General features: G+C 46.8%; 3 protein-coding genes, 1 long non-coding RNA gene and 1 pseudogene across 15 annotated transcripts; 4 read left to right on the forward strand and 1 right to left on the reverse strand.

Annotated features, from left to right (window-relative positions):
* Positions 1-10165: 10165 nt before the first annotated feature.
* On the reverse strand, positions 10166-52219 carry LOC144106458 (uncharacterized). 11 transcript variants are annotated; one of them, XR_013309006.1, is made up of 9 exons: positions 51957-52219; positions 48677-48853; positions 48293-48435; positions 47038-47246; positions 46400-46484; positions 45733-45844; positions 44260-44353; positions 42560-42799; positions 35596-35955 (listed from the first exon to the last, which is right to left on the reverse strand). It is a non-coding gene; the product is annotated as an uncharacterized LOC144106458 (long non-coding RNA). The 11 variants fall into 11 exon arrangements; XR_013309005.1 differs by having other exon boundaries at positions 42560-43409; XR_013309003.1 differs by having other exon boundaries at positions 42862-44353.
* LOC144107232 (uncharacterized) lies at positions 35976-38010 on the forward strand (annotated as a pseudogene).
* Positions 52220-55333: 3114 nt separating the features above from the next.
* Positions 55334-66817, forward strand: LOC144107238 (uncharacterized). The gene is made up of 6 exons (XM_077640236.1): positions 55334-55417; positions 57632-57842; positions 60333-60402; positions 63489-63622; positions 65261-65323; positions 66554-66817. Exons 1-6 carry the CDS (start codon positions 55415-55417, stop codon positions 66715-66717), a joined length of 645 nt encoding a protein of 214 aa, XP_077496362.1. The 5' UTR covers positions 55334-55414; the 3' UTR covers positions 66718-66817.
* A 4666-nt stretch (positions 66818-71483) lies between these two features.
* On the forward strand, positions 71484-96634 carry LOC144107847 (organic cation/carnitine transporter 2-like). Of its 2 annotated transcripts, none has more exons than XR_013309408.1 (10): positions 71484-71995; positions 73662-74084; positions 77005-77108; positions 77930-78084; positions 79819-79987; positions 83048-83278; positions 84824-85038; positions 87846-88056; positions 91369-91520; positions 92584-96634. XR_013309408.1 is itself a non-coding variant. In XM_077641062.1 (10 exons), the coding sequence occupies exons 2-10, from the start codon at positions 73698-73700 to the stop codon at positions 92648-92650; spliced, it is 1662 nt and encodes a 553-aa protein (XP_077497188.1). In that variant the 5' UTR covers positions 71495-71995; positions 73662-73697; the 3' UTR covers positions 92651-96634. The 2 variants fall into 2 exon arrangements, 1 of the variants encoding a protein (XP_077497188.1); XM_077641062.1 differs by having other exon boundaries at positions 71495-71995; positions 87846-88027.
* A 5971-nt stretch (positions 96635-102605) lies between these two features.
* LOC144107848 (uncharacterized) lies at positions 102606-114897 on the forward strand. Its single transcript, XM_077641063.1, has 4 exons — positions 102606-102824; positions 105811-106315; positions 107579-107826; positions 110137-114897. Exons 2-4 carry the CDS (start codon positions 105834-105836, stop codon positions 110568-110570), a joined length of 1164 nt encoding a protein of 387 aa, XP_077497189.1. The 5' UTR covers positions 102606-102824; positions 105811-105833; the 3' UTR covers positions 110571-114897.
* The last annotated feature ends 29282 nt before the right edge of the window (positions 114898-144179 follow it).

Consider the following 144179-nt stretch of genomic DNA (forward strand, 5'->3'; position numbering starts at 1 on the left):
CACGACAGAGGGGAGGAGGGACACCTCCAAACACGCTTACATTCACCGCTGAGGTCGACTTGCCATTCTCGATCTGCCCCCGTCTGGAGCTTTGATGCGACGCGCTTTCCTAGCGCTTCATCACCGCTTACATGAATGCGATCCGCTGGTGTCGCATTCATGTAAACTCCGCTCGGCTAGTGTAACAGCGGGCGGTTGAAACTGGTGGGTAGTTTGTCCAAGAAAACGATTTATTTGAGGCCAATACTTTCAAAAAGAACGTCCCTCTTTGTTTCCATAGTAGAAAGAGGGCCGATAAATAGGTTTGTTTACCACACGAAGTGAACAAGAGCAGAAAGACACAGCGTTTTGACAAATTCGCTTGTCTTCATCTTGTCAAGGCATTCATCAGTTTCACTCCCAGGAGGAGGAAGCCCGGATGGGGGGAGGGGGTTGATGGGGGAAGGGTGCGGAGCGCGAACTTTAAGATATTGTGTAGGCAGGATGGGTGCTAAAAAGGACTACCTGGCTGACCTACAAAACAGTGATAAAGAAATACGCCATCTCAGCGGAAAGGAATTGAGGAGGTGGGGAGGGTAAAGCGATGGCGATTGTGGGCTTGAAAGGCTGTGTGTGGCTGATGCCTTGTCTAGGGGATGTATTCTCTAAAGTAAAATCTAACCAGCCTGAAAAGCCCTTTCTCGGGTTCACAGCGCTCTCCTTGTCTGGAAACAAATCGCACTACGGATACATTGATCACTCAGTTGCGAAATTCGGCATTGATAATTGCAGGAGCACGCGTTCTAGCTTTTTTTCAGTGAAGAAATGCGCGAGCGTTGAGAATGCGGAACGCCACGAAGGAATTAAAAACGCACAGGCAACATTCGCAATTGGGAAAAAAAATAACACCAGTCATTCTACTTTATCAGCGCTGTTAAATCTAAGCGCTTCCACCAACTAGCACGCATTGCAACCTTTGCCAGCTAGACTTTACTACAAGGGCCCTGTGCTGGAGCGGGCTACTCTTAGACGAAGGGCCTGATCAGAACGCAGAAAGCACGGTTAAAGCAGCTGCTTTCTTTCTATCGCTCCCTTCTTTCTTCCCACTTCGTAGTTTTATTTCCAGTGTTCAGCTCCGATTTGGCGACCCGGAGTGACCTGTTATCCCAAGCAAGAGCGACTGTGGTGGAAATTATGATCCTGAAACAAGGCCACCACCCACAATTTGCATTTTTTTGTTCTTTATAGCTCCTTTCTGTGAATGAATATTTTCTGCTACTATGCGCGGCTCAGGTGCTTCCGGCCTCAATGGCAGATTCGGCTGGTAGCAACATCTTTTACTTCCATTTTTACTTTATTATGAAAAGAAAAGCCACTAATAATAGCCAGGAAGGAGAGAATGAAATTTGCAGAGGAGGATGGGCTTAATGCAAAGTTCCCCCCCCCCCGCACACACACACACAAACACCCCGGCTGGTAGGACACTACACTCGCAGACAGCTTTTCGTGGCTATGCAGCCAACTAGTTAGGAAAGTGAAGGAGGCGCGCTTTTGTCCACCACCAGTGACCCCCCCTCTACAGGTCATTTGTTCGGGCCAGGGGTGCAGGGGGATGAAAGGGGAGACGACGCAGGCTCACCAAGGCTGAGATAAGTCACTCCCCATGATAATGCAACAAAGCTATGTCCTTAGCTCGTTTCCTGCTTAGCCTTGGCTCCATAGCCACAACCCCCCCCCCCCCCCCCTTCTGTCCGCGAGTATATCTTTGTTCGTCTTCCCGGAATACAGTGTCGGGTCTCTCGCCCCCTCAAGTTCCTTTCTCCCGAGAGCCCCACTCTACACCGGGAGGGACGCACGGTCTCCCTGATTGTTAGCTGCATTCTTTTTACCTCCTCTTTCGGGTACTCCTCCTTAGGGCCCGTCCCAGTAGTCGTGACGATCACAGCACCAATCACAAGGCTGTGCGTTTCCTCTTTCCTTCTTCATCAGCCGCTGTCTCCTCCCCCAGCCCAGAGCAATCAGTTCGGGACCATCGCTAAGACTGCGCGAGTGTCGAATTCACTCGTGTGCCTTATTCAAGCAGACATGGACAGGTTTGACGACACTTCCAGCAACTCGGAGGAGTCTGTGGACAATCTGTCAGAATATGCAAGCAGCGTCGGTGTGCACAGTCACTTCGACGAGGCGGCCTCTTTAGTCCAGCGTCCCGGACGCAAGCACATCGTGTGGGGTTACGACTCCTTCATCGACTACCGCCCCATCACGTTCATGGATCCGCTGCCTGAGCATCGGGTGTGCTTCCTGTGCTTTGAGGTACCGCCGTTCCTATGGATGATCCCGTGCGGCCATGTGATGTGCAGAAACTGTGTGACGTTTGACACTCAGGTAGTCGACTCCGCCGCAACAGCAATGGCCATCTGCCCCAAAGACAATACAGTGTACACCACAGCCGATGTCGAGAGACTAGACTTCAACGCCAAGGATCTGGGGACTCTACGCGTCTACTGCCCCAACCTCGAGAACGGCTGCACACACAGCAGCGAGCTTCGGCACCTCGAGAGCCACTACCCGAGGCATTGTCTCCACGAACCCACATCGTGCACGCGCTGTCCGCCGCGGGACGGCTTCCTCCTCTGCAACTTCGCCTGGCACCGCTACAGAAGCATTGGAAGAAAGCTCGCTTTTTGGTTTTCCGAGTACCTGCAGGAGGCAGGAAGTGACGTCGTCGGCGATGACGCCCTAGTTCCGCCGTCGCAGCACGGGGCAGCTGCGAATGCGACTCCAGGGGAAATGTCGCGTCCGTCCGAAGCCCCACTAGCTGGCGTGATTGCGCGCAGTGCAAAGGTGGATCCTGAGCTCGTGGGAATCTACAACCTGGCCGAACTCCTCTTGAACACTGAGACTTCAAGTTCGCCACTGTTGTCTTCAACGCCCAGCGTCAGCTATGTGCTCCGGAAGATTGGAGGATAAGCCCGACTGGAAACGCCCTGTAGTCTTTCGCAGATCTGCAGCGGCGCCAAAATGGCAACCATTGTAGTATGAGTGAACAGATACCCCCGTCTTGGCGCTCATCATACTTGGCGTCGACAAGAGAGCTCATGACTGCTCATGCCACTCTTTTGCATGCAGGTACTGGTCACTCTGTTACATCATTGTTCTGCATAAACTGTAGCTGGAAATTCAGAACTTCTTTTCGTAACATTTTTATTGTGTTTGAATAAAGAACAACGTTTGTCATTCTGCTTTTCATTACTCCTATTATTCTAGTAGTTCCTTGCACGTTGTTTCAGTATTGCATTCCAGCATTATGTCATTCATATTATCCTGCCTTTGCTTTTTACAATATTGCGGCTGAATAGACAATAAGGGACATTTTCATAGCTTAAGTGGATGTTCGGACGGGTTCTTTATGTCGATATTGTGCCCGAAAGCGTGCCACTCTGTTGACGTAGTTAAATGCATCGTCCGGTGTCTTTACTAGTGTAGTTCGTATCGCATTCGCATATTAAACACATCACCTGAATTTGTCACGCAAATTTGATTCGTTGTAATACGCACACCTGCCGAATTAAGCATAGTAGGTACTCGCCTCTGTATGTTCAGTTTTTGGAAAGGCTGAAGAAATCTAAACGATATAGTTATGAGCCGTGTCACTGGCGATAAACGATGTTTTTTCTTCGCGTTTATGTGTACACGGACTGTTTCCTGAAGGACATAGCACCGCCTGATGTCCGTTCGCGCTGCAGAGCATGATGGTCGTCACGTGATTTCAGTGGTACAGAAACCGGGCGAAGCACGCGTATCGCATCTCCCCCTGGCGGTCACTTCCGAACTTCTGCCCGGGCACGTCGCTGGAGGAACGCATTGAGTGAGCAACGTATCGACTTGCACGCGTGCTTCTCGCACCGCTGGCGCTCTTTCTCTCATTGTGAGCACGTGCCGTGCTGCTCGCAAGTGCACAAAAGAGGGGTTGCCGCTGGTTGTGAGTCATGGCTGGAATTCCGCGACATTCAAAGAGTGCAGAAACTTATTGTTCCCTCAGGGCTGCCATAGAAATACAGGGACACTAGCCAGAGTAGTTCTCTAACACAAATGGCCAAGAGCTGCCAGTGGAATTATACGGATTTCCTGGACGTGTCTTACATTATCGAGGAAAAATTAATATTGGTAAATTGTAAGGTGCTGTAATGGAAATATTGAAAAGCAATGGTCCACCCATTCATGTGCAGCAAATTCTTTGAAAAGTGTTCAGTCACTCGCATCGATCAGTTGACAATACCAAAAACGTAAATAGAAAAAAAATGCAAGCATGTAGATGAGAAATTTTTTTAGTCAAATCTTCCAGTCTGCGAAAAAATGCGTTCATGCACTCAATCTCGATAAAAATCCTTTAGTCTGGAAATGTTGAGTCGAGCTAACGAAACTCCTTTTCATCTTTTTTTTTGTCAGTAAAGCCCTCCGCCGGTCAGATAATACAAAAAATTACTTTGGGGACTAACATCAACAGCTGCGGTGTGCAGACGCGTGTGAGACAAGGTCAGTGATGGCCTCATTGTTCCGACGTGTGACGCCCGGCTCAATTTCCGAAGTAACTTTACTACATGTAAAAAATTTCTAAAAATAAAAGCAATCAAAATGTTTGCTTGCACACGAATGAGTATTTGCATATTAGCGATGGTGCTGCACATACATTGTTTTTGGGATGCGCGTGCGTTGTGATAGGCATTAAAATAAATATACCAACCGTTTATCTCAGTCGTGGTGATTAACCAAACTACAGCATTTTTTCGTAGGCCGTAAGCAAACAGCTGGAAGGCGTATTTCGTGCGTGTTTTAGTTTTTCTTTTCAGCCTCGCGTATCGCCTTATGGGCACTTCATTCGGTGTTCAAATAAAAATTATTTTTATTATTATGCAACGAAGAACGTAGCGAAATTCCAACTATTCGGCCAACAGAGTTGCGTGCGCCGAACTGCTCAGCCACCCCACATAATGAAATATTTTCCGAAAATGACCGTACCAAAAAAAAAAAACGGTATAGCGCCGAACTGCTCAGCCGCCCAACAAAATTAAGTAATTTCCGAAAATGACCGTGCCAAAAAAATGACGGTATTTACCTCAAAATCCGCGTCTTAAATGATCTTGGATTTTAATTGCGATACCCATTTCGCCCTTACGGTAACGGCGTTTTCTTCAAAAATCTTCTCCACGGAGTGTACCTGATTCACTAGCAGTTCTCCTTTTTTGAAATTTGCACTGCTAAAAAAATTCACTATTTCGTTGAACCTACATCTCCGAGTACAGTGCCGCGATAGAAAGAAATACGAACGGCAGCTACGCCCTCCGCTGTTGCAATTTATTTCTGTAACGCTTATACTTGGATTGAAGCTCAAATGCTCTAGGGACATCCATGATAAAATAATGTACCACTGTAGTACCTTTTGTTACCACCCAAGTAAAAGCGCTGTGAAGATAAATTCCAACTGCTCAGCGATGCTGGCTTTTCTTTCTATCGCACCTGTACATTTTCCTAATCCTCTGAAGCTCGTCAGCGTTCAAGCACGAGGGAAAAAGCACGCGACTCCGCAAGCAGCACATTTGTAAGAATTCAAGGGCGTGCAAAGCACGTGCAGAATTGGTCTTTTTTTAAAAAAAGCGAAGGGTGACCCGTCTGCCCGGTCATTCGTCCGGAGTCGACCAGAGAGGGCGCTTTTTTTCTGGAAACTGCAGCGTCCCCCCTCACCCTGCGAAGCTGCTGTCCCCTACAGATAGGCGTCGCCACCAAGCTTAGCGTGTGTGCAGAAGCTCGCGGCCTTTGGGATCAAGAAGATGGGTTCGCCTCGTAAGCAAGGGATGCCTGCCCAGGATGACAGCGTGGAAGAACTTAGTTCCATCTCCACCAGTAGCGACAGTGACAGCACGACTGGGGGCCATGAAAAGGTAGGCGTTGATCATGATAAACTTTATCCCGTCAACGATCAATTAACTGGCAAGTAATCGAGTGGTGTCAGGCGTTTCCTCCTTGACCTTGGAGGATCCGTGAAGTGATACTTCGAGTTTTAAAGCCATATGTACGATCCTCTCTTGGGCTTAAGGAAGTGTATACAAATCTGAAGTTCTTGTGCCAACCGCAGGCTTCGCGTGTGTGTGGCCTTCAGAGAAAACACTCTCTACGCCGTCCCAGTGCCAGCTCCACTGCAGCGTTGCGGTGGGCGTTTCGAGCGCGTTGTCTCGCACTGTCGTGTGTGCGTACATCCCAGCAATCCATTCGTGCGATCAGCGACAGGGCCTCTTAAAAGCGAAATGCTTCTGTACTCCTCATGTGACGTCACTCATCTTGGCACCCGTCGCTTCTTGAGTGTTGTTTCGAAATTCGTGCCGCCGTATAGTTTTGTTTGGTTTACAAAGTTTAACGTCCCAAAGTGACTCAGGCTACGAGGGATGCCGTAGCTACGAAAATTTTGACCACCTGTGGTTCTTTAAGGCCGATTCACACGACGGACCGTTCGTCCGCGGCCCGCGCATCATGTGTTCATGCGTCACCAAATCGAGAGGCGTGCTGTCTGCCCGCGGACTGGACAACCAAGGAAGTTTAAGTGCCTCTCACCTCGCAGAAATTAGCGACGGCCCGCAAAGGTTAGCTCTGGCAAGCACCGCTCTTGCTAATATTTCGGATGCCGCATTTCGCTGAGTGACGATGAGCTGGCGCGCTGTTTTGACAAACTGCACTGCGTTCGCTACCATGAAAATTCGATCGACTGGGCTAGGAAGAGCGCCCAGGCCATTGAGGAATTAGACAAAGGGCCGTACCTGCACCATTCAATTGGGGTCATGGGTCGGGAGGAGAAATCAGTTTGACCAGCGTTGCCAAACGCTTTAAAATAATCTGGCAACAGTGATACACCCAGCGCGTCGTCTGCACTTTTGGTCCGTCGCATCCGCTAGACGTCATCGGATCGCAAGCCAGTTTTTATTGGCGCAAGAACACGTGATGCGCGGGACGCAAGCGAACTGATCGTACAGTACACGGGCTTCTAAAATTTCGCCCTCATAGAAATTCGGCCGCCGCAGCCGGTATGGAACCCGCGTCTTTCGGGTCAGCACATGAACGTCGTAGCCACTTAGCCACCGCGGCATGTCTCCGTATAGTTAACAGGAAGAACTGCGTGACGTCACAGGAGGAGTTCTGAGGTCTTTTGTTTCTAGAAGACATTGCCGGTGGACTATTCGCTGCATCTAGTTTTAAACGCGCTCGACTTGCATGCAGTGCTGTCGGCAAAGTCTCTCGGTAAATACAGCGCTGAGTCTTGACAGTCACGCTAGTCGTTTCGGCAGCCTTGATAATTCCGTCCTTGCATAATTCAGCGCTCCACAGGATGAAAATGCAATGCACGGATATGTGGTCGCATGTCTTACCTAGCGAAAATACGAGGTACTTATATGTGCGCCAGTACAGTGCCACTGCAGCGCTCGCGTATAAACCCAAGACACCTTAATATATTTTCTATGAAACAAATGAGAAAAGTTTTCGCCGGATCGTGTTCCATATCTTCAGTCGCACCTGTACATAGTCGTTGCAGTCCTTGATACATATCTCGGGAGCAAATACACCTGTATTACGATAACCTAATATTTGAGGCCGACTGTCCTTGCATGAGTGGTTTGGGAGCATGCTGACGACGACTGAATTCAAGCTACGACTCAAAGAGCGCCAGGTCAGGGCTTTTTTGCATAGCATTTCGAGCCTTCTGCGCGGCGGCACCGCCACGCTTTCACGTCGTTGGTCACGTGACCAAGTTCCACTCGGCCAGCTGTAGCTATCGCGTCACTCCAGGTTTAACCAAAGCTAAACCACCGCCAATTTTTTTTTCTTCATTGTAAAATCAGGAGTCCAGACAACTTTTATCGCCTATTCTTTAATAAACGGATTTCACTTGCTCGCAGGTCGACTGAAGTGATGCTGACCTTAGTGTTCCCTCTCTCCTTGATAAAAAGAAAAAAGCTTCAGGTAGCTCACGAGCTAATTTATTCTTAATTCTCGTTGGAAGTTTGATTTCCTCAATTCGTGGCTGACAGTTCTTATCGCTGTCATCCTTGTTAGAGTGATAGTGAGCGGGTAGATTTTTGACGGAGTGTTTCCTATCAATCTTTCGTGTCTCCTTCTAGGTTCGTTGAAGCAACGCCCAGTTTGTCCGATATATGCTTTGGCCGACGTGACAGGGGGATCCCGTAGCCCATGGCCGTGGCGCACCGGACATACGGCGTTGCGTGTTTCGTTCCACAGCGTCAAGACGCAGGGCCACCACTGCTTACCTTGGGGCAGGTCTTGGCCAATGCACATGCTGCTCACACGCCGTACTTGTTGCCAACCCTCTTGACAATGCAACACCAATTAGCCCCTCAAATTGTTTTATTTCGCGTGCGTCCATGATCTATGGAAGCCCATTCGTATCACGTCCTTGTTATGTGCTCGTGCCCGCGACGTCATCCGCTGGATGACCTACAGCTAATCTGATTCTAAGCAAACCGCCATCTTTCCTGGCAGGTGCAGAACACCTTTTCCTGCTCTGTTTGTCTACTTTTCTAGATTTTGCCTTTAGTGCCGCCGACACTCGGGTGTTTCGAATTCTTCCAGCTTTGATTTGCGCAGTATGCAGTTAATTCCGCCATCACGTCTGGTCTCTTTCGCATTGTGCAAGCCTCTTTATAGTCTGTGAAACAACAAAACACCAAGGACGTGAGCTTTCTTTTTTTTTTTAATAGAAAGTGTCTAGTGAACGCATCAATATCAGTACCAGTTTTTCTGCTAACAATTGTCTTGACAAGGGCGATTTTTTTTGATACAAAGAAGTGTCTAGTGAACGCATCAATTTCAGTACCTGTCTTGCTGCCAACAAATTGTCTTGACAAGGCCGGTGCGAAGGTCTTTGGCAGCTGCCGACAATCCAAGGAAATAGGCAGCCTTCTCACGCGTGGCGTTTAAAACGAGTTTTGGAGCTATATTAAAGTGGAACAGACTTTATTTGCGCCCATATTTTGTAATTCACTGCAGTCAACGTTGGCCCCACCCCTTTTGTGCAGGCGTCTCTTATCCCATGGCAGTAGCAATGACTAAATTTTTGTTCGACGGCGGGCTCTTTCGTTCTATCGTTCGTTCTGTAACAAGCCCGCGGTCTGTCGTTTTCTACTTTCCTCGAAACTGGCCGGACCGGCTACTTTTGAAAGACGGTGCGGGGGGGGGGGGGATTTTACCTGTCTTCAGCGCCACTCGTGTTTTGTCTTTTGTCACCACGACCCGTACAAGCGAGCGCGGACCCCAGTTCCCGGGAACGCTTTTTGATGAAGGCAGCCTTGGTCTGTCAGATTATCCTAACGCGATTATCCCCAAACCCCTCATGGGATTTCACCCGCCTCCGCGTCGGGTTTTCCCGCACATCACGCCAAAATACTTGCCCTTTCGGAAAGCTTTCGGGCAAAGGAACCTCTCCAGAGCCCATAACTGGTCTTAATAGCCAAAATTTGTTGGGCCAGAGCGCCGAGGGTAACTGCGTTTTCGAAATCCTAAAACTTGATATGGGTGTTACTTAATTTGGGCCATAAGCCTTGCAATAAACGAGACTAACAATAATAGTTAAGAAGGCAAGTACCCGAGTTTAGTTAACCAGCATACTAGTCGGCTTGTCTTTACTCTATCCTTATGCACTGTACCGAAGATCACGCTTTGTGAATGAAAGCGCTCTTCTAACTCAAAGCCCTTTTTTTTTAATTGCAGAATACCTTAGATGATTTGTTTGGTTTGTGGGGGTTTAACGTCACAAAGCGACTCAGGCTATGAGGGACGGATTACGACACCTGGGGATCTTTAACGCGTAGTGACATCGCACAGTACGCGGGCCTCTAGAATTCCGTCTCCATCGAAATTCGACCGCCGTGGGCCACGAATAGCTTAGATGAAACATGCGGTATGTTAAACCGGCTCGAGGGGGCTCATTCCGCTCGATGAAGGGCATTTGCATCTAGAGGGAATTTTTCCGCAGGTACTTCTATGAAAGCAAATGTATCCAGCAAAAAATGCGCCTTAGCAGGTAATCGGAGCTAAGAGGAATTTGTCGCCAAAGCCATGGTATTTTTCACATTTCTGACGCCCAAGACAAGCAGAAACAGTCAGACTAAACCACCAGCTTTATTTGTGGCATGGAGCACCCGACGGCCCCAGCAGCACACCATATCATTTCGCATGCGAACTCGGCTGCCTGCGAAGTGCGTGTCTGCATTGATCACATTTTGTGAAAATGATTAGCAATCAGTTGTTGAGTACCTCGAAAGTAAGGCGCTCAACTAACCCTCAAGTCATTTTCAATCCTTTGGAAATTCCATTGGCCGTGTTTTAATCCGGCTCCTGAAATAAAAAAGAAAGGCCAGGTGATACAAACATGCCCACAATCGCCTTACACCTGCGAGACGGAAAGCTTAAAGCAAAAGAACGGCGTTGAGTTCAGCTTCGTCTGTTCAAACATTAGTATATCGTCGCAACATTTTTCGTCACAATAAAAGCGCGAGCAGGAAATAGGAGCTGGCGCTTCTTTTCTTCGTGTACAAGGTTTTCTTGTTTACAAAACACAAAAATGGGTACAGGTGTTGATAGTGGACTCAAAGCGTTTCGGGTATCAACGGCGCAGCGTTCGAAAACCTTCGCATCCGTGCAGATGACGCCTGTTGCGCTGGCTTTGATAAGGCAGCGCGGCATGCGAAGAGGTCCGCGCAGTGTTTGATGCGGCGCCTGCGCGGGTGATGCGCCAGCTTTCGATGTTTCTATTTTTCTCCCAGGGGTAATTGCTTGTTTGAAAAACGCTCCCTCTTTCAAACAGGAAGAGTTCTGGGGCTTAATCGCAGTGTTGCCAGAACAAGAAAACGTTCGACAAAACCGTTTACACGTGACGCATTTTGCGCAACCCTCAAGCTGGCGTCCTGCCGCGCTATTTTGCCACACCTCCGCGCGTTTGACGAGGGCTCCTTAAAAAGCTGCCGAGAAGGTTGCCGCCGCTCGAGGGCCAGGAATCGCCACGCGGTTGAGCGACTTTGAGAAGTTTCGCTTTTTACGATATGCCACCTCTTAAACGCAAAGTCAACACGGCTATGGTGTGGCTGGCATCTGGGTTTATCGTGTCGCTTATCAGATTTTTTCGCTGCTATCTCGAAACAAAAGGGGGCCTCTGAAGCGCTAACCGCATGAGGCGATAATTCGCGGCGACACGCCGCGCGATGGCATCGCGCAATGGTCTGAGGGCCGCCGAATTAAGCACTGTCGCTCATCGCGTCGGCCAGGTTCTGGGTTTTCAGAAAAACTCGCCCATCGCCCGGAAGTACCGTGCGAGACTAGCCAATGACGGTAGGCCTTGCGGGTGCGTACTTCCGATCCGTTTTGCGCGCGAAAGTCGATTTTTCTTTTCAGCGGCCTTTCAGCGGAGCAAAAGCCGATGCATCCCTCACCATGGCAGCTATGCAAGAATTTATTGAAAGGCTCATTAATGAAGTTCAAAAGTAGAAGGTGCTGTGGGATATGTCCTACACACGCACTATACGTCACAAGAGTGCCGGAATGTCGCCTGGCGCCTCATCGCAGCGTCCCTCGGGCGCGCAATTCTGCGTCACGTGACTTTGTGTAGTCGACTAAAAATAAAATTACCTAAATATATTTTTCAATGTTTTTATTGTGTTTTATCTTGTACGAAGCCTTAAGAGCGTTGTTCTACGCGTTAATTAACGCAATCGAGAAGCGCTGAAAACGCGCCGCTAGCCGACGCCGAGTCCCGTCGCTTCGTGCGGTTTGCGCCAGCGGCAGCGATGGGCGACGGCGGCGTCATCCCGCGACGTATCGCGAAGGAGTACCGCCTCATGCGGTTACCGCTTGAACCCTTACGTCGATAACAGCAGATAGCAACTGCTGCACTGTGTTAAGGCTGGCGTGTTATCACCTTCCTGTGATGGCTGTCCACAAGGAAGCAATTTTCTTTGGCTAATCAGCTTACTATCGGGCCACACTTCTTTTTGTCCTGTTTCGTGCCTGCGCACTCGGCCGTCGCGCTGCATTCGGGTTAATACGATACCAAGTGAAACTGTGGCTGTTTTGCCGAAGGCGCAAACCCGCGGCCTATGCCACGTGGTCGAGCGCTACAGTCGACCGCCGGGACTGAAATTTCCTTTAGAGGAAGATACCGAAACGGTCTTGAAATCTGGATCATGTCGTGTTCCACGTGACGGAAGATGTAGCGGTGCGCTTGCTACTGGCGTAATCTGATGGTAAAGTTCGGCTACTTGTTGCCTGGTCCTCTGCATTTAATATCGTTAACGAAAGCTATCTGTGGTTTCACGAGCCGTGCGCCAATTTGAGTTCCTTCATCTTTTTTAAAGGCAAGAGCGGTTCAAAAATATGCTTGCACGGAATGCAAATATTCAAGTGGCAGCTGAGAACTGCTGTCGGTAGGCTATGCATGTTTTACTGCGCTTAATACTCCTAAGACGCATATTTATCTGTAACCCGCCGCGGTGGATCCGTGGTTATGGCTCTGGGTTGCCGACCCGTATGACGCGCAGTCGATGCTGGCCGCGGGAGGCACATTTCGATGGAGGCGAAAAGCTGGAGGCCCACATACGGTGAATTATCAGTGCATGTCAAAGAACACCAGGTGGTCGAAATTACCGGAGCCCTCCACTGCGGCGTCCTTCATAGCCTGCGTCGCTTTGGCCTGTTAAACCCGTTGAAACCAACCAAACCAAATATGTTTATCTGTGATATGGTTAGATCTTTTTTTTTGTTCTATCATTGTGATGAACGAGATCGACTAGAATCATGTCTTCCGCACGCTCGGATGGCGGCACTGCTCCAAGTATCGCTGATGCCCACATTCATGCCGTTCCCCTGCGCAGGAATTGCAGGCCCAAGATTTCGGACATCGGTACACCGTCCGGGGATACGACTCCTTCGTCGACTGCCGCCGGCTCACTTTCGTTGATCCACTGCCCAAAGCGCGGGTGTGTTGCTTGTGCCACGACGTGCTGCCGGTACAGTATCTTGCTCCGTGCGGCAATGCCATATGCGCCAGCTGCCTGGACGTTTCCATCAAAGAGGCCCCCGCCAAGTGCAGGGAAAGACGGGAAGGCACCTCGCCCGAAGGCGATGCCAAGTTCAGCATGCATGGCGTGACGAGACTTGACTTCGACGCCAAGGACCTGGGCACTCTGCGCGTCTACTGCCCTAACATCGATTACGGCTGCACGCACAGCAGTGAGCTTCGGCGCCTTGAGGAGCACTACTTGAAGAACTGTCCTCACCACCCGAAGATGTGCTTCCGCTGCCGACGGGAGGACATCCCGCCTGGTGATTTCGTCCTGCACATCTACAGCTGTAAAAGATGATCAGTAGAAGCAAGGAGTGTCGACCGCCAAAGCCCCTCTGTCCAGCAGTCCCTGTCCGAATAACCTGCGAGTCAGACTGAAGAGGAACACTTGTGTGCTACGCAGGCCCTACTCGCCGAGGTCACTGAGCGTGGTGAAGAGGTGCAGACTGAGCCCGTGGAACACCTGAATCAACTGGCCCCAGACATCAAAAGAGCTCCCTGAGGTCTCCGGGACTCGTGAAGGCGCTACCGTAGGCACGCTGTCCGTGGGTCCTGCAAGTCCCAACGAAGTCTCTACCAAAGGCGACCTCCCATTGGAGGACCTGTTTGTGGGGAAGCAACAACGTTGATCGGCCGGGGCTCCTTCGACCGTTGACGTCTTCTGCGCTCTCGGAAGTATGCCTGTCTTCGTTTGCTTCGACTACTCGCCCGAGACTTCCAACGCAGAAACGTCCGAGGCTCACTCGCTTTCAGTGTTCAATCACTGAGAGCATTTTTAGCGCCCTTCCGCCATTCCTTTCCTTTTCAAAAGTGCGCCATTGCATTGTTTTCATTGTAAATTTTACGCGTAAACTTACAAATCTCTCGGTACGTTATTGGTGCATAACAACCAACTATTCTTTTCGAGATAATACGTGATATAAGTAACGTGCATTCCCGTGTTTATTGGTTATGCGTTAAACTTGTAGATTCATGACCATTGTCCCATAAAACAAGCAATAAAGGTCCATTTTATTCCTGAAGCGAATATTTGCACTTACTTTCAGCCCGTAAAGCAGTCGAATGCGCACCCAATCCTGGGAGGGAATTGAAGCACCGTTATGCGTGTTTGCCTGCGAAAGCTCGAATCATTTCCATATTTACTCCCGTTGTCGGGCATGACCTACATTCTTAATTGAAATAAAAAAAATCTTAATCATTGCAGTTCTTTAACCTCTGTAATAAATTTACCTCCAATATCCGCACTATATATTCTTGACAAAAGCGTGCGATCATTACATCCGTAAATAGGCTGTTACGTGCACAATATCGTGAAAAAAACTACTGAAGCTAAGAAAGTGTACTGTAATAAAGGTTTATTTCCAGTAACGGCCCACGCATGCGCATAGCACCTTCGCCACCGTTTTCGATGAAAATGCCGTTAACTATGGCTGATGAGTTAGCTGCAGCACACGTGTTCGGAAAATAGCCTTTCTTCGACCAAGCGCACCAGGGACTTTCGAAAAAGAGACGCTCAGCATTGCGCCTACTACCATCATTACCGCTTATTTTTTGTTGACAAGAGGAACAACTGCCCCGTGGGTCGCCACGGATGTGGTGTCCAGTAACGTCTTACTTTCGCTCCGTGAATTTCGCCTCTTAGCAAATTAAGGTCTAGAGTCGCCACGTAACGAGCAGAGAAGCCCATACGATCCAAATAAGGGCCCTCTTTGAAATTGGTGGACAACTGAACAAGGACGATATAATAAAAACAAAAACGGGATGCCAAAGCAGAATGATTTCTGGTGGGAAAAAATGACCATCGAACACCTCGATGTTCAGGGCACGAGACAGACGAAGAAAGAAAGGAAGATCACAGTATACAGACTATGTAGTAATATATAGTCAGTGATCGTTGTCTTATTCCTTCGCCTTCGCCTTGCGTGTCGAGTTGAATTTCAAAGTTTTGTTGCTTAAACAGTCCCATATACTATCTTATTGTCTTAACGGTATATTTATAGATGCAGCTTTAGCTCCTTGTGTGGGAGCTGTTCTTGAGCTCCAGAGTTAGCGAGCAGTTATTTATGACATTTTTATGATGATCGAGTTTAGCTCGCATAAATAGAGACAATGCAAATTTTATTAGGTTTTATTTCAGTAACTGAAAAACAGGACACAAGACTCGCAACAATGACAGAAGAGGTTGTTGAACTAACCCACCAGTTAAAGTTTGCATGCGCAGAGCTACTTGCCTGCTGAGCATAAATGGAATAAGTGCGCTGTAAATAGAGCAGTACTTTCGCATTCAATCCAGAGGTGCTTTTAGAAAACATGGCGGACGTACGTTTTCGTCAATAAGTGGAAAGCTATGTAAACCAAATGAAGCAAATGAAAGTGCTCACAGAATCAGAAAGATAAGCTGCGGGAAAACGAAAAAATACAAATAATTAGCTTGCTGTCACAGGAAACGTCCAAGCAAGCACTTGATCTTGGAGGAAGATTTTAAGAGAACTAACTGAATTCAAGACTGCTGTCTTCCTAACACGCAAATAGAAATGGGCTGTTAGCATTCCAGATTTTGCAAAGGGTGCGGACAATGACAAGTGACATAGAGAACTCTCTTCTCTATCTTCCATCTTTTGCTCAGCGCCCGCGCTGCCAGCACATTCCCATACCACGTGGTCGAGAGTGCCTCTCTCCCCACACGTTATGCGATATTGGTCTTTCTCTTCTTTGAGATTGCTATGCATGCCCAGAAGGGGCTTATATGATTTCCCCCTTGTAATCCTCTCCATGCAATTGCCCCTTCGTTTCCGAGGGAATGGTCGGGCGGCAGACAGACCCTCCTGCTCAGCTTATAATATTCCGTGATCTCGTGCTATGAAATCAAGCTGTCTTTCATGTCTATGCGAGAGGGCTACAGAGCTCAGGCAAGCTTGTGTGCTGCGCCATTTCCTGCAACAGACTCTTGCGCTGGAATCCATATTATCTCTATGTTACGTTCTATCGGCCTCGCTTCTGAGATTTTAAAAAGGAAATGGCACCTGTCTCACATTGCACAATCCCCCCCAGAACCAATTACTTTTACTATTTGACTTTGAAATGATCTGCAGTGTTTGCGCGACGTTTCGAAGCGCAATTGGTTTCATGTCTCCGCATGTAACAAGCAACAATAAAGTTGTAAATATCACCCAAGCTGTATTAAATATAAACTGTCTTGTGTGAGCGCCTTTAATGCTGTTTCGAAGAAAGCAAGATGTTTAACAAATAAAGAAGAATGCCTACTACTCTGTGTGTGTCAGTATGGCTATCCATGAAAACCGCCAGTCGCTCGACCACAAACGTAACCAGGGAGATGCCGCTTTTTGCTTTCGACCCAGGGTTAACCAGAGCTAAACCACCAGCAATTTTTAGCAGTTGAAGAAAAATTCCTCCTGTTCCAGGATTAGAAGTCGAGACCAGCGCCTGTAAGCGGCAGTCTTGTTACCAACTGAGCTAACCATGCAGAGCAGCGTTGACATGAACCCTGCAAGGAGGGTTGTGTCCAGATGAGTTCATGTAAACGCCGCAGGGTGTCGTAGCGGAGACAACTGCACTCGAGTAACTGGACCGCTGAACTTCTGTTCCGAGGGCTGAGCTGACTCTCAGGCCCCTCTGCAAGTTACATTGAACCCTCTTTCGCCTTCGCGGAAAGCATTTTCTGCAGGGGAGAATAGAAGCGGGAGCCGGTTTCCTAGTCGCGTTGTGGTGCCTAGGAGGGCGCGCCGCGAGAGTGGATTCGCTGCTATAGAGTTCGTGTAAACAGACACTCTTCCCAGATGGGACTATTTTGAAATAAATTGGGCTACTAAAATTTTTTTCTGGTTTCTTTTTAGAATGTTTGGCGTTTTGCTTAATTTTGGGCTATACGCTCCCTGAAAATCGAAATGGTAAAAGAAACGTCTTTCAGCAAGTACGCTTTGTTTGGTTAGCTGTCGATGCAGCTTTTTTTGTTCTTCTTGCTCTCTTTTCTTCATTAAGCCGCGTTTACATGAATTCAACGGTACCGCATCGCATTCCTAGCCTATCTCGCGGAGCCGATGCGCTACTGTTTACACGTACCACATCAAGCCCGGCAGGAGTCACGACAGAGGGGAGGAGGGACACCTCCAAACACGCTTACATTCACCGCTGAGGTCGACTTGCCATTCTCGATCTGCCCCCGTCTGGAGCTTTGATGCGACGCGCTTTCCTAGCGCATCATCACCGCTTACATGAATGCGATCCGCTGGTGTCGCATTCATGTAAACTCCGCTCGGCTAGTGTAACAGCGGGCGGTTGAAACTGGTGGGTAGTTTGTCCAAGAAAACGATTTATTTGAGGCCAATACTTTCAAAAAGAACGTCCCTCTTTGTTTCCATAGTAGAAAGAGGGCCGATAAATAGGTTTGTTTACCACACGAAGTGAACAAGAGCAGAAAGAGCCAGCGTTTTGACAAATTCGCTTGTCTTCATCTTGTCAAGGCATTCATCAGTTTCACTCCCAGGAGGAGGAAGCCCGGATGGGGGGACGGGGGAGTGATGGGGGAAGGGTGGGGAGCGCGAACTTGAAAATATTGTGTAGGCAGGATGGGTGCTAAAAAGGACTACCTGGCTGACCTACAAAACAGTGATAAAGAAATACGCCATCTCAGCGGAAAGGAATTGAGGAGGTGGGGAGTGTAAAGCGATGGCGATTGTGGGCTTGAAAGGCTGTGTGTGGCTGATGCCTTGTCTAGGGGATGTATTCTCTAAAGTAAAATCTAACCAGCCTGAAAAGCACTTTCTCGGGTTCACAGTGGTCTCCTTGTCTGGAAACAAATCGCACTACGGATACATTGATCACTCAGTTGCGAAATTCGGCATTGATAATTGCAGGAGCACACGTTCTAGCTTTTTTTCAGTGAGAAATGCGCCAGCGTTGAGAATGCGGAACGCCACGAAGGAATTAAAAACGCACAGGCAACATTCGCAATGGGGGAAAAAAAGTAACACCAGTCATTCTACTTTATCAGCGCTGTTAAATCTAAGCGCTTCCACCAACTAGCACGCATTGCAACCTTTGCCAGCTAGACTTTACTATAAGGGCCCTGTGCTGGAGCGGGCTACTCTTAGACGAAGGGCCTGATCAGAACGCAGAAAGCACGGTTAAAGAAGCTGCTTTCTTTCTATCGCTCCCTTCTTTCTTCCCACTTCGTAGTTTTATTTCCAGTGTTCAGCTCCGATTTGGCGACCCGGAGTGACCGGTTATCCCAAGCAAGAGCGACTGTGGTGGAAATTTGGATCCTGAAACAAGGCCACCACTCACAATTTGCATTTTTTGTTCTTTATAGCTCCTTTCTGTGAATGAATATTTTCTGCTACTATGCGCGGCTCAGGTGCTTCCGGCCTCAATGGCAGATTCGGCTGGTAGAAACATCTTTTACTTCCATTTTTACTTTATTATGAAAAGAAAAGCCACTAATAATAGCCAGGAAGGAGATAATGAAATTTGCAGAGGAGGATGGGCTTAATGCAAAGCTACCCCGCCCCCCCCCTGCCCCCCCCCCCCCCCCGCACACACACACACACACCCCGGCTGGTAGGACACTACACTCGCAGACAGCTTTTCGTGGCTATGCAGCCAACTAGTTAGGAAAGTGGAGGATGCACGCTTTTGTCCACCAACAGTGACCCCCCCTCTACAGGTCATTTGTTCGGGCCAGGGGTGCAGGGGGATGAAAGGGGAGACGACGCAGGCTCACCAAGGCTGAGATAAGTCACTCCCCATGATAATGCAACAAAGCTATGTCCTTAGCTCGTTTCCTGCTTAGCCTTGGCTCCATAGCCACAACCCCCCCCCCCCCCCCCCTTCTGTCCGCGAGTATATCTTTGTTCGTCTTCCCGGAATACCGCGTCGGGTCTCTTGCCCCCTCAAGTTCCTTTCTCCCGAGAGCCCCACTCTACACCGGGAGGGACGCACGGTCTCCCTGATTGTTAGCTGCATTCTTTTTACCTCCTCTTTCGGGTACTCCTCCTTAGGGCCCGTCCCAGTAGTCGTGACGATCACAGCACCAATCACAAGGCTGTGCGTTTCCTCTTTCCTTCTTCATCAGCCGCTGTCTCCTCCCCCAGCCCAGAGCAATCAGTTCGGGACCATCGCTAAGACTGCGCGAGTGTCGAATTCACTCGTGTGCCTTATTCAAGCAGACATGGACAGGTTTGACGACACTTCCAGCAACTCGGAGGAGTCTGCGGACAAACTTTCAGAATATGCAAGCAGCGTCGGTGTGCACAGTCACTTCGACGAGGCGGCCTTTTTAGTCCAGCGTCCCGGACGCAAGCACATCTTGTGGGGTTACGACTCCTTCATCGACTACCGCGCCATCACGTTCGTGGATCCGCTGCCTGAGCATCGGGTGTGCTTCCTGTGCTTTGAGGTACCACCGTTCCTATGGATGATCCCGTGCGGCCATGTGATGTGCAGAAACTGTGTGACGTTTGACACTCAGGTAGTCGACTCCGCCGCAACAGCAATGGCCATCTGCCCCAAAGACAATACAGTGTACACCACAGCCGATGTCCAGAGACTAGACTTCAACGCCAAGGATCTGGGGACTCTACGCGTCTACTGCCCCAACCTCGAGAACGGCTGCACACACAGCAGCGAGCTTCGGCACCTCGAGAGCCACTACCCGAGGCATTGTCTCCACGAACCCACATCGTGCACGCGCTGTCCGCCGCGGGACGGCTTCCTCCTCTGCAACTTCGCCTGGCACCGCTACAGAAGCATTGGAAGAAAGCTCACTTTTTGGTTTTCCGAGTACCTGCAGGAGACAGGAAGTGACGTCGTCGGCGGTGACGCCCTAGTTCCGCCGTCGCAGCACGGGGCAGCTGCGAATGCGACTCCAGGGGAAGTGTCGCGCCCGTCTGAAGCCCCACTAGCTGGCGTGATTGCGCGCAGTGCAAAGGTGGATCCTGAGCTCGTGGGAATCTACAACCTGGCCGAACTCCTCTTGAACACTGAGACTTCAAGTTCGCCACTGTTGTCTTCAACGCCCAGCGTCAGCTATGTGCTCCGGAAGATTGGAGGATAAGCCCGACTGGAAACGCCCTGTAGTCTTTCGCAGATCTGCAGCGGCGCCAAAATGGCAACCATTGTAGTATGAGTGAACAGATACCCCCGTCTTGGCGCTCATCATACTTGGCGTCGACAAGAGAGCTCATGACTGCTCATGCCACTCTTTTGCATGCAGGTACTGGTCACTCTGTTACATCATTGTTCTGCATAAACTGTAGCTGGAAATTCAGAACTTCTTTTCGTAACATTTTTATTGTGTTTGAATAAAGAACAACGTTTGTCATTCTGCTTTTCATTACTCCTATTATTCTAGTAGTTCCTTGCCCGTTGTTTCAGTATTGCATTCCAGCATTATGTCATTCATATTATCCTGCCTTTGCTTTTTACAATATTGCGGCTGAATAGACAATAAGGGACATTTTCATAGCTTAAGTGGATGTTCGGACGGGTTCTTTATGTCGATATTGTGCCCGAAAGCGTGCCACTCTGTTGACGTAGTTAAATGCATCGTCCGGTGTCTTTACTAGTGTAGTTCGTATCGCATTCGCATATTAAACACATCACCTGAATTTGTCACGCAAATTTGATTCGTTGTAAAAGGCACACCTGCCGAATTAAGATTTATTCATTTTATGCATTGATTCCGGTAAATCCGGTATTATATATTCGGGAGCTAAAACCGCACTCAGCAGTGGAGTACTTTTTTCTGGTAACCTGTTTCGCATGTGCTATGCGTGCCTAAGGAGAATGCAGGACCACGTCGTTTCACCTCCTCTTCCAAGGCACACGTGGTACTCGCATACACGACCCTAAAGGCCGATTCACACGACAGACTGTTCGCCCGCGGCCCGCGCATCACGTGTTCGTGCGTCACCAAATCAAGAGGTGTGCTGTCGGCCCGCGGACTGGACAACCAAGGAAGTTCAAGTGCTTTTCCTATCGCGGGAATTAGTGGCAGCCCGCAAAGATCCACGGGCCAGCTCTGGCTGCCGCATTTCGCTGAGTGGCGTTGAGCTGGCGCGCTGTCTTGACAAGCTGTACTGCATTCGCTACCATGACGAAGTGATCGACTCGGCTAGCATGACAGCCCAGGCCATTGAGGAATTGGACGCAGGGCTACACCTACACCATTCATTCGCAGACATGGGCCGGAGGAAAAACGAGTTTGACCAGCGTTGCCAAACGCTTTAAAATAATCTGGCAACAGTGGTACACCCAGCGCGTTGTCTGCTGTTTTGGTCCGTCGCATCCGCTTGACGTCATCGGATGGCAGGCCAGTGTTTAGTGGCGCATGAACGCGTGATGCGTGGGCCGCGGGCGAACGGACCGTCGTGTGAAGCGGCCATAAAGCGATAAGAACCGGGCTGGTATGGGATGAAGTCTCTTCGCTTTGACTGCCGTTGCTGCACAAGTTCAAGGAGTGTAGTACTTAAGCATTAGTTTTGCGATTGCAGCGCGCGCCTGCGGCACTTCCATCCCTAATTGCTATGCGAAATTGCCAGCATAGTGCAGCATGAGTTCTTGGCTGCTTTGCATTCCGGCTTCTCTCAGAAATCTGAAAATCTTCCGGAGATTTCGCGTGGCATTTCGCCAAAAAGAAAACGCTTTTCAAGTGCAGCAATATGGCCCTGCCCATGTGTTGGTTGGAGAAGAAATGACCGCAGTCGTAGTGAAATTATGACAGTTATTTCTTAACGGTTCGTGTCGTCAGAATTTCAAACAAACGTTCAAGTCGAGACCCATGGACAGCAATTCAGCGGATATTAGTGTATCATCTGCGTGTAGAGATGCTGCGACTTTTTTTTTTTCAGTAAAACGACGATTGCGTACGATTGGCTCATGACAACCCTTCATTCCGAGTTGCTGAATGAAAATATTTCACGTGGATCGGGATTTTGGCATCCGTTGATGTCGATGGCTCGCAGTTGGCTGTACTTCGGCGACGACACCACTGCTACCAGCCAAATAAGTCTGCACTCGACCATTCCTTTTGGAAACAGCCAATTGCAAGCTGCACTTGAACCGCCTCAACAAGAGTCCCTCGATGTGCTCGGAATAGCGCAGGCTGTTCTTTCCTAAGCGGCGGCGTTCATTGCGCCCACAACGTTTCTCTGCTGCGGGTTGGGAATGACGCGCGCGCGGCGCTTTTTGGGCAAAATGATTGCGTGTTGTGCGCCCTAGTGCACGAAACACTCGCGAAATGACTGCAATATTTTGCGATTTCCAAGATAAGCCAAAAGACGACTCCTCTGGCTTGTAAGAAAAACAAGAGAGCCAACCAATTGGTCATGTGTGTGCGTGTGTTACCATTTCGTTATTTGTCAAGTTTGGCGTTCATATGCGTGCTTTTGCCCACGGCATTTACCCTTCGCGCATTGTTGATTTCTTGAATATATGTATGCACGTACAATTGTTTGAATCTTGGTTACATACACCAATGCTTTGTGTATGCGGACTGCGGCATGCGTATGGATGTACACGCTGTGCCATCGGTGGAACCGATACTTGTACACGTTTGGTTTTGCTTACGGGTAAAAGAGCGCGTGCACAATGCACTGGTATATGTACAAAGAGCTTGAAGCTTTTTTTTTCTGCTCGAAGCAGTGCGATTACAGGGAACCTCGATCGAGTTTGTCCTCATTGATAACATGACGAATGGTAGTGAGTGTCGAAGAATTGATGGTTATTTGATCGATTAATAGAACAAATTTTTAGGGGTCAATGACCTGGCTAAGTTGAATAGGACTCTTGTGTGCAGGCTCCGAGACCTTTGTGCACATTCTGAGCAGAGAACAAAGCTTGTGAAAAAAATGAGTGCTCATCCAGAGCATGGTCCTTGCTTTTTGGAACTCAAATACTGTAAAAGCCCTGTCATTTACGATTTCTGAAATCATTGCTTAGTCTACCACCTGCGTTCTACCTGTAAGTCTAGCCTAAAGACTGAGGAACTATATTATTGACTATTTGTGCTTAATCAGCATATAACTTATGAAGCTAACTTCGCAAGAAGATGTGTTTATATGCTCAGGCCCAGCTACTTAGCTCTACTCAAATACACAGTACAGCTTAAGGCCCAGGGGGCACAAACTTAGCACTGCTATGACACGCTGTCTGCGAAACCATGCGGTGGGATTACGCAGGTGTTTTTTCCAGGACAGAAAACATACCGAAAAATTCTGGAGGAAAGCATTTAAAGTTTCCGAGCGAAATTTTTTTCATATATCGTAAGCTTTCACTACAACAATCAAGATATCTGCAGATCTCCCGTCGGCAGCCTTGCAAACTTATAATATTAGCGTTTTTGCTGTCCTCAAAAGCTTTCCCCACTGGTTTTCTACGGCAATCTTAACTGCTCGATGCGATGGATGAAAAGAATCTAAAAGAAGGATTTTGCGACATATGGGAAGAATGGGCCATTATCTTCAATATTTATACACCAGTATCTTAAAGTTCATCAGTTTAAAAAATCTTTGTCAACGAATGCTGAGCATGGTCATACATCGCAGCAAGACACTCCGCATATCAAATCGCTGCATTGGGTCAAGGAAACAGGTCATATCTTCGCTTCTGCAGCGTTCAGAGGGCATTGCTTCGGCTTCAACAGATTGAGCCCGGGTGTGACACAGCCGCAACTGTCATCCAGAAAAACTGAGGCATTGAGATGAAACCTTCGATGGCCTTCGAGACAAAGGGTTTCCCCGAATCTGATAGCAGTGGTCACTTTCTTCCACTCCTCTTTGTTCGGTGGGACAAGCTGTTTCTTGGAGCTAAAATCTGAGAAGGGCAGACAAAAATAAAAAGAGGGTAAAAGTTGTGCGCGATCTGCGTCATACTGAAGTCCACCGGTTAGCTATCTCAACAACTTTTTCTACTGAAGAAGCAGTGTACAATCCGGGTAATATGGCATCAGACGATAAAGTGTAGCTTTCGTTTGAGTTCTAATCACCTTTAAACATTCGTAGATGCTCACTCCAGGGTCTCTAGGTTGCGTACAAGCCCACAAACACTGTTGCGCTTTGCCTACCTGTTCCCAAAGGCCGGCCGCCGGGAGAAAGAACCCAAGGCATTGTCTACCGAATGCCATGCGCCGACTGCGATGCAAGCTACATCGGCGAAACCAAAAATTTCAAAGAAAGAATTCAGCAACATAAAAACGACGTCGGCAAATTCGCAAGAGAGCGCAATCCAGTAGCCGAACATTCCGAGGACTCCGACCATAGAATCAACTTTGAAGAAACCCGCATTCTCAGAACCGAAACAAATTACCACAAGAGGCTCCTTCTCCAAACCACCCCCAAAAATATCAACCGCGCAAAAGGAACCGGCCCCCAGTATATGCCCAGGGACTTCGCTCTCCCTGCAGTGCGACAGCGTGACTAACAGCCTTAACCACCTCCCCCTTCCCCCGCGTCATTCCCGACACAGCTGTTCTTTTCACCCCCCCCCCCCTCCCCTCTCCTCCATACTTTAAAGACGCTAGATACTTCCCTCAGTCACCCCTGATGAAGGAGCCGAGTGGACTTGATACGTTTAAAGTTAAAATTTTGGTTGGAGATGTGCACTTTATTATAAATGCTCACTTCAGCACGGAATCTTTCAGCCGCAGAGCGATTGCGTGACGTCACCTTCGCTGCTTTCTACTCGACGCGTCAGCATACATCCTGTAAATGGGTTAGTCGGTGACGCAGAACGCTGCTAGAAATAGGCACCACACGTGCGCGCTGCCAAAGCATTTACACCAAAGTATCTACAAGTGTCACATGACTGCTGTTAAAATTCACAAAGAGCGAAAAAGAACTGTGTTGAGGCTCAAAACTTTTTTTTCTTACAGGAATACGAAAGAGGAAAACCAAACAACAAATATCAAGCGACGTCTTTTCTCGGAATCTGTCAGCTACCCGTGTTGGGACTAGAAGGCTGTACCCTTCAGCCACGTCCTGCGCGGGCAGACGGCGGCTGCAGCAGCCCACACCCGACAAAGACAGAAGGGTGCAAACCGGTCGCCATTAGTTCCGCTCCCGGGCAGAGCGTCTCTAGCTCCTAAGCCACCCTTCTTCAGAAGTTGAGTGCGAGAGGGGGACGATAGAGTGCGAACGAAATGCCTGCACTTATGTTCGGCAGTGGCCGCCCTGCGCTCGGCGCCACTCTTTCACGCGACAGCTTAGGATGCCTGGATGCCCGCTCGCCACTTTGACAGCTGAGCATGGTATAAGGTGCCTGCAGCAAGGAGTCACCTGGTATGAAAGAAGTTTCACAGTGCTTGCACAAGGGCGCAGGTGGTTTTCGCCTTCCCCATGCACGCCTAGTATGCTGAACTTGCATGCGACAACTGTGAATTGCTGAGCGCCGCGGTGATAATGTCGGGCGGATGCAGGGATGGCCAGCATTCAAACTCACCGGCTGATTTAGCCGAGCCTTTTTTCTTCTTCATACCATCTCGCTTGTCTTCGTTCGCGCGCAGGTGCCTTCCGGAAACTGCTCTGTCTTGAGCGCCTGCGGCTCAGCACACATGCCAGCGAAAGATGATGATGATGTCGTTGTCATAACCTGGAAGTTACATCTGGATCTGGAAGATTCATGGCGGCCCCTTAAACAGCACCTCAAGAGCCCAGAGGTTAGGGAAGGCACCTATCCCTGCTGTTCTCAGAAAATTTCTGTGCTCATTGCTATGGCTACACTGGGCCCCGCTGGACATATTCGTTCAAAGCCCGGCGGGGGTGGGGGGGGGGGGGGGGGTGGGGGTGCGGTAGGGGGGAAGGAATGCGATACTCAAAAATTTTCCATTCACTGTACTGGATACCGAGAGGGAGGGGGGGTGAAAAGTGACCGCCGCTTTCTCGTTCAGTTTGCACTGCAGTCAGCTAGGCGAGCGGAAATTTGTTTGCTCCGAAGGAGAAAATAAACTTTTATAATTATGGGTGGCGCGACTTCTTGCTTTGCTAGAAAGCTGCGTTACCAATGCAATATCAGCTGTAAAATCACTGCAGATAAAGGTGCCGAATATATTATTTTGTCGCTTTCCTTGGAGATCGTGCATGCTTCGTCATGCACAGAGGGTCTATGAAAAAAAAAAACAAATATTTCATTGTGGCAACAAATTCAGGCAGAGGCATCCCGGAGTATGGGCTCCGTGCGCTGGTATGGTGGCACCAGCAGCGACCACATCGCCACCGCCGCCTCGTGGCACTCACCGCGTTAACCGGACGCTCAGTCACTGCCGGTCTCTCGAAGGGAGAGCGCACGCTCCCCTCCATGGTGTCCCTGCGCCTTCCTCTGCGGCCGATGCATTCGCGTCAGCCTGGCCGCATAGCAGACGCGCACTGACCGCGATGCCATTCTAAGTCAACGACTGCTTCTCTGCTGATTTCAACGCATTGCAAGCCTTGACGCCACCGCTGCTACGTTTAGTTTCAATTGCTTTCAGGTTGTGCTGATCACCGATTCCGAGCAACCATGATTGTGTTGCAGTCCCGACGGCACTGCAATATCCGGCAGCGCAGTTGAGCTTATTGAGATTAATTAAGTACCTTTACAGTTTGAGAAACAAGTCTCTGACTCAGATAATGAAATCAGCTATGCAGTTAACATCCACTGTGACATCCACTATGTGAATGGTCGGCTAGAATTGCGAAAAACGCAAACTTACTACACATATCACTTGATAATGCTCTGCATCCTGCAGTATTGACCCTGCTTTACTTTATGCATTTCCCTCAGAGAACAATGGCTCTAAGCATACAAAAAAAAACGATGGGCTTCTTGCTAAGTATCTTCCACAGTTAGAGGTCTTTCATTTCAGGAATTCCATGAAGGCACCAATTACATGAATTATTTTGGCCGTATTTTTCTTTTGGTAAATACTTAACTCTTGAAATGCCGCCGCGGTGGCTCAGTGGTTATGGTGCTCAGCTGCTGACCCAAATGACGGGTTCAACCCTGGTGGCGGCGGTCGTATTTCGATGAAGGCAAAATTCTAGAGGCCCGCGTACTGCGCGATGTCAGTGCACGTTAAAGAACCCCAAGTGGTTGAAATTATCTGGAGGCTCCTACTATGGCGCCCCTTATAGTCTGAGTTGCATTGAGACGATAAGACCCCATTAAAGTCAACATATTAATTCCAGAAATTAAGGGTTTAGCGATGTTGTGAAATCTAAGATAAATATATAGGGAAATTTGAACCACTCTCTATTTTTAATTTTATTCGTCCAGAACAGGATTTGAGATCTCAGAAATGCAACACATAAAGATACAATATTTTAAACCGCTGTAGGAAATGATTGGTTTTTGGTTCTTAGGGGTTTAACGTCCCAAAGCGATTAAGACTATGAGGGACGCCGTAGTGAAGGGCCCAGAACAGGATTTGAGATCTCAGAAATGCAACACATAAAGATACAAAACCTTAAACCACTGTAGGAAATAATTGGTTTTTGGTTTCTAGGGGGTTTAACGTATCAAAGCGATTCAGGCTATGAGGGACGCCGTAGTGATGGGCTCCGGATATTTCGACAACCTGGGGTTCTTTAACGTGCACTGACATCGCACAGCACACGGGCCTCCAGAATTTCGCCTCCATCGAAATTCGACCGCCGCGGCGGGATCGAACCCGCGTCTTTCGGGCCAGCAGCCGAGCGCCATAACCACTCAGCTACCGCGGCGGCACTGTAGGAAATGAAATGATGCAAATACATACACAAAAGCTTAGGTGAAACAGTGTGAAAAACGACATAAGCACTCTAAGAAGTACCACGTCGCTCCCACAGTATACACACACGCACGAAAAAAAAAAACTAGAAACAAAATTGACACGCTGAACCACAGAGGAGCATGACAAACGAAGACTTAAACTTCAGATGCTAGCTCCAAGAACTTCACCGTAGACCATTTCCTGCGACTGACCGAGCGCATTCCTTCCCTCTACACAAAGACATAAGCAACTCCTACCATTGATGACACGTTCAAAACACCCCGGCCGGTGCAAACCCTTTCCCAGTTCACACTCATGAATTTCGAGCACCCATAATTATCCAAGTTTGTTTTCGCCTTAGGAGGAAAAACCTCGCCGCTCACCTCGCTCACTGCAAACGGAACCAGAGAGCTGCGTTGGCTGCGTCCGCCTTTCGCCACTGCTGTTAACCAGGTGGCGCTACTCGCGCGCGCCAAACTGCAGCGCACGGAGCCTATATGAAGAAACAGCAGTTGGGAGCAACGGGTCAAGGCCGGCAGGGTGCCGAATTGGTGCATTGACCAATTCTAATAGCATTCGACACAAAGAAGGTCGCAAAGTAAACGTTTCCAAGCGTTCGTTATTTTTCGCATGCTGTTCGAAATCCAACAAGTCGATAAAATATCAGAGTAGCTGCTTGTGCGTGCGTGCGCTTATTCATCGTTCGAAAGTAGACTGAGAAAAAATTTACAGAAATTTTATTCGGGTTAAAAACACCATTTGGCAGTTTTCCGCTATTTTGTTTCCTCGGCAGCGAAAGACTCCTTTATATTTAAGAAAATCTTATACGAAATTATTTCGCGATACTTCAATGAGACTTGCTACGTCAAGACTGAAACTAACTCCGCAATCATCTTTTGAAAGCGAATGGCAGTGTATTGCGGCCTCAGAGATCCGTGCTTGAGAAAGGGCTCTAATGTCATCCTAGCTACCTTGGCAGAACGACTAGAGATGGAGATACCAGTTTATAGGAGTTATAGCATATCGTTACCGCGTTTACGTTACCGTTCACCGTGTTACCGGACGCCGGATTTTCCGGTTAGCGCGGCGCACGCCAGAAGACGTTTTAGCGTACCGTCTCTCCCGTAACAAGTTACCGTAGGGCTAAAAACGAGTGATGATGATGGCAGATGCCCAGCTTTTAATGGTAAAAAAACGGATGCATTGCAATAATTTCTATGAAGTGAAATGCTACACTTTAATAATCCTTTTCTCTGCATATAATGACGCACCGACTACACTTCAGCTAACAGCCGACTCAGCGGCTTTTCAAATGTGCCCGTGAAGCTAGACACATTTGCCTACCCTGGCCAGTTGACAATTTCACTACGTAGACCTCAGTAAGCTTGCATACACAGCGCACATTGCGTTGCGAGCGCTGTAAAAAAAGCATAACTACGGCACCTGTTTTCCGTGCCGCATCACAGCTTCTTTATGTGTTTGGATGTGAACACTGTGGCGCCATCTAGTGGCCGTAAGTTAAAGCGCGCTAACTCCGGGCCGGAGGAACTTTTTATTTTCTGCAATTACTGATGAATATGACAAGAGAAGTACCAGTCTTTTTTTTTCGAGGAAAAAATCATGAAAATATAGAAAAATGTTCAATCGGACACGAAACTGAAGAGTTGCAGAGTAGTCGTTGCTATTTGGCTATGTACACGACATATAGTCAGGCTTAACTGCTCAAAAATCGGCAAATAATCTAAAAAGCATGGCCTAGTGGTTACTGAAACCTCAACGTATGAGTGAGAGTTTGCAAGTTAAAAGCGAATGCCTTCATGTATAGCGAGAAATGGCACCGAAGAACGCGGCGTCGGTGCTGTATTTGGTCCGAAGCTACAGTGGCTGTACCGAAGCGGCCGGCCGTGCAGGGCGCCGCCATGTTTGTTTACAAGAGGGTTTCCGTAAAGTGTTTGCAGGACCGGTAAGTGGCGGCGCATGCGCAGACGTCGCTTGCCGGGCCCGGTAAACGGTAACGTAAACACGGTGACGATATGCTATAACTCTCTACTCTCTATAGTGTATCGTTACCGTGTCTACGTTACGTTTTACCGGGCCGGAAAGAGACGTCTGCGCATGCGCCGCCACTTACCGGTGCGCAAGCACTTTACGGAATCTCTTTTAGCGTTGCGGAGAGTTAGCGTTCGCTCGTAAACAAACATGGCGGCGCCCTGCAGGGCCGCTTCGGACTAATTACAGCACCGCCTCCGCGTTCTTTGGCGTCATTTCTGGCTATATATGAAGGCATTCGCTTTTAATTTGCAAACTCTCACTCATACGTTGAGGTTTCAGTAAAAACTAGGCCATCTTTTTGAGATAGTCGATTTTTGAGCAGTTAAGCCTGACTGTCTGTCGTGTACATAACCAAGTAGCAACGACTACACTGCAGCTCTTCAGTTCTGTGCCCGATTCAAAATTTTTCTATATTTTCATGATTTTTTCCTCGAAAAAAAATCTGGTAATTCTCTTACTATATTCAACAGTAATTGCAAAAAATAAAAAAAGTTTATCCGGCCCAGAGTTAGCGCGCTTTAACTTACTCCCACTAGATTGCGCCACAATGTCAACGTTCAAGCACACAAAAAAGCTACTATGCGGCACGGAAAACAGGCGCCGTAGTTGTGCTTTTTTACAGCGCTCGCAACGCAACGTGCGCTGCGTATGCAAGCTTACTGAGGTCTTCGTAGTGAAATTCTCAACTGACCAGGGCAGGCAAAGGTTTCTGGCTTCACGGGCACATTTGAAAAACCGCAGAGTCGGCTGTTAGCTGAAGTGCAGTCGGTACGTCTTTATATGCAGAGAAAAAGATTAATAATGTGCATGTCGCATCTCGCTTCATAGAAATGATTGCAATGCATCCGTATTTTTGTTTGAAATAAAAGCTGGGCATCTGACATCACCGTCAGTCGTTATAGCCTTACGGTAACTCGTTACGGGAGAGACGGTACGCTAAAACGTCTCATGGCATGCGCCGCGCTAACCCGAAAGTCCGGCGTCCGGTAACACAGTAAACGGTAACGTAAACACGGTAACGATATGCTATAACTTTTTAATTCTCCGAGGCTAACCCCCTCCCTCCCCCCTCCCTTTCTCCATCCAACCTACGAGCCTCCACCACCACCAGCATCTAGAAGCTGCACCCACTGAACCCTTCAGAGACACCCACATCTCACGCTACCTACCACCAAACTCAACCCACCAGATGCCCAGGCAGCAGCAGAACGAAAAATGGGACGGCGAACTCAAATTATAGGACGCAATGGGAAGGCGACCAATCTTAATAGTGAAATCTACCGCCAATACTACTAGCGCAGACCTGCCGTATCACGTCGTGTGACCACCGGTGCATATTTTTTTCTTGCCCTGTGAATACATATTCTATAAAGTACCAAACACCCTACCACAAAAGATGTTGGAATGCATTAAACCATCGGCGCCAATGACGTAACCCAACAGCAGTGGGAAGCTCAGCTGTCAAGCCCAGCGTATAGATGACCAACGTAGTCTGCTCGACCGCACCTAGGAGGTCGATGGCTCCCTGGACTAGGCAGGCTGCCCACCCAGCGCGAAGATTTCTCGCCTGCTCAAACTGCATGAGGCTAAAATCTCATTACGAAACGATGACAGCCGATAGCTGCGTTTACACGAATGCGAGAGAAGTCGATTTCAGTATCCATTTTGGAGAGAAAGAGTAGGTTTTCGGAAGGAAAGGCTTTAGTCGTCCTGTACTTTCTTCCTCGACGTAATTGCACCTCCCGTCAAAAAAGGAACTGGAGACGGCGGCTGCGTTTCGATGGAAGCAAAACGCTGAGGGGCCCGCGTGCGGTTCGATGTCAGTCAAAATTATTCCGGAGCCCTCCACTACGGCACCTCTTTCTTCCGTTCTTCTTTCACTCCCTGCTTTATCCCTTCCCTTACGGTGCGGTTCAGGTGTCCGCCGATAGAGTGAGACAGATGCTGTGCCATTTCCTTCCCCCCAAAACCATTTTTATTTTCATTTCAATTTTTCGACTTGTTGCATTCATGTAAACGCGGCTATTGGCGGGCATTTTCCTGGATTTAGAATATCAGCGCACGTTTCGGCTGCCCATCCAATGATTCGGCACGATACTGTCAGCTTGGAGTTGAATAAAGGACTGTTCGCACGCGCAGGCAGCTTATGTAGTGCGAAAGAACAAAATATGAAAAGTAAAATGAGCTTTATTTTTATGTTAGATTAACACACTGCTGTTGCCCACATTTGCACAAAAGAACAACTATTCAAGTCCCTAGCTTCAACAAACCTGGCGCAAAAAATAAAATGAAATTTTCCGACTAGGGTTATTTCAGAACAAAACTCGATCGCTTCAGTTGAAGAAACTTGCGATTCACGTCGCTTTCACACTGACGGGCGTTATAAAGGACTATGTCTCATTTATTATTATGTCTCATTATGTCTCATTTCTCTTTTCGCAACACTATCCTTTTATTGATGCAAGTTCTATCAAGAAGAGCAGGGATCATAGAGAGCTCGAGTACCCGAAAAAGACAGACAGGCGGAGATTATTCCGTCGAGGTGCCGTCTGCAAACGAGCGCACCTCATATTTCGTCACGCAACTGTGTTGGCCACGGAAAACTGGGCCCGTTTGCACAAAACTCATTAGTCCAGTCTCAGTCTAATTTTCAGACTCAATCGCAGCTCAATGGAGCCTTTATCTTCTTTAGCCGAAAAGTCGCATGCACGAACGAAGCCCAAGGCGGCTTCTACGCTGTCGCCGGGTTTCCTTGCGCCGTCGGTGTGATCGACCGCACCCATGTGCTGACACATGCTCCCGAAGAGCATGAAGCAGCGTATGTGAGCCGCCACTTTTATCACTCGATAAACATGCAGCTGGTGATTGACAGCCACTGCCGCATCATCGATGTTGTCGCACGGTGGCCGGGCGGCACTCATGACGTGCGGATGCTGGCGAACAGCAGCGTGGCCCAACGCTTTGGCAGTGGTGTATACACAGGCTTGCTGCTGGGGGACAGCGGCTACCCATGCAGGCCGTGGTTGATGACATCGTTCCAGACTGCGGACACTCCCGGAAAAAGGCGCTACAATGCTGCGCACGCCCCAACAAGGGCGATTGTGGAGAGGTGAGTCTTGATGCCTCGGTGGAAAGCAAACTCAGGTACCTGTAGCTAGAGTCACTAAATAAAGACTTAGAGTACCGGCACTCTTTTCTCCTATTGTTCTGTGCCGCCGCCACGATCATTGGTCAGTTTGCATCACGTGATAATTGTATACACTGCGACGGTTCATGGGGGCTGCCATTTTGTGGCTTATGCGTTTTCAGTCGGGCAACTGTGGTAGTCCTAGTGCTGCGAGTGCTGCCGGTGACCGACTCAGTGACCAGGGATTCCGCGCCTCGCAGCATTTCAGCTGCACAAGAGCATACGAGGATGCCGTTTTGCTGCGTTGTTGGCTGTTTCAACTCGCAGAATGATGGAAAACGCTTCATGCGCTTTCCTCCATGCCGTACGGCTACGATCCCCGCCGCAGCGCAGGGTGGCTAACAGCGTTGTTTACAAAATGACCGGGCCAAAGTTAGCGGCGAGGTCGCCGAAGCGGAAATCTGGCAACAATGATAAACAACAAAATGGCCGCCCCTGCTTACCGCCGTGCTGCAGTGACGGTACTCTAAGTCTTTATTCAGTGACTCTACCTGTAGCTATAGTCACGCTCTATTGCGTATACGCCTTGTCGAGATGTGAGGACCGCATGAAAAGAACAAACGCACACAGCTCTATGTACGCGAGCGCACTCTGATGGCAGTGCGCGTGTACTCGGTCATGCCACTGTGGAACAATATGGCATAGGTGTGCACTATTGGTGAGTTTTTTTTTACATTGTGATTATGCTGTTCAGACAATAGGACATTAACACAAGCTACGTGAACCTCCCCTTAGCCCACGGGCTGTGGATGTCTGCACCGCCCTAATTTTGGGCATGGTATGATATTCAGTTTATTCCAACTAGCAATAATTTCACTACGGCGGGTGCTCATAAACGCACTGTACTTTCTGCATTTCGTTGGAATATTCAGCGACGTGAAAATTTACATTACTCAGTACAAATGTGATTAACTTTCAGACTGTTAATCCATGGTATACAGTTTACAGCTTTCAAGACACATATTTTGAGGTAGACGCATGTATCAATATTTGCATGCTACAGTCATGTTTGAGGGTGACTGCGGCTGTTACAGGTGATACTTTGCTTTTACAGGACGATCGAGCAGCTGAAGCGGCGTTTCCACTGTCTGCATGGGGAGCTCCGAATGGCACCTCACCGGTGCTCAACAATCATCTTCGCCTGCTGTGTGCTGCACAACATTGCCAAAGAGTTCGCATGCAGTAGCGATGAGGAATGTGTGCTACCAGACTTATCTAGGTTATAAGACGACGAGAATCCTATTTAAGTCTGGACTTAGAGGCTCGCGTTTGTGCAAGCGGGCCCTGAGTTCCAGCAGGGCCACTCAGACAACACCCTCTATACTAGCTAAGGCCTCTCCATATCCTCCTCTCTTTTGTGGCTACGTCATCGCACTACGACGGACCAGCTCTCGGCGCTTTCGAGGAGCGCCCGTCGTGCTCCCACTTTATCCAACCGGTCTCCGTGATCTTGGTGTAACAACGCGTGCGCGGAGCAGTACCAGCAGAGGTACCAAATTTAAGAAAACATTTGGATGTTTTTATTACTGCTTTGTTGGAAAAATATAAATTTTATTTTGTAAAAATTTATACTTTTTGTTGAACCGCTTATTTCGGAAGGTAATATTGTTTTTTGTATGTGGTTTTCTCATACTTTCGTTTTCGTACAGAGTGCTCGACTGGAAAATGCGTTCGCACTGCGGTAAACATCAGTGGTTACTTCATTTCGTGGATGTAGTTGCACGTATTCGCATTTCTGCGTTGCTTTTTTTCTTGTTCGTGCAGCGTGTGTCACAAACCTCAACGCTGTTTCAGAGTTAGCACCGCTACGGTAACGACGTCGGTAGCGACGAGGAAGTACGTCGGTGCCGGGAGGTGTGTGTCCAGTGTGCCGGCTGTGACAATGCCTGGGCATTGCTGCGTAACGCGGTGCTGCCGGAACTATGATGGTGGTGAGCGTGTGCGAGTCTTCACCTTCCCTTCGGACCAAGCAAGAAGAGCTCAATGAATTAGAGCTATCCACCGTTCGGACTCAGTCCAGGAAAGCGGTCGGTGGTAAGGAAACATTCCTTTAACTGTCGTTGTTACTCCTCCCTCAGTTGCATTGAAAACGCTGCGGGCAGCATGCTGCGAGATAATTCCGTAGTCCTGCCTCTTTTGGACCGGGTAAATCTGTAAAGTCCTAGCGAAATAGTATTGCTGACATTAAGTTCACACGACATTTATAGAAATTTCTCTCGTACTGTCATGCACCTGTCTGATATTTAAACTTCAGGTTCAAGAGCTTTTACTATCTTTGTTTTATTCTTATCCCAGGTCTGCGAGCGCCACTTTAAACCGTTCGACATGGTAAATAGAACAAGCTACACAGATACAAAGACCGGAAAAGTAATTGAAGGGGCGCTGAAGCTCGTACGGTTACGACCTGATGCTGTTTCAAGGATACTTCCAGACTGCACGGCATATCTTCCTGCCCCAAATGCAGGCACGTCTCGAGAGGCCCCAGATGAAAAGAGGACGCGCCGAGCGGCAGTTGCGTTACAAGATGCCATCAACTTGTTTATTGAAGCAAAACAGGCGGAAGAGGACAGAAACAAAATTGACCACATTCAGGCGCTGTTGAAGTGCATACCGTGAATCAAGGTCTCCGAATTCTGGACGGTGGTTTCCCAGCATGACTTTATACTTTTCCTTGATCTGACTGTCGATGGTGCCCCAGCAATCAAAAAGTCAGTTAAATTCACCGAGGACCTCTCTCTAAAGCTGTATTTTCATGATGTCGAGGTCACCAAACTTGAAGGCGTGGAGATCATTCCAAAAACTTTAAATGATATTCGGTGCTTGACAGGTCTGTTGGATGCCGTTGAAAGCGCTCTGATAAGGCTCCTGCCTTCCGCAAACCTGAAGACAAGACAGGTGGAATATTGAAGCTCGTGCTATCGCTTCTTGAAGACGCTACAAATCAAGAAATGCCAGACGAAGATCGGCAAGATGCTTTGACATTTTTAAAGGATCAAGTCTCACTCCTTTTAAGCAAGTCACCCTGCTACCCTTCAGAGTTGTTGGTATTTTCCAGCCTCCTATTTACAATCTCTCCTCATGCTTACAGGTACTTGCGTAACTACGGAGGTCTCACATTGCAGCATGAGTCTACGATCAGGTGTGTATGCAATGCATATGTTATAAATCCAGCAGCTGAGCAGCAGGATGCTTCTTTCCTGCTTTATGCGAAGAAGACAGCGAGTACAATGAAGGATCATGAAAAGTCAGTGGTTCTCATGGTGGATGAGATCCATCTGCAGGCGTATTTTGATTATAAGAGTGGCACGATTGTCGGCACAGCCAGCAACACTTCAAATGCAGCAGACAGCTCATGTCTTTATGATTCAAAGCCTCCTGTCATCACAGAAAAGTGTTGTTCACATTTTGCCAGTTCAACAAATCAATGCTCAACAGCTGAACACTGTGCTCCGTAGCATCATAAATGAGCTTGAAAAGGTTGAGCTTCGCATCATTGCAGTCATCACAAATAACAATATCAATCGGAAAACAATGTATCTTTAGTTTGTCATCAAAAGTCAGCAGCTCCTATCCTCACCCATCAGATCCCAGTCGTCCTCTTTATTTTGTTATTGTCCCTGTTCACTTGTTGAAATGTATTCGGAACAATTGGATCAACCAAAACAACCATGGAACATGCATGTTTTTTCCTTCACTTATGAATTTGAACTCCAACCCAAAAATTATCACTGCTTCGTTCAAGACCCTCCGTGATCTTCACCTAAAAGAAGAAGACCACCTTATCAAGGCTACTCCAACACTTTCAGTAAAGGCCCTCAATCCATCTAATATGGAAAGGCAAAATGTGAAGCTTGCACTGAGAGTGTTCAAGCTATCAACCATACCTGCTCTAGAAACATGCGGTCAACGCGATGTACTGCAGCATGCAATTGGAACAGCAGAATTTTTAAAGGTTGTCGAAACCTGGTGTACGATTAATAGTGTGAAGTTGCCCAGCAAAACACGCCGGCTTCGTGATGACCTGCAGACTCCTATTGCAGAAAAGCTGTGTCCACAGGTAGAATTCCTTCGAATCATCATGCAGTGGCTTGACCTCTGGGAGAGTTCGAAGTTTGACAATGGAATTCTCAGTCGGGAGACCCACAGTGCCTTGAGTCTCACTACGGAAGCCTTGGTCAAGATGATAAACTATTGCCTTGAAGACCTTGGATTTGACTACGTACTTCTCGGAGAGTTCCAGACAGACTGCTTGGAGGAAAGATTTGGCAAGTATAGGCAGCTCTCCGGGTCGCAGTACCATGTGTCCATCAGACAAGTGTTCGAATCCGAACGCAAGCTTCGCCTACAAATAGCCCTGGCGCTTCCAGACGTGGATTCAGGGCCACCTGCTGTCAGCATTGATGAGGCGATTCTAAAGAGGTAAATTGAAGTAAATGACAAGGACTTCGAAATGAAGGCACAAAATCTGCCAGCTATAACGTACATGGCCGGATACTGCTCCCATGCAGCACTTAAAAAACTTGCATGCACTGCTTGCCGAGCAAATTTGGTAGAAGTTGAAGACATCATAATTGAGATTGCTGAAATTATAGGAAACATAAATCGCGGAGGGCTCAAGTTCCCCAACTTCCAGTTGTTAACGCTGTTATGACTACTGAAATTGTCCAGGACAAGCTGCGAAGTGAAAAGTATGCTGTGCACTTCCATTCTCTAGCGAACCAAAGGCAAGCCCTTTTCACACTGTCTACCAACCTGATAAAAGACGGTGACAGTTTCGACGAATGTGAAAGCGATCATAGTCCTCACTTGGTCATGCATAACATTCTTAGCGCTGCAACAAACATTCTCCTGAAAAACTATTGTAAAAATAGGTACGACAGTCTAGTGCAAGCTAAAGTTGCTCAAAAACGGAAGCTTAACACTTTGACATCTTGACTGTTCTGACTCCTTGTGTCGCACACCTATGAAAGTTTTCTGAATGCTTGTACTCTGTAATAAACATATTCGAGCGCTGCACTTTCAACAGGATTTATTCAAGGATGAGCAGAGGCTACATAAACGCTCATCCTTGAATAAATCCTGTTGAAAGTGCACCGATCGTTCTGTTCTCTTACTAGTCCGTGTTGCCATTTTGCGCTCTCATGTCTTTCACGAATACGCACCAACAAGCCCAGCTGCAAGTACTTCGCAATAACCTTCATGTTTATGTAAAACAGCTTCCTTCAATTTCATCAAATCGAAAGGCATCTGATCAGTCGCCAAGTTCAGATGCCATGCATGGAGCTGTAAGCTGTTTTGAGAGCCATACCTTATGACGATGTTTTTTTTTTGCGTGTGTTTGTGGAGGGAGGGCGAGCGTTTGTTGGGAAGAAAAAGGTTACAAATACCAATCAGATTCAACAGTCGGCGCTAGGTGACATACCACAAACTTCAATTTTTGCCCGAAAATAATTTCCAAGTCCGCGTCATGCAACGAGCTATTACCAAAAATAAAGGTATATGTGAACGCACAGCGGAATATCGATGCCCCGCAGAAAAAAAACAATGTGCGGACTTTCAGGCAATATTAGGCGAGAGTAAAAGATGCTGAATAGCAAACATATATTAATAATCCGGAAACCGCTAACTTTCAGTTTTTAAACCTATTCACCGCGGACTGTGTATCGGAAATGACATGATACCTATATGCCAGCAATAAATCATGGAGCCAAAATCTTCAAACGACGATTTCACGTAGCGCTACAGTTACAGAAGAATCTGTGTAACAAGAAATAAACTGCCAGTTTCAGTACGCCTTATGTGTGTGTTGTCTTCATCGTTCTTTGTCTTGGCGTTGGACGCTTGAGCTATATAAAACCAACTTGCCCATGAGCACATTCAATGCCTGTATAAGTTCTTCGATTGTGTTGTGGAAATCTAAGTGGAGCAGTCGCTCTGTTGATGCTCATTGCAGTGGTCCCATAACTATTTTATACGACACTATAACTGTGTTCAGATACTTTATATCAGCTTTCTTTAGGCGAAGGTACCGTGCAACATGTACGATACGGCTGATAACAAATGCCCGTATAAGGGGAAGCGTGTAATTTTCCTTCATACCGTGTTTCCTGACTTTGATTCGGGCAATCATACGGGCAACTTGTTCATTCACGTCAGGGAGCTTTCTTAGTGTGACTGCATTATTGCCCAAGTTGCTGAAGCGCGAGTATTTAATCTTTGTAACAAGAAATAAACTGTGAGTGGTTAGTACGCCTTACTTTTGTGTTGTCTTCATCATTCTTTGTCTTGGCGCTGGACGCTTAAACTATACCAAACCAACTTGCCCATCACACTCATTATATATGCCTCTTTAAGTTCTTCAAATTGTGTTGTGGAGCTCAAAGTGGAGCAGTCGCTCGGTTGATGTTGATTGCGGTGGTCTCATAACTATATTATACGCCATTCTATCTGTGTTGAGATTCTTTATATCAGGTTTCTTCAGCCGAAGGTATCTTGCCACATGTACTATACGGCTGAAAACAAATGCCTGTAGAAGGCGAAGCGTGTCATTTTCCTTCAAACCGTGTTGCCTGACTGTGATTTGGGCAATCATACGGGTAACTTGTTCATTAACGTCACGGCGCTTTTTTAGCGCCAGTGAATTATTGCCCCTGTTATTGAATCGCGAGTGTTTAATCCGAGTACCAAGAAATAAACTGTGAGTGGTTAGTACGCCTTACGTGTGCGTTGCCTTCATCATGCATTCTTTGTCTTGGAGCTGGACGCTTGAAATATATCAAACCAACTTGCCCATGAGCACATTTTATGCCTCTATAAGTTCGCTTTTGTTGTGGAAATTTCAGTGGAGCAGTCTGTTGATGTTGATTGCCGTGGTCCCATAACTATTTTATATGCCATTCTTTGTCGATATACATTATATCAGGTTTCTTCAGGCGAAGGTACCTTGCCACATGTACTATACGGCTGATAACAAATGACCATAAAAGGCGAAGCGTGTCATTTTCCTTCATACTGTGTTGTTGACTGTGATTCGGGCAATCATACGGGCAACATGTTCATTCACGTCACGGAGTTTTTTTAGTGTCAGTGAATTATTGCCCCTGTTGTTGAAGCCCGAGTATTCAATCTGTGTACCAAGAAATAAACTGTGAGTTGTTAGTACGCCTTAGGTGTGTGTTGTCTTCATCATTCTTTGTCTTGGCGCTGGACGCTTGAAATATATCAAACAAACTTGCCCAAGAGCACATTTTATGCCTCTGAGTTCTTCAATTGTGTTGTGGAGCTCTAAGTGAAGCAGTCGCTCGGTAGATGTTGAGATGGGTGGTCCCATAACTATATTATACGGCATTCTAACTGTGTCGAGATACTTTATATCAGGTTTCTTCAGGCGACAGTATCGTGCCACATGTACGATACGGCTGATAGCAAATGCCCGTATAAGGCGAAGCGTGTCATTTTCCTTCATACCGTGTTGCCTTACTGTGATCCGGGCAATCATACGGGCAACTTGTTCATTCACGTCACAGAGTTTTTTTAGTGTCAGTGAATTATTGCCCCTGTTGTTGAAGCCCGTGTATTCAATCTGTGTACCAAGAAATAAACTGTGAGTGGTTTTGTACGCCTTACGTGTGCGTTGCCTTCATCATACTTTGTCTTGGAGATGGACGCTTGTAATATATCAAACAAACTTGCCCATGAGCACATTTTATGCCTCTATAAGTTCTTCAATTGTGTTGTGGAGCTCTAAGTGGTGCAGTCGCTCGGTTGATGTTGATATGGGTGGTCCCATAACTATATTATACGACATTCTAACTGTGTCGAGATACTTTATATCAGGTTTCTTCAGGCGACAGTTTCGTGCCACATGTACGATACGGCTGATAGCAAATGCCCGTATAAAGCGAAGCGTGTCATTTTCCTTCATACCATGTTGCCTTACTGTGATCCGGGCAATCATACGGGCAACTTGTTCATTCACGTGACGGAGTTTTTTTAGTGTCAGTGAATTATTGCTCCTGTTGTTGAAGCCCGAGTATTCAATCTGTGTACCAAGAAATAAACTGTGAGTGGTTTTGTACGCCTTACGTGTGCGTTGCCTTCATCATACTTTGTCTTGGAGATGGACGCTTGAAATATACCAAATCAATTTGCCCATGAGCACATTCTATGCCTCTGTAAGGTAGATTTTGTTGTGGAAATCTCAGTGGAGCAGTCACTCTGTTGATGTTGATTGCAGAGGTCCCATAACTTTATTATATGCCATTCTGTGTCGAGATACTTTATATCAGATTTCTTCAGGTGAAGGTATCTTGCCACATGTACTATACGGCTGAAAAAAATGTCCGTAGAAGGCGAAACGTGTCATTTTCCTTCATACCATGTTGCCTGACTGTGATTTGGGCAATCATACGGGCAGCTTGTTCGCTCACGTCACGGAGCTTTTTTAGTGTGAGTGAATTATTGCCTTAAGTGTGTGTTGTCTCCATCATTCTTTGTATCGGCACTGGACGCTTGAACTCTACAGAGGCATATACATCACGGCTTAAAGTCGTCCGACTGCCGACCAGGTATACAGAGAGAAGCGTCTTTAGTAACTTCAATATTGAGTGCCTCCTTATCCTTCTTACTAAACAAGGCAGCCCACGCGCCTATACAGAGCAAGTTTCAAGGCTGCTAGTTTGTTCCTTCAGTGCTTCCTTTTGTACTGGACTCTTTGAGCTGCTTTCAGACTCAGATTTATTGAGTGGAACGGGCTTTTTTCAACTTTTTGTGCTGTCACTCTTTTCACCTCTTGTATTTGCTTATTTTTACTCCACCGATCTTAGCCTTATTTAGCCCACTTCCACCCAGAATTTTCAGTCGGCCTATTCCTTCCTCAAATATTTCCCTTCTCTTTTTTTTACTTGCGGCAGTTAGCTCCACAAGCTTCAAATATAAAGTCAAAGCCTTCTGACCTCTCTTTCGTAGAGTTTGCTCCTTTAGTGTTTCCTTTAGTAGTCGACTCTGTGAGCTGCTATCAGGCTCGAATTCAATGAGTGGTATAGAGTTTATTTCACCATCACCAGGTGTTTTGGTCCTCATCTTTTGTATTAGCTTCGTTTATATTGCGACGGTCTCAGTCATTTCTAGCCCACTCCCTGTCATATTGTTAATCGTCCTATTCTCCCTCTAATGTGTTCCTTCTCGTTTCGTTACAAGCTGCGGTTATCTCCACTTGCTTCAAATTTAAAATCATATCCTTCGGAGTACTCTTGCTATTTGCTTGTTACTTCAACAATTTCGTTAGTAGTAGACTTTATGAACCACTATGAGGTTCGGAGTCAGTCAGTGATACGGGGTTTATTTCAACATCACTAGGTGTAGTTGTTACGAGCCTAATCAATGTAGGCGTCCACACAGTCTAAAACATGAATCGTTGACTAGTGAGCACTCGCCTGGTAAGAGCGCTGTTCCGAATGCAAGATGTCAAACTTTCATCGCTCACCTGGCGAAATAGAAGGGTCAGATAGGCATACTGCCTTTAGCTGTGCCGCCAAGCCCACTGAAGGGACCTCTGAGGTGACTCCCGGTTTTTCTCCCGAGCTCCGCACACAAGTGGTCACAAGTTTTTGGCACATATGGAACTGCATCTTAGATAAGGAACTCTTTCTCTCGATGACCGATGACACTGGTGTGTGCCCCAGTCAACCGACCTTTTGTGACACATCGCCTGCCCGGCCTGCACCTAAAAAAGAATGGGAAAAGCATTATTGCTCTTGCTTTGGAATCAAGTGCGGTATGGCTAACTTGAGGCTGAAATAGAAGTAGTAGTAGGCGAGGTCTTCTGCTGCGGCTGGTGTCCTTATTTCAGGACTCCAATGGTCATGGCTGTTTCTTGTTTGGGACACCAGGTTAGGCTGGATCGTCTAGTAGCAGCTGGACAGGGCGGCCTCCCTCTGGTCCTTCATGTAGTGTGTTTGTAGGTTTATATGTTTTTCGCCTCTGCAGTCCCACGTGACGTGGTATGCTATGGGTCTCTCGTCGCGCCACTGGCATGTGTGTGTATAATGTACAGAAAATATTGTGCTTTATTTATGCAAATTTTGGAAGGTGTTGGAATTACCTCCAGCCACTAGCTTCCTGCGCTCTCAGCCACTTGTGGGAAGGAGTTGTCGCACTGACCGAAAGTATTGCAACCTGAATGGCTCTGAAAACATGCTCACCTGAAAACAGCCACTTCATGGTCTCAAATGTGCTGCAAAAATTTCCCACATCGAAACTTTTGACATACGTATCACAAATACAAAAACAAATGTTGCATTTTGAAACCTTAAAGATATTGGGGTCACATTCGTCTGTAAAGAAAAACACTCGGGTTATGGCCTTTCTGTGTGACAGAAGTGAAGGTGATAATTTGGCATCATGTGATATTTATTTCCTCTGTTACACAAAGACATCCCCCATACGTAGCTAGTTCTTTGTATTCTTATAATATGCGTGCTTCAAGTGGTGAGCCTTTTCCGATGTCATACATAGGGAGCTTGTTTTCGTATTCTTTAATTTAATTAATTTTGAGAGGCGTTAATTTCGAAGCTGGAGTTTCGCTTCCTATGTCAGCCGGTTCCGTCTCGCCATAGCAGGCTGTTTAATGCTTCCTCCTTACTTATGAAATAGCTCCAACATGCTTGTCCTTGCAATTGAGGTTGCTGTACGCTCTCTGGTCTGCTATGTATTCCACTGAAAACATGGCGTGACTTATGCTCCCATAGCTAGCTCGTTCATAGGTACCGTATTACTTCGAGAACAAAACTTTACTACCTAGGTAATATGTATATTTGTAAAATATACCGTGGAAACACAATGCTGTTATATCTTAAACAATACTAGTTTATAAGCTTTCTATAATAATTGGCAGATTAATTCAATATCACAGCATTTAGAAGATTCAAGCATTAATGATCACATAGTTCCCGCTGTTGCACAGGGATTTGCAGTGTGCCCAGTTAAGATCAGAGCTGAAATGTACAGAGGCTTCACACAGCCCAGGTACACCTATATCAGACGACAACGGATGGCACACCGGCACTGGTTGGTGCGATGTTTAGTGGAACCCCTCAACGTGGAGTGGTTTTGAGATGGAGTATTTACTCATAGCGTCAACCCAACGGCAGCCACACGGCTATAAGGGAAAGCTATACAGCTCACCCAGAAACCTCGTCATAGCTGAAGAAAAATTCGGCCTGGTCCGAACCCAGAACCACCGCCACACCGGAGGAGTCACAGTACACACTGAGCTACCCTGGAAGGCAAGCATATGGTTGGGCGAGACCACCAACTGAGCCACTGGGGAAAGCTAGCGTGTGGTAAAGCGACAGCGTTGTACTGAGCTTCACTGAGCATAATTGGTTGACGAGCCGTCGCGTGATTTCTAAATGGTGACGCCGCTAGATTGCATACAACGTTGTAATCTCCGCAAGCTTTACCTCGTATGTACAGTTTTCGCTGTAATATGCTTGCATAAACCTAAATATTATCGCTGGCATGTGGCACTGTTACAAGAATGCTCGGCAGAAAACCAACCAGAATGGGCAAAAAGTAGATTAAAAAGAGAGTGGGCGACAGACGCTCACAAGTTAGATAGATAGCAAGAACTTGACTGTTTCTATGTTTGAGTAAAGAAAATAACAGGTTGAAAAGGCAGTAAGAGAAGAAAAGAAGAAATGAAAGAATTGGTAGAGGTTTGACGTAGTTAAAACGAGTAGAAGTCATTCTTCAACTGGAGGGGGCACTTAAGCTCCGCCTTAAGAATGTCAGACGATATTTTTAGTGGATTAATGCCCATATCTGCAGAACTGGTCATTCTCTACTTAGCATTCATAGATGGCGGTGAGTGCTCAAATCCACTGCCAGCGGTTAAGAGGTGCGCCACTGCACTGGCAGGTCGCTGGTTCTATCCCAGCCACCGTTAGGTATTGTGAGAACCATGTTGTTCTTCTTGAGCAGCTTTACGGGCAGCTGGCGCGATGCACGTCCAAACTTATCCGAGCTTACCCGAACTACTCGAGTAAGCTCGGGTAGTCACCTCGTTGCTAACAACGGCACAAGGTCGTACGTGCATACGTACAGTGAACGCATGTGCGGTGACAAGATTATTGATTGTGGTTGGTGAGCGTATGCGTGACTTTGCACTAAAACTACAACATACATTCTAACAGTGTTCACAAGTGACGAGGGGCAACAGTTAGAGGTAAGTGTACGACAGCGCAGCTGGTGAGCCTTCTTGTCATGGTACTACCTTTAACCGTCCATGCACTCTTTTGAGTCTGGAAATTTTCTTAATAGCAGTATTTTTTCAAACACCGGTTATAAGTTGACTAGTTCTTGCGCCAGTAACGATTATCTTGGCGGTCACCTACAAGACTTTGATATGACGGGTATAAGAGCATGGTGGGGCGGCGGATATCACTTCACACGTCCCGAGTGCCACGCCCCCGAGTATAGCTCCATCGAATCTTCAAGCGAAAGCAACAGTGGTACCTGGACAACGCAAAAATCTCTGGAGGAATATTATAGCGTACTCTCATCCGTGCATGTACAGTATGGTATTGAGCGTTAACATTCATCTTTAACGGTAAGAGCATGCTACTTATGTGTTAAGGCATACAAAGAGGTAGTTACCCCGGACGAAAATCCCTTATGCAGCGCTTCCTGCTGAAAGGGCTCCCGGATATTTGGGTCTCAGTCATGAACCTCAGAAGGCCCTTAGACAGCTGCACAACTCTTCGTTACCCTGCTGAGTAAAGGCATGAGAGTGACAGTTTCGTCACTCCTCTCTGCCTGATATAAAAATTAAAATTAGTTTCCAGTAAACGAAGTGGCGCAGTAGCTGTCTCATTTCTCTGTATACCCCTGAACCACGCCGTCAGGGAAAGGATGGAGGAGGCACTTGAAGAGGAAACAGAGAAAGATGTACCGTAGTGGAAGGCTTCGGAATAATGTGAACTACCTAGGGATCTCTAACGCTCACGTACATTGCGCAGCACTTTGGCGATTCTTGCCTATATACGAGGGTCCAGTCTGAGGCGCAAATTAGCAGGGACCATGTGGAACATATGTGACCTCAATGTGTGCATACCCGAGGGCTCCCATTCTCCTCCTTCCTAGCGCCTTTCTGCAAGAATGTGGGGTGAAGTGCCAGTACCTATTCATGCCGTGCAGAGGAGGTTTTGCACTTAATCAGGTAATCTTAACGTGCATTGAGTTTTTACGGTGGGCGGTCTGGCAGCTGCACTAATTGTAGTTCTGTTGCGCTCAAGAAGTCTGCGAAACATAGCAAGCTATTTACCTTCGAATGTTCATGGCTTCACATGCAGATAAGAAATACAATTTCCCAGGGGTGTTGCACAATCCTCACACAGGGATGACTTGATCTGTGAAATAGCAGAGGCTCAGATAGGCAAAACAGGAGAGAAAAAAACATGAGTCAACCCGCACTCTGCATCGCTGCTAGAAGCGGAGCTTCTGTTCTTATGCACTACGTAGGTTATTTTCGTGTTTCAGTCTGTTCTCATTCTGTTTTCTTCTGTCCTATTGTGTACATATTCTCTCTCAGGTAAAATCGAACTTGCTTTATTCAGTCTGCGGAACTTCTCTTTTTTGCGACCTCGTCTGCCTACGTTGTCAAATAACCAGTAAAATAATGACATCTTCGATTATTCTAACGCATTAAGCTTACATGACCTAGAGAACAGTGCTGTCAGTTCGGTACTTTCTAGTGATGCAGTTTATATGACGTACTCAAAAATGCTGCCAAGTTGGTACTTTAGAATTATGTTTGTACTCTTCTCCTCTGTACATGTGTTTATCTCTCCCACCGTCCCCTGTGTGATGTCCCCTTATGATCTTCTGGGTCAACAAAATGAATGAATAAATTAATGAACAAGAGTACGCATGATAGAATATAAGAACGAATGACAAACTTACATCAATCCCACAGGTATCCCTCCTTTCGCGAGCTTCTATTCTGGAGATCACGTAGGCGGCGTCCTGACATACCTGAAATTGAATGACGGAGCCTGCAGTCATGGCAAGCAAGGAAGAAAACGCAGATGTCATGAACACGGTAGAAACCGCCGTATTCAACCATCCTCGTGAAAGCACCACCCCGGCATCCGAATCCTTTGACCAAGCACCTGGAAAGAGAGAACGCTGAAATGGCACCTCCTCGAGTATATAAAGCTGAGAAAAGAACGATATAAAAGAGTAAAACCTTCAAGATCGCTTGCAGCATACTGATCGAGTAGAGGCAGTAACCGTGAGAAACTGAGGACAACGTCCAGCTTATAATGATAAGCTAGAGCACAATATCTGCACTTTCCAAACGCCTGTACATGTTACCAAGAGGTCAATAAAGAAAACACGTTTGTAAACTATCCAGGCTTTTCAACGTTGCTCATGAGAAGAACGCCTCGTCACCTTCCTGCCTTATTCGACGCTAAGTTAATGCAGGCCTTTTCTAACTTTGGGAACGGTACCTAGACTGTGGTAGCTAGATTTGTCAAGACCAAGCCTCTTGGATAATTAATAATGCTTTCCTACTTTTCCTGCTCAATTTTTAATTTCTGTGCAAGAGCAGGACGTGACCGACGCCGCACAACAAAACGGAATGCGCTGGCATTCTATAAATTTTGATACATCTTGCAATAATGGCCATAACAAATCGGCTCCGTCCGCGATGTTCTGTTCAGCTGCTGCCTATCCATTAGACATCAATGTAAGCATTTTCAGGAAGAAGTCATTCCTCATAGAAGCGTGGCTTTCATCACATTCATTACTGACTAAATTATATGTGAAGCTATTTTAAGCCTCCAATTATGTCACGCTGCTTAATGCCTTCGGGCCTTCAAGGGAAAAAATAAATGAAATGTTATCTATCAAGAATAGCTAATCATAACTGGGAATTATACAAAACAACAATGATAAACCTCAGAAACAAATACGTCCCAATAGGTATCAAAACCCGAGGTAGCAGGCAAGGCAGAGAATCTTTAGTGGCTAACCTCCTGGCTCCTTAGAAGAGGCACTCTGCTTTCTACACGCTTCAAGAAACAAGCGCTAAACGTGTTCACATCGAAGCCCACTCAGTGGCCTCACCTTGCTCCCTAAAATTATCTGCGGGACAGCTTTAATGCCTTTTTGCTACCTATGCGGAACAAATTTTAATACATTGCGTCCTTACCGTCTTTTTGGGTTGTAGGTACAGCCCTGAAATATCCTTTGCGATGTGAAATTCCAACAGCTCATTTTGTCCAGTAATGTCGGCACAGGCATGTAACAGGTCATTGATGTGCCTTTTGGTCTCTTCCCCAAACCATCTGGAAGCTAACCACAAGAGAGATTCAGACCAGACTAATAATGAATTATGTTATGAAGAGAGATGAATACATGGGAAATTCACAGGGAACCACTAGATATCGAGGATACAAATTCTGCTGGTGGCGCGGCAATGGAGGTCTCTTTGCAGAGACGGAACAAAGAGACGAGTGGCATGCCTCGCTCGAACGCTTCAGTAGAGCGACTATTATACCGAGTATCAGTGAAGAGTTGAAAATAAGTACAGTACCTTGAAATACAACGACGTCATAATCTGAAGGCTTGGTACAAAACCAATATTGGAAGACACTGCCGAGTGCACACTCATTCCAACATCGTAGAAACATGCCGACACATTCCCAATAGCTCGTGTCCTGGTATACCGCTCCTGGCGTGTTCAAGCCCCGCAGTCTTGTATGCAGAGCTCCTGCATCATGGGAGATCACACAATATAATGAATTAAAATCACAAAATATATTTAGCAGATTGCTTAAGGTGGCCTCGTCACGTAGTTATGAGTACCTAATATCAAATGTTATCTTGAGCGAGGCTCTCACGCAGAACGCGAAACTACATAGCATTCAATTTTCATCTGTTAAGGCATGATGTAACACCTGCTTAAGGATATAATTATGTCTTTTCAAACTTCGCACGTACTGACTGTGAATTCGGCACACAGGATGTGTGAATAATTTGGTCGCTAATATCGTGCTGTACAGAAGCAGGACACCTTGTAGAAAAATCAAGGCAGAAATATATATTCCGTTTTTCCCCTTAAAAAGGCATTTATGGCTATAAAGCGAGATGGAACGAAACGAAAGAAAAATTCAAGTGCAAGTTGAGTACGCATAAAAGTTCCTCCAAATTTTCGATGTGCAAAACCACGTATGTGTGCAGTGAAAACAAAAACAAACAGTTTCTGTACCTTCCTGGACAGAATACTTCCACGATGTGTGACAAAGTTCGTTCGCGGCTGCAAATCATTAAGGAAACACATGTGGGGCGAAACTCACATGTTCTGCAAAAATGCTGGCTAAAACATGACGCACCAATGGACCGCTGCACTAACACCTCAAAACTGATGTGATATCAAACATCATCCTCAAGTACACTGCTGAGGAGCACCTCATTCAAGCGTAAAAAAAAATGTAAAAAAAAACGAAGAGCCTCCAGCCTGTCGTCTTTATGTCGCTGCGATCGCCAGTGTAGATTTCGATATTATCACGAGGCTTGGTCGTGCTTCACTTATTTAATTGAGAAGTCTCTGGAAAAGTTTTGTTTTCTAGATATTTCTCAAAACTTTTTAGGTGCACTTTTTTTAATTGTCAAAAACAGAAAAATTCACCCGTGCAAATTCTCACGTCGAGCTGTTTCGAAATAAAACTCAGTTCATGTGGGCAACAATGACATTTTCTGGCGGCAAAGTACTGTTATCAGGAGGTTCGCGCTTGGTTCATGCTTGGTTCACGCTACGCATCCAGAGACGCAAGCACTTTTATGCCGTTGTTCTAATCCGTTATCACAATAACACCGGTAAGGACACCACAATACGGTGCACCCAGCGATCTGACAGCAGCCAAGAACGGCGTGAGTCCGGCCCGCTTCGGCAATCTGCTGGGCCAGAGTAAGCCATCGTCTATGAACTTTTATTACGTATAGTCGCTGCTCTTTAAGAGTTTTCTTGTTTTCTCACAGTGGCTATTCTTTATTCCTGTGCAGTAGAAAACCACCGAAGAACGATGACATCAGCACCGCAGCCTCTCGCTGAAGATGGATTCCGCGATGCCTCAGCGGCGTCACCTCCGAGTATTCCGGCTGTCATACTGGTGCCGTTAGCTGTTTGCGATGGCCGCACTGATTATATGCCTGTTCCGGCACGATATTTCATTTTCGTAGGATTCCACGGCGCTCCACCGGCGTCATCTTCCAACACGGCTGAAATACTGGTGCCGATTCTTGATTCTGATCGCCGTTTTTGTTACAAGCCTGTTCCCGCACGAGATTGTGTTTTCCTACCAGAAGGACTCTGCGTGCTGCCGATGATTAATGCCGAGACTCCGATGGAAGTCGACAACTCGTCTGGGCCCTCTAGCTAAGAAGATGTTATGGATTTCACCGATCAAGCTTCGTCCGGTGACGATCCACTCATCGATTTCTCGGTAGGGGATTAGACGGACAGTAGAGACAATTTTTATGGTCTCTGTGCATTTTTTTTGTTTTACCTCTGTTTACTTGACTGGTCTCAATCGCAAAAGTGTTGAAATGCCCTGGTCGAAACTCTAAAAAATGTCATGTGGTGTGCATGAGTGCGCGATGTGTGAAATAAACGACATAGCGGCGCCGATGAGTTTCCCGCCAAAATCACTGCCGTGCTTCGGACATTTTCCTTCATTTAAGAATGGATGGTTCAGAATGTTATCGCCCTTGTCCCTAGTTGGTAGGTTGAAACATGGACTGTGAATTGTTAAATGCTGTGAAGGCAAGCGTTGCACAACGATTTTGAAACTTATAAAGACCAAAAGACGCATCACAGTCTTGTTGCCATGGGAACATTGCATCAGATTGCACAAGGTTTTTGAACAGTGCTCACGACTTGGCTAAAATTAGTGTTACGTTAGTGGATAACATTTTTTAGCGCACAACTTTTAATTAAAGGTATTCGAACGCAGAGCTGGTCTCTTTGGTTTCAGTGCAGATGGAGAATTCTTGCGATGCAAGCTCCGGGCGGCTACGGTAGATGGCGATACTAGCCTCAGATGAAAATGCCTTTTGTAAAAATTCATTCCAAAAACGTCCGGGAGGTGTCGCTTGCAACCCGCTCTACCTCAGCTACTCGATATCAGTAGCTATCGTCTCCCCCCTTTAATCCGCAACTTGGAAAGGTGCACGGTAATATCTCCCACTCTTCTGCCCATCGGTACAGCATTCTTCCCTCCGAACATTGTAGTGTCTTATCACGCTTTACTGCCATGCTTATCCCTTACTTTTATTGCAGGAGGAAGTAAGAATTGCAGTTACTGTTCAAGAAAGCGCGGCTAACAAAAACGAAAGGGGTCATTTTAGCTTAATAAACAAAATTCAAACACAGAGGACAAGCTCAGATAGGCAGAAATAGCAGTTCCTAAACAAATGTTGCGTTATAAAAACAAGCGAATGTTCACTGAAGTCATTTGCGCTTCACGTCACAGCTTCGGCACCAGCACTGCAATCCGAACGTTTTAGGATACCGCTACCACACTGGCGCAGTCGGTTCCCGATGCGGTGACAATAGTGGCAGGGCTGTAACTACTACATTAAGCACACTTACAGAGTGTATGCGAGCACAGTACTAGCTCCGAACCGCAGTGGTAACGGCAAGAGTGCCCGTTAGCCGGTAGCACACATGCTTTAGATTTAACGTTACGTGCACCCCGAACACCCCTTACTCTTCAAGACAACAGCAGCAGCCTAAAATGCCGCTGTTTTGATTTCGAACTCCAACGAACATTAGGAATGACCCTACGAACCGCTTTAGTGAAACTGCAACTCACCGCGTTCTCGGTTGCTTGGGAAGCGTACTACGAATGTCAAGAGTATCCATCCAAGTTGTGAGATTGCCTCCTCACCAATCCCGGCGAGAAATCGCCTCCACAGATATCACATTTGAAACCACATGCACACACTTGATCGCCATTTTCCTGGAGTCAAAACTAGCTTGCATCGAACATGAAATCAATCCTTGCAGCACAAGACTTTCGGCGAAACTGCACATCACTACGTCGAGTTTCTTATCCCGTTAGCTTAATCATCGTATCCGAGCTGAGCTAGCAAATGCATGAATGTACAGCCCCATGCTTTTCACTTTCGCGCGAAAGAAGCGTATCTGTAATCGCTTTTACGCTCGATTAGACAAGGAGGAAATACAATGGCACAATACGAATTCGAACAATGGAGGTGGTTATCTCATAGCAAGCTTCGTGAAGAGGCCAACGCCAAAGACAAAAAGCGTGCTTCAAAGTAGGCCAAGAAAGTTGTTCCTAAGCACTGTATATCTCAACGCGTGACTGCCGAGGTATCTCTCAGTGCACACCCTCCATGTCTTGACAAATTTTTTTCTTTGCATTTCGCAATGGGCGTAATCTCGTGCGAGTCTCTGCTTGAGTCAACATTGCACTGCAGTAGACTAATAAGGAACTTTCTACGCGAAAACCTGAGTCGTTACTGGCACTGCATTCGCAGTACATACAAAAAAATTTCGAGCATTCAGCGCGTGCCCAAGGACAACTTTGCCCAGAGCAGCCTGAGCCATCAGGGACATGGGGATAGTGCCCAAGGACAACTTTGCCCAGAGCAGCCTGAGGTATCAGGGACAGGGGGATAGTGCCCAAGGACAACTTTGCCCAGAGCAGCCTGAGCCATCAGGGACATGGGGATAGTGCCCAAGGACAACTTTGCCCAGAGTAGCCTGAGCCATCAGGGACATGGGGATAGTGCCCAAGGACAACTTTGCACAGAGCAGCCTGAGCCATCAGGGACATGGGGATAGTGCCCAAGAACAACTTTGCCCAGAGCAGCCTGAGCCATCAGGGACATGGTGATAGCACAGTGACCAGTTATGATACTGTGCCATCTGGTGTAAGGAGGTGCCGCAAGACTTCAGAACAAGTACACTCATGGAAGCCATGAGAGACTTGAGCGACCGCTATGGGCAATGTGCCACCTATGGCAACAAGATGGTGCTTTGTCTGGGAACGCGTGCACCCCTGGGAACGTGTGGACTTTCAAGAGTTCTCATGGCAATCCTCCAACTGAAGCGTCTGATGATTAACGCAGGACTATCGAGTGCAGAGTGGCAATCACATCTCAGCCACGTCGTTGAGTCTTATGAGTACTGTTTAGAAACGCTGAGTAACTGAAATGTTACTGACTGTTTGTGTGGCCTACTGTAGCATCTAATAGGCCCATAATAATGGAGGCTGCATCGTGTGTTCGCTTGTATTTAAAATTTGGGAAAACGAACAGGCGCATTGGTGCCCAGGTGTGCAGTGTCTGAGCTAGGAAGCGCGTATTTCAGAATTCAAGAGTACCGCCAAGGAATATGGCACTCCTGATATTCCATTAATTACACATCACCGCCGACCTGCCAATTCCAGCCCGAAACCTCAAGCGGATTGCCTGCTGTGAGGCCCTCCATCTCATCCAGATAACGGTCAGTACTTTAAACAGACTGCATTATTTAAAGGTTGCCTCCTTCTCCAAGACAAAGGCGTCCCTATTGTAGTACTGTACTACAGATTATCCATGTCTTCCAGGTGAGTCTAGGAATAAGAGTAAGAAATGTTAGAAATTAAATACGAGGGCTTCAGCAGAATCATGTGGGAGCTTTTACTCGAAAAAGCAGAACGGAGCAGTAAAAGCACGATAATCCGGCGCCAGTTGCAGGATCCCTACGTGGCAGTGCATTTCGGCAGCAGTCACATTCAGCGTATCGCAAGTGCACGTTCTAATATTTCATTTTATGTAATGACAATTCGCAGACAAAAACCTGTTCGTTTTTCCAACACTTCTCATCGACAGTAGCTGCACGGTCGCGTTTACTTAGCATGAACATTATATATTCTGCCATTATCTTGTGCGCAACATGAGAAGAGTAGCACCTTGCTCTTCCAACCGTTTCTTTCGCACATTTGAGGAAAAGGGACTTTTTTGACCGCATGATATCGCCACGGTCGGCAAACAAGCGGAAGTTTATGGATAAATTTTAAATCAAGAGCGATTCTACACAGGGTGACACCGGAAGCAGTCCTCTCTAATGCCGCCTTATTGGGTCAATTAACACGCCGCCTCTACGTCGTAAAAATCTCGCTGTGTCCATGAAGGCTGACGTTTGTAATGCGGCTAATCCTCTCCCCTTCAATCTCATTCCCACATCTGCTTAATTGGAAAAATATAGCCCGAAAAGCAAACAGTACAAGACTGACTGCTCTGCCAGGGTTCAAGGTGCTTTTTTTTGGTACAAATACTCTTAGCACTACTTAAGACGTAGCCTCACTGTGCGCACGTATGATGTAGCACGAATGATAACGCCGGCTGCGCATATCAATAGAAACTAAGTTTTGGAATACTTTTCGATTATCACAGCTTACAACAACACCACACACAACAACAACGTACTTAAGCCGGAATGAGTGACTGTGATCAAGATTGTATAGCTTATTGGCGCCATTTACGTCACCAGCGAAATCGAAAGAGACAAAGCAAGCAGGAACGTGAGCCAAGATTGGTGAGCAAGCGAAAAGAGAAAACTAATTATTAGATTGCAAGTTAGGAGCGTGTCCTCAATGAACGTAATAACGGCGACCGCGGAAAGTGCTACTCTGACAGTCCTCATTATAGAAATAAATCCTGGGCATAAACTAAAATATTTTATTGTCCGTGACCAAGATCCTCGCGTTTCGAGTGGCTGAGAATCCTCCTTTCATCCCCGAACTACGTCCCAGGTGTATTCAGCTGAAGCATCACTTTCTATTTGAACGTGGTATTTCGAACAGTATCGGCTTGCTCAGCAATGTTATCAAACCTGAGCCTTCGTATGACAGTGTAAACGTTTGTAGGGTATGCCTTGACTGTCCACACATTCAACCATTTTCATGGATCGGAAAAAAGCGGCACCTCTGATGTGCCCCCGCCTACCACTCTTGAAGCACGACCTACCTCCTCCGTCACTCATGTGACCCAAACAAACCTGGATAGCGTTTTCGTTGGTGTTTATTGAAGCGCCTGAGTATTCGTTGGCAGTATACCACGAGGTCTTCGAGAAAGTACCACTATCGGATGTTTCCTTAAAAGTCGGACTTAGCGCTGGGTAAGACGACTTTTTTTTTAAAAAAGCCTAACATTGTGGCGCGCGCGCCGGCACGCAGCCCGTGCATCAGCCACGCTGCCGAAGACGACGAAGAATTATCAAGACGGGTGGAGGCTGAGCTGGTGGACAGCTCGCAGCGTTGCGATGGTAAGTCACCTTCTTCAACCGCACAAGCTGGGCAACGCCGGTGCCACAGCGGCCGTAGTCACGCTGGGCGACTCGCGGTACGCCGCGGTGCGTCATTGTGCTCTCCTATACCGGTCGCTTCCGCCGTTACCAGCCATGACTACCTGCGCGTTCACACTTGGACATTCGGCGGCGAGAGGGAGCGGAATCCGCGGCCGCCGAATTGCTGTCTCGTTCACACTTCCCGGCCACCGCGTCGCCGCTCATCGTCTGTGTATCGTCTGCTCACGGCGTACAGAGATGTGGCAAGAGGTTAATGATGCTGTCTACATACCAAAACCGTATGCACGCTTGCGTACGCTAAATGCAGCTATTTTGTCGGATGTTACGCCATTTATAACATTCTCACATTTTAAACGCCTAGTGGCGCCATCTGGTGGTTAGGAGAGGAACCATTGTTGTCAACAAACCGACGCTCTTATTAAGCCTAAAAGGCGAAGAATCGTCACCCGAAATAAAAATTAAAGCAAATTTATCGCTCAAACGTTTTCTTATGGGCGATATAAGACAAATATAAAGAGCGCCAGCTCTTTTATGACCAGTAAACGCGCTAAAAAAGGCAGTAACAGCGACGAATTCAGTCCGAAGCGAGGCGTCCTGCATCGAAGGGCGCCGCCATGTTTGTCGCCGCGGGTACTCGCCTTCCTATTTATTGGCTGACGAGATTCGGCGGATTTTTTTCCGGCGGCAGAATTCGGTCCTGGACCGATCGGCCTTTCCGCTGGGTATTCCGGCGGAATCTGTGCCGCGGCAGCGGATTCCGCTCGCTCTCGCCGCCGAATGTCCAAATGTGAACGCGCCATACGAGTCGGGACGATACTCGAAAGAAGTTTGGAAAACCCTGAGCGGGCTTGTGCGCAGCCTGAGGGTGCTAGGATAGCTTGCTCCTTTCGTTCTTTTTTGTACGGACGCCAAGCGTAGCTCGTGGAGGCGAGACAGCCGCACTTAGGCCGCGCGGTGTATTGGCCAAGCCTTGCATGTGGAGATTACGTTTCCTACCGGAACGTTGACAGTGCGACGCGTTACTAGATTGGTCGTGAATAGAGCAACAAGTTCGACAGAGGTGAAGTATCTGTTTGTGGCAGACAAAGAGACAAAGCCCGTCCGGTTGGATCTGCGTCTGCCCTATTCTCTTTTTGTTACGCTTCGCTGCCTTACGGCTGATGTGCAAGAATTCTCTTTTAACAGATTGCCCAGCTCGCTATACTTTAATTCACTAAGTGAACTGCATAATGGCCGAGCTGGTACCTAATTCAAAAACCAACTAGCGCGCGAAGCAGCTTACAAGAAGTATGGAAATCATGAAGATTAAGTTTTAAGTGTAGCAGATTTAGATACCTTCAATTCATGGTCGGCATGGGGAGGCTTGCACCAAGGTTATGTCACTTACTCTTAGCACTGTGTCGCATTTCCTGTCAAAATTAAACAGGTTTTATAAAATTCCATGCTCCATTCTGTGCTCAGCTATTGCACACTGATGTGGGGAAACACCAGTGCACAACATTTAAACAAGCAAATCTTACTACAAAAAAAGGCTGTTAGGGCAATAGAAAATGTTCCATTCAACGCGCATACTAAACCTCTATTCTACAAATACAAAATAATAAAAGCCGATAACATATACGAGTACAAACTAATAAAAAGTTACACTAGAGCGATACAGGGCAAGTTAGATACACTCCTCTCACTCGCTAATCTCCGCAAACAAGAATACGTATACCCTCATCGCCATAAACTTCCCTGGAAAATTCCTGTCACGCGCACAAGTTATGGCCGCCAACGCATTGAATACACACTCCCCCACACACTCAATGACTTCGCGAGGCGAGATAAAGACATTACGGCAGTTAACAAAGCTGACACAATGCAATTGTTTGTTAACGACCATTAGTGTAACAAAAGACTACTTCTTTATACTTTTTTCACTGTGATTTTTTTCCCTTGTAAAATGAACAAATTATTGAATTGTTACAGTGCTGTCATTGTTGCCAGGGTGGTTGGAGCTTTGTCAAGCTGCTATTGTGAAGCTTTTTCTCCTACCCCCCTTTTTCGCCATGTATACTTTATTTTGGTGAAAAATAAAATTGAGAATTGAATTGAATTGAATATTATGGTGACGAAGCTAACAACGTTTCCTATGGTCTGCGCCGTTGTTTGCTGGCGGCGTCCATTCAGTACGGCCAGCAGGATGCGTACGCCCAGAGCGCGTATGTCCAGCCGGGGGGCATCTACTCGCCGGGAGGCACCTACGCCCCACCGCCAGCGGGCTACATGGACCCGGCGTACTCGGCCCAGCAAGCGCAGCCCATGTACGGCCAACAGCCGTACGCCGGGGACCCGTACGGACAGACGGCCATGGGCATCCCCTCTAATCCCGCCATGTCCCGTAAGTGTGGCCCTAATGTTTTTTTTTCTCTTTTGCGTATTGCAGCCACAGCGGAACTACGAACTCTCGGGCAAGTCTCGCCAATATTACGGGATGTAATAGCGAACTGTAGGTGCTAACGTAGACTCCCAGGCTAACCTAAAGGCTCGAAATTCAATTCAGCGCAGAGGCAGCGAGGTATGTAATAGAATATTCTAAGGCTAAACTTGACGCACTGAGAGAGCAGATTGGCTTGGGAATAAGAGATAGTGCATGGTATGCTACACTCTCAACCCAAATTACACTAAAAACGAGTAAAAGAGAGTAAACTCTCCTTTAGCTCACTCCTTCTTAGGGGCAGGGTATACTGCCCATTTCCCGGAGTTGATTTCGATCAATGAATACACGAGTGCTTACTGTTGGCAATGGAGGCATATTCCCAGCGCGAATCATAGTAACTTGATGGAGTTACCTACTGAAGGAGGTTTTTAAACACGTCACCGGCGAGCACACAGTTAGCAAAAATAGGAGACTTAAACCTCGGTTAAAATCTGCCTAATTTTTAGAACTTCGCATGTTCTCAAGAAGGAATTTGTTTCCGTTACCAGCATACCTCCTAAGGCTTGGCAGCATAATCTGCCCCTTAAAGGCAGTGTGGTAAAGGACAGCTTACGCCTTTTCAATTCCATAAAGACTAATTCTTGTATCCTTTTCCTTACCTCCAGGCATTAACATCCAGACATTAATTAATCTGTATAGGAGGAAAGAGGTAGTAAGTGGTATAAAGCATAAAAGGAGTCAGTGTCATGAGCACACCTAGCGATCTACGAACGTAAAGTAGAAAATTGTCAGTTCTGCAAATCTGAGCATTAACCCATTAACACTATGGCGTCATGCCCCTAGGGTAGATTTTAACTGTCCCCTCCACTTTTAGTGCACTAGCACTAAGACCCCCCTCACCGAGTTAGCTGAAACTTGTCTCAAGCCTGCTGACCTTGAGAAATGCGCTTCGAGCCAAAACCGAGACCAAAGTGAAAATCGAAGTGTTAGCGCACCTAATTCGCATTTGGCCTAACCACGCTACCCGCCGTGGTGGCTCATTGGTTAGGGCGCTCGGCTACTGATCCGGAGTTCCCGGGTTCGAACCCGACCGTGGCGGCTGCGTTTTTATGTAGGCAAAACGCTAAGGCGCCCGTGTGCTTTGCGATGTCAGTGCACGTTGAAGGTCCCCAGGTGGTCGAAATTATTCCGGAGCCCTCCACTACGGCATCTCTCTCTTCCTTTCTTCTTTCACTCCCTCCTTTGTCCCTTCTCTTACGGCGCGGTTCAGGTGTCCAACGATATATGAGACAGATACTGCGCCATTTCCTTTCCCCAAAAAATATTTATTATTATTAACCGCGCTAAATCATTCGTCATTTTTTCCTCCCATATGTGTAATTCATGATTAGACTCTATAGACACAGCCAGAGTATATAATGCGAATACCAGGTAACTAGTGGCGTCGACAGGTTACCTAATGTGTTCAAAGGCGAGCCAGGCATCACAGGTGTCGAGAGGGTTAAATCGGCGGATAAGGTTAGGAAGCTTCGTGGAGATAGGCTGGCCGTTGCTGTCGCTGGACTAGGTTCACTACAGGTCAGTGGGATAGGCTCTTGCTTTGTGTTATGTGTAGTTGAGCTGCTAGTGATGACGACAGTGTATGTGAGCACGAAATGAGCACGGAAATTTTTGCGAGATAGAGAAAATTTACCGCCAGACCTGGCGGTTTGATCCGAGGACAGGTTGTACCTTTATTAAGCGCGGTACCCTCAAAATCCGACCATCTGACCAATGGACTTGTTGGTGTTAGTGTTCAAAGCGGTAGAGGAATTCGAGCCCAGGAACTGCCACGTCGAAGCAGAGACTCTGCCACTATTAGATCTCTAGCTGCGTTCTAAAAGAAACACTGGAGTCGTCATTTCAATCTCCGTAAGTTCAGTGAAATCGGCGAAGGTAGAGTGCAGTTCAATTAGGAATTAATTTGCCGGTTCTAGTTGTTGGTGGATTCGGCATCTCCAAGTTAACCGCTATCCGTCCCGGTTAGCTTAGTCGGTACAGAAACTGTCCCACGCAAGCGGTGGCCTGGGTTCTAGATTCGGTTTTGATTTAATTTTTCATAAACTATGCACTCTTCGAGAAACCAGCTTAACTTTCATTTCTTAGCTCTTTGGCTGGCCGAAGTTGCGTACTGATACGGAGTTACTCTCTAACCTCGGCCGTCTTGTTGTATTCAAGGTGCACAAATGTATGAGAGCCCATTCTCGATCACTTGGCGCATGGCCCCAGCCCAAGTATCTATCGTGACGTCGTTTGCTCCCAAACTGCTTTCCGGAAATTGCCTAGAAACTGCAAGGTTTCGTTGATACCTCTCGACTCTTTGTCAGTCGGCACCGTTAAAGAGTAGACACCTTGCGCGTCCTGTTCTCGACAGTGTTTGCTGACATGTATCTCTACACCTCCCAATCGCAGCAATGACTTATGATCCGGGCTATGTCAACTACCTATACGGAATGCAGAGCCCCCCAAGCCCCAGGCGATTGTGAGTACACGCATCAGACTGCATACCTGCTGGCATTCCCCTGTTGCGAAGAGGGGCGTTATGCGTCCCAGGGCAGGATTCACTGCTCTGACATCATCTGATCAATCAAAGGGCGACATTTTAGCTTCACATGAAACTGTGCAAACCTGTCCTGTAGAAAAACAGGTTCTGAATTTCTACCCCTCGTACAGCGGCGGCGCCAGGCAGCAAAGTTCACGGTCTCCCGGGCCAAAGAGCTGCAAGAGTGCTGGCTTTCATGCAGCATCTCCCCATTGTATGATGCTGAAGGACGTCAGGGCACTCTACGGTAACGTTGTCAGCGCAACTGAGTGTGCTCCGAATTATGAACTGGGCTGGATAACGCCAACAGCGCAATGAATACTTCGGAGAGCAGCTCGGGATCAGGACCCCACGACCCGATTTTTCATTTGGACTCCAGGCCACGAGGGCCTACCAGGGAATGAGGCCGCCAACTCGGTCGCCCGTGCACTCACTAGCCGGGCCCCCGACGTAGACCCTACCGATCTGGACCAGGACTCCTATCCTCTGTTAACTTTCAGATATCTCCGCTTATTACCGGGACTCGCACCGTCATGTACCCGGCTCCTCTCAAGGGGCTAGGGAAAGTGGACGAGAGAATACTGCTTAGACTTTTTACTAACACTCTACTGTGTCCGGCAGTGCTCAAACATTTGGACACTTCTTTCTCTGGCCTCTGCTATTTCTGTGGGGAGGTGGCTGACACGTTCCACATGGTCTGGGCATGCCAACACAATCCTTCTCTTCCGCCCCTAACCCCTTCCACTACCCGAGAGGACTGGGAGGCGGCCCTGCTCAGCTGCCTGGACCTACCGGCCCAACAAGCCCTAGTTCAGCGAGCCCGAGTGGCGGCCCAGACCAGTGGGGTCCCTGAATAAGGGACTCCACCTAGTACTGTAAGGGGAGCGGCCCACTAGGGATTTCTTCCCACGCAACCTCTCTGCAATATTCAAATAAATGCTTTCACCACCACGAGCATGAACAACTCGAGTTTTCAATGCGCAGAATGACAGAAGTGCGATTAGAACGCGTAGAGAACAAAAATGGGGGCAATAGCTCTGCCGCACCAGAATGACAGAAGTGCGATTAGAACGCGTAGAGAACAAAAATGGGGGCAATAGCTCTGCCGCACCAATCTCAGTCATTCTTAAGAGCGGCAACACCCGCACCCCACCGGTTCACATATCAGAGCTGACACATACCAGAGAGCAATCGTGTTCTGGCCCAGCTCAAGCTCACATGGTCAGCATATTCGGTGGTCGTCAGGTGAAGTTGGCGCTTGAAACTACAAAGTACAACTGTGACGCTGCTAGCGCTTATTTAGAGGAAGTCCCCTGTACAGATACAGTTCTGAGAACAAAACAAAAACAAACCTCCGCGCTGCTTCTGTTGCCGGAAGCGGAGAAGAAATAGTTAATAATCAGAGCACTACAGCGGGCGTTCTCCAAAGATCCAACAACATGAAAGAGTTATGACGCCACCTGTGTGGTAGAATTATGTCTCAACCGACCACTCGCTTTCAGCTGCTTGTTCATGAGATTGTTACTGAACGCTTCCAGACCACGTGGGCTCAGTGTGCCGAGGGACAGGCGTTCGTTATAAATCTACTTTACTAGGTACCATACCCAACCCGGATCTGCAGTGAGTGCTGTCGTAATCAGCCCATATTAGTTATTGATGCCATCAGGTGGGGGTCTTTGAGAGCAAAAGTTGGGTTAGCTGTAAATATGCTGTCATCGCTCTGAGAGCTCTGGTGCCGCTACAAAAGGCCGTTATAAATTTCTGGCGCATATAGAAGGCCAGCACTAACAGGGCGAAGATATGAATCGAATCAGTCTACTCTGACACAAGATATCATATGCTTAGAGGTTACGGCAAAACATAGTTGTCACAGTAGAAAGCAGTACCTCCGGATGCGCTCAGCTATGCATATAAAAACACATTCCGGACTAGCTTTTAACTTGGTGAGACTGAAAAATGAATAGTTTCAACACGTTGTGGACACTTGAATTGTTAGTACTAATAACAGAAAGTTACAGGAGCGGATGAAATTCAATAATGCCTTCCTTCGGCCATTAACTCCTTGTATGCATGATTTAGACCCGCCTTCACGTTCATTCCGCACTTCGCGGCCACAGCTTCGGCTCCGTTCTCTATAGTTGGCCTGGATAGCATGAAGGACGAAAACAGCGCTAATGACGAGGACGGCACCCTACACAGGAGCCAACGCTTACTGTTTCGGTACCAACATCATGCTCAAACTACGCCTCTAAAATGCCTTTTTTGGATAGTAAGCTAGTTTGAAGTTCGGGCCATTGTGTTAAATGAAACGTACACGTGGAAACTGAAATGCAAAAACAACAGGGTAAAACTTTCGTTTGTTGCCATCAGGCGGAAATACAGGCAGAGTCTATTTACGTCTTGACGCCGCGGTTTTCACGCCATCGAAGGCTCGCGCGCTAGTGTTTAGTCCGCCTAAGCCAACGTCTTCTCGTTTTGCCCCTGCCGTTGCAGTTGTGTTCGCGCTTCATTTTACGCTGATGGTACACATAGCTCTGTATGTCATACATTATATACTTGGCTGCGTAGGTAGAAAGACAGGTGGTCCATTTTATCTAGGCAAGCTTATACTAACAGGCACATGAAGAGGAGCTACAGCATTGCCGGAGGGAACCGTGAGAGAACACAGGACTTTTTTTTTTGTGCTTTGTGTAATAGATTGAAGTTAGTATGTCGAAGCAGTTTCACCATAATTTCCGCGTCCGACAAGCAGCAATCTCGTTCTCGCCATCGCACTTACACAGTGCTTTATTCACCCGTTTATTCATTTGCATAGTTCCATACATCTTTCCTTGTTTGCTTCTCACCATCTCACTTTTTAGGTGCGAGCAGTATTAATGTCACTTTTTAGTGGAGGAATGTCTGTTCACAAACACAGGATAAATAAGCGAAATTTGTTGAACTACAAAGTCATCCCATGCAAAGCATGATAGCGGAGGCAGGCCCCTCACTGTCAACGGAAACCGTTCCATCGTTTCCTCTTGCAGCGTGATCCAGCAGCCCCAGCGCAGGAAGGGGCTTTTCAGCTCGGACAACATCCTCACCGTGATCATCGTGTGTGGCGCACTGTTCCTAATCCTCGTCGCCATGCTGGTGATCGTTACCGTGGTCGTACCTAGGCGTGAGTTTGCATCCCTACTTGGCCATCCACGGGAGGCTGCGGAGCATTTTTGAAGACTCGTGGTTTTAACTCTTGAAGCAAACGCGGGTTTCCTGCTTAAGTACAGTACGAGCAGCGTGAGATCAAACATTTTGCTACGGAACAACCTACAAGTTGCGGACGGCCTAAAGTTATGTGGAAGAATGTGGAATGGAAGAAGTTATGTGGGAACAACGCGAAACACGGCGCCTTCTTCCTTGTCCGCTCGGCTTTCCGTGTTGCTGCAGGCTTAGAAGTTCGGTGAGGGACCTAATAATTATGCTTCCGTGTCCCCAGAGAATGCAACGTGTAAAAAGCTTGCAGTGGGAAGGGCCATTTGGTAAACCTGACTGCAGTGATTCTTTTGCACTGCGAGCCTCCTTGCAACAAATTACTCTTTGCTTTCTCACTGTGTTCAACAAATCTCTCACTTAGAGCTCATAGCCCGCAAGATCTAAGCTGGTCAACGCAGTTTAGAAATATAAAGGGCTCCCAAAAACAGCGTTAATTACACTCAAGTCGCTATTCCATCCCAATGATGGAAATTTATGAAGGCCATCTATTGCTGCACTGTAATGAAAAATCTAAAAAAAAACCTGCTTCCTAAGGCCCAAAATAGCTCAAGCCCAGACTTTTCTTGCCCAACTACACTAGCCGGACCCTGCGATTATATTTTTTCTTTCTACTCTGGCAATCCGATCGAGTGTATAGTTAATTTTGTTCCTGCGAAGCCTTTCAAACAGTTCGTTGAGCATAGTTAATCATGGTCCTTGTGCGCACGATTGCATTTTTAATGGATTTAATTAGTAATGAGTAATTTTAACCAGATTCACTGCCAGAGATTATGGTAACTGTTTCAATAACAGACACGTACGAATAGATTGTGGCTTCCACTCTTCATCCAGCGATGGGGGGATCATCATTGGAGCAATATATGTGGAATGCGTTCCAACTGTGCAAGGTGTCCATTCCTATAATTTACATACTAATTTCCGCGGAGAGGTAAGTGCATAACTTGGACAGCATGCTTTTTGAAAAGGCCCAATAAATAAAAATATTTGCCTCTAATTATCAGAAAACCTAATATAAAATCAGCATGCTGAATATGTACTGTTAGTCACGGTTTTATGCAATACTTTACCTCAATAGGCGTAATTTCAGCAACGGCCTTTGAGAAAACACATCAACTTTAAGCCTTAGACGTTCGTACGGTATTGTTGTGGAATATGGAACCATCTATCACTAAATTTACAGATCAACTGGAACTCATCCAGAATCTTCATGACTTATTCGTCTTAAGGAACAGTTTTTGATCAGCAATGAAGAAATTTAGATGATAGGCACATGGAAAACACTAGCAAGCTGAGAAAATCTATGAATTAAATTAGCAACTTTTTCTTCTCAGTTAGGGGTTTCTGTGTAGTAGAAAACGTACTTTGCTTCTCCATTTTATCGCTCCAATATGTGTTCATGAGTGAAAAGCGCGCAGAGTGCGCAGCCTATTGTTGCATTGGGTAATGTTTTCAGCATACTTGAACAGGTTAGGTTCTCCGAAATCAATGTTAATTCAAGGTAATACAGTTAAGAGTTTCAATCTCCACTCTTCCTTGCGTCTCGCAGTCACCAGAAAGCATCACTCAGGTCACAAGAGGCGCCGCGAGTTCGCCATGGAGCACGAGAATGGTAAGAGATTTACATGGTCCGGACTTACAGGCGCACTTCAAATTGATAATGATTGATTTTTATGACGCAAGGGCATCTACAGCCAAAAGGGCGCCATGACACAAGGTATTTTCGACTTCTCAAAGGGGGGCAAAAGACCCATTTTCCAAGCATTTCACACCCAATAAGTCCAGCACCAGAACAGGGGAAAGCTTGTGCCCATTGTGTTTCACCCTAAATAAGCCGAGCATCAGATCAGAGGAAAGCTTGTACTCATTGTATCACCGATGGGTACCCGGAAGTAACGGGTATCGAACCCCCCACCTCCTGCATGCGAGGCAGGTGCTCAACCACTTGCCCACCGCTGCGGTGTGCACTTTAAATTACTTTACCTCGCTCCAGTGAATAGAAGTGCTGCGTGTCGCTCGGACGAAGGCCACCAGCAAATAACACCTCAACAAGTGCTTAACAATGGGCATTACGTGATCCATACAATGCTGCCAGCCTGCACTGGCGACGTGGGACTATATTCCATTTGCAGCTTCATGGGTTTTACTTCCACCAAAGTAGCAGTATAAGAATGAAGTAGATCAAACAGTTTTACACTGATAAAAAATCCAGCATTTCGTTCGGGTAAAGGCCATCGATGTCCGGCGCTTCCTCTCTCACAATCCCCAAGGTTATGCTCAGCGCAGGAAAACTACTCCCAGATCTGGATTCAATTGGCCGTGTCCTGGCTCAGCCACACTACAACTACAAATTTCCTCAGCTCATCTCCCAGACTGACTGTCAGCCTTTTTCATTCCTTCGCTAGGTATCCTTCTTGTGTACGATGGATTTCAATATCTTGAGTCTTGCGCGTCTGAGTCGCTTCCGCTGATAGAGCGGATAGCACTTGTCGCACGCTGTGCTGGCATTTTTTTTGTAAAATAGGAAGAGAGGAGATTTCGGGGGAAATACAAGTTGCGCTCCGTTCTTTGGGTTCCCGTTTATCTTGCCGCGTTCCTTCTGAACTAGTTTGAATATATTAAAAGCCTGGTGCTGGCCGGTTGCTTAAGCATGAATATTTCCTTTCGTTCAGTACGAGGCACAATAAAAGATCGCATATTACGGCTGCTTGTCTTGCGCACTCCTTATAGTGCAGTTTCTCGTGGCTCGCGTTTTAGATTTGATAATGCGGAGCTAGCCGCAGTTTTCCCTCCCTTACACCACCCTAGAACTTGGTCTTCATCGAGACGGCGTTTTTCGCAGTGGCCGACCTCGACCTATCGAACATGGACGCCCCCCAAGTGACGGTTGCCGACAAGGCCGGACATAGCACTCCCAAGCACAGCGCCGCCGCCAAGCACGGCTCCAAGAACAGCTCCACGTACCTGGCGCTGTTAAGGAATGTCAAACTTCGCACGAAAGGATAGGCCCTGCAACGCCTCCGACCCGTTCTAGGGACTGGGCGACGAAGTGCCCTATAAAATTACTCTTTGCCACGCATACGGGAAAGGCTGAGAGGTTGTAATATTTTATTGCGGTAGCACTAAATGCCTCGTTAGGGAAAAAACGCTCTGTCTGCAGTTGAAGCCTCTACGTTCCAGCTGCTACCTGCCAAAGATTGTCACGGACAGAAATGCGGAAAAGAGAATTCCGCTTTCCTTTGCGAGCGCTACAACTAGGTGGCTCACCAGCGGAGAAGCCGTTATGTCTCCTTGTGAATCCTGGTGATGTCCAGTTGGGAGAAGACCGGTTTTACGGCAGCTGCAGCCACGTGGCAAGGACGAAAACCGTGCATGCCACCTGCTGCAAAGTAGAACGGAGGGTGTCGTTTCTGTTGCAGTCTAGTACAAAGGAGGCAAACCGGTTTCGCGGCAGCTACAGCCGAGTGGACAGGCAGAAACGGCGCCGCTCCAGCTGCCGCTTGCGGTGTCTATAAAACCGTACGCGAAAGGTACATACATATTGCACTAGCCCATCAAGGTCCTATCTGGTTTAAGTATATCGGGGGGGGGGGGGGGGGGATTAAATCTCACGTAGCGACAGCTCATCAGCGCCCGTTCCTGTGTTTCGCGTCATCGTACTAGTAGTAGTAGTAGCAATAGTACTAGTATACAGTAGTCAATGTAACCAGTGGATGCGGCGCCATGGGAAGCACTCGAAGGATGGTTAACATGGAAGGAGAAGGGTGGCTACCTTGGAAGGAGGAGGGTACCGTGAAAGCGGAGGAATCCCCTACCGGAGGATGGCTACGTCTGTTCTCCGTCAGGTAGTTACACGCAGTGACCGAACGCTCCGCGAGTTCTACCTTGAACGATTAATAACTGGACGCCCCACTCCAGTTGTAACCAGCACAGTGCTGTGCGCGTGTGTGAAATGAACTAATCACGCGCACAACCTGGACACATTTCTTATTGTGTAAATAGTTTGTACATATTACTTCTCCCCCTATCCTCTCTTCCTGTCCCCTCACCTCTTTCATTTTATTTCTCCATTCTGCCTGCTATCCTTTATTTCCGCTGCCCCAGCTCAGGTGCTTCAGTATCGATGGCAGATGCCGGGGCTAGCAAAAATCTTTTCCTTCCTTTTTACTATTATTTTTAATAAAACCACTACCACCACCACCACCAGGATGGCTACCCCTGAAGGAGGGGGCATGGCGACAGTGTGAACGGGTTCAACTAGTGGGTGGTTGCCACTGGAACCAAACTGAGGGTAATTACCCTGGAACGAGGGGGTATAGGGGGAGCATAGGAAGTCTTAACTGGAGTATAGTCCCCTGGAAGGAAGAGGAGGGTATGAAATGACGTCAGCAGGGCCTGTCCGAAGAAGATGTCACCAGCAAGAGCACAGCCAGAATAATATATTAGCTTGCGGCCAAGAAAGTACTTGGCAAGGTTCCAACTGGTACTTCCCCACTGACACCCACGAACTCAAATGGCGAATAGCACAAGCGCATTTTTGCGGTCTAGTAGGTTCGACATGACACAGAGGAACAGCGCAGGCAAAGGAGGACGAAGGTTATCTTCATCGGTTACCTTCATCGTCTCGTGTCTGCGCTGTTCCTTTCTGCCGTGACGTGAAACATGGTGACGCCCTTGCCGTGAGCAGCATTGATTTTTATTTGCTTTTTGACAACTATGGTAGGCACAAACGTTGCTGCGATGCATTACTGTACTTTTTTTTCATCTCAGTCTATTACCGGTTACGGCACGCGACCTCACCGCTTCTTATGCAACGTGAAGCATGATCAGGGCCCGTGTTTTGTAACCTTTCATTTGGTCGCGGTGTCAGCAGTGAAGAAGAAAAATTGGTGGTGGTTTAGCTTTAGTTAAACCTGGAGTAACGCGATAGCTACAGCTGGCCGAGTGGAACTTGGTCATGTGACCAACCACGTGACGAACCACGTGATTAGCCACGGCGCCGCGCCGCCGGCAGCTGCTCCGCACCACGTGACCAACCAAGTGACAGCGTGGCGGCGAAGCCACAGGGTGGCGGCTATCGCTACAAAAACAAAGCGGGGAATCGTACGTAAAATCGCACGTACGCCTCGTTTTTTTCGCGGCGCCGCTACTTGCCACCCGTTCATGGGTGGCAAGTAGGGTCTTCGTCTCCCGTTCGTCGCGCAACCACCCTGCAGTTTCTTAGCCCGTCGTCGAGCTCCGTGGATCGTGGGCATCAACACCGGTCGGTCCACCAGTGAGGCATGGGCGCAGGGCGCATTCATGCATGAGTCATGGGAGCGTTTCTACCGTGAACAACGGACTGTCATCCCCACGGCCTATTTCATTTAGAACATGGAACAATCACAGGCGATGTAATACAACGGAAACAAAAATTGATAGAATGAAGAACAGCCGAGATGTGTATCCTTATCCTGTTACCGTTCTAAATCTGTGCAACATGAGTAAGCATTCATTTGAGAGTTAATAGAGAAGGCAAGGCTGCGTGTTTCCGCAAAGCATCGTTAAGCGTGTTTTTAAGCGTGACAAGCTATTTGCTTCCGTTCTCGGCAAACTCTGGTGAACGTTTTCCAGTTCACGAGGTTTTTGTGCGCCCCAGCTTGCTGCTAAGCAACGAACCGATGTGGGGAGTTTCTGAATAAAGAAGAGTCACGGCGGCAAAGAGGCGCCGTGGGGCACGCGCTCTCGCTGCTGGAGTGCTCGACCTGCACCGTTTACGTTATGCTCGGGCTTGGTAGGGACAAGACGAGGGTCAGTTTGAATTGTAAGACAGTAATATTACAGGCCTGTACTATCAACTCGTGAGAGCGTGCGTCTCTAGTTTTCCCTGCGCCTCAGCACGGTCAACGACAGAATAGGTTTCTATTGTGCAGTTGCGTGCCATTACCCTGACGAAACTCATTTCAGGAATGCGTCTGCCACCACCTATAAGCCATCCTAGACATTGCTACGTCAGTGTTGTAAACAACATCATGCCTTATGCGATCTTGTCAAAGACAATGTGGGCTTTCTTTCGTTTTTTTTATTATTTCATCTTGATTTTTATTTTCCTTCTTTTTTATCGTGCATAATGCACTGCGTGTCTCCGCAAAGCATATGTTTACACTTTTCGGTGAGGGGGGGGGGGCGGAAGCTAGTAAAGCTGGCTATCCAGCTTTTTTTTCCCACCCTTCCGTCACCGTTTGGATGAAAAATAAAGTTTTTGGTATTATTATCACGTCCGCTGTTTATTGCCGCCTTTGTGCGGCCTACTTATTTTTTCAGCGAGATGGGACTAGATCTCTCCGGAACGATCAGGAGCATATGCACCACCATCTGTGATGTGCCTGATCATAGTACTCAAGACGTGTTGAACATCTCGAAAGTTATCAGTTATCTTGAAGAGTGGCATGGCTGAGAGCGACGTCCATGCACTCGAGAAACACGTGAACTCGGCACATCTCAAGATCTTGATCCTGAGAGGCATCGAGTACATGCATATATCACCGCCGCTTTTTCTTTAGGTGCTCAGCTTGGGCCGATTGAACTGTTCTTTTCGGACGCCTTGTGTCGTTTCCCTGTCTGGCCGATTGTCGTCATGGGCCATGACAAAATTAACGCTTTGATGGGCCGTTTTCTGTCTGTTTAAAAATTGCCGCCGATTTACCTGCTTAAGCTAAATTCGACGTCTGTGCGCAAGCACGCTTGTCCTTGTTTAGCTTTGTTTCATTGATTATCTTTTCATTAGCTTGAAAATTCGAGTCGCACCCAAATGTTCTCGCAGTCGTTCCTCAGCTTTTCTCGTGCGATAACCGCCTTAGCTGCACTTTGCAGTTCGATTCCCCGTTCCCTCTGTTCAGCAGTCTCTGAGGACATTGTGCACGTCTCTAGACTGCACATTCCTCCGACGACTTCATCATTCGCCCCTTCTTACTTGCTCTTCGTCTGTTTCCGTATCACGTTTAGCAAGGTTAGATTGTCTTAGTCGATCTGCTTCGGCTTGCTGCCCCGCTATAACCACTGGATCAGTTGACTCCAGTTGGCGCTTTCTTCTTTTGCATTGCTCTTCAGCTCGACTTGCATGTCGTTCGGCTTCGGAGTCTCTCGAAGGACCGGCTTCATCCATTATTTACCTTTGGCACTATTTCGGTTCCTAAGGGCGAATGGCTTGAGGAACCAATTGTGACTGTACCCCTCGCCCTATATTTCAATTCTCAATCCCAACATCCCTCTTGCCCCGTAAAAGGTAGCAAACCACAACACCCTTCCGGTCAACACCTCTGTCTTCCCACTTCTTCTTTATCTCTCTCTCTCTGCCATTAGTTGCACTGCATGTTCCTTCGGCGAATTCATTCTTCGTTCAAACTGACCGCAGCGCCAGTGTTTCGATAGAGGCGAAACGCAAAAGGAGCTCGTGTGCTGTGCGATGTCAGTGCACGTTAAAGGTCTCCAGGTGGTCGAAATTATTCCGGAGCCTTCCACTGCGGCATCTCTTGCTTCATTTCTTCTTACACTCCCTCTTTTATCTCTTTCTTACGGCGCCGTTCGGGAGTCCACCGAGATAATTGAGACTGTTACTCAGTCATTTCCTTTCCTCAAAAACCTATTTTCATTTTTCTCTTCTTTCTAGCATCTGCATATGCACGAAGCCGCGTCTGTTACTCTTCATATTCACAGCCTCTTCCCACTCGGCTGCAGCCGGTAAGGCGCCCTCCTCCCATTGGCTGCGGCTGGCGCGACGCACGTTCGTGTTTACCCTAGCTTACTTGTTTTACTCTTAGGCTTCAACATTAGGAGTGACAGATTTTTCGTTAGTGATGCATAATACATCGCCTTCCATTGCCTCTGACCTCGTGCCTGGACTGCGGCTTGAAAAATCACAAACAAGCAACAACGACCTGCTCGATAGGACGATACTACCGGAGCAAGTCAGGTCGGCGAGATGGGACTTCTCCACGGGGACTGATAAGTAGCACAGCCACTTCAAGCGCTGATAGTAGCCACTATGGACGTTTAAGCAACGGCGGCAGAACTGAGCGAAGCCGTGACAGTCGAGGTGGCATGCGCGGCAAAGAAGACGCCCCGCACAATATAACGTCAACAGCTCCACCGAAGCGTTCTGCGGAAGCTTAACAAGAGCCTTTCTGCGCCTGTGAGAACAAGAAGTTCCTGAAGACAAAAACTAAGAACGAAAATGTCTTCAGCATGAACGATATGACGGTCAGTCACCTTTTTCTGCGCAGTGCATCGAATCAGAACCATTGAGGTAAGGAATAAACTTCTTGCGGTTAAAGGGCATGTATATATGTATTAATATATCTATTAACTTGATCTGCAAGGACCCACAGGAGCCATTTTAAGGTTTTGCGAGGTAAAATGTTGTTCAGTTAATTTATAAGAACTGGGCGCTTAATGTAGCTTCTAAAACTCGCACCCAAATAATCGCGTAACAAATTATGACGAAGACAACGCGCTAGTATATTTTCAGAGTACTTGAATTTTTCTTGCACACCATGCACGGCAGCCGTAAATTAACCTCTCCAAAAGTGAAGTGCTTTGTAAAGTTTAGGAGAAGATATAATATTCGGTACCGACGTTATTCATTAAGAGCATGGAACTAATGCACCCAAAACGCAATATTGCTCTATACGACTTCAGTCGCCGCGGTGGCTGAGTGGTTATGACGCTCGGCTGCTGGCCCGAAAGACGCGGGTTAGATCCCGGCCGCGGCGGTCGAAATTCGATGGAGGCGAAATTCTAGAGGCCCGTGTGCTGTGCGATGTCAGTGCACTTTAAAGAACCCCAGGTGGTCGAAATTTCCGGAGCCCTTCACTACGGCGTCTCTCATAGCCTGAGTCGCTTTGGGACGTTAAACCCCAATAAACCAAACCAATCTACGACTTCAGGTTTGTTTTGCGCGTTATTTTCTTTCTTCAACGCGATTGTGGACACGCGAGCAGTTTCGTTCGCAGAACAAGGAGATTATTACAGGCCCCAATTATGTCTTCCCGAAAAGTCTTTTTTTATGCCTGCATGATACAGAAGCTTGTATTCAATGCAAAGATGGTCCAGCAAGAATAAAAAAGTGCGTTGCCTCCAGAAGAAGGTTTATTGTGACAGTGGGTTGCGCCACCTCTTTTTTGCAGGCACCGTAGAACAATATAAGCCTGCTTCTGATCACTAATTTTACTTGCTACATTCCCCCACCCCTATAAGCTATAATCTAAAACCAGAGGAGCGCAACCAAATAAGACTTCAGTGTAAAGCACAACACTAGTTAGCTTGCAGGTATGCTCCCGCGCAAAAGGGGAGAGACCACGCGAACTGACGTGACTGAGTACCAGCGCTTTCTCGAGGTGCAGCATCTGTTTTCAAGATATTCATGAGATGCCTGACCAAATATATTAGTCTGTTTTCCCATTTGCCTCTTTTGGGCACTACTTATTACACAAAAATATCGCAATCACTGCCATTGACATGGCCTCTCCACTTCTGCGCACAACTGTACTTGTCACCGGCTCGGCGTTAAAATAAATAAAAAAAATTAAGGAGGCACTTTAGGAAATTACGTGCAAGTAATGGGAAGAAAATGCAGTTATACTCTATTCTAATTCTATTGTAGTCTTTAGCAGTTGGCGCTGTAGCAAGTACTAGTACTGACTATTGTTAAAATTTAGTAGTTCCCTGCCTCTATTGACGTCGCACTGTTTCGACCAATCGCAAGTTTTTTAGCGCCGAAACTTTGTGGGCGACACCGGTTTTTGGTGTCGATTAGCCAACTGATGCTTTTGCACCAAAATACAGAGCTGCGATCATGTGCTGAAGCAATTATGTGCTAAAAGGAACGTATCTTCGATGCCAAAAAGACGGGCCGCTACAGGTCAGGGCGAAAATCTCGTCTCGGAGTTCATAGTTCTTTTATTCTTTTACAGACGGCTGACAAGTGTAGAAGCGACGACGAAAACAAGATGCGGGAGATCAGTGCGCTGATCGGACCACCCCGGTGGTACCACTTGATCGTCTGGTTGCTTACATTCGTCCGAGCTTTTCCTTCGTCGTGGACTCAGTTGACAGCACTGTTCATCGCCGCGGAAGTCCAGCACTGGTGCTCCAAGGCGGACATTCCGTCACTTGCCAACTGGACGGAGCAGCATTGGAAGGAGAACGCTCACCCAGCAGTGTACAACGCTTCCGGACACGTAGTGGTGGGGAAGTACGATTCTTGTCGAACGTTTCCCGTTCAAGCTGCGCAGATCAACGGTTCGGAGGTGGTCAGGTTCGACCGGTCCAGGACAGTTCCGTGCCACTCGTGGACCTACAACGAATCTTTACCTGGATCGTCTGCAGTGCCGGAGGTTTGAATTTGTTCTCCTTTAGAACTCGTACACAAATATAAAAAATTCTAGGTACTGGGCCTACCTTCTATGTTGATGGTATTCAATTTGGCAATATGATATTGCGAAGTTCACCTGCTCGAGAAAGAAATCACCTATCTCTCCTGTTCACTTGACAATGATTGCATGTTTTGTATCGAGTTGTCTGTCATGTTGTGTTTTGTTTTGCTTTGTTATCTTTATCTTTCTGGAAATACCTTTCGCTGCTGGCGGATTAAACTCCGCCAAAGTGTCGTTTTCTTCTTTCGTCTCGTCTTGTGCGCCGGTTTACCTTTCTTTAGAATGATGTTGCCCCCTAAGTTCAAAAAATAAAAGTTGATTGGTTAATTTTACCTAATTAATTGTGCAAATATTCAGCTCTATAACTTGCATAATGTCCGCCTTGCTATACAATCTACCGGCGCAGACGGCAGGTAATTCTGACAGTCATTAAAAATATATGTATTGTGATGACCCCCATAATGCGCAGGTCCACACGGGACGGAGAGGCAAAGAGACACCGTATGGCTCAGTTTAAACAAACAGGTATATTCAATAATTACACATGATTAAGGTTATACATCAGAGGCTGGGGCGTCCGAGCTTACGTGCCGACGACTTCATGGGGGCGATGGAGTGGCTCCGGAGTTGGGCTCGAGCGGTTGCTGGCAGAAGCTGCACGCCGACGGGCTTCGGCGCTGAAGGCCCTCTTGGCGAACGATGTCGTCCTGAGCGTGTATGCAGTAGAATTTCAATAGTCGTCCGTTTCTTCGAGGATGGTTCACAAACCCTTCCTCTAGTGTCGTTCGGCTTGGAAGATGAACAGGAGGCGAGCTTGTAGATGATGACAGCAGAGCATAATTTTACAACATACATATACAGAGAGTTAAACTGGAAAAGCAGAACTGAATTTACAAAAGAACAAACTTTGCACTACTTTACTCATCGACCGGGCAGGTTAGTGCCTAAGTAGCATCACATTACATTCTCAGCATGGAGCCCCAGCTCAGACTGGACTGCATCCGTTTACATGTGCTTTTAAGCACTTGATTAACAAAGGACTAAGGGCGGTCATTTCCAGTGGCCCGCCCAAAGCATCAATTCTCCAATCCAAAATAACATGCGAGATGGGGACCACCCCTTTGGGTTGGGCTTAGCCTCGAACCCAGAGTCTGTTAACAATACAAACTAAATAAACAACAAAAACGCCACCACTCTCTCTCAAGTGAGAGTATACACAGGCTCTCTCTTCGGAGCTAATTCACTAGCGCCTGTCTTTCCACATTCTTGGCGAGTACTGCCTGTCCGCCATGACAGGTGTCCGTCGCGGCCCTTCTGGGAAGCTGTGGGTGCCTTCCCGGCGATAGCCCACGACAAAGGGGGGGGGGGGGGGGGGGGAGGGAAAGAATGTCGTCTTCGCGGTATCGCATAGCGTCGGCTGTGGTACGGCGCGCTCTGGCCCGCTGACAGCTCCCTTGTCCTGGAATGTAACCGGAAATTGGGGAGGATAAAGCCTGTTTCCCCGGGGCGGCGGCGGGTCCGGTTTTTCTGGTCGTCACTCAAAGAGCATGGCTGGGTAATTGATGATGCCGCTGTCACGGGTCTCCGTCTACGCCGCGCCGTCGAACGTGGATCCTCGTAGCACACACGGAATGTCACAGTATGTCGCATCATCCTATTATATGCAACGCAAGCGTTTGATTAGAGCACTTGTGGAACGCCCCTTCAAACTAACTACGTTTCCATTTCCGATTATATTCCAAATACAATTCTTTTCTTTCATTTCACTTCACGACAGGTGGAGCCAGGGGAATGCCCTAACGTGTGACGATGACGGACACCGGGTTTTTTTTTCTCCACGAGGCTTCTATGCTATCAAATAAAAACGGGGGTAATGCTGCCGCAATATAATCTAACCGCTTCACTTGGTTTGATATTTCTCTTTAGCGTGCCTTTAAGCCTTGACATTATTTCTCTATGGTTTACAGCATAAAGGCTCCCCAAAAGTTTCGTTCTTTGTGCAGCAGAGGTAGTAAAATTGGTTGCAACAGCGGCAAACGGCAGTCATGATTTGCAACCGCGTTTGTAATGCATGGACATGAAATTTCATGCTAGTGGCTGAAGTTTCTGTTAATGCAGTCTGAAGATGACCTGTCACAGTTTTGGGAAACGTTTAACATGCCGACGCGCTCATACTTATTTATTACGCAGCTAGGTTTTTAATCTAAATTATCCTTCCAGTGCGAACACAGAATTCCTTCGCTATTTTTCTATTAATGCGAAAGTATTTCTTGTCTCATGACTGGCGTCACCGGCGCTTCGGAAAGGCGCTGCGGACGGCACTTGTGCACAGAACGTGTTCGCACGAATTAAATAAAAATAATGATGCGAAGTGAATGCACAGGTGTCTCAGAAACGTATCTTCGAGATATGTACTGAGGTCCGCATGAATAATTATGAGCATCTAAATTACAGGTGTACTACTGCGGATAAAAGTTTCCGGGACGCGAGCTGAAGGAAAAACGTTTATTGTGTGAGATATTGTATGAAAGAATTAAAGATCTAAAATCTCCTTCCTCTCTTCACAGTTTCAGGCGACTGGGTAATGAGGTGAAGCTACAATAAACGTTTTTCATAGAACTCGCGTCCCGCAAGCTTTCTTCGCCAGTAGTACGTCTCCGCTAAATTTCCTCTGTGCTTGGAGTGCAGTCATAGCGCCATCAAGTGGCACCCACTGAAACCTTTTCGCAATGTGCGGCGCTATCCAGCAGATGGCGCGCGCGTAGGCGAGATAGCGGACGTGCGTGAGGGAGGAAGGACGCGCAGTTAGAGAAGTGATTTTGCATTACGGCACCTAAGCAGGCTGAAGTGCACCCCTGTAATTTTTGTGTGTGTGTTTCAGTGGGACCTAGTGTGCCAGCACCAGTGGCAGCGCTCGATGATGACAAGCGTTGTATTTGTGGGCTCCCTTGTCGGATCGCTGCTCATGGGACACCTTTCCGACAGGTGAGCTCTGAGTTCTAAATCGGTATCTGACGTGCTACGAGTTTAAAAATTAAATCCAATTTGTGCCATGGACTAGACATTGAAGGCGCTGTTCCGATGGCGTCTGCAGAACTGTTGCTTTTTACCGATGCATTGCAGCAGAGCGTCGCGCAAAAAGGAAAGAAATAGGCACAGGAGTAGAAGACATTACACGAACAGCTCTTCAGTGTAGTTTCTATGTCTGTGGCCATTTCTGCGTCGTGCTAACATGAATGAATCGCAACTCGTCCACTTCTCTGTTCTTCATAAGTGCATCTCTTCTCTGTCTTAAACCCAACCAGGTTACCACTTGTGAAGAAAAACTTGCCGCCGTTTATTACGCCTGAGTAATGCCAGATTCAGCTATAGCTATTCACGGTGCTGAATGCGTCGCTCACTCACATTGGCGCCCTCTTGCCCAAAGGAGTGAACGGCGCAAGCACTATACTTCCCACCACTGCGTGCAGAGGACGCCACAAACCCTTAGTGTGCCGACTAATGTCACTCTCATTTGCTCCCCGTTTCCCCTTCGTGTTACACCAATGCCGCCGTCAACGCACAACCGAGAAACGTAACAGCTGTCGCTGTAAATAGATTCATGTTTCAGCCGAATTTTTCGGTTACTATGGATTGTCGAGAATATTGCGAAAGGCTATCGAAGAGACGTGTACTAATGTCTTGTCCTGAGGTGCCGCTCAAGTCACATTGCTGCGCAATTCTGAATGCACGTTCTCTAGGAAACTTCTCGCGATGAATGTTTCCGCAGCTGCCGAATTCATAGCCTGTTCGTATGTTTTGCGCAGGTTTGGTCGTCGCACCGTATTCTTCTTCTCCGTGTTTGGAGCCACACTCTTCGGCTCCCTGGGTGCGGTCTGCTCGTCGCTGCGGGCGTACATCGCTTTACGCTTCTTCGCTTGCGTCTACATCGCGGGCATCCAAACCAGCTCGGCAGCATTGTGTGAGGTGCCTGCAGTGCCTGTAACTCTGCTCAGCTGGGATGCGTCGTCAGATGGGGCTATTTTCGTTTCGGGATTAGCGTTTCGTAATACAAAAACTCAATACTTCACTTTGGGGGATCCCCCAAACATCTGACCAAGACTGGTCCCACTTCGAGTTATTGATCAATTCGATCTCGTCCTACCATATGCTAGCCGTTCCGAATAGAGGAGTTCGTAGAGCGGCTGTTGGGGTAAAGCGGTGGTACTGGGTTCGAACCCCGAACCAGGACGAATTTTCTTTACGGATTTTCTATGGAAGCTCTATAGCTATATATGAGCAATTTGCTCCCATATTACAACCAATAGGAGTCTTTACATGTCCAACCTTCGTGGACAAAAATTTTGAAAACTGGAAAATTGTAAGATTTTTGCACATAAATATTGATGGTAATGGTTCATTCTTCCCATGTGTACCAAAATATTTCTTTTAAAGTCTTGCATCGCTCGCAGCGGCAGTTAAGGCTGCCATAGAAAAGCGATGGGGAACGCTTCTGACGATAGCAAAAACGTCAATAGTGAAAAAATGCAAGCCTGCCGACGGAAGATCTGCGTATATATTGATAGTTGCAGTGAAATCTTACAATATATGAAACAATTGTATTCAAAATTCTTTTCCCGTTCAAAAGCGCTTTTGTCAAGAATTGTTGGGTATGTTGCACAATGAAGCTATTTAGCTCTCGTTAGACTCGGGAGGTTCGCATATCAAAACCTAGTAACGTTGCATCGTGTACGCTTCGATCTCATGGCCGGTGATAGTAGTGTGGGTTCTATATAGCCATTTGGACACCTTGTGAAGTTCCCGTCATCGACGTGAACAGGACTGTTATCGCAATCTGAAACTTGTCCGCAGGTAGTGTAGCTCGAATTTTTTTTCAGCCAAGAAACATTTAGTACAGTGTTATGGCCACAGTATGAAACTAAGTGTGGGAATTCGACAGCGGCCGACTTTTCGGACTAGACGACAAAGAAGAGAGAGCGCCCTTCTAGTTTTTCTGTGTACCTTTTTCGTCCGACCCTTTTTCTTGCTGTATTTGAAGGTGTTGTAGCGTGCACAAGCTACCCTAAAACAGGAATTTGACTCAGAATATTTTTTCTACTGATTCATCAGTACCTCAGTGCACGTTTTGCTTTCTTGCTGCACCTCCAACTTAAGCAATTCACCCTGCTTCTGCCTGAGGATGAACGCCTCTGCCTTATGTTCCTACTTTTCTCGTTGGACAAGGTCAAGAATCATTTCTTCAGATATAATGTTTTTATCCTTCTCCTAAGTCCTACTCCTTCCTAGAGATATGTGTAAAAGTCAATTTATAGCAAAACTGCATGGTACATCTTTGAATACAAAAACAGCGCTGTCACAGTCGCTTGTCGCTCCTTTCTTTGCCTCCTACCGCCGCGCTGTTTTTCTATTCAAAGAAGTACATTTACATCACTACCCTCACGGCATCAAAGCTTTGCATCGTGCCGGAGTGTGTTATGCTTGCGCGCCAGGTTGTGACTTCCTTGCAGGGAGGTCTTTAATTTACGGCCTTGGTTCTTCATGTTTTTCCGTTACAATTCCTCTGTACTCTAACGCAGACAAGCCGGCCAGAATATCTTTCCTGTTTACAATCCTCTATCTTCCTCTTCTTTCATCTCTCTCTATCACTCTGTTTACACGCCCTATTGTGATGTCTTACTAACTATGCTCTACGCAGTGGCCGAGATATTGGATCCCCGCTACCGGACTTTCCTCAATCTGGGCTATACAGCAGGCTTCGCCATACCCACCATGCTGCTGCCAGGAGTGGCCTACCTCATCGGTAGCTGGAAGATTCTCCAGCTCGTCTCGGGACTCGTCGCTCTGGCCTGCGTACCTTTCATGCTGTCAGTGCCTAAGGCGACTGTGGCGGCTTGTACTGTTCTGCCGCTTCTGGCGACATAGCGGTAGGAATGAGCTCAGACGTCCGCCTGCTCCTTTTTGCATAAGGCTTCATTAATTAACACGACTTGTGTGTTGCCGTTCCGGCGACCACCTTCGAATTCAGCTTCAAACCAGTTGCATGCTCATTACTGTGAGCGCAATTCGCTTGTCGATTTCAGCGCAGCATCACGCAGCACAAGGGCATGCCGCATTTCTTCCAACAGAGCGCCTCAGAATTGAGCACTCGTACCTTAAGTGCGCATCGTTCAATAATTCCAGCCCGTAGAGTAATAATAATAATAATAATAATAATTGATTTGGGGGGAAAGGAAATGGCGCAGTATCTCGCTCAGATATCGTTGGACACCTGAACCGCGCCGTAAGGGAAGGGATAAAGGAGGGAGTGAAACAAGGAAGAAAGAGGTGCCGTAGTGGAGAGCTCCGGAATAATTTCGACCACCTGGGAATCTTTAACGTGCCCTGACATCGCACAGCACACGGGTGCCTTAGCGTTTTGCCTCCATGAAAACGCAGCCGCCGCGGTCAGGTTCGAAAGCCCGTAGAGCCCAATTCTAGTTTTCTGCATAACGGTTCCTGGATATCCATTCTACTACTTATACTAGACAGTTTTAGCTGTGCGTACGCAACGGCGTAGCGTACGCAAGGAGTTTGCGGGGACGGTAGTGCGCATGCGCAGAACGCAAGCCTTGCGCCTTGCGTGCGTACGCAAGCCAGCGGACTTTGCGTTGCGGCGCTTGCGTGGGTTGCGCACGCAAACGTTGACAAGATGGCGGCGCCCTGCTCCCTCGCTTCGGAATAAATACATGTCGCCGCTGGATTCTCCGACGCAATAGGTAGCTCAAATGGTAGCGGTTCGCTCTTATTCCGCCTACTCTTGCCCACACCTAGCGGTATAAGCGATAACTAGCCCCTGTTTTTCGGACAATTTGGCGATTTTCAAGCTCCTAGGCTTAACTGAATACAGCAACGACACCTCGTAGCAACGACGTCTGGCGAAGCAGTTTTCTAGCTTTTAGCCAGTTCTTACATTTTCTTCGTGTGCATGGTTTTTCTTCTTGGAACAAAAAAAGGCTCCCAATGCACTCACACTAGTTATCAGTAATCACGGATGAAATTTTCTTCAACCGAGCGTTGATGTGCTTTGACGTCTTGTCACTAGATGGCGCTACGTGCGCCTGAGGGACGCTACCGCTCTGTCAGCTAAAACTATACTTCGGAGCGGACAGCGTAACGCACGCAGCGCCGTAGCGCTTTGCGTACGCAAGCACTTGCGTACGCACAGCTAAAACTGTCCACTGCTGCATAACATGGTAGCTTCTTGGTAATGTTAAAATTAACGAATCTTTGCGTGCCAAATGCCGAAGTCTCCGCATTCACATCTTACGAGCAAACAATCCGCAGGTCTCCGGTCCAATGAAGCCTACCGATGGATAAATGCAGTTGTTGCTGCGACCGGAAGAAGAATGAAATGAAAATTGCACGGGCCTATCCACTGGCACAGGCTGAGCCGCAATCGCTGCCACGTGCAGATAGAGGAGAGTTGAAAAATGTGAGAGGAAAGATTGAAAGGAAGGACGCGAATCGTAACAACCGCGTCACCTGAATCGACAACAACGGTTTAGCAACAGATACACCCGGTGACGAGAAGGCCTCGCCACATGTGCGAGAGCCCCAACGTCACAACCACGTAAGGCCAGGGCCTCTATCGCATAAATGCAGTGTGGAGACATCTTGCGCAGCGTTGTGAACAAACGCAAATGATTAAAACTTGATTGCACTTCTAACAGGATGGGAAGGTAGCGATACTCTGCGAGGGCACGCATAAACGTTGCCTTTTTGTTATTTAATTCCTCCTCTGTGATCCCGCCTTTCAGCCTTTCGTTTGCGTGGTATGGTTCGGTGGCCACTTGCTATAAGAACTCGTGCTATAGCGCCTTTCCTTATAACTACATATAATTTCTGCACAGACACCGACAGAGCGTTCGAGATGCGTTTTGAAGCGTTTTTAAGGTGTCATACGACCGCGCGGCCTAGCCAATGGCAATATTTGCGGCCAAGAACACAAAAACCAGCCACTTATCACAAACTCTGAAAATACGAGGCAGAGGCTAATAATCGATTCCAGCGTCATGACATAGGACATCTCAAAATTATGCAATCAGAGATTGCCTCATGTTTTAAAACATGTTAAGCACCTGAAAAATCAGATGATTATTGACCCTTTTTTACACTGGAGAAAGGGGCGACAAGCAGAAGTTAGCAACGCTTGCATTCAGGCATCCCACTGGCAGCGAACCACAGGGCGGAGCTCAGGATCCGAGTACAAATGAGAAAGGTGGGATCTTTGGGCGAAGGAAGCATTTCTGCAATTATAAAAAAAAACGTGGAGCCTTTCGAGCAGAGAAAACCACTTTTCCTGAATTTCAAACACTTTGCTTCGTTTTGTCCCTGGCTTCCCACTCACCTTTGACATTAACTACCGAATTGTGCTAATTTCAAATTATTTCCCATATTTCAATCGTAACCTACTTCGATACGATGATTGTAATATTCGATGCACCTTGCGCTTCTCACAATTTCTTCTCGAAAATAATCTTGGTCTATTTCAATCTCAATATCTTTGGGAATTTTTGTAAGTTGTAAGTGTTCGCTAAAACATGCCGTACATCCATCGCCTTTATTTTATAGTTCTCGGGCCCCCGAACTCCCTGTTGTTCCATGCAGGCGCACTACTGGGGCTTCGCAGTTCGGACGGCGTGAAGAGGAAGGCCCTCTTTAAATACCTAAAGCTACGAGGATGCCACGTCAGCCAGAGTGCAATACTAAGAACTGACCCCGGCCACCTGGGAGATTTTGAAACGAGCTTTATATATGGCTGCGTATCCCTTTAGTGCGCAACTCGTTAAGCTGCGCTCGGTGTTGTCCAGGGGTCGCCTTTACTTCTTGGAACAATCAGCTATCACGGTGCGGCTGGTGAGCTTCATTCGTGTCATGTTTTCTAGGGTTGTTCAAGAGTCTCCCCGCTGGCTCATCACGACTCGCCGGGAAGAGCAAGCCGAGCGCGCCATCGCAAAGATACTGAAGATTAACCGTCGGGTGGTGCCCAACCTGCATTCGGCCATGCACGCGCTCGTGGCGAGAATCCGGGAGTCGTCGGTGAACAGCATTGGTCCCGTGGAGATAATGAGGCATCGAGTGATCAGGAGGAACACATTTCTTTTGTTTGTCATCTGGTGAGTCCTCGCACATAGGACGAACGTCCTGGTAACACAATGATGCGAAAAAAAAAGCAAAACTAAATCGCCTCTGCTGGCGCTTGAGTGAATTGCTGCGACGCTAATACGCGGAAAGTTTGCTTTTATTCCCTGAATTATGCAAAATTCGCGCAGCACAGGAACTTCAGTGAACCAACCGTCACACTGGGTATTCATTTGTTGGAAAAACATAGTCATCGCGTTGTTGTCACAACAAACATTCAGTAATAGAGGAGTGAAGAAAGGATTGACAGGAACTTAAAACGTCGTCACTAATTTGTACTGTGTGCCTGTGAATTGTTTACCGCGCAGCTGTCAGTAGCTTGTTTCTGGGTTTGCAGACGTCGACGGCGCAGGTGGGGGTGCAACCACATCACGTGACTCGTGCACCGCTGATTATTGGTGATGCGTGACGCTGCTTACGTGACTTAATTAACTGAAATAAGGATGGTTTAAAGTAACGAAGGAAATAATAAACAACGAAAGCTAAAATAACAAATTATACATTTCATCATTTACCGTAGCAAAATTAAGACTAAATTTATTCATTAAGTCGTAGAATTCACCCACAACGACTGCGCTGCAGTAAAGCTGTACTATGTTTCGTAATTTAACTGCGAATTCTTTATGGAACTTTCGCCTAGTCACGTTTATTCTTTAGGACAGCCGAAATTTAGTATCTAGCGGCCTCTGGTGGTGTGAGACAGGACCTACAGCGTCTTTGCTGTTGCAACACGAAGAGCAAATTGCTGGCGTCATTGCGAATTCCTGTGACCATGCGAATATGTAACCGAAAGTCAGGTCAAGCACTGACTTTTAGTCGGTGTGCATTACCCATAAAATGTTCCTGCAAGCTTCGGTTCGCGAAGTGTGCTTGCCTATATGTTTTGAAGCTGCTCTTGTCAATGGGGAGGTAACCAGAGCTCAAATCGGATTTGGCATGTTCGGCACAACGGATCTGTGAATCCAACCGAGGCTGACAAGTTGTAGCAGCCGCAGCTCATGCGCACTACAGTTGGCCTCAAGACTTTACACACTCAGTGTGTTTCCTTAGAGTATTTTACGTGCTTGCAAGCAAATCATTACGGCATGGGTGCGTGCCTTTCAAGGCTTAGTTTGCTTTCGTAACACTAAAGGCGCTCGTACTATGCTATTCCTTATTTAATATGCTCCAGGCTTCGGTCCCAAGCTGGCGCATATAAACCAGAACAAACGGCTTTGCTTTTCGCATGACTCTCCTCAGTTTTTTTCTCATGAAATTGGTTCATTCACTAACTTGATAAGTACATCTAAGGTTGTATTTAGCATTTTCGTAACCAAAATTCATGGCACATACGCGCTCGCAAGCTATCACCTACGGTTGCTTTTAAAACAGGGAGTCACGCATTTGAGCCGAGGCGTCACTTTCACGTGGTCGAATTGAGCGCGGCAATACAAGCACACGGATGTCAGAAACTGTACTAGATACGGTGTCAAAAGCCACTAAGTATGCTTCTGATTTTCGCACCCTCGCTGGGCCCGCAGGTTCTGCGATAACTTCCTCATGTTCGCCGTCATGATCGGCTCCGTTCACATCGAGGGCAACCACTTTGTGAACTTCGCCGCCTCCACAGCTCCGGAGATCCCTGCCGCCTTCGTAGGCCTAGCCATGGTCTACTACTGGCGCCGCAGGCCCTCCCAGGTGGTCTCCTTCGCCTTGGCCGGAATGGCGGCGACAGCGGTGGAGCTGACGCCCCCAGGTCTCACTTTCATCTCTGGTGGAGGTGGTGGTGATGCTCAAAACGTACATTGTCAATTATTTATGGTGGGGCAGGATTAAAGGCAGGTGACGATCTTCGTCTGTACAGCCGAATCAGAGCTGAACAGCAAGGCCTCCCACTGTTGGTTTGTGAGGGTATCCTCTTCGGAGGGACGTTTTGGGAGTGGCCGTCGACGGACGGCCGGCCATTTATGAAGCACTCGCACCGCAAAAAAAAAGTATTTTTATCATGGCATTCGCTACGAAATCTTTCTGCAGCTTACGTTGTGTTTCTGCAGAGTTTTGTTAAATTCATAAATAATTTTATGCAGATTTTCTTTTTTTTTAACGTCCGTCATTTTGGTTGAAAGCAAATACGCCGAATCACTGAACACACTATTCGAAAACCGAGCAGAACAAACCAATGTGCCCTCTGTGCACGGCTGTCGGGACATTGATAATGATAGAAAAAACAGCCTGCTCGTTATTTCTACTATCGGAAAGAAGTAGTGCACCCAGTTCGCGCGCACTGTTTAACTCCCCGAAATTTTGAGCAACACCTTGTGTGATGTTTACTTGTCGATTAGCTGGTTGTGTTAGCAGAATTTATTGGGCCTTCCTGTTTAAATGGATGTGGGGGTAGTTACGGATGGCGGACTCACTAGAGCGGAAAATATGGTCTACAGCTCAGGCGATGGCGACCTGATCCGCGTCTTCCGGTAAGGGTGCTTCGACGGATGCGCAGATTGCTATTTTCATGTTTTGCTCTTTTTCTGTTGCCATTATGAGTTGACGAGCTCTGTATACATGTGGCCACGTCGGTATAGTCGATGCCAGGGTGTGCGTACACGGGAGTGTGGGGCGCGGGAGCGTTCTAGGCGCCTTGCTTCGTGGCGTCATGGGCTCTCGTTTTTAGGTATCGATATAATAATTTGTTTTTCTTGGAGGTTAGGGGGATATCTGCTTTAGGGTTCCCTTGATAGGTAATAAAAGTTATGGGGTAGGTTGTCTAGGACTATCGTCTCTGCAGGAGTTAAATGATCGTGGTTAAATGAGTTTCGAGTGGCTTGTCCAGATGGTTGTGTGCTCCCTGTATACCAGTAGTTTTTCTGTCGAGGTGTGAATTTGAAGAGGGAGGTCTAGTTTTCGGGAGTTTTGAATTAGGAGTGTAGATTTTCCTTCTTTTAGCTATTTTAAGGGTAACGTACGGGGCCACGTATAGTGTGCAGCTAAGGATGAAGGTATTAATTAGACAGGCAGTGTCCTGATCCCTCACACCATACAATCGACAGCTTACGTGTGATAGGGGTCGCGGCATCTGGAATGTGACCCTGTTAGTCGTTTGACTGTTTGCAGGTTGGCGCCCGTACAATGAAGGTGGAGGCAAAAAAGTCGGATTTGCGAGACTTACGGCATGGGTCGGCCTCGACGTGTAATCGAATTTTCTTGTACTGGTGCGCGTTGTAGTCTTTATAGCTTCGCGGAAAAGGATGAGTTCTGTTTTGTTTGAGGAGAATTATATGTGGCATATGTGGTGGCGTACTGTTCCACAGCTTTGGCCGCTTGCTGTAGATGATCCTATATCTCAGCGCCTGAGCCGTTGTAGATTCAAATGGTGAAGTCGTCCACGCACAGCACGCGCCTTATGCCCAAGACGTTGTTGAGAATTTTGATGTGTTTTCGGGCGATGCTAAAAAGCAATGGCAGTAGGACGGTGCACTGGGGTGTTCTATACGCTCCCGAGGTGTATAGGTTGGCTTTTTAGTAAATCTATCCGAGGGTAGCTGTGTGTCCCCCGAGAGAAACTCGGACGTATTTGTACAGTCTGGGTCCGCATTTGGTGCCTTGCAAGCTTTTTAGGATGGAAGAGTGGTGTACGCCGTAGAACCTACCTTTGACGCCAAGGGTGAATATGGCCATGGTGCTTATTCAGCCGACTAGTTCTATTACGTTATGTTTGAGTTGAGGTAGGACGTGTTGGAGTGGTTGCGGGAGGGTAAAAATCGTGCATGGTAGTGTATAGGAGGTCTTCATTGTCCGGCTGGTTTTAAAGCCGGTTCAGGATTACACGCTCCATAGTTTTCCTGATACCTGATATGAGGGAGATGAGCCCGAGGCTGGAGGTAGCCGACATCCAGTTTTTAACCCAGAAATCGCCAAAGAATGAAAATGCCGAATGAAAGCTACCAACTATCTGACTTTTGTCGTTACTGATGCATGCATTGCAGAAATGTATTGAACTCGTCGATTTGTTGAGCCAGTTGCCGCCACTGCATGTCGAAATGAGCGAATTTGACTCATTCATAGTCATACAAGAAATCAACAGCAAAATTAAATAGCATTTCATTACTGGCTAATGTAGGAGCACGCTATCAAATTTATATTTTGTTTCGCAGGGAGCCTTTTCTATCGCACTAAATTATATGACAGCAAGAATTCTGTATCTCTGGCAGCTGGCACTTTGGCTTTCACATGAAAAACACATTGAAGAATGTGGCTTTTCTGGTATTTTTTTCTGAATTTGCACTCTTTTGTGAGGAAATGCGAAAATTAGTGAGTAAAGGCTTGCCTTATTCATGAATATTCCAAAGAGCCTTTTTCGTTTCGGCTCCATTGAAACGCGGCCTTTGTGGTTGTGTTCGAACCCGGGTACTCCGACTCAGTAGACGAGCGCCTTGGCCACTGCGCCACCGCGTCGGGTGAACCGCGGCGGCTGGGCCTGTCTTCCGTCGCTAAGTTTCCTTCTGCTCTGTCATCGTGGGCATCCATGGTGACAAGCAGGAAACACACATTCACGTTTCCACGCAGGACATCCGTACGTGTCCCTGTCGCTGTCCATGGTCTGTCGTTTCGTCCTCATCCTATCGGCATCGGTCAAGTGGGTCTGGACCATGGAGCTGTTTCCCACAGCTGCCCGAGGATTCGGCTTTGCTGCCTGTTTCACCATTGGCCGCATTGGAGGCATCGTGGCTCCATTCATGACTGACCTGGTGATTATGAACAGTACAAATTCGTGTGGGTACGTTAGGGAGTACTTTGTGCGGAGAACTGTGAGAATTCTGTCGAGTACTGGTAGTTAAAATTCATGTCTGACACTTGTAGTGCCTGATATGTGTGTTTTTTCCAAGAGTACCGGAAGCAGGGGTTTAGTTTGAAGCTTATGAGATTGTTTATATCAGCCACACTGGCTCAGTGCCATTGGCAATCGGCTGCGTAGCCAAAGGCGACGGAATTGATTCCAGCCAGTGGTGGCCACACTTCGACTGAGCCGAGATGCAAAAGACGCTCATGTGCTGTGCGAGTGCAGAGCAGGTTGAAGAGCCCGAATTGATTGTAATTTATTTATTTATTTATTTATTTATTTATTTATTTATTTATTTATTTATTTATTTATTTATTTATTTATTTATTTATTTATTTATTTATTTATTTATTTATTTATTTATTTATTTATTTATTTATTTATTTATTTATTTATTTATTTATTTATTTATTTATTTATTTATTTAAGGCCGCCGCTGTGGCTGAGTGGTTATGGCGCTCGGCTGCTGGCCCGAAACACGGGGCGATCGAATTTCGATGGAGGCGAAATTCCAGAGGCCCGTGTACTGTGCGATGTCAGTGCATGTTAAAGAACCCCAGGTGGTCGAAATTTCCGGAGCCCTTCACTATGGCGTCCCTTTATAGGCTTAGTCGCTTTGGGACGTTAAACCCCCTTAAACCAAACCTAATAAGAACAAATGATATGAAGGCCCGGAGTCATTACAGAGACTAGTTGTATGTTTTTAGGCTATACTGATGTCAGGCAAATTCTGTGAGTCCCAAAGCGACTCAGCCTAGATCGCTTTGGCAAGTTGATCCCCATAAGCCAGAAAATGAAGCTACAAAGCATGTTGGTCGACGATCTTGAAACTGGTGGTGCCAGGGATGCAGACTGCTAAGGCAGGCATGCAGTTCTATGCAGTGCTGATTCTAGAGGCAAATGAATAGTCATAAATATTAGCGTCAAGATGGCATGGCAACTTTCGTTGCCAATCTAGAGCTCTTAAGTACGGCGTTCCTCATTGCTCATGCTCAGATTAACAATTTAAACCAAACTTAGTACAGAATGGGATAATTTAGGATACTCGTCCGACCACATTTTCAGCCTATTACAGGCTGGTAGTGGCATGACGACGTGACGACAAATTTACTTTAATATGAGTGATTGAAGTATAGCACTGCGATGCTGCGGAGTCTGCTGCGAAGTTATTGACCCCTAGGACTATGCGAAAGATGCGTTTTTTTTTTTGCAGATGAGTCAGAAGCGCCAAAGAACTTGACGATAGCTATTATTCTCGTTAGGAAGCCATTACTGATATCTTGCCTGTTGGTTTAGCGGGTAGTATAAAACGGTCCCAGATTACCGTGATTCGCCTTCACATCATTTATCACCCATTCTTTTTCCTCTTTTTGTAATTCATGGTTTATCGCTGCAGTGGCATTCAATGATCCGTACCCACGCTCAGCCAAACTAGCATGACCGCTCTTCATGCGTCTATGGCTGTTTTGAAGCTCAGTGCGCACTTCGCGCAGAGCATGCAGCTCCTTCGCCACGACACAGGCGGGACCCTCGGGTCAGCCGCAGTGATCAGCCCAGAAGAGGCGTGCTCGTCAACGTGACAAGCGCCGGCAGCTGTAAACTTCATCCATGCATTCGGTGGAACGCGAAGCTTCACAGTCAAACCGAATGAAGAATGAAGAAAGAAAGAGGGGACGTTCTAGAGGGCTGCTGATTATTCCGACCAGCTAGAATTCTCCAGTTTTCACTAACATACTTTTCTGCGTTTCGCCTCAATCTAAATGTGGTTGCAGCGGCTGGTTTAGAAGGCTGCTCAACCACACATTATATACTTAGGCGGGCGCGTTGGGGCATGACATTCCCACCCAATGAAATTAACATGTCACTTAGGGCAGACTAATGAAAAAAGAATTACCTTACATATTCGACTAAGGAAAAAAAGTACTGGTACGCTAAACGTGTCAAGCTTAGCGAACCGGCGTATCGCATTAATCAGCGAAAGCTGTTATAGCTTTGATTCGGCCATTTAGCGATTCGTGTGGCCCTACACCGTAAGCCGTAAGAGAAAGTCTAGCCGTGCTCATGCGAATCAGCGAGATATGAACTGAAAAGCTGTCAGCTCCTATACACTCTTTCTCTCTCTCTTTCCCTCTCGTACTTTCCTCTCTCCTTTTTTGCACCTGCCACGGTTAGCAGGCACCAATTAAATAGAATTGAATTTTTCATCCTTTTAAATTAGATAGCATTGTTTACGTTAAGTAAAATATTTCACTAAGTAATTGAGATTTTCGCCAGGTAGTTAAGCACACAAGACAAGGCGGATAACAAGGAAGAAAAATCCGTTTTCCTTCAACTATTGCATTAATGGCGTTCCGGTTAAAGAAGTGCCAAGGTATAAGTATCTTGGTATTGTAATAAACTCGCAACTAAAATGGAATGACCATATAGACCACATTAAATCCTCAGCTTTACGTAAACTTGGTTTTCTTCGCCATAAACTTAGGGGCGCACCAAGCAGCTGCAAGCTATTAGCCTATAATACGCTTATAAGACCAAAACTTGCATATGCCGCCATCGTTTGGGACCCCCATGCAAAAAAAGACATAGCAGAATTAGAAAAAATGCAGAGACGCGCAGTACGTTTTATATTTAATAAATACAAGAGAACTGATTCCCCATCTTCGTTAACGGCAGCAAATTATATTAAACCACTCCACGTCAGACGCAAGATAGCCCGCCTATCCTTCCTTCACCAGCTAATCCATGGAAAACTAGGCATTTCTCCAGTCCCCTATGTGCAGTTCTCAGAAACGCGTAGAACTCGTCGTCATCATGATCACACCTTAGCATCATACTTCGCGCATACTAACACATTTAAATTTTCTTTTTTTCCACAAACGATTGACGAATGGAACGCCCTGCCTCTACAGGTGATATCGGCTGTTGATTTTGACAAGGCACTCTGTGAGCTATTTTAAATATATGTACTACATTACACAATTTTATTGTTCTGTGTTTTACGATGTAACTGTTTTTGTGTTGAGTGAATGTATTTTTCTGCCCTCCCTGCCTGGACTCAAATGAGGGTCTGCAGTATTGTGGAAATAATATAAATAAAATATGCCTACACTAAAGCTATAACCGCTTTTGGTGTAAACAAAAGTGGAAGTCAAACGATTTAATGTCAGGCACCTTGCTTCAGTGGATGTTAGCAGAACAATGCAACACCAGCTGGGTTTTCTCATAGGCCAAATATTTTTTCTATTGCAGAAAAAGCACGCGCCCGTGCTCGTTGTTCCCGGACTTCTGGCGGCCGCAGGAATGGTGGGCGCAGGGGCGTCCACCCTGCTGCCGGAGACTCGGGGCATAGAGCTGCCTGACACATTCGACGAAGCCGAAGACGTTGCCAGAGCACGACCAAGGTGAGGGCTTAAATGCAGGAAGTTACTGCTGAAGTATTCTTCAGATCGAAAAAAAAGTTTTCGGGGTCGGTATCAACACCAATACGGGCAATATACTCGGTATACCAGCTTGCAAAACTCTACCAACGATATTTGCGGAGTTAGGGACCCTTATGTAATTAGTCTATACGTGTAGGTACAATTTGCAGCGGAGAGTGCCCAGAACTGTATAAAAGTGCTTCGGGCGAGAATCATTGGACCAGATTAGTCAGCGGATTCACCAAAATGTCGAGGCGATATCTGCGATCAACGATCAACGTGCAGTGAGGTTTTGCAGTAGGAATCGCAACTATTGTTATTTGCACTGAGCGAAAAACAATGTCACGGCGATTCCAGCGCGGTACCTGCGGATGCTCAGCGTTAGTGATTCCTTCGTGTGCTTTCGCGATTGTTGCGTTCGTCGCACGTGAGTTATGTGAAGATTGCGTTTAGGTTTTGGGAGGGTTCGCTGTGTGAAGCGTTTTGGCAGGCAAGGGCTATGGGCATGGGGTGTTCATGTTAATTCAACCTCTTGGGGTGGCACACCCGTGACGCGTGTCCGTGCGGGGTGCCCCCCTGTCCCCCGGTCACGCCCGGATGCACGACGGTCACGTGACGACAACTGCTATGTTTATGCCGGGGAGCTTCACCTCGAGGTCTACAACTATAAAAAAGTTTCGAAAGCATTCCCTAGGTGCTGTCAATGTGTTCGGGTTGATATCAGGTGGGCTTTACATCAGAGAAATCCATGCTCTTTGTTTTTCTACAGCAGTAGTGTGCCAGTTACAATTCGTTAAACCTCAGGATTTTCCCGATTCGTATCCCTCGCTAGCGCGCTAAGCTGTCGCACCGCTCTAGGTGCAACAAATTGTTGTGAACCTTTTTGTCTCTTACGAATTCCTACTCTGCCCAAACATGGCAAACAAGTCGTTTTTATCACAACGAACAAGTATGAGGCATCGCTGCTGCATTGAGCACTTCACTGCTCGCGCCGTCAGTGGATGAGAAATGAATCGCCTGCCGTATTTCTCTTTTTCATCCGCAGGTCTGAGGAATACAGCTTGGCGACGAGGTTTTCTTCCGAAGAAAGGAACCAATTCGTTCTCTCGTGATCGCAAGGGACTCCATGAAAAAATTATGAGCAACATTATTGGACGGCGCCTGTTCTGCGGCTGAAGCCAGGCCTCAACCGGCGCGGCCAAGTGGCTTTTGTAGTAGGCGCTGCAATCGAAAATGCAGACGTCCTTTGCCATGTTCAGAATTTACGTGCTCTCAATTTCAGTGCACCATACGTGTTCACACAAGTTTCGCAGAACTCTCGCTGTAATCAAAATTTCAAAAAGGAAATCTTTTCGAATTTTCACAAAGGTGTACATGAATACAAGCAAAATCACAAACGTTTAACTTTTTGCCTTGACATGCACCATCCGCTTACATGTGTTCTTTTTGAAGTGATCAAGAGATCTTTTGAGAGGCTATTCTTTGCAAACATGGTGGCGAAGTGGGCGCCAAAACAGAAGCTCAAACTTTGCAAAACTTTACGTCTCATTGGCATCTAGAGAAAAAGAGCGTTCCAATCTCAGAGGACGGACAGAGATTAGAACCAACATCCTATACTTTCCCTTAAAGTCTCGCGCTTTCTTCTAAGCGATTAGTGGCACGGGCAGGGACACTTTATTTTTCGTTCTTTTTATCGTCCCGCCATAATTTTTGCCTTCTAAGGGACATAAGGCCCTTGCTATTCACGCGGAGAACATTCTGTGCCACTGCTGGGCTGGCTACGCAGGAAAGGGGAGGGGCCTCAGTGCATCTGTCACTGCGCCAAGCTGTACGGCCTGTAAACGCGCGGTATTTCGTTTTTGTGTAGTTCCTTTATAGTGAGCTCACACCCTCCACATTTCTTTCCCTTTTAATTAAATGGAGGCACAAGCACGTTTCACGGTTTCACTCGTGTTCGCCGGGAATGTGAAACACACGGATGGGATGCGTGCCTCTAAGCTGGTTTACTGTAAGAATGGAGCGGCCTGAGCGATCCTATGATCCTTCCCGCGGCGCTCGAGCAAACCAGCGTTTGCACGTGCGGTTGCGAGAGCTGCAAATAATAATACTAATAATAATAATAATAATAATAATAATAATAATAATAATAATAATAATAATAATAATAATAATAGAAGAAGAAAAAGGAAGAAAGAGGTGCAGTAATGGAGGGTTCCGGGCATCCCTGATCGCTTGCAATATCTGGTTATGCACATGAAAAATTGTATCAGATACGTTAGGCTGGCTACTACTGTTTAACCCTAGATACAGCGGCAGCTGTAGAGGTATTTTACTTTACTATACAATGAGGTAAGGGATGGTTACCACTCTGTAACGCGAGATTCAGCGAGATTCAGTGGAGAGATATAGAAAAGGCCTTTGCCCTGCAGTTGACGTAGTCAAGCTGCTGTTGAGGCAAAGAATTTCTGAGCGACATGCATCTATATATAATTATTCTAGTTGTGCACACAAACTCTTCCTTCTATTCGCGCTCCCGAACCCTCCCCCGGTTGGGGATTCCTCCGTTCTAGCGATACCCTCCTCTTTCCACGGTAACCACCCTCCGGTTAAGCATGCCTCCGCTCGTCGCTCACCTGTAACCACCTGATTCCCATGGCAACGTACACTCCGGTTACGACCATTACTACTACACCAACGCGAAACACAAGACCGGGCGCTTAACACCTGTCGCGGTTATGTGTAGTTTAGAAGTCTTATTGGCATTTACGGTTGAAACAGTATTGCTGAACAAAATACTCTTTGGGACTATACAACGCGCGCAGCTAAGCTTGTGCTTCGGTGCTTTAGCTTTGGCTCCAGGGCCGCGTAAATATGTCTCCTAGTGTAGCAACTAAATAACAGTCAACGTCATCCTCCACGCGCCCTTTCCGCGATTCCGAGTGCCCGGCGCCTGCACAGTGGCTGATGTGGCCGTGCAGTGCAATTCGTACGAGTCAAGAGGTAGGATAGCTGGCCTATTTCACTAATGGCGGGTTTACGTAGCCGCGCACAAAAGTAAGAAGACGGCCGAACACTCCGCTAACTCTCGGGAAGAGCAGGCTTTAGCGCTGTGGCACATCAAGGAGCAAAGGCATCGCGGAACGCTGAGCACACTGCCCAGCGCGAACATTATTAGCGCCTTAGTCCCGCAGCACGTAAATCTCCGAAAGCGGCGGTCGCAGAGGAAAAAAAATATGGAAGGACAGGCCATGACGTCCCTATTCCTGAAGTCGCCGCGGGGCCGTAGGATGCAGTTGCACTATCCTACTAATTTGAATCTACTGGAATTTATCTAACATCGCGACCGCAATATCGTCAGGTACACGCGTACTTTGGATTTCGCTGTTGCGAATATGAGTACGCCAGCAGCTGGAATCAAGCCCTTTTATCAAAAAAGGCGATGAATAAAGCAAGAACTAAAATTGAAAAGTTAAAAGAAATGACCTTATGACTCTGAACGTCATCTTCGACGTGTCCAGCTTTAAAATGCACTGGCGAAAAAAAAAAACAATCTTGCAGGTTCAGTACGAAGTTTGTAAGTAAAATTAACGTATTATGTGCCCGATCAGCGGCATCAGACTGACGAAAGCGAGCGCTGAGGATTTTTCTGAAAACCGAAAACCTGTTGCAGTCCTCATCGGTGTCTCCTTAAAGGCAGTATTTCTTTTTTTATTTGCCTTGAGCTGTCCAGTGCCTTCCGTATAATTTGGGAAACCGACAAGAAGGAGGAGCAGAACAACCCCTGCAGAGGAGAGTTCAGCAGTCTGCCGCCAGGCTCCGCCACCCTAACTAGGTCGCCAATTCCGCGCGTTTCTGGCAGTCATCCCACTAACTTCTATCGTCACTGATTCCAGTGAGACGTATAGTGATTCCAACATGACGGTTAAGGAGAGATGTACCATTTTTGTCACCACGGTTCGTCATCTTTGGCCACCAACGCCATCTATACCACTAAGGCCATCTACATAATAAACCATTTTTTCTTGGACGGGAGAATATAAGTGACCGTAAAAAAAGCCATCGCTCTTGTTAAGTAATACAAATCACACATGCACTAGAGAATGGCGACACCTGCTGAGGAAAACTTGTAGGCACGAAGCGAATTTTAGCAAAACAAAGGGAAAAGCTCCAAGGCTGCGAACACCCGCTGTATTGCAGGAAGCACATAGCTTGCGCACGAACGGGTTTATGAGATGACGCTCTGCTCCCTGCGTCGCCTCCTACTGCAGGCCGTGTCCTCGGAAATATCGTTCTTTGGAAGGAACTGGGCGCCGCAACAGGTGGCGCCGCAACTTACCCCCAACCAACATCCTCCCACTGTGTTCTTAGGCTGGTATGCGATCTCGCTGATTGAGTAATTGAGTAAAACGCCATGTCTCTTTACGAGCGTTCCGTTAAATTATGAAGTGCATATGTATTTAGAGATGCAAGATGGTTGGCGGTGCAGTTTTTTTTTTCTGAGCGGAAGCTTTTGCATTCGTAAGCATCGTTTGAGGTCGACTTTACTGAGGAATGCGGCTAGGGTCTTGGAATTACTCCACTGATATTTTCGCATTTATTTTTTCCCGCACGACCGCAAAACTTCAGCGCGATTCCTTTTGCTCCGTGCGCAGTAGATTCACGATGTAACACGGCGCCTCTTTCTTCCAATTTACGTTAAAGAGCGCGCTTATGGCGGTTTCTATAGTCTGTTATATTGTGGAGTTCTCAGCTGGTTGTTCATTATTCGCAAAAAAATATATGTAAAAGCAAAGAAAACATACAGGAACGAGAACTAATCTGAAAAGCGTTTGGTCGACGAGTTTTGTTTTATGCTCACGGCAGTCGCGCTAAACATTCATCACCTTAAACGAGTTTAGTTCGCTCGTTTTGTTGTGTTTGTTGCCTTACATTTTTATGAATGATGTCTTTTTCTCTTTGTTTTTACCTCCATTTAGCAGATATTAGCGGTCGGTGGGCGCGTCGCATGTTTCAGACACACCTGCACCTGCGTACTTACCTTTGCTCTTGCTCTTTTTTTTTAGGTCATATTCTCAAATAAACCGCCAATCGATAGACATTGTTGGCTGTGTCCCTCTTTATCCTGTCTCATCATTCACGCTCTAGGAAACATGAAAGTTTTGAGTCTTAGGTGCCAACATTTTGATGTGTATTTTCCTCCCTTCCGCGCTCGCAGTGCATACCTATGGTTGCCAGAGCGTGCCCCAGCTGTAGATGTTAAGAAATTCTCTTTAGCCACATAGTTCCACAGCTCTCTCGCAGCGAACTGCTGGAATGAGATTCATTTTGTTCCGCGTTAACTCACTGTAATCCTAATAATCCGCGTTAATCCGCCCACCAATTCACCTTAACCCATCTTCTCGACTGGACCTACTTTCAAAGTTTTGGAGGGTTCTTTGGAATATTTGAGGGTGGGCCAACTCCCAAATGGTGTCGCATTTTCTTCTTTAAGAACGTGGTTAAGATGGCCCCAAGTTTTTTGCACCACTTTCGTTCAAACAAATGTCGATGCTTCAATCACCGCGAAAGCTCCTGCAATATATCCCTAGCGGGATTGAGACATGGTATCCTATCTCTAAAGCATTCCCGCACACGACGGAGACAATGGAATAGAACCTTTCAAAGGTCTTCAGCTAATCGCGCTGCCGATAATGCCAATCTGAAGGCCGAGCACCCCTGTATTTTTGCAGGCACCAAAGATAGAGCCGAATAGCTGCTGGGGCGTAAATCATAGCTTAGAATTGTACTCGAAGAGCGCTCGTATCTTTAATGTGACCGTCTTATCTCTTCGCTATCTTAGCTGCAGCTCCCTTGGAGAGAGAGGTTAGCGCGTGTAGAAGCAGCTCCCCTTCCGATAAAGCCTAGTACACATTATTTAGCGCATTCGTTGGTCATTGTATTAGCAATGAGCCCCCCAGCGTATAGAGTAGATTTCGAATAATTTCATCGAATGCTAGTATCAGCGATCATAACTAGCTGAAGAGCCCCTTAGCTAACATGTACACTTCGAAATTCAATTTTTCCTGACACGTCGTTCCTCTTTTGGTTTATTTTCAGTGTTATATTCATCACCATCATCATGAAGAATGGTTTTTTTTTCGAAGTTTCTTCGTTACCTTCTGAGGCGGAATCTGAGGCGGTAGCAGGCTGGCCCTCAATGCAGTTGAGAATGCGCGTGCACTATAAATTTTACGCCGTCCAAGACTTACGTATCAATATTGTGACGCAATCGTTCGTCCTACAGCGTTCCAAATGGTGTCATACGCGCCTGTGTAGGAGGTGGGGGGGGGGGGGGGGGGCGTCTCAAACAATCAAACGTCTACGTCTTGCCTTCACAACATGCATGCTCGGCCAACATCATCGCCGTGCATCGATAGGGTGCGAACGCTCGTAGTCTGGTGCACAACCAACATGCAAACGCACAAACTCGTAGAAAAGAACCTCAACGTATGTACAAACATTGCGCGTAAACAATGCACCCCGGCACAGCAATGCTTTTACATTCCCCCACATAAGCAGTCTCATGCGTCTCTGGCGAAATTTTATTATGCACGCTGTACCTAAGCCCGCCCATAAATTTAATTGGAACCCGCTTCTGCCGTAACTCAACTCGCATGATTATAATACTGTGCGCGCCCGTTAGGGCGTTGAGTAAGAGAAAAGCATGTTAATAGCGAAACCAAAAACGCAAGAACAACATATAGGTTCGAAATACAAAAATGATTTGTGAACAGAATAGGTCGTTAAAGAATACTAAGAAGTTTGAAATCATTTTGCTAGCGCTTATTCAACGCTCGAGACAAAGAACACAAATACACAGTTCAGACGCTAGTCTTCAACTGGCTTTTGTTCGAAGAACATTGAATATAAGACATCTCAAAATGCTGACACTCACACACACGCAGTAGCAACGCCCCGCTTCAGGAACAACATTTCATTTTTTTGATAGATTGACAGACGGGGGGCTGACGCACTTCGAACCTTCTTTATCAATGCACATAGCTTCGAAAATTTCGCATTACGACTGCATTTTTATTGTACCTAGGATGCTAGTATCTTGAAAGATTGGCGTACAAGGTACAGGGTCAAGGTCGCCAGGGTACCGTTCGATAAGACAGCGTTTGCAGTGCACAGCATGATTCCCCCCTCTCCCCCACCCCCCCACCTATTTGGATTCCGTCGCTAAGCGGTGCTCTCTCAGCCGTTCATTTATGCATCTTCCTGATTGCTCAATATAAGCCTTGCCACAATAAAGCAGGATTTTATAGACAACACCGGTTTTGCATGGTACGAACTTGTTTTGGCATTTCGTAGTGCACAGTGTGTTCCTTGCCTCGCCGTGTACGAGCGGCCACAAGCCCACAAGTCCCTTCGGGGCAGTCAATACAAGATCGACGCTATACTTTTTCGCCACCTTTTTTACACGGTGCGACATGTTGTGCACATACGGCATAGCCACAATTTGAGTCCGTCGTTGGGAATCTTCAGGGTTCTGTTGCCTCCCAGTTCTCACTTCTTTCAGCAGCTTTTCCGTATCAGATGTCACAGTTTCCTCTGGAAACGCGACATCTTCTAAGCGAAGCTTTTGCAGTGTCTCAGTTTCGGTGATATGCAATGCTCGCACGGCTAATTGAGAGCAGCGCGAAAGGCATTCATGGCAATACCACTTTTCACAAGTTTAGAGTGCACCGATTGATAACTTCGAATTTTTTTTTGTCCTCGGCTGATAGATCCAGTAAATACCTGCCTTTTCAACCGTAATGCATATAACAAGGAACTGTAGCCTATCGTCGTTTGAAATTTCCACTGGAAATGTTAGACCCAGGCTACAAGAATTAAAAACATCGAGCACATTTTTCACCACATCGTCCGGTTTGTCAGACTGTGTTAGATTAATTACTACAAGATAGTCGTCAACGTATCTAAAAAATGCATTTAACTTTGTCAGTGTTAATCCGCGCCACTATGCGTTGGTCAATGTATGCTAAGAAGACAGAACTAAGAACGGGGGCGACGGAGGACCCAATGCAAATGCCATCCTTCTGTACATATTCTGCACCTTCTTACAAGAAGGAGGGTTATATGCATCACGGTTGAAAAGGCACGTATTTGCTGGATGTATCAGCCGAAGACAAAAAAAAATAAATTCACAGTTATCAATCTGTGCACTCTAATCTTGTGAAAAGTGGTATTGCCATGAATGCCTACCGCGCTGCTCTCAATGAGTCGTGCGAGCATTGCATCACCGAAAGTGTGACACTGCAAAAGCTTCGCTTAGAAAACGTCGTGTTTCCAGAAGAAACTGTGACATCTGTTGCGGAAAAGCTGCTGAAAAAAGTGAGAACTTGGAGGCAATTAACAGAACCGTGAAGATTCCCAATGACGGACTCAAATTGTGGCTATGCCGTATGTGCGCAACATGTCGCACCGTGTAAAAAAGGTGGCGAAAAAGTGTAGCGTCGATCTTGTATTGACTTCCCCGAAGAGACTTGTGCGCTTGTGGCCGCTCGCAAACGGCGAGGCAAAGAACCCACGATGCACTACGAACCACCAAAACAAGTTCGTACCATGCAAAATCGGTGTTGTCTATAAAATCCCCCTTGATTGTGGCAAGGCTTATATTGGGCAATCAGGAACATGCATAAATGAACAGCTGAGAGAGCACCGCTTAGCGACGGAATCCAAATAGGCGGGGCGGGGGGGAGGGGGGTGAATCTCGCTGTGCACTGCAAACGCTGTCTTATCGAACGGTACCCTGGCGACCCTGACCCTGTACCTTGCACACAAATCTTTCAAGATACTAGCATTCTAGGTAGAATAAAAATACAATCGTAACGAGAAATATTCCAAGCTATGTGCATTGATAAAGAAGGTTCGAAATGCGTAAGCACCCCGCCTGTCAGGCTATCAAAAAACTATATATATTGTTCCTGAAGCGTGGCGTTGCTACCGCGCGTGTGTGAATGTCAGCATTTTGAGATGTCTTATATTGAATGTTTTTCGAATAAACGGCAGTTGAAGACTAGCGCCTGTCCTGTGTATTTGTGTTCTTTGTCTCGCGTGTTCACTAAGCGCTAGCAAAATGATTTAAAACGCTTTCCAACTAGCCCAAGTTTCCGCCTTAATAAATACTAAGAAGCACCGGTTGTCATCAAGGTCTTGAAATCAAAAAGCTAAAAATAAGAAACACGGGAAAATCGGAAAGTAAACTGCGAATAAAACTGCTCAGTTATCTTTTAGATGTTTCAGCTATTTTTAGTGAGATGATTTTGGATCATATATAGACCAGATATGGTCAATGAAATGAAGGCTCCCGTTTGTGAATGCTGAGATTAAAAGAGGAAGCGTTGTTAATTCACCTGTACATGCTGAAACGTTGCACGCCAAAAAAACGATGCGGCCTCGGGTTATGAATATATGTAATAAAGAGGTAAATGAGAGATAGTGTCCTGTATGTCTGACTATTGGATTACAATGTCACGTTTGATTGGTGTCATGTTAGAATGTAAGCATCCTCATTCTGGATTACCCCTAGAAGGAGGTTATATAACTTTTATATAGAGACCACTCAGGTGAGGCGACTTCTGGTTACACAATACCAGAAGCTAGTTTGTGGACGTCATTTAAGAAATATCTTGATGCGCTGCGTAATTCGTCTACATTTTGGATGTCTTGGCGCAAATGGTCTCAATGTGCGTCGACCAGGTTATGAAATTAACTCCTATTTTTTTTAGGCATCCGAGTCACCTTACCGTTCTCTCTAGTTCTCTACTGTTCTCTAACACTGCATATCCAAAAAAACACGATCCAGAGGTGTGAAGCTCGCTCGCAGCCCAAACTTTTGGCGTGAACCCTTGTTGGGCGTTGCAAAGTGCCGTAGGCTGTGCTGAGCCACAGTCCCCTCTTACACACTTCTCTGAATTTACTCTGATATGCGAAGAAATGTTATTTCGCCCATTCTTACATATATTTCAACATACGGGCTTTCCAAACTCTTTTTGAGCAAACCTTATCAGGAATCAATGAGGAAGTAATAGCTGCTACTTACAACTACAATTTTTAATATAATTTTTGAGTTTATGCGGATTTAACATCCCAAAGCGACTCAGGCTATGAGAGACGCTGTAGTAAAGGGCTCCGAAAATTTGGACCACTTGGGGTTCTTTAACGCTCAATGACATCGCACGGTACACGAACCTCTAGAATTTCGCCTCCATCGACATTCGACAGCCGCGGCAGGGATCGAGCCCGCGTCTTTCGTGTCGGCAGCCGAGTCCCATAACCACTGACCCACCGCGGCAGCACTATTTTATAAACTTTATTGATATAAAAAAAACGTGAAACTGTAAACTTGAAGCCCAGACAGCCGTCATGCACTCCAAATACACTTCTGAACACATGTTAGTCAGGGCAAGTTCAAGAAAAGAAAAAAAAAGGTTAAACTACCTATTTTGGATTGGCCATCTACTACGCCAAGAATAAAAGTCAGGCAAACATTTCTAAAACACAAGAAAGGCTCTTGCTAATAAGTGCTCTGCGGTTTAGGCCCCACATCTTTGTGCCCTCCTTTTGCACTTCCCTACCACCATTCGACGCCAGCCCGGCCAAGCATCGACGCTGGCCCGCATTCGCCGCACTACTTGACCCGGCCCGCCAATGGTATCGAGTCTGCAGCCGCCCAAGCCGCAATGATACGACTGGAATCGTAACACGCCCGACAGAAAAGAGGATTGATCCAAATCATTTGCGCTCACTTATCCGTGGCCGAGGTTCGCACGCCCCGTTTATCGCCACGCCTTAGGCGCAGCAAACTTGACACTCACCTTATGACCCGCGCTCGATATCGCAACTTATCATGTCGTCGCAAAGGGCACAATTTGCTCTTTAATTTGCTTTTGACAAAATCCGAGAGCCTGGTTCTCCTTCTCTCCGTTTCATCGTCCTTCTCGCCACCTCCAGGTATTTGATAAGTTCAACTGCGTCAATACCGAGTCACGTGCATAAGATAAGCCACTCTATTTAACTTCCCTGCCCAGGGGTTCACCGTAGTCAAGCACAAGCTGCGAGCACTCCCTACTCACTAGCATCCTTAACCTCCTTGACATCCCAGCTTAAGATTGACGCCCCTGGCCGTCGAAGTAGAGACTGCACCCGCACGCCACAGCGGCACTGGCATCTTTGGGGCTTGCGCTCGTCCTTGGAGAGTTCCGCCCCTGATCTTGATCCGCATAGTTCCCAAGGAGTCTTGTGAGTACCCAAGTGGACACAAAGTTATAATTACCACAGCGGTCAACCTTACATTGAAGACAAAAAGGTGTACACGAAATAGTGATGAATTTGACAGCAGAAGAGAAATCATACTAATGTCTACCGTCCAGCTGCAGAATTCGAAAAAAGTGTAGGCTTTTAACGTAGGTTAACCGAGTAGATGTGCGAAAGCATGCGTTTAGCCTCGTTGGCTCATTGCTGGGTCCACTGTACTTCTGGCGACGATATTAGACTCAGGTTAAGCCCTGATCGAGGTTAAGCTGACCTGATCTGTTCGTGCCGCACATGGAAGTCGATGAGGACGACGATATGCAATGCACAGGGCGAGTGTGTTGCAATGTAACCCGATGTGTGATCAACTCTGCGTAGTACTCTGATGCAATGGCCAGAGAAGTTGATCTTTGTGAAATGCCGCGGGTCGTAACACTGTGGCGTCAATATTTATTTTATTTCTGGTTTGGCCAAGTTCAACCTCAAGGTCTCCCTCCCATTGGCTAGACATGGAGCGACCCTCCACAGAACTTTCCGAGCTTCTTCCCATTTGCCGCAGCTCGCGGGGCGCTTCTCCGAATTAATCAGTTACTGCAAGGCTTCACACAAGATTCTTGGTTGGCGCCGTGTTATGTAGTGCTTTGGCAGCAAAATAATCTTCTCGTATCACTTGTAATCAAGCTTCCCGAGGAGCAAGTGGACTCAATTCTGAATAAGTGCAATTTATTTGCGAATTCGGTAACATTTAGCTCTATATATAGAGAAATGCGTACTCCTTACTTTCTGCTTGCTTTCTTTCGCTCAACTGTATTTTTGAACCTGAGATTCATTAAAGGTCATTAGTGGGAAAAGGCTCTTAATACCTACGCTGTGTTTCGCTGTTATATATGCAATCTAAAAATTTACATTAAGCCGTAATGAGGTTGAGAGCGAATTAGAGATCAATTTATACTCATTGTCGAATGCTTACCAGTATTACTCTGATAATCCAGTGCAGTAATCTCCAAGGACCAGACCAAAGCTTAGCCCATAACGAGGGGAACAAGACTGGTTAAACAATTTCGTGATAACAAAGCAGTATATTCTAAATCTTATTGTTTTCTTTATTTAGATTGTTCTTTGGCTGCCACAAGCCTCATTTGTTCACAGATAAATCTTTGCGAGACGGTCTGTATGGCACGCAGACCAGATGTTGTCGTAAGAATTCGCCTTTCGTCCAGCGCTTCCTTTTCTCTCTCCCCATTTTGTTATCGCAGGTTGTTTGTAAACTCAGGCAGTGATAACCACGCAAAGCGGGTCACATTGATAGACATCCATGAGTGCTCATACAGGTACGTTAAGTGACACGTCTAAGAACCGGGGCTTCTGAGACCAAGGTTGTTTCTTCAAGGCAATCCGGAAAAGCACTTGATACCGGAAGCGTCGTATCCGGAGGGACAGCTCTTGGACAGGCTGTCTAATTTGCACGTCCGTCTGCTGTTGTCTGAGTTTACTTAGCCACCGTCATTCTTGCTGAGTCATTGTTAGTCCGGCGTCTTTCTCCTCTCACCTACAACTGAAGAAGAGGAGACGAGAAGGTAAAGGTTAGCAGGTGGTTTGTGAGAATAGGCAAATACCTCTAAACACCATCTGCCACCCTTGGCAGGTGAAGACCTCACACATGCTCAGACGCCGAAGAGTTTTCCCTTTCGTGACCAGCTTAGTGCTGTCGCATTAAAATCACCAATAGGTGGTCAAAGGATGGGATGCAGCACTCGGCGTTTGCGGTATTTCGCTTTTACGTGGATAACCTATACCTCGATCGCCTATCAACTGCATTCTTTGAACTTGATTTCGCTGTCTCTTTTTTACTCACATGCTGGGTGGGCTTCCGGAGGATGTATTTGGGTGGAGGGTGTATTGGAATGGGTGGGTCCTTGGTGACGCTTGGGAGAGCGGTGTGAAGAGTTAGATGTGCTCTTACTTTTTTGCTGTGAGCTCGGCTACTACTTCACACGATCCACGCCGTTACGTGGAGGGAAGATGGAAGGGAGGCTTTCTGAAGGGGGAATTGGGCGGAGGGTACAGAAGGTGGGTGGATGGTGGGTGCCGCTTCTGAAGGGTGAACATAAATGTGTGGTGGCTGGCGCTTCAACTGTGTTGAACCTTTTCTCGCCCAAGGTATAAAAACTGTAAGCTCGTTTTGAAAAGCACACATATCCATTTCATCGCATGTTGGTCTTTCCCTCTTCTGATTACAGTGTTAAAAGAAGCACATTTTTGTTCGACTCCTCATTCACAAGGCAGAGCTCAGCTAGTTTGGACACGCTATTGCGGAGTGGGCTGGTATGAATGATCGCGTTGCGTAAGCACCCCAGCCGCATCTATTAATATTTATACAGTTTTCGCAAGTTCAGTCCATCGGTGACCAGCGTGTTGTTAGGCTTCTGTTTACGTTTCTAGTAAGAAATCCTTCTTTGGGTCCGTTATTACCGATTGACAATTTCAATCTATCAACAATTCTACGGGGCGCCCACAACGAATGGACTTGTGATCAGATTCGAATATGACTTTCTAGATTCAAAACCTCTCATGTATAGACGCGTGGACGTTTCTTCCCATAAGGAGCAGGAAAAGAGGCCAAGTTCACGACAAGGCTTAGCCACTCGTGTGCTGTGGAAGAAAAAGCGAGTCTATATAGAACATAATTCAAGCCCCCCTCCCTTTTCCCATTACAGAGGGGAGGGGGGTTCTACCCACATGAGTGGTGCGCCCCGCAAGTACCTTCGCTAGAACCCAGACGCTCCAACCTCTAGCTATGCGATGGCAGGTAGTGTTCCAAAACTCTCGTCCTCCGCTCACTGCTGTATTTGTCTTCGCGCTGCAGTCGCATTCGGCACGAAAAATATAATTTTCGGCTCCATACAAGTTACCGGTCAAAGCAATGCCTCCCGTGGTCATAAAAGCCTCTATCTCTCTTCCTCTGGCTGTGCAGGCAACAGAGTTTTCTTCGGGAACATGGCACCGACGGCGGAGACAGACTGCCGCTACACACTCACCGGATTCGGCGAGTTTCTCGAATGGCGCACCTTACGGTTCGTGGAGCCGATGCCCAAGATTAGAGTGTGCCGGCTTTGCGGAGTCGTCGCCTCGGTGGGGAAGCTGCTGCCCTGCACGCATGTCCTGTGCGAGACTTGCAAAGACCAGGTGGCCGACAGGGGACTCCAGTGTCCCATAGATGGCACCACCTTCGTCGCCGAAGACGTTCAGGAGATGCCGTTCACTCGGCGCGAGCTAGGCGAACGCCACGTGCACTGCATCAACGACGCCGGGAGCGGCGCCGCCGGGTGCCCCTTCGTCGGAAAACTGTCCTCGCTGGAGGAGCACTTCATCGCCCACTGCGTCTACGGGACGGTGCGTTGCTCCAAGTGTAGGGGAAGTGTGCTCCGCAAGGACCTGGTCGAGCACTACGTTAACTGCACTGACGATGAGAAGTCACGGTGAGATGACTGACTTTCCTTGCCCGCCTTTCAAGGTCTCCTACTCGTTTCTCTTTGCGCTTTTGTTTGCCACGTTAGTGTAGTAACAACACAAAACCTGTGGAGGTCTAGTCAACATCCATGTTTGTTTCGAATATAAAAGATCGCAGTGCACATTTTGTAGAAACCACATCGTTTTGTCATGAAAGGGATCTCACTTCTTAAGGACGAAAAAGGGCAAGAGCGGGGTTATAGCCTCCATGTAAAGTCACACAATTAAAAACAAAACAAAAATATAGGCATTGTGAGTGCCTTCTTACCGCAGGAACGGGTTAGTCTTTAACACCGTTCAAAAGAGGCAGTTCCGTTTCTATGCGCAGTCGAAAAAAAAATTGGAGGACGCTTAAGCTTCGCCTTTAAGGGTGGAACACGACACATCGTTTTCGACAAATCCAATGCCGCGAACGCCAGCATAGCTTCCGCGCCGAACGAACGGGACACAGCCGCAAGCTTCCTAGCTCCAAACCGGAGTATTCCCTAACCCTCAGCTTTATAGCAAGTGGCACCCTGAGATTTTCAGCCCCAGGTGCAAACGTTGCGACGGCATAGCGGACATGATCCATATGGTATGGACATGTCCGAGCTTTGGACAACTTGACCGAACAGATGAGTCCTGGGAGGCACTGCTTCACAACGAGGACGACAATCAACAACGCGAAGTCATCCGTCTCGCACTCTCCGCTGCTGAGGTCCAAGAGATCCCGGTCGACGGCTGAGGGGGAGGACATGGCTGGGACCGAGCGGCGCCTCGGATACCCATCATCTTTTTGACGGGTACTAATAAATGTTATTTCTCTCTCTCTCTCTTGTGGCGAACGCGCTTTGGATTTGCGCTGCGTTGTTCGCCGCTCACCGCGTGATCCCTGCCTGCCCGCACGGCCCCACTGCGCCCGAACGAAACGAGCGGGAGGCGCTGCCGTCGCGCGCTATCTGTTGGGGCAGGGGCTACATTGCGAGGAGGAGGAGGGGAGAGGACGATTTTTCGCTCACGGCCAACGCCGCCGAAGCCGATGCCGACACCGGCTTTTCTGCAACACGAGCTCTTTAACGCTGTCGCGTTAAAATGAGTTTTCGAGCCCAACCCCGGTATACGCGGTTTACACCGACTATATTAGCCTGTCGTCCTACTTCGCTGAAACACCTTTTTATGCCAGTAAGTTACATGTCTAGGGTACAGTATTAATGCACGCATGTTGTTCTGATTTTCTCTTAACAACTCTGCAGTCCCGCCGATTCTGCACCGAATGGCAAGGTGACTGTCGACGCTGCCGATGCCGGTCGCCTGGCCACAACGTTGAGGGACATTCAGCACGGCCTCAAAAACGCGGTGGAAGGCACCCCCAGGGTCGACATGAGGCTGGGCTCGCTGCAGAAAAAGGCCAGCTCGGTGGAAGACCTCCTCGAAGTGCTGGATCCGAAAGGAAGTTCACCTGAAGCGTCACAGCACAGCAGTAGGCGCAACTCGGCAGCAGGTGCGCACCCTTGCTCTTACGCGACATCAAAGCGTGCTATGACAAATGGCCAAAGTGGAGTTTTAGGGTTTATTACCCTCATGTAGATATGTCTAGAGCTTCGTGAAATATATTACAGGAGCTGTGACCAAGCTTAGCCTTTTTCAGCCAGTTTACCTGTCCGCCGCCTGCACTATTGACACCACGTAACTGGAAGGGAATATATTCATAAGTAATTATGAGTTAACTGGAGGGACCAGTAAGCCGCTGCGCCACCACGTTGATACCCAATGACTATTCATCCAACGCGCTCCAAGTTCTGACTTGTGAAGCGGTTCATGCGCTCACACTCCGTAGTTGTGACTGTTATAGTAAACCTACAGTGATACGCACTGAACACTCACAACTGCAGCGGCAATTTCGAAGTATCTTACGCAAACTAAACACATCCGTCTACTTATTCAGGCTTCACGCGTTCAGTTTGTTTTCGTTCTAAAGTTTTCCGCATACGTGTCAGCTTCTGCTTTTGCGCGTTTTAGTGCACTACATGGTTTTACCGATACGTTCAAATATACATATCTCAGAACAAAATTTCGCCCAAAACTGCACACCCCTGTCCTGCTGATTCCTGATGAATTTATTTCAAGCCAAACGGTGATTGTGATGCCAAAAAGTTTGGCACGAAGCGACCATGTACACTAACAGACATAAGTGGGTCTGTTGAGATTGTTACGCTTGCAAATTGTACACTTCAGCTCACAATCCGAGTGCAGCCGTGGATAGCAACCACACCTCAACCATGTTCCACTTTAGTTTCCACTTATAGTCGCCTCTAACGATAAATCACAAAGTAATGTATCCGGAAACGACATGTAAATTTCATCTAGTCAGTATTCATTGGTAACGGAACAGCAACAATGTTCAGAGTGAAGAGCCACAGGCGATAGGCAACAGTTTTCGTGTCGAGGTCTTTCAATACGCCTGTATCTCTTTGGGCTCTGTGTTAGTGTCATATATATCTGAAAGACTGCAGCCTGATACTGCATGTGTCAAGTCTCAACCGTTTTCTACCAAGCGCCATGTCATTTGGACCGCTGTTCTGATCCGCCTTAGGCAAAGCACAATCAAGGACACAAAGAACTTACATTATAACGCCTTCACTACACGGTTTTCAGGTCAGCAGTCACTCCTTGCGTGGCGCTCGCCTACTGACAAACCTATTCCGGGAATTGCGCACAATGTACAGTTATAGCAACTAGAACGTTTTCCCAGACATTTCGGCTGCAAAGGACCAAAACGTTTATTGGGGGCAATGGCACTTACTTTAAAATAATAAAAAAACTAATCTCGCAAGACAAAATAATCGGGGAACTGTAGCTTTCATTCTTTATTTATTTATTGTTTTCTTTTCATATTCAAGGAGTGAGAAGGCTCAGGTAAAATCCGTAAACAAGTGGCTTGCCGGCCCCCAAACCCCGTCGACATAGGAACAGCGGCATGAAGTCACATGATTTACAAGTCAAACGCAAAATGAAATCAAAACGGAAATAATGCACAAGTCACGAACCTGTTGACGTGAACAGGATAAAGCACATTACGAGAAAATTTCATATCCTAAAGAAATAGTAAATTGGAAAATTAAAATAAGAAATGCGATTGAAAACCATGTATTTTAAATGTGCAGAAAAGTTCATATGTAGCGCTTGATACATTCGACGCAGATGATAGTGTACAATATTTTGTAGCAAATATACTATTAGTGGGCAATGAGGTATGTTATTGGGGACACATACCTTAATTTAAAGTGTTTGAGTTTGATTGCGTCAGTACCTTCGTTGTGGAGGGCGTTAAGCAGCCATGACAGTGTACCTTTTAACATTTGTGAACCACAGTGGGTGCGAGATTGAGGCATATCCAAAATGTCGATCATCTAGCGTGGTACCAGGAAATGTTTTTCTCTGAGTATGTGTATGGGCTGTATCTGGAGTGTGTTTTATTTCGTAAATAAGTTAGCAATGTGTTCAGTGTACGGAACATTTGCTATTACGTGTACTATCTTTTTCTCCATTAGTAGTAGCTTATTCAGGTTTGAATCTCTCGTTGTGCACCGAACAGGATGGTAATAATTTATCTGGGGTAAGAACAAACCAATTATGAATAACACCAGCTAAAGTTGTGTCCTTCCTTCATCCTTCTCGAAAAACTAGACTTACTTTGGTACGAAGCTTATAAGAATTGCCTTAAAATCGAGTCAAACATTAAGATTTGGCCCCAACAAACCATGAGCATGATTTGGTTTATGAATTTGGCCGCGGCATTTTCTTTTCACAGCGTCCTCCAAGACCTTAATGTTTTGTGGTATTGACTCCATGCGCAAGAGCCAGGACAACCTGCTTCTACCCCTCGATGGGGCCTGCACACTCGCCAACTACACTTTCACGCTGCAATGCAAGTTCGAGAAGAGCTGGTGCAAGCTGTCGGCTGTTTCGTTCCTGTTCACATTATGCGTCGGTGACAGGGACGACTTCGTGGAGTGGCCGTTCGCCAAGCAGGTCCATATCAGCATCCTCCACCCGACAAAGGAAGGCCGGGACATCCAGGTACCCTTCAAGATATGTCCAGAGAAGAACGCGGTGTGCCTGAAGAGGCCCCAAAGTGGCGTGCTACAGAAAGGAATACTTTCGGAGAAGATCAGCTGGAAGTACATTGAGAAGAAGGAACTCTTCTCCAAGGACTCCCTCATTGTTTATGTGGAGCTCGAATGAGCCACTGACTTCTTAGCACATGCTGCAAACGTTTCACCCCGTCCTCTGTCTCTACTGCATGGTTTCTGCTTATACTCTAGCTCCCTGCTTAGAGTAGACATTTTAGACATAAAGATCAGCGACGTTTTCTAATTTGCCCACCTTGTTATTCCCACTGATGCATCCTAATTAAATGCGTACAAGTTTTTCTGGAAGGATCAAATCGGATGCTTAGTTAGATGTTGGCTATGGAGCACGGCGTTCTTTCCGCGGCATCTGATCAGATTCGCGACGATTTCAGTATGTGCCCGTGTGTTCCCAGTTTTCCTGGGCCTGACTAGGACCAGCCATGACTGCCACTCCTTACAACCTATGTTGGAAGAGGGGTATAAAATATATTACTCATGGCGTGATAATATTTTTATTTTTTCACTCTTCAATCCGAAACACGGCCGTTCTCTTCGGCTAATGTATATTAACGACGAATTCTTGCTATATTCATTCATCTGCTTCCCTGAAATAATATTTTTTTTTGGAATAAGCGCTTGTCTAGGACTTCTGCTTTTGCATCGGTTTTTTTTTTCGCCCTATTTCTACAGAGTTGCACCACAGTTTCGATAATGCAAGGCGCGATGACTTATTCTTGGACTAAGACTAAATGGTGAAGTGCTCTCTTCGGCTGCATCTATGCTTAGCTTGGACAGGCGCTCGATTTACTTTCAACAAGTCAGAAAGGTTGCAAATACTGCTACTGTTTGAAACAGGACTGAAATTTCTTGCTAATGTTTATTTTATTTATTTATTTGAACATACTGCTGGCCTCACATTTGAGGCCGTCGCAGGAGTGGGACATCACATACACTAAAATAACACAGGTCAAGTAAGTGCCAACACAAAGGCGATCGTAGTCCAACAAGGCAATATGCATTATACAAAAGGTAAAACAAAAGGTACAACAAAGGTAAAACAAAAAGTAGCATATTTGAGGACTTCGGCACGGTAAAAAAACGAGCAAAATGGTTAAAAAAATATAATAAGCGAGAGTCAGATAAGAAAGTCGGGATGTCATCGTCAGCAAGAAAAAAAGAGTGCAAGAGTTAGCGCACCAGCATCGTAGTCGTTATTGCAAAATAAAGCGTGATATGTTGGCGATGAAATCTTTGAGTGATGCGCAGTTGACAGCATCGCAAGGCAGACTATTCCACTCACGGATTGCTTGTGGGAAGAAAGAGTACCTGAATATATCGTTGTGAAATCTGTACTCGGTTAAGTGCTGTTGGTGTTTTGTTCTGGTAGTGCGCGTGTTTGACTTTATTAAGTACTTACTCGTATCGATTTTCATACCGCCATTAAGCAGAAGGAAAAGAAACTTGAGGCGCAGTAGTCTGGCTCGGTTATGTATAGTGGGAAGGTCGGCTTGTCTTAAGAGCTGTGTAGGGGAGTCATGACGGCGATATTTGTTAAAAATAAATCTGACCGCTTTTCGTTGTACGCCCTCTAATCTTTCTATGTATTGTTTGCGGAAGGGGAGCCAACATATTATTCCATAGTCCATTATGGAGCGAACAAGTGAAGTGTATGCTAAGAGCTTAGTGTCGACTGATGCGGATTTAAGCGATCGTTTAATCGAGTAGAGAGCTGCCAGTGCTTTATTAGTAATATAGGCTACCTGCTTGTTCCATTTAAGATCCGAGGAAATTATTACTCCTAAACATTTATATTCTTCTACTTTCCTTAACATCTGTCCTTGTAGATAATAAGGGAGATTTATTGCCGCTCTCTTATTTGTTACTGTCATGCAAACCGTTTTTTCTACATTAATCGTCATCTGCCATGTTTCACAACATTGTGCTATGCTTTCAAGGGCACTATTTAGAATTGCTTGGTCTGCATGGCAGGTTATTTCTTTGTAAATGATGCAGTCGTCTGCAAACATTCTTACTGTTATGTTAGTACTATTATGCAGGTCGTTGATAAAAAGAAGAAAGAGGACAGGGGCCAGAACGGAGCCTTGTGGCACGCCAGACATCACATCGCCGCAATCTGAAGAGTGCCCTTTAAAGTGTACATATTGGCGCCGGCCTGTAAGGTAGCCTTTCAGCTATTTGGTAATATTATTGTCACCGAGATAATGGAAAAGTTTTTGGAGGAGCTTAGGGTGGGAGACCCGATCGAACGCTTTCGAAAAGTCTAAGAATATCATGTCTGTTTGGCCACATTTGTCTATTGTAAACGCTGGGTCGTGAATTGTCTCTATTAATTGAGTAGTCGTAGACAAACCTTTTCTAAAGCCATGCTGGTTAGGCACAATTATGTTATTTTTTTCTAGAAATGATAGGATATGTTTAAGAATTAAATGTTCGAGGATTTTGCATGTTGTACAAGTAAGCGAGATTGGTCGATAATTGGATGCGTTGGTAATGTTGCCCGATTTATGTATAGGAATGACCTTGGCAATTTTCCATTTCTCCGGGATTTTGCCTGTTTGCAGTGATTTTTCAAAAATAATCAGCAAGAACTTTGACATCCATTCCGCGTAACGCTTAAGAAATGCATTTGGTATGTTGTCGGGACCACCGGAGTTTTTAGGGTCTATTTCAAGTAAGAGGGAAAGAATGCCCGATTCATTTATGATCAAATCATCTATTTTTGCTGTGTTACTCGGAGGATATTCTAGGTCAGGTTTTTTTCCCATTGTCGTGCGTAAATACTGATATAAAGTAATCATTGAAGTCTGTAGCCTTCGCGATAGCCTCGGCGGGTGGTGGATTACTGTCCTAACGTGAATTCGAATTGAGGTACCGCCAAAACTTGGAAGGAGATACTTTGATAAAATTACTTAGGGTGACGTTCATGTACTCATCTTTAGCCTTTTTTATAGCTGCCTTTAGTGCATGAGACTTTTCGCGTAATTTATCAGTGTAGACGGGTAGCCGCAGTTTATTCCTCAGTTTCCTATGTCTTGCAGTCTGGCGCTTTAATTGTATAATTTTTCTTGTTATCCAAGGGTTTTTCTTATGCACCGGCTTGACCTTTGTGGGAATATGTGCTGATAAGCAGTGCTGAATAATTCTTTCAAACGCTGACCATAATGTGTCTACTGAAGCTGAACTATTCATGGCGAAAGAACTAAAGGTGGAATACGATTCATCTAGACAAACCAGTACACTAACGTCGTCGGCGTTTGTCCAGTCGAAAATTCGTGCCCTCATCTTTACCGTAGGTGATGGCACGCCCAGCAGCAAGAAGCATTTAGCTGCTCTATGGTCTGATACGCCATCCACAACTTCCCATGAAACTCTGTCATTTGCAATGCTATCACACACAAAAATCAAGTCGAGTACATTTCACACAGAAAAGTCGCACCAGGCGTCATGCGTCTTATGTTACAGAAGCATGATCAGGTAAAAGATATAGGCGTGAAAAAAATGTACAGATAACTTCAAAGTTTTTATAACCTGAGGCAATAAACATCGCTTCAAAAAAAAAAAAGTGGTCAGATCACATGCACTGAGCCCGTCATAGTCTTTATGCGGGACACTTTTGCTTAACAGAAGTAAGCGGCCAGAAGGCCAGAATATCACTGTGAGCACACTGGGCATATCTCAAAAAAGCTGTAGCGCTGTCAGACAGCGCTGACACTCGCGATTTCCTTGATCCCTTCTCGTTAGAACTGATGTTTGGGCGAGTTGGAGTGCCATTTCAAAAAGTACAGAGCACATACTTTGGTCAGGGACGAAAACAGAGACACTAGGTCGGGCGCTGACTTGCAACCAACAAAATCTTTATTGCTGGGAACGAGGAAATATATTTGTGAGCCTCAAACCAACAAAAGGAAAAACATACTACCGATTCGTGCTGGTTCGTAAATAAAAACAATCGAACACATGCACAAGGCAACACATCATCACTTCCCTGCGGCTAGAAACCCCAATTATTTTGCTGACATTGACATGCAGGGGCTGCTAACACATACTTCTATAGGCCATGCATTGTGGGCGGCTTTAATGTTTTCACGCGTTAGCTTATTACTATGCCTTCTTAATACCTTTGTTGGTTGTGCGAACGAGTCGAGAAGCAGTAAGCCATTGCTTCCGCTTACGCCGTTGCATTGAAAGCTGGCAAACCTGTCGCGATTATGTCATGCTATAACAATGCGCTAAGCAAATCCTGTATTCACTCTATGCAAGATAGTTTCAGTCACCAAACCGGTCGGCTTGTGAAGGCGGGGTATCGCAAGCAACTGCTCGTGTCTGTATCTGAAACAACCCAAAGTAGGTTAAGCACATACAACAAAGGAGGAACTGGCAGAACCAATCAAGAGAGCAGAAAAGACAACAGCTGTTTATTACACTCGCCATATCTCACACAGACTCAAAAAGATTGGCAACCAAGCCCACGTCAGAGTTGTTTTTTCGGCTGCCGAAAAGCTTGACATGATGTCTAGAAAAGTTATAACCTAACTCATTCCACAAGTTTTCGCCACAAAGCATCAGAATTAGTTCATTGCATCTCAGGAAGGTGCCGTCTATGCCATTCCATTATTCTGCGGCAAGCAATACGACTGCCAAATAGGAAAGCAATACCTGTGAGAAACTGTGAAAGGGCCTTTCGGCATGCTTGCAGAGATTGCTGAAGTAAGCCTGGCCAACCTCGCTCCACGAAAACAAAGGTTTGAAGGAGGTACATTTAAGTAAAGCGTGAAATGACTAAAGCCGCATACGTCGTATGGTACAAAAACTCATGTGTTAGCAGCCGCTCCACAGCACTGTCTGCAAAAGAACTATTGTTTTTGGCGGTGTGTTGTCTTCTACATGAGTTCGGTTATTCCTGTGTATAAACGAGCCAGAATTGTCATTATGTTTTTCTTTTTCTTGTTTGGTGCCTCCCTTATGTATTTCCTCGTTCCAAGCAATAAAACGTTTGATGTAAGTCAGCGTCCGTTTATAAGTTCCCCTCTTTTTGTCCTTGACAAAAGTAAACCCTGTATTTCTTGAAATTTCTACCCGCTTTGTTCACGCCTGTACACTGAACCTTTACCTGCTGAGGATGACGCTACGAAGGATCGCCGGTCATTTCGTATCTGGAGCGACGAGTGGGTTGTGCAATGGTCCCCAATCTCTACAGGGGAAGAATCTCAATCTCTGAAATGTCTGAGATCGTTAGGGAAGAGAAGTGAGAACAAGCTGCTCCAACCCGCTTCTTAATAAATGCAATCACATTTTCTCCTAGGTATAGGCTCTTTGTGAGACAGCAAGGTTACTAATGCTCCACTCGTGATTCATGAAACGCGTAGGAAATGAATCAAGAAGCGGCGTTTTCTGTCCCTTGAGTGCACTCCATCATTAGCCAGGCCTGCTCGTTGAGTCATATTGCAAGAAAAAAATGAAATTATTTGATATAAATGCCTTCGAGTCTTTTGAACTCATGGAGGCAGGCACCCTTGCCAGAGTCTAAACAAATTTGTTGCTTTGAAGGTGTCTTCTTTTGCTTCGTACAGGAAGGTGCAGTCTTTCCCAGGCTCTGGAAAAATGTCTTGTGCCATACACACTGTCTGAGCATTATTTTCTTGTACAATTTCAGAGGCAAAGCGACCGACTTCAATTTAATGCCTGTTGCAAAACCCTTCTGTTCTGATAACGACGCGTATAAGAAAAAGACAAATAAATATTTCCGCTATACAAAAATGCTTGCAAACGTGAAAAATACAGTCACGAGACCGGATAATATGGATGTCACTGCATAAATGCATGCATTTCTGGCAGCAGTACACTCCATCACGAAGTCCTTGATCTGCTCTATGCTACGACAAAGCCTTATATTTACCTTACTGCGGTCTACAGCGGAAGCAAGAAATTGTAGCAGTTACCTAAAGGGTGGAAAGTTCGCTAATGACTTTTACTCAGTGTCAAACGTCATAAATTCGAGCTCTCTGTGAAGAATAATAGACCCCATGTGTGGAACGTACAGGAGATTTACGGTGACTCGTTTTCGATTCGGGAAGTAAAGGCTTGTAGCTTTCCAATCACGTGTGCCCTTAAAGAACGTTTTCGGGAACTCGGGATATGTCTGGCTAGCCCAGCAACCTTCATTAACTGACTGAAAGTCCTGTGAACACCAGCAGTGTCAAATGGCAAGGAGGAAGCGCCTTTCAACTTCAGAGGGCATGCCCTGGATACAGAACCCTCTTATCTTTTTCGCTGATAAGGTCAGTCAAAATCAAGAATCTTTTTTGAGATCCTGACAAAGCCCTAGCCCCGAAGTCAAGAAGAACTACCTGGGAAAAAAAAGGGAATTGTATTAATCTGAACTGCTTTGCTTGCCTTATCACGTGAACCACTGATGCGCACAACCTATGCATCTCTTGGGCGCCAAAGTTTAGCGTACATAGCGGAAAAACACCGCAAAAACGCATATAAAAATCGAAAGTGTCATAAAGTTTCGCACGGAACTATATTTGCTGTTTGTCTCAGATTCCATAAGAGAAGAGAAATGCATCAATCAGAAGGCCGATACAAGAGACAAAGAAGCTCATATTTCCCTCACGGGAGACCTGTAAGTGTACGTGAAGTTGCAGACGGCAGTGAGATTTATGATATTTTTCATGAAAGTAGAACAAAAATTCATATATGGGCTGACCACTACAAAGGAGAAACATTCTGACAGCAACCTCATGACTCCCGGATGGTGTCTGCGAAGTTATAACCATAGCGTTATCCGAGATTTATTGCATATTTCGTGAAAACAAAATGGAAATATATAAGCTAGCCACTGCAATGAAAAACCACGCTGAGAACACCCTAACGACAGATGAAGGGCGTCTGGCTATGAAGTTGAACCCGGCATTGTTCTCTGAGATTCATTGCGCGAGCAGAGAATGGGATTGCGAACGTATATAAGGCACAGCAAAGAGCAAACGTGTTGATAACGCCCTCATGAGAGGTAGATAGTATTCCTAAAGACATGTCCAAGGTGTTATCTGATATTTATTACGCGCTTCCTAGTAACAGAAGAAAAATGCCTATATAAGCCGGACAATATGACAATAATGTACTCACGACAGACCGAACGTTTCTACTATGTTGCGACTTGGACCTTATCGTAAAATATCAGTCTGAGTAGCCCTACTTGAACTCAAATTTCCGTGGCCAACACAGTTGCGTGACGAAACAATGAGGTGTGCGCTCGTTTGCAGACGGCACCTCGACGGAATTATCTCCGCCTGTTTGTCTTTTTCAGGTACTCGAGCTCTGCATGATACCTGCTCTTCTTGATAATAATTGCATCAATAAAAGGACGGCGTTGCGAAAAGAGAAACTACTGCTGCTGTTGCTGATAGGAAGAACGAAAAGGAAAGTGCACGGGCCTGCCTACTGGCTCAAGCCGAGTCACGCTCGCTGCCGCGTGCTGAAAGTAGAGGAGTTAAAGAGCAACGAGACATAATAGAATCAGTTATAATGCAAGTTAGAATGAAAACGAAAGAGTGAAACCTGTGCGATGTCAGTGCACGTTAAAGATGCCCAGGTGCACACTAAACACGAATGACACGAGATGGGAGGTTTATCGGTGTTCGCCCGCTTTAAAACACCGCATCGCCAGACGAGAACACCGGTACAACGGTGCACATGATATCATAAACACCGAAGCAACACTAGCTAGAACTGACGGTGTGCTAACGAGGTCCGCAATCGTTCATCAGCCGTCTCTAACGGAGTGGTTGTCGCCATGCGGAACCTTCCGAACGGTGTAGAAAAAAACAGCGTACGGCAACTGAGACGGAGGGAGGTCGAATTCCTGCTGCTGTTCAAAAGAACGCGCCAGTGGAACTGTGTACTTTTATCTGTTTCGCTTAGTTCCGGAACGAAGCAGCAAGTTTTGGTTTCGGTCGAGATGCAATCGACTGCAGGCGGCGCAAAGGATCAGAAGACGGCGAGAGTCGTGAGTGCGGACGCTGAGTCTGTGAGCGACGTAGGCGCTAGGCCTAGCAGCGCCAGCGTTGCCGTCTCGGATTGCGTCGCAGAATTGAGCACGGCGGGTTGCCTGCAGCCTCTCTTGGAACGCATATCGTGAGCGGCGACTTCGCGCTTGACACTGCTGCTTTTCGATGCGCGACGGAGAAAGGAAAGATGGATGCTTAACCGAGTTCACCGAAGTGGATGTCGTAAACGACGGCTGAGCTTGCCCCTCGCTCTGGTTTGCGAATGGCGGTATGGCGCCGTTGTGAGCGAATTGAGACAAGCGCTGGCTTTGCCGCGCCCTTGGCCAGCAGGAGAGAAATTTCTACCTCGACACTGCTGCCCGGAAGGATATTTTTGAATACCTGCCGTCTCACATCCGTCTCGCCGTCATGGTAAGTGATTTTGCGTCTTAAATATGGTTGTACGATAAAGACGTGAGCTGGCTTGTGTGGAGCGCTGAAGCACTGTGCTGCGGAATGGAGCAAAACATTAGCGCAGTTTTCTTAACGACGCGCTGCCAGTGTATGGGTTGTTTTATATGACTATGCGCCAGCGCTTGAGCACCTGCATTGTCAGTCAATCCCACTGCCTGCGTTATAAGTTCGCCTTCATTCCGCAAAGCACCGCACGAGCGCTCTGTACAACTCTGCTTGCGTCTGCACTGCAGTACACCTTGCAAGCGGCTGTAGGTTTTCGGCATTTTTATTTCAGTGCCCTCCGAAGCATTTGCGTAATAGTAGTTTGGATATGTGCAGCATTTTCGGCCACTCTTAATTTCATGCATGTTCGCAGAACGAGGTATGCGGCATTGCTATTAACACAAAAAAAATCAGGCTGCTTTTTCTAAAATGCTATGGTTCCCCACAAAAAACATAATTTTGCTTATCGTGCGCGTCGCAGCTAATGAATGTGCTCAAAGCTTCTGGAGTGCATACTTGTATTCTGCCGTCATAGATTCTGCCGCCACATTTAAAATTCCAATCTGATTATTTGTTGCTTTCAGTCAATGGCGCAATCTCTTTGTCACTGGAACACGAGTGAAAGCGAGAAAGCAACGGCTGTCAGTTCTTGCCTTATGTTCTGCGGTTCGTTGCGGCATAACTTCGATGGGTGCAGTATAAACGTGCTGTCACTATTTGTGAAAATATAACAGCTGCTTTAATTTCAAAGCATCACATATTTCATTGCCTTGCTCACCTATCATTATTGGAGTCAGTAATTCGAACGACATACATTTTTTCATAACGATTTGTTTGCTATCAAACCTGACTGGACATTGTTCTATACAGGTTTTAATCTATGAAGAACTCGAAAGTTGCATCAGTTTAATCTACAAGCAGTACCAAACAGTTCAGAGTTAAGTCGCAAAGAAAGATGCCCCCTGCAACACTTGTAGGTATTTTTGTGCAAATTATTGGTGGACATAGGCAGGAACTGAAATTTTTGTACGAAAATAGAAGCTCAGTATTTATCTGAGCATCTGATGACTACCTTTTAGGCACAGAATTTACTCAAATTTAGGCATTGAAGTCACGAGCCTTAGCAAAGCTTGGGTTTTGTGATTTTTTTAGAATGGGGCTGGCACAAAGCCCTGGTTTTTCGTTAACTTGCAAAGAGGCGGAATGCAAACAGTGACAGTAAGGAGCTGCTGACCCCCAAGGGATTTTCTTTAAAATTCAGGCATAGTTCCTTATGCAATTAAAAAAGAGACAGTAGTAGGAATAAGGAGCCAGTGTAACTGCTGCAACTATGCTCAGTTTTGAAAATAGAGTACTTTGATGACTAAACCAGATACAGCGTACTGACACGCTGCTATTTTGGAATTTGCATTGCTACTGTCTCATTTTCGCGCATGTTCACTACCACTCTTTTCAAATAACCAATAATCCAATGTTGAGACGGTTGTGGTTTCTTTAGACATGCACGAAACTATAGAGAGGCGATCACCATTACTCGCTTTTGCGACTGTGGTTTTTTCACTTTATTGACAAATGGTAATGAGGTCTGGATACGGTGCAGCTGTTTTTTATTTTCAGTTGGAAAAGAGTGTTTTTTGTTGTAGTCTTCGATGGCACCCAATCATTGTGGAGAGCTACTTCACAAGCTGTGTATAATGGCGATATAGACTTTGAACAACACCATACCAGTTTTGTATTTTTAGGTCTTCATTATACACACGCAAGTATGATTAATGGGGTGTACTGATTGTTGCTTCCCGGGCTGTTATAGATGCTCAAAATGTGATTCCCTAGAGAACATTTGCTTCTTCGATGCTCAGCAAAAATTTCTGTAGTCACCATATGTATCAAATGTCACGGATAAAGCAAGAGGGGTAGATTTCGTGTGCAGCTGTTCCTTTCGAATACGCACTTTGTATCACGCTCCCTTATGAGCAGTGGCTCACCATTGTTTCTTTAGCCTCTATTTCGATTACAGTTAGGCTGTTGCTGCACTGGTTGCAATTATATAGATTGAGCAGCTCAGTTGTCTTATAGCTAGAATATGGTTTTCAAATCTTTGGCAGGGAGGCCATTGCAGCATTTTGTTTAACTTTTGCATAGTTGTGGTGGCTTACTAAATGTGATCATGGCTCTCAAGGACAAATTATATATACAGTCGCACCTCTCTAATATGGACACTTTGGTTTCCGAGCAAAATTCTCGCAAAGTGATTCATCCATTCTAACGAATCATGAATGAAAAAGTTTTGATACAAAACTTGCCACCAAGGTCTCCTGCACATAGTGGTGGGCAATGAAGTTGAAGCTAGACAGTGTTGATAGCTCCAAGTACATTAGCCTGGGTACCATTATTTTTAAAAAATCGGTCAGTGACATGTTTGAACCTCGTATTTCTTTGACTTTATTCTCGACAAAATTAGGTTGAGCATGGTTTTTCTATGTAAAATTTCTCACTTTAAGGAGGGGAGACCACCCCCTCATGAATTCATCCCTAGTATAGTGTTGTCATAATGTGCATTATACTTAAATGCGACAGTATTTTTTTGCACATCTACAGGTGTTAGAATTGTCAGTAATATTTCGTTTTTAATTTTGCAGGACCAAACACTTACAGCATGCCTCCTCACCTATCAAGGCGCAGTTTTCCTGTTCATTGGCCATCTCCCTGTAGTGAAAACTTCATCGCTTCTATGGGGATTCTGCTGTTTGCAGCCTTCTGGGTGTTCCGTTCGGAAAATCTAAAGAAAGCACTCTGTCTGCTGAACTTTCTTGAGAGTGCTTTTAGATACTTAGCTTAAAATAAACCACGATTCGATGGTTTTGAGCTCATCAGTTTTTAAAAACCACTTTGTCTTTCCTTCACAGCTTCCTCTTCTATCTGTCTGTACATGTTTTACATGTCTAGTTTTTTAGTAGTTTGGATTACTGGTAGTGGAACACAAACTGTGCTGCTATAACTTATCAATGTTAACATGATACAAGTTGGCCAGAGCGAAGAAAAAGGAAAACAATATCAGCATGAATCTGTGAGAAAACTGATGTATAGCCTTTGTAAAAAGTACAGGGCCAAAAGGGTTTGGCTTCTAAGCCGTGTAATAAGGCCTTTGAGCATCCATGGATGTCCAACATTCACGGTGGTCAGGGCAAGATTTTCTGTACCTTCAAGAGATCTGGAATGCTAGTGATGCACATCAAGGCTCAGAAGCGAACTCCTTGGGCTCTGAACTTCGACAAATGCTGTACTCGCATTATGTGGCAGCATGGAAAGACATGACAAACAGGAACAGCAACATTTCGTTTACCCTAAGAATCATCACCCCACTGATTTCTTGTCCCTGCATGGGCTAATCATGGATTTTATCTTTTTGCATCTAGCTCGGAAAGCTTCCTGGTAGCTCTGTCAGCATTTTGTATTTTTTTGTTTTTTAATAGACTTCCCGTTCTGCCACATGACACATTTGCTAGCATTTATACATAACCTTTATTTAGAAAAAATAATGGTGATAATGGATTTGGTGAACAATTAAGTTTTCAAGCAAATATGTGCTTAGACACAGGTCTCCAGAAATTCAATTACTTATTTAATCACAAAGTTACTAGTCCTTAGTCTGATCAGTTGCCATGGGAACTTTTCTGGAATTTTTCTTCACTTCATCCTAAAGTGAAGGTGATGAATGCCTTTCTCCCGATCAAACAGAATGCATGTCTCCTTAGCGCTTTGACCTTAGCCCATGTGTTTTTTGCTTTGCTTGTAGTGCGCACAGTCATGTAATACCAGGTTGACTAATTTCTTGGGTTTCAGCATTAGTCATTACTTGTTAGCTAGATTGAAAATCATGTGTGCATGTGTTTCTGTAATCTAATTTTTTCCATATAAGTTATGAGTGCTGCATTTTATTTGTGACAGACTCCTTCAAATGGGTGGCTAACATATCTTTCGGGGCACATAAACTTTCTCTAGAGCAAAGGCCTCCATATATTGAGTGTAAAGTTTTGTATTGTGTTCTTTTTATGTGATTGTGTGTTAAATTGAATGTATTGAACACGTTTTCTAAGGTTATGTTCATCCTATGTGTTTCTCAAGAACAAACACAAACATTAGAGGTTGTACACCTGTGATGATTTACTGTAGATTTAGTGGGCTGCTTTAGGATGTCTGTTTAGTCTTTCTTTTACTGTAGTTTGTAATCTGCACCTTGAAGTTAGCCACTTGGAATTAGCCACTGGGAATTGTCTGGTGCATAATATTTTTTTAGGTAATCTTATCTGACAGCACCAGTTAGCCTGAAGTGTAGCGAAGAAGTTTTCAAGTCAACTCTACATTGTTTTTCATGATCTGCTATTGTATCGTTTTGATTACTTTTAGGTGCTGATTTCAAGTTAGTCCCTATCTCTAATACCTGTCCAAGAATTGTGGTTTCAAATGTTGTTTATTGTCCTCCATTTAAAAAAATAAAATTGTAATCTACAGGTCTTTGTGACCTTTTCGTTATTTTACGCAGGCACTTCAATTTCTTTTCAATTGAATAAGCTTGACATGTTAAGCAACCTTTTAATGCTGCTGGTGTTAATATTTCAGATATGTGTGTAGGTTAGTAACTGACATTTGTGATAATCCAGTGCTATTTGTAGCGGTGGTCTGTGTAATTCAGTATTTTCGAACATCCAATGGAATGATTAAGTCGCATACACAAGATAAATTGCGAACAGTGTTTTGAGGACGTGCTAGAAACAATGTTCTTTAAAGTGCTTAAAACTGCAGTCTCGGAAAAAAAATGTCTAACAAACTTACACAGCTACCTTGCACTATGAAGGTAAAATCCAAGAACTATATTTTGTTCGAAAATAAAAACACGGAGCACAAGCTATATGAAATATTTTTGTGTAGTCCTTACGGCGAATTTTTCTGCTTTTATCGACTTTAAAGGACTTATAGAATGTATGAAAATAGTGCTCGAAAAATATTTTCAATGCGCGAGTTGAGCACGGAATTCAAAATTTTCTTTAGAAAGGTCCATTATAGACTGCAAAAATAAGCGACAGTTATGAACAGATTTCAAGGATACAATATACAAATGCATTCTTTTTAAAAACTTCTAAACGCAGAGAGATGGCAAACATTATTTGTCCGATGTGGAGCTGCCCGCAAGTGGCTTGTGCACCATTCATGTTCTTTAACTTCAGGGATTCGGTTTTTGAACCACAATGAAGAGATGGTATACTTTTACGAGAAGAAAAATGTGTTGCAGGAATTTGGCACCTAGATCCGTTACCACGGTCTTGTTTTCAGTTTCATCGCCTGTCGTCTCCCCAACTCTGCTTTTCTTGCCCCCATTGCGAACCCTCCCGTCCAGACACTTTCGGCTAGCGTCGGAGCCATGGTTTTTGTATTTTTCACAGAAGTGCTGTATACACAGCGGAGTCAGATTAAAGATGTTTCTTTGCCGCCGCCGCTGGTCTCGTTTTGTTTCCGCGATGTACGGCAGTACGCTGCGACGTGACTGCGACGTCGTGTGTATGCATGGCGCCACGATCGTGCAACGCAGGCATCCAGGAGGAGGTGAAGACAGCGGTCCGATGCACTTTGTATCCAGCGTTCTTGCCCTGTTCCTTTCAGTACTACTTCGTAACGGCATGGACGGAACGGGGCTGGTTGTTATATCTCAACATTGAAGTTCGATTGGGCTTTGTTCATGATTACAAAGCGCACTCGAACCTGATTATTGTGATGAACGAACTAACACCGTTCCGCCTATATAGTTAGCAGTTCTAGTAGCCTTGTAAGAAAGAGCAAAAATGCAATATATAAAAACGGAGCGCTGTCATCACCCCCTCCTCCTAGATGCCGGCGTTGCCAAATCTTGGCGCCTGCATAAACACGACACCGCAGCCACCGCTGAGCGTATCTCCGCGGTTGAAACCTCCCATTGCTAACCGGAAGTGCATCGTATTTTTTGGTGCAAAAATCTACACCAAATATACTCCCATTGTCAACCGCAAGTGCTTCGTATCTTTTGGTGTTGAAATCTACCCCAAGTCTAACGGTGTATATCGAACCTCGATTTGGGAGGACGCTAGAGGACAAGCCAAAAACACCCATCTGGGTTGATTTGTGTTTAGTGTGTGATCGAAATTATTCCGGAGCCCTCCACTGCGGCACCTCTTTCTTCCTTTCACTCCCTCCTTTATCCCTTCCCTTAAGGCGCGGTTCAGGTGTGCGCCGAGATATGAGACAGATACTGCGTCATTTCCTTTCCCCAAAGACTAATTTTCAACTTTATTTAGCTCAATGTTTACATGGTAAGCGCGCTATTTTGGTGCCGAAGTGAACGGGAAAACTTAGCGCTATAAACCCTTCCTGAGTCTCACTCCACGTTCTCCAGGACAGCAGGTTCTCGCAATGTCCACTTTGAAGACGGCTAGAAGCGCTGTGAGCTGATGACCGTAAATTAGCCAGTTACAGCCACAGAACAAAGCGCGGAAATTCCTGCTGCTCACCGAGGTTGCCTTCTGGGCCCGAATTAGCCCTTTTGGGGATGCTGGGAAAAGAATGGACGAAAACATGCGAGCCCCCCGCAGGTGGCGGACAAGGCGCGCCTGATGGGGGGGGGGGGGGGGGGCGCAGATAACCAGACACGCCGGCCTGGACAATGCCACGATTGCGGCTTATCTACAGAGAAAGCCTGTGCAGGAGCGTAAGTTGCTAGGACGTCCGGCTCCTGTCTTTCGCGCTTAGCAGTTTCGCGCGTAAGACCAGTAAGAAGCGACGACCGGAAGGGTGTGACTGCTCGTCTGACAGGACCAGACTTCCTGTTTGGGTGAGGTGTTGAAAACAAACTTTTCGCACCTAAAAAATCATTTCAAATTCTGGGTTTACTGTCCAAAATCGAAACATTGGCTGTGAGGGATGCTGCCGTACTGGAAGGCTCCGGATTAATCTAGACAACCTGGCGATCCTTCAACGTGCGGAGGCACCCACAGAACAGGGCGTCTTCTCGATCGAGATGTGGCCGGCACCGGCAGGCTCAGCAGCAGTTCAAAAGACACAAAAAGTGCGTAGGCGATCATACGATGTGATTCGACAAATATGCGCAAGCAGATTCGATTATACCTTTACTTTTAAATTGTACGCCTTCCGATAATTTTTGCAGCGTGGCTCCTGACAGGTGCATGTGGATGAACGGGATAGGGTGAAGGCCTTCTGGAGGGGGAAGGTGCGCGGTGGAGCTTCCACAGTCGGATACAACTCAAGAACTCAGCAGAGAATCCCCTCAACTGCGGCCCTCCATCCAATGGCGCCGCATGGGACCTCAACCTCCGGATAGATGACCCAGTTTGTTGTGGAAAATTATCCTTTTCGTAGGGGTGGCCTACCAACGCGGTGGCCTCCTGAGTGCATCCGCCTTGCTTTCAGGATATGCTGGGTTCGATCCCCGATTCCGCCAGGTGCCCAGCGGCATTCTATATGTACAAGATTTCCCCCGGCCTGGTGCACGGCTATTCGGGGGTGAACAGCTTGGAAAAGAATCTTTGGCCAATCTCACCCCTCCCTCGATGGACAATCTATGCGCGAGAGACCGAAATCCGCTTTGTGGGGCCAAGCCAATTTTAGCCTTCTTTTTCGTCTGCTCAACGTGGTGTCAGACTCGCTTCCCAAGCACTTCAGCCTAGGGAAGCCGGGCACCAAAACTGGGGAGAGCTCGTATCCATTGTATCATCGGTGGGCACCCGGTGGCACTGGCGATCCATACCCGCAGAAGCGCACGCACGCACGCACAAATACGAACACGCATACACAGGAGCATCCAAGCACGCACAGACCACATGTTTTACACCGAAAGAAAATTGTACCTTTAACGGAATAAAATGCACTGTAACCACTGCATTTCCTTTAACCTGATTTTTACTCCCAAACTTTCTCCCTAAAACAAGCCGAAAAGGCGACAATGTTATGCTCACGTCTTCTCAGGACAACGCTAATTTTAAGCTCACTCTAATCACGGGATTTGAAACAGCGCTCTGCTGAGCCCTGACTCAGACTCGGACATGGACGTTGGGGCGCCGGCTTTTTGTGGCGTATCACGGAGTCTTGAAATCGAAACACGACTCCGACCAACGTGGGATAGTTCGTAGCCTGACGGGAAGCCACTTGGAAGACGAGGCAAGTAATCTGAGGAGATTTAAGACGAGGCAAGTAATCTGAGGAGATTATTTTTGTTGGGCAACATTTTTTCATCAATAGGGCATTCGGAATAATGGATTGAGGAAGGCACATGACGTGAAAAACATGCGCAAGTCTCTTTCTTTATGACGATAATGAATTTTTATGGCACAAGGGCAGCTTTAGTCAAAGAGCGCCATGGTAGAAGGTAGTTTTTATTTACCATGGGGAGGTCAAAGACCCACTTCCCAACTATTTCACCCTAAAAGAGCTGAGCACCAGGCAGGGGAAAGTTCGGCACCCGTTGTATCACCAGTTGGTACCCAGCAGCACTGGGGATCGAACGCCGCACCTGCCGCATGCGAGGCGAATGCTCAAAAGCTAGGCCGCCGCTGCGGTGATGCAATGCATAATCGCGCAGAAGACATGTGGAAAGGTACGAACACTTTTTTATCGTCTTCGCAACTTTCCACATGTCTTCCGCATGAATATGCATTGCATCATACGAGGTTTGTATCAACGCGCACTCCAACCTTCTTTCCATTCGTGTTGTCGAGATAGTCCGTACAGAATCCCTGTGTTCCGTACTGCGAAACTGAAAACATACGCAATCCGTTTATCGTTTCGTAATATTCGTGTGGAAAGCATACGTGCACGTGTGACGCCACGGAGACTATGTCGCTCTGGCGAGATAGCTTTAAAACAGGAGGAAGTGCACTAGTGTGCTAGCACGCACTGCATTCCTGTAGTTCCTCCGGGCAGTCGCAGCGCCCCATGTCGACACGAATTCTCACTTGCACGCAATGCAGCTAGTTATGTAACAGCTTTAACCTGTATTTTAAGCCCACCTTACTCTGAACTTTCACACGGTTGCTCCTCTAAGTTCGCTTTGACCTCCTTAAACCCTTCCCCGACCCTCTGGCCTTGAATGGAGGGAACCTTCCAAGCTTTCCTCCTCGTCCCAAATATCAATACGGCTTTATTCCGGAGCCCTCCACTACGGCACCTATTCTTCCTTTCTTCTTTCACTCCCCCCTTTATCCCTTCCCTTACGGCGCGGTTCAGGTGTCCAAAGATATGAGACAGATACTGCGCCATTTCCTTTCCCCCAAAACCAATTATTATTATTATTCTGGCTCACTTGCCAACACAGGGGGAGGGGGGGGGGGAGACATTTACGACACAATTTTTTCAAGCCGGTCGCGAGGCTACCCCCCCCCCCCTCTACTTGGCCGGCGTCTCCGCGCGCTTGCGCACGCGCTACAGACAATACAGCTGACAACGCCGCTGCATCCAGCGTTACTATGTTATCTATCCAACGTTAAGACTACCGGTAGTCCTTGCAAAAGCGCCTCTTCTGAGTTTTCTTTCCTCCATGCTTGCTAAATTTGCCCAACATGGCTTGCGGGTGGAGCAGCTGTTCCACTACAGCGCCATTGATAGTGACGCTGCAAACGTCTCGCCACATTCGTTAAGAGACCAAATGAACCGCCATGGAGCATTCAAAAGACGGTAAATTCCCGTCTCGTTACCATTTTCTGAGGAAAATATAAGAGACAACTGAAGTATCTGCCACTGTAGGAGAGTGCCAGTCATATTGGTCAACCGCGTTCACGAATGCTGCAGCTGGCCTCTGCACCGTGCTTTTATGTGAGCTCAACGTTGAAAGGTAGTAGAGCGGGACATAGTCAATGTGTCCCGACCGCCGGTGCGTCGTGCAGTCGAATGTCCGTGCTGACTGCAGCACACCAGTCACGTCACACCACGAACTTTCCACGGCGGACGAGTTCCGCGTTTTGTCTAAGGACTTCAGCCGCCCTGGCTGGGCTTTCTGTTGTCCCTGAATTTATAAACTGCGCGCACACATAAAACAAGACGCCTGGCGGGACGCTCGCAGAGGTGTGTTGCAAACGCTGAGGCTGATTTTCAGTCAGTGTACATGTGAATTTTTTTTTTGAAAACCTGGAACGCTATACTAACTCGTTATTCCTTATTCTTGCATTTGGCCGTGAAGGAAAGAAAATATTTCGTTTTAAACCCTATTTCAAAGTATCGAAAGAATGCGAACTGTGCTCTTGATGAAACTAGTTTTTTTTTCGCCAGCCGTGTCTACAGCAACGCCTTACGTAATATCGACCAAAAAACCGCGACCGGGATTTCATTGTTATAAGACATATCATTGCACGCACCGACACCATTATCGAGTCGCTTACAAGCGACTCCCTTTTACAGAAGGGAGGGCAGTAGAGTACAGTTTACACCCTTATTACTCCTTTCTGTTTAGAGTGCATAGAAGGGCTGCAAAGAGCAGCGCTCTTAAAATAAATTAAACGTAGGAAAATTCGACCAAAGTGGCTCTATTATCAGGCCGAGAGTTTTGCCGTGTGATAACAACTCGTGTCTGCTGTAAACAACAAGGAACTAGTATACGACAGTTAAGGTTCTTTTTATCGGGAGTGTAAAGTGCTGGAGCGCTGACACTAATACAGGTAGTTATTGACTAGAGGCCATATCTGGAAAACTATATTATCAGGTCGCTTATCCCCATTTTCCTAATAAACGCTGAAATAAACAGAACTTGTTTCATGAGGCATGCACAAAAGTACCAATTCGACAATGAACGCAGCTGACTTTCAGGCAGTGCTTTTGCTGTTAGTCTGAACTGTGGATTACTATATTTACTCTTTACTCCTCAAATTTTCAGTATTATTTCTTATTCTTTAGGTAAGCTTACCCGTACTCCTGTTTTTATTCGCTAACTGATATTTACTCCTCTTCGATTTTATTCCGTTTGATCTCGGTTTGGTTTACGAGTTTTTCTCCTCCCAATGCGACACAGGCTATGTGGGACGCCGTAGTGAAGGTCTCCGGAAATTTTGACCACCTGTAGGGTTCTTTAAACTTCACAGACATCGCACAGTACACGGAACATTCTTTTGTGCTCTTGTTCTTTTCAGACATGAAATGCTGAACGAAAACTTCATAAATAACATCGACGCATCGTACCGCCGGCACTGACTCCCGATCGATATCAGCTCATAATTCGTGAACATTATTTCTTTATTGCTTTTTTATTATTTATTGTGTTAAAGAGATGCGTTCGCTAAATAGCCCTAAAAGGACGCGTTAAGACACGTTAAGACGAGGCAGTGAGATTAAGCTGTGTAGAAAACAGACAAAATGAGGTTTACAAACGTAGGTTCTTTAGACGCATGTTGACCACCCCTTGAGCTTGTGAGTGCTCTTAATAATTCGTTAACTAGTTTCCAATTCACTCCTTCAGTTCTGAAGTTTGACACCAGTATTGGTGGCTGTCGCCGCGGCTGTCTGTCTCGCTGACACGTAGCCATGTGACAGATGCATCTTCCTGCTTAACAACATCGTCCATTTCGTGTTTTATTTTACGGATCACTACGAGCAAAACCGCACTCGGGCTTTTGCGCCACTTAAAAGAGAAATGCGAAGAAAGAATTTCGCCAACAAAATACGGACGGCGAAGGGGCAATGGCGCACACTAAGACATTTGTGTACGTTGCGTTGGTGGGTGCGTTTGCGTGCCGCTTTTCCTCTTCTACGTCCGTGTTTTGTTCACTCTTCCTACCATCTGTGATTAATCAACTAGCCCGACAAGCTCTACCAAAGAGAAACGTTCTGCTGAAAAAAGTTCAGCCCTCTCGGACTTCGTCAACGTACCCTGATACCTCCCCATGTACACAAGTATCCTTGCATTTTGCCCCCATGCAGGTAGGCCTGTCACGACATGGAAACGAGCACCTTTATCGCACAAAAAAGAGGAAAACAAGATAAAGGTGAACGTTTAAATAGTGCCAAGGAACTTCAATCGACTTCATCACCAAAGTCATGAGAGTGGATAAAGTGAATACTCCAGCTTTAACGCCAGGCTTTTTTTTACTCAGGAAACGCTTTCTGGCTACATAAAAAATTGCTATAGGCATTCTCCGAAACTTTACACTTGAAGAGAAATTTGCCTTTTAGCCAAATGAGGAGGAGAAACATTATTGGAACCAAAGAGATTATTGTCACGAGAACGTTATGTACCATCATGGGTTATGACGGCGCGGCGAAGCAAAAGTAAGCCATGGTGCTCGCGAGACGAGAAATGCAACGCCAGACATAGAGCGAAGGTTTACCCTGCTTATAAGAAAAAAAAACCTTCTTTGACGCTTAAAGAAAAGCTCAAGCAAAAAACTTAAGATATGAAATCAGCATTAAAATCAGCGAAAGATGAATTCTTTAACACATTCCATCTGCGTTTACAAAAAAGACCAAAAGAACGGTGGCAATTCATCAAAATGAACAGTAAAGACGTGTTATCAATACCGGCTCTCGATAGCGGCGGCTCTACCATCCATGACGACGTCGAAAAAGCAGAGTGCTTGATCTCATTGTTCAGTCCTGTGCACACTCCTCGTATTCAAACGAATAACAGCGTGTAACGATCCGCTGCAGTAGCCGGTGAGCCCATGAACGATATCATAATCGACCACCGAGGGATAGAGGCCGCTCTTAAAATGCTGAACTCAACTAAGGCAGCTGGGCCTGATGGTTTGTCACCCCGCTTTGCTATCTTTATGCCCACCTGAAGTATCCAATTATCTGTACGTCATATTCACAAAATCTTTACACCCTCCTTACCAGGTGACTGGATACTTGCCAATGTTGTCAATGTGCAGAAAGGAGGACTGTGAAGTAGTGATTTAAATTTCCAGCCTATCTTACTTACCATCGTTGCATGTGAGATCCTTGAGCATGTGCTCTTCACAAATGTTATGAGTCACATGAATGCGCACTATCTCCTGAATCCTCAACAGCACAGATTTCGTAGTACTTTTTCCTGTACAATACAGTTGCTTGAATTGACTCATGATTTTGCAGAAACTATTGATAGGAGTTCCTCTGTTGACTCGTTTCTAGATTTTAAGAAGCCGTTCGATGTTGTCTCTCACTCTTTATTGCTAGAGAAATTATAAATGTATAACGTTAACAGAATATTTGTGAACTGGATCAAGGAGTATCTACATTTAAGAAGCAAAAAGTGGTGCTTAACGGGAAAACATCCCGCGAAATTGATGTGTCATCTGCCGTGCCTCAAGGGTCAGTCATAGGATCGCTTTTATTCCCCATCTAAATAAATGAGATCTGTTCTGGTACTTCATCTCAAATCAGGCCATTTTCTGATTATTGTGTTTTGTACTGTGGGGAATCACCTCCCGCAGTCACAGTTCCCCTTGTTGCTTGCTTTCCCGCGAGGCACCGTGTAGCAGCAGCAGCAGCAGTCTCGCCTCGAGGAGGGGAACATTCCCTTGTTAGTTACCTTAACTAACGAGATAGGGCGCCAGCGTCGCAGTGCGAGAGACTGCTCGCACGCGGGAGAGGGCAGAAGGCTGTTCGGCTGGGATCGTCGGCGCGAGCGGGCGTGTCGCTCGCGGCTCCGCCGTTTGCCAGCGGGGCGAGGAAGTGGCGGGAAGACTGGCTTCGGTATCTCGTCCCGTCCAGGCCTCGGAGTATCCCTTGCCCTAGCGTGGGCAAACATTCGCTCGTAACCTTGCTGGTGAGTCGGGCGACATTGATTCATTAGCTTATTTTGTTGCTAGCTGGCGTTATTGTTCCTGTAGCAATAAATGCCTGTTTGTGTCAGCCAATGTGCCGTTCCTTTGTTCCCTCAGAACAAGGCCCGCCGTAATTGGCGTGCGCTCGGCAGCGTACGCGATCACGGTTGGGGTCTGGCGGTCTTGAGCTGTGTCAGCCGCGATTAAGCGGGGAGAAACTATTTATCTCCCTAATAAAACCCCACAGTACAGAGTTAGTCGCACGATCAACGAGTGCAGTGTTCTACAAAGCGACCTCAACAAAGTAAGTCAGTGGTGCACCAATTGGAACGTGTTTATCAACTTCAAAAAAAAAACGTTCATATGTGCTTTTCGAGGAAAATAACACCTCATGACTTCAGTTACACCATCAATTCAACCAAGCAATTATCTGCTCACGAGCACAAGCATCTCGGCGTACATTTCACCCCTGTTCTTTCCTGGAGCCGATACATTGATCACATCACAAGTAAAGCATGCCGAGTTCCAGGTTTCCTGAGCAGAAATGCAAGTAAGTTACCACTTCAGGCCAAGATATCATTGTACAAATCAAATGTGCGATCTATTCTTGATTACGCCTGCGCTGAGTGGGACCCATGGGTGGCATGCGATGTAAACCGCTTAGAAATAACCCAAAACAAAGCGATTCGTTTTTTTTAATTACGCTAAGAATTTCAGTGTTTCAAAAAGAAAACAAGCCTTGGCTGGACGCCACTACAGAAACGTAGGGAATATCTTAGACTGAAACTTTTTTACAACATATTTTACTCTCGCACAGGTATAGACCCAGATAGGTATTTGTACATTCCTGATTACGTGTCACTGAGACTCGGCCATGCAAATAAGAATAAGGAAATAGACTGCAAGGCTGAAGCTTTCAAAATTTCATTTTTTTCCCAAAACATTAGGTGAACGGAACAAGTTTCCATCCCATATCGTGTCAATACACTCACACGAGGTATTTTCAAACTCTGTATCCCTTTTGAATTAGAATACTAGTATTTGTGTGTGTTGTGTTTGCGCCTGTTTTAAAGCGTTCCCATGAAGCTTGGTTCATGGTTTAGAGACGCCTCTTTTTACGCGAGAGAGCCTTGGTGGCCCAGAACGTGATGTAGTCGGTGTAAAGGACGTAGCCAACCCAGTTTCTAGATCTTCCGCAGCTTTTTGGTCAACGCCAGCATAGCGATGTTAAAGAAGATCGGCCCCTCGATCTTTTACGATCGAGTCCGGCCTATTCCAATGATCGAGCTCAGCCCGTCAGAAATGCTTTGACATTATCAAAGATGCGTTCCGCACCGCTGATGTCATTCAGTCCCTTGAGGATGACCTCGTGAGAGATGTTGCCAAAGGCCCCCTTCCGGTCGAATGCGAGCAGGAGGCGTTCTCCCCCTTTGGAATGCCCTTTGGGAGTTCTCTTAGGATTAGAAACACGTCTCACGCCGAGAACCCCGGCCTGAAGCACGCCATTACCTGCGGGAACAGGTCGTTATCCTCCATGTAGTTTTGGAGGCGAGATTGGATGACCCTCTAGTACAGCTAACCAAGGCAAGAAGTCAACGAGGGGGGACGTAGGGCGTTGATCGCGGGCTTCTTGCCTGGCTTGGGAATGGTCACGATTTGATTGGAAAGTTTTTTTTTTACATAAGTGCACATGCCAAGGTTACCGGATACATTGACATTCACACGTAGACATGACGCTAAGCATGTAAGGCGAGCCAATTAAAGAGGTACCATAGCAGCTTTGAGCAACAAATAGGAATTGCTTGTGAGCGATTTAAGGCGGGATAGCATACCTATTCACAGAAGATTGAAACAGCAATAATCTGATACGGAAAAAAAGAGAGACCTTAGCGCCAGTTTGGTCTAAAGACTAGAACAGGACGATCGTTGTTAACAAAAATGAATGGGCACGACCCCTGCCGGAGGAACTCTTCCTCTCCCAAGAAAAAAGAGCTGCTCTGACCAGAAACTGATCAGCTCCCTTAAAGACGGCCAAGTATTGGCCACACAGCGCGGCGTCTAAAGCTATCAGCGACCGCGGTGCATCGATTGCGCCGTAAACTAAAAAGACCCGCAACCATTAACAGGCGAGCAAAACGGCTGCTGGGAAAGCGGCCGCGGGACACAAAGGTCGAAATGCCCTGCGCACGGAATCCCGCATGAACCGCGTGCCAAAAGACACGCACTACCACCCACGTGACTGTAACGTGGCGATTAGATTCCGGAAGCGGGCAATCTGGATAGGTACTGGAGCGTAAAACACCCCACCGTTCTAACCGATCACAAGTAGGCAGCACTGCCCCAGCAAGTTTCCAAACAAAGTCGCATAGATTGCCTGGGAGAGGCGTCGACGCTATGCGCGCCCATTGAACGCGGCGCATCGGTGAGCGGCGAGCCGCCGGCGCAACAGGCAACAACAGCGAGCCCATAATGTCCACCACACGGTCTGCAACGATGTTTACATCAGGTGCTACTGCGCTTGCATGTCTGAAAAAGGCCACTGACGTAGCATAGAAAGCGGCATACTGCTCTGATTGAGGTCCATGATTAACAGGGGCCGAGGGATTCAAAAAGCGCTAAGGGTCCAAAAAGTACCTTGCTAGGGTTCGCGCCGGAGACGCGTCCCCCAGCAGGATACGCAAAATGCACTTCAAAGCTAACAACGAGGACGGGATGGACAAAGCTGGAAAGGCAAAACCGCCTCTCTCCCGTTGTCCAAGAACTGCACGAGCCCCAAGCTCGGTTCCGCCTGACCAAAAAAAGAAAGAAAAATATAGTCTGTATCCGCCTTATGACGCCCAGGGGTGGCTTAACAATGTGGCAAAGGTACCAGAAGGCACCCAACATGACCGACTGAGCCAGGTAGCGCCTCTCAAGCAGAGGCAGGTCAAATGTTTGTGCCCTCCGCACACGAGCTGTGATGCCCTCTACGACCGGAGGCCCCATACAATCCCATATCACAGTCGCAAGTGACACCTAAAATGCCCATCTGCGCACACCACTGCAAAGTTATCGCACATGTAATACGTCTCTGAGGAGACTCTATAAAAAAGTAATGACTCTTCGAATAATTAAGAGCAGCCCCCGACAAGAAGGCTTACTCACGAAAAACGTTTAAAGCTTCGAGCAGGCTGCGTTCATGAGTTAAGTAGAGTGTGATGTCATCTGCATAAGCAGTGACGCGTACTGCCTTGCTTGACGCGTGACGCGTACTCCTTGATTTCACCTGGTGTTTGCGGAGCCATAAGGTCATCATGAAGCTCAGCGGCAACCTGCGGCAAGTCTGCAAAAAATTGTCTGCGGAAACGTCATTTCGATCAATCAGAAGGAGCGACTGAGCCATATCCCGGAAATGGACGAAAAAGGCACTGAAATTCCTCCCAACTGGCTGGGTCACAGCCGTGGCTGAAGATGTAAAAGCAGGGGCACCTTGAAGACCCAACTGCTCCTGGCGTGCAAACCGAAGCACCTCAGGATGAGCAGTTGGACTGCGTCGACAACGCTATGCCGCCGTTGTCAAAGAGGACGATCGTAAAAGACGCTGGAGACGCTCCGAAAGCTCCTCTTTCCATGCGCACATAGGCGACGACGTGCGCTGAGCTATACGCAGCTTTGCCGTCACTACACGCTCCTCAGCTGAGACTCGAGCCCTAAGGGCTCGACCAGATGCGGCGCAACGGTGACGCCACTGCTCCTTCGGACGGTCCCAGTCACCAGGCACGGCCCCAACAACCGAAAAACGCAAGGCCCGCGTTAGTCCTTCTCTCGTACTGGCGTCGTGAACGATGCACACATCCAAACGCCATGGTCTGTGAGAAGACACTGCAGCCGCCGGAACACCGAGTGACAAAAGAAAGGGGCGATGGTCTGATATGTATACCGGCGAGGATGGCAGCGTCATTACGTTAGCAGCACACACTGTCCTCGAAAGGCCCGTCAGTACATATGCCCTGTCTATCCTGCTCGACGATAATTCTCGACGCCAAGTCCACACAAAGACACCGCCACACAGGAGCTCATAAGCGCCTGTGAGCATAAACTGGTTTACTAGGCAGCGCAGCTCGCTCGCATTCCAGCCTGGCCTGTCCCTACAAGGACCCTGCACATCAGCGACCGTATCGAGCACGCAGTTGAAATCGCCCAACATCACATCGTTACGTCCTTCAAGAAAATACACATCTAGATGTTTAAAGAATGACTTTACCAAATTAGAATGCGCAGGTGCATAGATGCAAAGAATTCTCAGGCGAAGTACGTTAAACGTGCAGTCGAACGCCAGCATGCGTCCAAACGCATAGTATAGGTAACATGATGGTATCACAAGAGGATGCGGTTCAAAACAAGAACGCCAACGCCGCTAGAATGTGTGCTGGCGTACGAAAAGAAAGCATCGATGCCAAACCTACGCCTAAATTCGAACACGTCACTGAGGCGAAAAAAAAAATGGTTTCTTGCGGGCAGAGGATATCGCAGCCCGATGAACAAGCTAAAGCGACCACCTCGGCCTGCTTCAGAACATAGCGGAACTCCTGCACGTTAAGAGTAATGATGTTATTAGCAGTCATTTTGGAAACGAAAAATAAAACTAGGAGCTGTGATGTCTAGGCAATACAATACACGCCGCGAATGGTACGCTTGGAGAGTCTGAGGCTGACAGAGCTGGAAGATTTACTGTCGGCTTGCTAGGTGCATCACTGGACGCCTCACCCGCAGGCGCCGGTTCTTCCACGTAGACACTCTGAGACGCAGAGGAACCACCCGTAAAAGCGTCGGTGTCGGAAACGCCGGGCTCCTTGATGGCTTCATCGGCTGCCTGTGCGGCTGGCGGAGGTGCAGGTCGGGCCGCAGCCTCAGAGTACGAGGGCTTGATCGCGCATGCCACAGTAGCGTGTGGGTCAGCACAACGTCGACACGGCAGCACACAACCTTGGCCTTGGTGTCCAGAGACCCCGCAGCGTGCGCAGAACGGAGCCGTGCACTGTGCTCTGAAGTGCGCAGTCGACCCACAACGCCGACATGCACGCTGCATGCCTTTGTAATCGCATGTCACGCGGTGGCCAGCGACCTTGATGTAGTTAGGCAAGGGCGACTCGGGCTTCATTTCAATTTGGACGTACCGCGTCCCGGCTGGTGACAGTGGGACGCGACCCCATGGTGCCGCGACTTATGTGCAGCACCTTGCCATAAGGGGAAAGAGCCTTGGCAAGAGCATCACTTGGTACTCTGGCAGGCAGAAAAAGAACAGTCACCTGTGTCACCTGCGGGCTCAGCGGAACGATGGCGACGCGTTCCTTGCCGATGGCGATGCAGGACACATCAACGATTGCAGCCATGGCATCTTAACTCTTCATGGTTACTTGGTAATTGCGTCCACCGAAGTGCTGGACACAGTAACCTTCTTCCAATTCAACTACGGAGGCTGTCGCATCGACGACATCCTCCGGACTAGCCCCCTCACGGACAAACCAAAGGCAAAAGCCTTTGTAGGTGGCTGGCTCACCACGTTGAGGCGTCCGCCAGCCGCAGTACACCCGATCAAAGGATCACGACCACAGTTCGAACACCGGCCACCGACGCAAGCTGGCGGCCGGAACACACAGCGACGACGCTGGATTGAGAGACAGAGAGGTCACGATTTCCGCATGTTTCCACACCCTCTGTGCGTAGCCCTTGCTCCAGAGATATTTATTCATTCAGGTATTCGGTAATGTTGTGGAAGTGCATCGGGCTCAAGTTTCGAATCATAGCCTTGGTTAGTTTGTCGGCCTCAGGAACGAAGTTGGGCTGTGAGGCTCACGCCACGGCGTCACTTCTTCCTGCATCATCGAAGCTTCTATTTCTTTTTTGGAAATTGGAAATGAAAGTTGGTTTGGGGGGAAAGGAAATGGCGCATTATCTGTCTCACATCTCGGCAGACACCTGAACCGCGCCGTACTGGAAGTGATAAAGGAGGAACTGAGAGAAGAAAGGAAGAAATGGGCGGCGTAGTGGAGAATTCCGGAATAATTTCGACCACCTGGGGATCTTTAACGTGCACTTACATCGCGCAGCACACGGGCGCCTTTGATTCGCCTCCATCGAAACGTGGCCGCCGCGGTCGGGTTCGGACTCGGGTACTCCGGATCAGTAGCCGAGCGCACTACTCACTGAGCCACCGCGGCGGGTCGGGTCTTGGTTCCCCTTCATAATTTAGGAGTCACGGTCGTGCGAGGTCACTACCCAGGTATATGGCTTATAGGGCGTGCGTGGGGCCTTGATCGTTTACGGGGAATTTGTGAGCTATTTCTTGAAACCTGCGACTGTTTGACTACTTGGCCTTATAGAGCTCGTTCAGGCAACGCAAAATGGCTCACGTCAGCGCCGTGCACAGGGTGCCGTTGAGCGAGGTGCAAAACTGGACCCAATTTTGCTGCGTCAGCTCGGCCGCGCAACACGTCTTGCTTTCCCGTTATCCGTTCGATTCGGAGATGTAGTTTCCGGCTCAAGCACTGTCTTCGACCTTTTGAAGAGGCGTTCATGGGATTCCAACAGGCGTAAGAGCCGGAGTTCTACTTCTGCCGTTTTGACCGTGCGCTGAATTGTTTGGATGGTTTCGGTATGGACGTCGCGGAGCTACTGCATCCATCCCGCAATTCCCGTTATACCATTCTCGAGTGGGAGATACTGCCTATACCCCTCCCAGTATGTGGATACAATTTGGAAGATTGAAGTTTTTCATTATCGGGGTGGATACTGTGGAATTGATGATGTAGTGACCGCTGCCCAGTATTTAGTCCAGGTGCGCTCACGAGCATTCCCTTACGTTTTTGACAAAGCAATGTTCTGGAAACAGAATTAAATTCTTTTACAAATATGAATGACCTTTCATTGTGGTCGTTTGGTAGAGCTCGTGTGGAAGCTAACGTGTAATTATTAGAGCTGTTGATTAAAATCTGCTCGATCTCATGTGAATGTTCTAAACCAAATTTAGTTTCACATAAAGCAATTTTTCAAATGCCCTCCACGTTGGGAACTGATGTGAATTCGTTATGCATCACACGATTTGCTTTGTATCGCCGCCTCCACGCCGCTATAGGCCGAATATTGCGAACAGAAACGAGTATTGCTTGCGCCGTCACCTGTAGTTTAGCTTTTCGTTCAGCACGTTCTTCCAAGCGTGTGCCGAGGATACGCTTACTGACCGTGCGCCTCTACTATCTATTGCCTGAAAGGGCACCGGTGACAGTGATAAGAAGGGGGCGTTACCTTAATCACCATGCTTTCACACGGCAGATGCAAGAATATGCCGTCCTTAAAAGGCCGCCGATATATCAGACAGCACTCGAGACCGATCTCATGATCAAGCCTCACCTACGCTGATCCAGGCCTCAAAGACAATGTCCGAGTATAGTCGTGGCTCAAGTGTAAGGGTCGGATTCCACCTGAAGAGCGCTCTTCGTTTATCATTTTGTGGCCCTCCTATCTGCCCGCTATCTTATCCGAAGTTCCTTCGCAAACAGAGATCCGGGCGTGCGCAAGCAGCTCCCCTTCCGAGTGAAGTCAATTGCTACAAATAATTCGACGCCCTCTTTGGCGTACTTCCATGTTGCGCTGTCAGTCCAGTCTTTTGAAGGTGACAATGTCAAACGAAGAGATTATGTGCTCATTAGCATTTACACTGAGTGGGTACCCATATGGCTAAAAAAAAAAGCTTTGCATATTTGCGGAGAATTCCACCACTGAAAAAAAAAAATTCCTCATGCCCGGGGCTCAACCCAGGTTCCACCTTACGGCAAAGCATTTGCTGCCTAATCTGAGCAGGGGGGCTAGCAGACGGTGAGGCGACGCCGAATTAATCAACTCGAAGCGTCATATATGTTAAACCGTGGTCAGAGATTTAAAATCAAGGCGGAAAATAACCACCCGCATCCTCCAGAGCCCAGGCATGCGGATGCTGAGCAGCATGGTTACGCTACGTGGGATGCTACATACAAAGCACACCCGTAATGCTGCAAAGCAATCTGACAGTGCTGTGGTGGGCTATGCCAGGAAGACCAACATGATCGCAAAAAGATGTCCTCAATTCACGATGCAGCGTGCAGTCTGACATTACAAAGGGAGTGTTGTCCACGGGTACCCACTGGTGAAAGACGACATGTCATGCTTCTTTTTTGTTCCTTTGAATTACGCTACAGCGTTAAAAGCCTCGCTCTCCAGAAAATCTGGTGTTGGTGTTGTTAGCCGAATATCACGGGCATGGCTCTGGCAGGTGATCCCCAAAGAGCAACCTAGAAGGTAAGCGGGCCACCTGGGTCACGTGACGTTGCGGTGCAATAAAAACCTGCGTACCGTGGCAGGTGTCAGTCTTATTAATGATTGGTAGCTCGAAAAGAGCAACCTGGGTATCGCAAGCCCCACCGCTGGTGGCACTTGCCATCGCAGGGCGGTGGCGCATCACTTAACCGATGCACAACTGCGCCAGGAGAGGCCTTATGAGGACTCTCAGGGATCTATGAATGTAAACTAGAGAATGACCTATTCTGCATATATGAGATTACGCTATCGCGTCATACCATTAATGCGGAGCTTAAGTGACCCTTCCAGTTTTTTTGCTGTTCTTTTTTTCTCGTGCTCTGCTTTCAATGAAAATAGTTCCTTTTTCACGTGTTATCCCATAGCAAATAAATGTGATCTTACGACGCAGTGTAAGGAACTCCCAGAAACTCGACAGTCAGTCAATACGGAGCAAAAAAATCTACAGATATAGTTATACCTCGACCCCATCCTATGAGTCTGTCAATTATCTAAAGCCACTTTAAGTAAATACATGTCTGCAAATAGATCTTTCACGAAAACACACAACACAGTCATCTGTCAAAGAGTGAAACCTACTTTTTATCCATCAGCACCGCCCTCCAAACTGCACGGCCCCTGTGGCCTCGGTTTTATGGAACATTTCACCACTTCCAATGATAAGCTCCTTATGAGTATATCTATTAACTAACGTTGGTGGCCGGATGCGAAGTAGCTTGGGTTCAGAGACGAGTAACCTTAAGGCGACCATTATTCCGCCTCGTATGAGTCGCGCATTAGAATCACTCAAAGGCGGAACCTTTATGATCCTGCCTCGCTATCGCTCCCCTCTGCCATTTGTGCAGTGTTCTCCCTGCACCTTTATTTGCGCCTGCTGCAGCTCGGGTGCATAACGTTTTACATAGCACTCGACGTAGCCGCCTACATCGTTTCCTTCCTTTTTGAATTTTTATAAAGTTTAACCACCCTTAATACTAATCCTTATGATATGGAAAACAAGCTGAAATGTTTTCCGCGCGGTCACTCCGCACGTGCGGACAAACCTTTCCATTTGTAGCCTGAATAGTCCGCACGGATTTCATATGTTCCGCACTATAGTCATCCGCATAATATACGGGATCAACTTGAAGTCTCAAACGATTCGTGGAGAAAACATAAGCCTTCGGGCAGCGCAGTGGAGTGCATTGTTGCAGCAGAATGGCTCCCAACAGAACCCATGCGCCTTGCATGGGGAGTCCCTTTGATGTTCCGTTGGATTTATGTGGGTAGCATACTTGTTCTGGCGGCTTCGATGAATCTGAGACGGTTGCAGGTTGGCCCTCAGTACAGTTGAGAATGCGCGCGCACTATCAATTTGACGCCGTCCAAAGCTTTCGTATCAAAATTGTGACTCAACCGTTAGTCCTACAGTGTTCCAGGTGGTGTCATATGCGCCTGTGTAAGGGGGGGGGGGGGGGGTTGCCTCAAACAACCGAACGTTTACGTCTTGCCTTCACAACATGCAAGCTCAACCAACATCAACGCCGTGCAGCGAGAGAGTGCGAACGATCGTGGTTTAGTGCACAGCTAACACGCAAGCACACAAACTAGTAGAAAAGAACCTCCATGTATGTACAGACATTGCGCGTAAACAATGCACCCCTTCACAGTAATGGTTTTAAATTCCCACACCTAAGCAGTCTCATGTGTCTCTACCGAATCCTTATTATGCACGGAGTACAGAGGCCCATCCATAAATTTGGAACCCGCTTCTGCCGTAACTCAACTCGCATTTCGAATGATTATAATATTGTGCAAGCCCGTTAGGGCGTTTAGTAATAGAAATACATGTTAATAGCGAACCCAAAAACGCAAGAACAACATATAGGTTCAAAACAAAAATATTAGTTGTGAATGGAATATATCGTTAAAGAATACTCAGAAGTGCAGGTTGTCACCAAGCTCTTGAACGAAAACAGCTAAATATTAAAAGAAAACGCGAAGATCGGAGAGTAAACATCGGATAAAACTGCTCAGTTATCTTTTAGATGTATCAGCTATTTTCAGTGAGATGATTTGTGATTAGATATAGACCAGATATGGTCAATGAAATGAAGGCTCCCGTTTTGTGGAAGCTGAGGTTAAAACAGAAAGTGTTGTTAAGTCACCTGGACATGCTGAAATGTTGCTCGACCGTAAAACGATGTCGCCTTGGGTTATGGAAATATGTAAGAAAGAGGTGAACTAGAGATACTGCGCTGCATGTCTGACTATTGGAGTAAAATATCACGTTTGATTGGTGTCATGCTCGAATGCAAGCTGGATTAACCGAGCATCCTCATTCCGGATTAGCTCTAGCAAGTAGGTTACATATGTTTTATAGAGTGGCCACTCAGGTCGTGCGACTTCTCGTTACACATTACCAGAAGCTAGTTTGTGGGCGTCATTTGAGAAATATCTTGATTCGCTGCGTAAGTCGCCTACATTTTGTATGTTTTGGCGCAAACGGTCTCAATGTGCGCCGATCAGGCTATGACATTGATTCCTATATTTAGTTAGGCCCCAGAGTCACCTTACCGTTCTCTCTAGTTCTCTACTGTTCTCTGACAGTGTATATGAAAGAACAAGATCCAGAGGTGTGAAGCTCGCTCGCAGCCAGAACCTAGGCTGTGCTGAGCTGCAGCCCCCTCTTACAGACTTCTCTGAATTTACTCTCATATGCGATCAAATGTTATTTCGCCCATTATTAGCATATATTTCAAAATACGGGAGTTCTAAAATCTCTTTTTGAGCAAACCTTATCATAAATAAATGAGTGAGGAATAGCTGCTACTTATAACTACACTTTTTTATATAACTTTGTTTTATGTCTATGGGTTATAACGTCCCAAAGTGACTCAGGCTATGAGGGGCGCCGTAGTGAAGGGCTCCGGAAATTTGGACCACTTGGGATTCTTTAATGCGCAGTGACATCGCACGATACACGGGCTTCTAGAATTTCGCCTCCATCGACCTTCGACAGCCGCGGCAGGGATCGAGCCCGCGTCTTTCGGGACGGCAGCCGAGTCCCATAACCACTGACCCACCGCAGCAGTACTATTTTATAAACTATATTGATATAAAAAAGTGAAACTGTAAACTTGAGGCCCAGACAGCCGGCATGCGCTCCAA

The sequence above is a fragment of the Amblyomma americanum genome, chromosome 10 (assembly GCF_052857255.1).
Source record: "Amblyomma americanum isolate KBUSLIRL-KWMA chromosome 10, ASM5285725v1, whole genome shotgun sequence".
Classification (NCBI taxonomy): domain Eukaryota; kingdom Metazoa; phylum Arthropoda; class Arachnida; order Ixodida; family Ixodidae; genus Amblyomma; species Amblyomma americanum.

Bases quoted from the DNA above. Each gene is read 5' to 3' on its own strand.
- LOC144107238 (XM_077640236.1), top strand. The intron at 57,843-60,332 runs GTAAGTGTGGCC...TCCCAATCGCAG, and splicing joins CTCTAATCCCGCCATGTCCC to CAATGACTTATGATCCGGGC. The intron at 63,623-65,260 runs GTGAGTTTGCAT...TGCGTCTCGCAG, and splicing joins TACCGTGGTCGTACCTAGGC to TCACCAGAAAGCATCACTCA.
- LOC144107848 (XM_077641063.1), top strand. From the start codon at position 105,834: ATGGCACCGACGGCGGAGACAGACTGCCGCTACACACTCACCGGATTC. The intron at 106,316-107,578 runs GTGAGATGACTG...ACAACTCTGCAG, and splicing joins ACTGACGATGAGAAGTCACG to TCCCGCCGATTCTGCACCGA. The intron at 107,827-110,136 runs GTGCGCACCCTT...TTCTTTTCACAG, and splicing joins TAGGCGCAACTCGGCAGCAG to CGTCCTCCAAGACCTTAATG.
- LOC144107847 (XM_077641062.1), top strand. From the start codon at position 73,698: ATGCGGGAGATCAGTGCGCTGATCGGACCACCCCGGTGGTACCACTTG. The intron at 77,109-77,929 runs GTGAGCTCTGAG...TGTTTTGCGCAG, and splicing joins ATGGGACACCTTTCCGACAG to GTTTGGTCGTCGCACCGTAT. The intron at 85,039-87,845 runs GTCTCACTTTCA...GTTTCCACGCAG, and splicing joins GGTGGAGCTGACGCCCCCAG to GACATCCGTACGTGTCCCTG.